This window comes from Uloborus diversus, chromosome 8 (genome assembly GCF_026930045.1).
Source record: "Uloborus diversus isolate 005 chromosome 8, Udiv.v.3.1, whole genome shotgun sequence".
Classification (NCBI taxonomy): domain Eukaryota; kingdom Metazoa; phylum Arthropoda; class Arachnida; order Araneae; family Uloboridae; genus Uloborus; species Uloborus diversus.
Window position 1 is genome coordinate 18,046,524 of NC_072738.1, and position 141,501 is coordinate 18,188,024.

At 32.8% G+C, this 141,501-nt stretch overlaps 2 protein-coding genes and 1 non-coding gene across 3 annotated transcripts; all 3 read left to right on the forward strand.

The window, feature by feature from the left end:
* Window positions 1-1,975: 1,975 nt before the first annotated feature.
* Window positions 1,976-5,364, forward strand: LOC129227664 (zinc finger protein 271-like). The gene has a single exon (XM_054862256.1). It carries the CDS (start codon window positions 2,518-2,520, stop codon window positions 4,939-4,941), a length of 2,424 nt encoding a protein of 807 aa, XP_054718231.1. The 5' UTR covers window positions 1,976-2,517; the 3' UTR covers window positions 4,942-5,364.
* Window positions 5,365-48,167: 42,803 nt separating this feature from the next.
* Window positions 48,168-48,294, forward strand: LOC129228848 (U11 spliceosomal RNA). The gene has a single exon (XR_008581026.1). It is a non-coding gene; the product is annotated as a U11 spliceosomal RNA (small nuclear RNA).
* Window positions 48,295-53,208: 4,914 nt separating this feature from the next.
* On the forward strand, window positions 53,209-119,447 carry LOC129228288 (SEC14-like protein 1). The gene is made up of 15 exons (XM_054862964.1): window positions 53,209-53,252; window positions 69,327-69,582; window positions 73,836-73,985; window positions 77,213-77,344; window positions 81,984-82,112; window positions 85,324-85,534; window positions 89,668-89,786; window positions 91,911-92,100; window positions 94,437-94,525; window positions 96,171-96,241; window positions 100,268-100,574; window positions 111,376-111,519; window positions 112,414-112,698; window positions 115,126-115,274; window positions 116,536-119,447. Exons 2-15 carry the CDS (start codon window positions 69,520-69,522, stop codon window positions 116,627-116,629), a joined length of 2,133 nt encoding a protein of 710 aa, XP_054718939.1. The 5' UTR covers window positions 53,209-53,252; window positions 69,327-69,519; the 3' UTR covers window positions 116,630-119,447.
* Window positions 119,448-141,501: the final 22,054 nt, after the last annotated feature.

Below are 141,501 nucleotides of genomic sequence, written 5' to 3' on the forward strand. Positions count from 1 at the left end.
AAGCGTATTTTCGTCCTCATAAATTTTTTTTTTTAAAAAACGCCATTTTTTGGTCTTAAAACTAAAATTTGAACAGTTCGTTTTTCTTTTTTTTTTCTGGCATTTGAACCCCCTCCTCTCCACATTCCTTCTTGGATACACAAGTACCTCCCTGTTAAATTTGGTGCAGATACGAAGTTTCCTATACATGGACATGCATACACACATATATACATGGATCATTCTCCAGAAAACGTAACTTTTGAACACAAATATTTTTCAATTTTAAAACCTTTTTTTTTTTTTTTTCCTTCTTACATGAAAGCATTACCTTCTAGAAGTAACCATAAACAATGGCCCAGCTAAGTTCCAGTTATTTTACTCATAAATATAAAAATTTAAAAATGCCTTGTTCACGGAAATTTTAAAAAGTGAAAAAAAAAAAACTTTTATGGTTAAAAATTGAGGCCAATTTAATATCAAAGTAGTAATTTTGTTAATTGTGCAAACAATGAACTAGTGTAATTATTAGTGGGAATCTAATATTAAACTCTCTTAATTAAAGTACAACTTAATTTTTAGTTACCCTTTTAGTTCAAACATGTGTCAAAAAATAGTATTTGGTAAATTTGAGAATATACTGGCAATTTATAATTTTTGTAGAATGCCTAATACTGGTGTACTTCCCCTTCATCATTTATTTTCACATCAAAAATAATGACATTGATAAGGTCTGTTACGGATGTGAGGAATTTTCCATTAATATAGACCTAATGGATACATTTTTCAGGGAATTTTTTTTTTCTTCGTTGCTACAATCTGCACATGTTAAATATATGAAAACATGTTCACTTCTTTTTTTACACTAATTTACATCCCTGAAATTCAAGTTCATGGAGTAGAATTCACAATAATCACAATTAGTTTTTTAAACAAAATCTACATATATATCTTCTTGTTTTTGGACAAAAATTTCACAGTTTCTTTATGGCTGAAAATAAGCAAGGACGCTCCCTTGTATCATGGAAAATAAGATGTGATGTCAGCACTGCCACATGTAATGAGAAATGACCTTTTGTGTTTAGGTATCGGAAGTTGTTAGAATTTATTGTGTAACATAATTCCTTATCGTACTAAAACAAACTAAAACACAATAATAAAGAATTAAATATACTTAAACACTATATTATTTGAGTATTTGAGACACTTGGGAAAGGAATAATCAATAAATAAGTATATCCTTTTAATTAAAAAAGTTATTAAGCAACATAAACAGTCACATAAGGTGTGTGACATGCCACAGAGGTGAGAATTCACATGTTCTGAACCAAAAATATATTAAAATAAAATTTATTTAAAAAAATATCCTTGGCATCAAAAATAGAGACATTTTTGATGAAATTTATAAAGTATTGTTAAATGACTTGTTACTTAAAAGTTTTTACAGTAAAAGGTGTGTGACAGAAAAGTTACACTTTTTGAAGAATGATCCATATTTTGTTTTTACTATTTGTTGGTTAAAAAGTAAATTTTCTTTAAATCTTTTACCTTTTTAGGAATTGAAACTTTTTGGGCTTTAATTTTGTTTAAAAGTCTGGATATTAATGAAAGAGTATGAAATTTTCAAATTAAACACTGTTTTGTTTTTTGAAGGAGAAAATGAGATTTTTATTTTCTTTAAATTAAGAATGATAATGGGCAGCTTTATATGTGACTGTTTGTGAACAAAAAAATTTTACAAAGAATTGCTAGTACTGCATCATTGTTTTAATGTACAAGGTTTTGAAAATTTTTTAATTGTTGTAATTCATCCAGTCAAATGAAGGCTATTAGTTGCTGTTTATATATAATTAATTACTTTAAAACGTGCGTATTAACTTTATTTCTTTTGATTTTACATTTAAATTTATACTGCTACCCTTTCACTCTCTTTAATTAACATCCTTGTTATTTTATGAAAATGCATCTTTTTATGTATGTTTATTTATTTTCCAGCTGACATTCTGCTTCAATTGATTTTGAATCTCATTGGAAAGCATATGTTGGACAGGATGTATTTCTTTGAAAATATGTGGTGACTCAATAACTTGTGAAACTATTATACTTATAACTAAGTCAAATGAAGAAAATAAAGTGGTGGACACAACATTTACTTAAGAAAGTTAATTTGTAGTTTTTAAAAAGCAATTACAACTGACTTTTTGTGAATATGTGTTAAAAAACTTTATAATTAATTGGAGACTGCTTTTGTAATTTAGTGAACAAAAAATCATACAGCATTAACTTATTAATGAAGAAAATAATTTGAATGAGTGCAAAGCACATTCAATTTGAAAATTTTGTATTATGTCTTTATTGTTCAAGATCTGTGTTACAAAGAATTTTGATTTAACTTCTCTTTCTATAAAAATATGAGAGAACACTGAAAAAAAAAAAAAAGATGAAATTAAAAGAGAAAGCAAAAAATTGAACTAGTGGACTCACTGAACTTTTGTGAATATAGCAATTAAAATTGTCTTATTGGTCACAATTGCAAAAATGAATATTTTGATTGAGAATTCACAGAGTCTTACAAATGAGGACTCATATTTTGAGGAAATGAAGGAAAAATCACTTAGTGGAGTTGAAGATTCAAAAGAAAATGTGACCTTGAGTCAAGATTTGTCAAACGAGCCAGAAAACCAAACTGATGACGAATGGTATTCCTCTGAGCTGTGCGAGATATCCATTACTGAAGTTAATCAGTTGCAGGAACCCATTACTTTTACGTCAAATGACTCGAAAACATGTAATAACAAAAAGGAGTATTCATGTGGATATTGCGATAAATCCTTTTCAGAGATTAATCTTCTGAAAGAGCACATAGCGATTCACACTGATTTGTCAGTGAATACAGTGGCAGTTAAAAAGCAGTATTCCTGTGGATTATGTGAGCAGGTATTTAATGAAGTGGAACAGTTGCGAATTCATATTAGGGTTCACACTGTATCGCCAATTGAGGACAGGAAAGAATATTCTTGTGGATTGTGCGACAAATCATTTCCCAAAGTTGATTATCTGAAGGATCACATAAGAGTTCATACAACTCAACAACGATACTTTTGTGATTTTTGTGAAAAAGCATTTACCGGCCAAAACCTTTTAAAACAACATATGCGAATGATGCATATTGCAGAACAGAACAAAAAGAAACTTGAGTTATATAAATTTCCTTGTAAATTTTGTGACAAATCATATGCTGAACATGTAGATGACAGTAAAATGGTTCATTTTGATGCCGCTCCAGCATGCTCAGAGAAGAAACAACATCCTTGCAAACTGTGTAAAAAATTATTTACTGAAAATGAGAAGATGGAAGAACACCTACGTAACTGTGCTAGTCAATCCTCGTTAAATTCAGACAGTTACGCTGCTGAGGAGCAATATGCTTCTGTTTCTGTTCTGTATGAAAACTCGCTTCCTAAAGCTGACCCTTCAAACATACTGATTGAGGCAGTATCAGGGATGTCGGAAGCTCAGACTGGAGAAGATTGTTTTGCTCATGAGGAGATTTCAGAACCTCAAGTAAGTGAGATTTCGGAAGCCCAGGGTGTTGAAGACTGTTTTGTGTATGAAGAGACTTCAGAATCTCAAGTAGGTGACTGTTTTGTATATGACGAGATTTCAGGAACTGTAGTAAGTGATATTTCAGAAGCTCCAATTTGTGAAAGTTCAGAAGTTCCAGTTGAGGATATTTCTGAAGTTCAAGTAGAGGAAAATTATTTTGTATGTGAATTGTGTCAGGAATTGTTTACTGAAGTTGAGCACCTAAAAGAACACATGCAGTGTCATATATTGCCAAATACAAATTTTGAAGTTCAGATAGTTGGAAAGCTATACCCGTGTGAGTTTTGCAATGAATCATTTTGTGAAGTTGGTGAACTGAAAGAACATGTAAAGATGCATACTGCCTTACTAAAATTAGAAACCCCGTCTGATAAAAGATGGTATTCATGTGGGTTATGTGACAAATCATTCCTTCAAGTTAGTCACTTAAAAGCACACATAAGAATTCATACCCAACGATCAAGTGCTCATGGCCAGTTTGATGAGAAACGATATTCTTGTGGATTATGTGAGAAATCCTATACTGCGGTGGAACATTTGAAAAGACACATACAAGTTCACGTTTTGCCAAGAGATAAAACTAGGGGATACGTATGTAAAGTATGTAAGTTAGTGTGTTTTAGTGATCCAGATCTTTTAAGTGAACACTTGGAAACTCATGAAACTTTTGTGTCGTCTAATTCAGAAAGTAACACTTCTGAACATTCAGAAATTAGCACCTCTGAACACTTGTTAAATTCCGACATGGGTATTAGTCAAAAGCTGTATCCATGTGAATTGTGTGAAGAATCGTTTTCTGAAATGGCTCATTTGAGTGCACATGTTAGAGGTCATTACTTCCAAAAACCATATGCTTGTTTTCAATGTGATACGTCTTTTTCTACATTAATTGCTTTTAGACAACATTGCAGTAATCATGTGGCAAAACCTCATAATTGCTTACGGTGTAAAAGGTCATTTACTTTGAAAAGCTCCTTGAAGCGACATTTGACTGTTCATAAAAAAAGAAGGTGTCATACATCAAAAATGTACACGTGCAATTATTTTGACGTCCTTTGTAATGTTAAAAATTCAAAAGGTGAGTCGAAAGGTACACAAAGGTCTTCTGCTAATGATGAAGGAGATGCTTCCCAGATATTGTGTTCGGATGGTGTGGAGTCGTCCTTGTCATGTCATCCTAATTACTGTAGAAAGACGTTCAAGACCTACTCTCAGTTAAAAAGCCATTTAAGGACTCATACAGGAGAAAAGCCTTATTCTTGTGATTATTGTAATAAGGCTTTTGCTTGGAAAAATCAGTTCTTGATGCATTTAGAAACTCATTTGGATGCTTTAGACTGTTGGTACTATTATTGAAAATGTATTGTATAATGACCTAAGCACGTGAAAAATGAAATATTGTCCAATTAGTAATGTTCTGATATGAATTTATCATTCTTATGTAATGGGGGGGGGAGGAGAACCTGTAAATTACTGTTGTTATAAAAATGAATTACAAATTATGTACAGAATGGAACCGCTTGTCTGTGAGTAAGATGACTGGAATTTTAGTTTTGATCCACCAATTACTGAATCTTTGCGCTTTCAAATGTTAATTGGACGGTTTTATGCAAAAATGAGTTCACTGACAAAAACTCAAAAAAATATGAGTTATTCATATAGATTGGTAAATAAACGACATACTAAGCCCTCTATTGAACAAAATGCCAACTGATTTCTGTGAAACTGAGCATTAGAGCTCAAATTACTCAAAAGTACTGCTTGGTGGGTTGACCAATTTTTGCATAACACCGTTCAATTATCATAGTAATTTTTAACTTTGTTTTTAAACACTTTTAATGTTAATATTTTTATTGTGATGTTGGAAATTAACCTAAATTTTTTGGCCTATTATCCGTATTACAACTGCTTACCTCAATTTTCCCCCCTCTCTTTTGAGTAAGAGGTTGGGCTCCTGGATGGAGGATTCCGAACTTGATAGCAGCCGGTTGAAGATCCTCTGTGTTCAGTAATGGTGACTGGGGCATGTTAAATATGTTGGTCACAAAATTCACCCGTTCCTATTACAAATCAATGCTTTTGAGGGTGCTGTTGAAAGATGGTGCTTCTATCCATTGTGTGCTGTCTGAGCTACACTTCCACCTCAGTGGTGCTCTGTGAACAAAAGTTATACATTTCTGTCTTAAATCTGGTAGTATGGTCTACTCAGGCGCAAAATTGCGAGCAATTTAAGCAACAATAAAGTATTTTTTCCAGTACGTAAAAAAAATATCTTTTCTCTAAAAAATACATTTGAATTTTTGTTTTTGTCTTATGTACCATTGAGAAAATAATAAGAAATATCAATAAACCAATGCTTAGCTTCTATCTCCAAAGAAAAAAAGTTGCAAGCAGTTTTATTCAAGTTCGAAAAATTTCATTTCCATTCAAATTACTGATGTTTTATTTGGCGTTGCCATAGTTACGTCTTTTCTATTAGTTTGTTTATTCTTTTTTATTCACAAATTTTAAAGGTTTCGATTTTAACAGAAAATCTTAAGCTCAACTCAATTCAAGCATCGAGCTAAAGAGCAAAATATAATACTCGAGACAACGAATATGAAAGCGACTTTTCAAGTGTACACAACTGTAGTTTTGCAATGCTCAGGAGCCTCCTAGCCCTCATTGCTCTGTAAGTTGGTACAAATTATTTTGAAACCCAGGGAAGGGGTGTTTTTTGTTCCAAAGGGAGCTTGTAATGCATTTTTAAACTGTTTCTTTCTAATTGACAATTTAAATGTTTTGGAAATCAAATGAAATTGCAAAGCAATCTTTGGGGGTTGGTGAGCGATAGCAAGCAGGGGCAGAGCCCCCCCAGTCTTAAAAAAAATAGGATTCCAGGTCTCCCAATGGATTAAAAGTGCATTAAACGTGCAGGAGGTATTACCTCTCCTGCACATTTGAATCTGTTAAGAAATCTGGAATCCTATTTCTCAAATATAAACCTTGAAGTGACCACCACTGAAGCACTGGCCATTACTGGTAAGTTTATCTTACAACTTATTGAATACTTAAAAAACAAATAAGAATGTTTTCAAGCAGTTGAACTTGGAAAAGCTTTGAGGGTTGAAAATAAGATAAATGCACTAAGTTTTTTTAAAAATGTCTCTTCCCCCTCCCCCTTATCAGTTTTTGTTTCTAGAACAATTGCTATTTTTAATCAAAAATGTTTGAAATTGAACATCCTCTTGTTCTAAGTTGTCTTTGACTTTGATTGTATCCAACTGAAAGGTATAAATATTGATTGTTAGTATCTAATTCTCTATATATAGTTATTTTAATATATTTAATCTTAAGTAATAAAAATGGAGGCATATACAGTAGAAGACCATTATAATGCACACTTTGGGACCAGAGCTTTTGCGTTATACAGGTTTTTGCGTTATATAGATCATTTCACAAACTTTTAAACTAATATTCAGAGTATATCTATATGTTAGCACTTCAGAATGAGTTTTATCTGCAATGAGTATTAAAGCAAAAATATTAGAATTAGTTATTCACAAATAAATATGTTTCACAATCAAAAGAAAGTGTATTATCCTGCACTTCTGCTAGCTTCATAGTTTGCATAACAGTTGCATTTTCAAGAGCCATCTGGTATTTTCTGTTTACTATAAGTACTAATTTTCATTTAAAAGCTTTGAATTAAGATGGAAAGATGAAAAACTGTTTCAAAATTTAATTTGCCTAACCATTTTTATGTCTGCAAAGCAAAACAGAGGGATTTTTTAAACTTTAAAACCTATTGTTTACTTCTGAAAAGTTGTGCGCTTTATAGAGAATTGCGTTAAATAGGTCGGCATTATAACGGTCTTCTACTGTATTATGTACAAGTAGGATCAAAATGTGCTGTATGGATCTGAAAACAATTTTCCTGAACAGTTCTGACTCAAGCATTTGGGATTAATTGACTCTTTACTATGATCTTCAGCCTGCAACCCTCTTATCTGTATAGACCTCAATGGCCCGCTTAACAATTCAGTTTCGATACTTTCTTTCGACATATGTTTTGCCATTTCGATAACCCCTAGTGTATCAAATGGAACATTACATTTTAATGTAATAGCGATTTACAGGAAAAAATTTTAGACTTTGGACTTTTGGATTTTCACTCATTGTATGCTGAAAAAGATCAATTTCCATCAATCAGATTTCATGTTCTGTTCACAACCAACAGTTTTGGCAGCACTTACATCTGTGAGGAGCTATTCTCCGAAATGAAGAATCTGCAGTCAAAATTGAGGAATTGTTCTTGTAACATTCATCTTGTGAATTTCAAATTGCTTCATCATATTGATTGCAATACCGGTATACCGAATACTGGTATTTTGAGCTATTTTGTAATATCGGTATTGGCTGAGTATTTTGGTATTAACTGAAAATAATAAATATATTTTAATTGAAAAGTTTTTAATTTAATTTTTATTAGATAGCTACTTTTATTTTAAATGTACATTTCTCTTTCAATGAGACAGTACCATAATCAATCTGTTGATGTAAAAATTTGGCTTCAAAAGCACTAATTGATGAATAAAAGCAGCAGAAAGATTGCAAAATGATATTTTTGTCACTATGTGGTGTACTGTATTACATTTTCATGCATGTATCTGCACCATGTTTTTATCTTTTAAATATCTTTGATCACTCACTAGCCCTTTTGTAAAAATTGATTTCATGTGTAATTGCAATATATTTGTGCTATTTATTCCTACTATCAATAGCAGTAACATTTTAAGATTTTTAACCACAATATTTGAGTCAACTGTACTGCGCTTTGAGGAACATTTTTTTTTTATTGTTTTGTATAATTAAATGCAAATTTGTTGTCACCAGTATTGGTGTGCTGTCATCTCTCGCTATTTAGTTGTATACTTGGCGAGATAATACTATATAATTATATAGTACCTTGAAAATCTTCAAAGAGGATAGGCAAAATCAACTGGAACATATTTTCAAATATTTACATAATTATAAATATATATATAATTACCTAATTCAAACCAGGGACAAGATGAACAGATGTACCGTATTATTAGTGACATGTCTAGTAAGGGATCCGTTATCATAATGGGGGATTTCAATTTTCCGGGTATTGATTGGAATAATTTTTATCCTGGTAATGGCAAAGAAGAGGAATTTTTAAAAGTAATTGGTGACTGTTTCTTAGATCAAGTTGTAACTCAGGGAACTCGAGAGGAGGCCATTTTGGATCTAGTTTTTTGTGACATAGGTAGTTTTGTTCAGGGGTTGAGTGTAGGGGAGCATATTGGAGATAGTGATCATAACAGCATTAGGTTCCGGGTTAAATTTGAAGTGTGCAAAGATGATAATTTTAGGTTTGTGCCCAATTTCAGAAATACCAATTTTGTTGCACTTAGGCAGAGCTTGAAAGAGGTTTTTTCGTCAGGGTTGGAAAATAACGACGTAGATCAGCAGTGGACGGAATTTAAGGATAAACTTGCTAAAACCGTTGGGGACTATGTTCCATTTAGGAGAAAAGGTGTTAGTACCAAAATTTGGCCCATGTGGTTCTCCAGGGAGACTAAAGTAGCTCTTAATTATAAGCAAGCCACTTTTCGTAAGTTTAAAGAAACTGGTCAGAGTGCGGAGAGGCTCCAGTATGGTAAGGCAAGGCGAAATTTTAAGTATTTGGTACGGATTCAGAAAAGGGAATTGGAGCAAAGGCTGGCAGATGACATTGATGGGAACCCTAAGAGGTTTTTTGCTTACGCTAATTCTGGGAAAGCTCGAAACAGTCAAATTGGGCCTTTGGTTGATGAGCATGGAAATTTAATCCAAAACGATAGGGATATTGCAAATGTTCTAAATAACTTTTTTTCCAGTGTGTTTAACGATAACTGTATCTCAACAGTTGACACTAACAAGACACAAGCTATTATACAGCTTGAGGATTTTGTATTTTCCAGGGAGGAGGTTTTATTTCATTTGAAAAAGATTAAAGCAACTAAAGCTCCGGGACCAGATAATATTTATCCAAAAATTTTAGTTGAATGTGCAGAGGAATTAGTGGATGTTATTTTGAATATTTTCAATGCTTCTTATAACTCGGGGACGGTGCCAGAGGACTGGAAGCTGGCTAACATAACGCCACTCTTCAAGAAGGGGTCTAAAGGTATTGCTGGGAATTATAGACCTGTAAGTTTGACTTCGGTGATTTGTAAGATTTTCGAAACTTTGATCAAAATTAAGATCATGATGTTCTTAGAGACTAATAGTCTGTTGACTAGTTTGCAGTATGGTTTCAGGAAAGGTAAATCCTGTACTACTAATTTATTGCATTTCTACGACAAGGTTACCTCAGCTTTAGATAACAAAAAATGTGTGGATGTTGTTTATATTGATTTTCAAAAAGCTTTTGACAAGGTACCGCATGTTGCTCTTCTCAGCAAGTTAGCTGACATTGGAATAGGAGGAAAAACTTTACTTTGGGTTAGAAATTGGCTTACTGGTAGGAAGCAAAGAGTAGTTGTGAGAGGAAATCATTCTAATTGGAGTGATGTTTTAAGTGGGGTTCCTCAGGGATCAGTTTTAGGGCCTCTTTTGTTTATTATATTTATGAATGACATCAATGAAAATATTTCTGGAAGCATGAATTGTTTTGCTGACGATGTAAAAGTTATGGGGATTGTCGAAAATGAAGAACAAGTAAAACAGCTGCAAGAGGATTTAGATCATATTACTAAGTGGGCAGATAAATGGGGTATGGCAGTTAATGTAGGGAAATGTCAAGTGCTACACTTAGGTCATGGAAATAAGCGTATGAGATATCGTTTACAGGGTTCAGTCATAAATCAGGCAGAAAATGTTATGGATCTGGGTGTCTTTATAAATCAGGACTTCAAGTTTAGTCAACAGTGCAGTATTGCTAGTAACAAAGCCAACAAAATGCTTGGGTTCATCAATAGATCTATTTCAAACAAATCTAAGAAAGTTCTTCTGCCTTTATATAGGAGTTTAGTAAGACCTCATTTGGAGTATGCTGTTCAGTTTTGGTCGCCTTATCTGAAGAAAGATATTTTTGTATTGGAAAGGGTTCAAAGAAGGGTAACTAAATTAGTAAGGGGACTCTCAGATTTAGATTATGATACCAGACTTAATAGGCTTAACATGTATAGCCTGGAGCAAAGGAGAGTCAGAGGGGACATGATTCAGTTATTTAAATTTATCAAAATGAAAGATGTAAATGGATTAAATTTTTGCGGGGAAAGCAGGACAAGGGGTCATTGTTTTAAGCTATTTAAATCTCAGGCTAACTTGGAAATCAGGAAAAACTACTACTTTAGCAGGGTTGTGGGCACTTGGAATAGCTTACCGGAAGAGGCGGTAATGAGCAAGGGAGTGGATAGCTTTAAGAGGGCCATTGATCTTCATTGGGGACTAATTAATTGACTAGGACCAGCCTAGCTGGGCCCAGTGCCTGTTGCTGGTCGTCACATTTGTATTTGTATTTGTATAAAGAAGTTTTGTAAACAAAGTGAAAACAAAGAAACTAACATGATCAAATTAAGTTAATTGTAAATTTCAAACCAAACTATTTATAAAAAAACACAAACCTTTCCTGATCAAGAGAAAATTGTTGAAGATGATGTTAATGTCTCTTGAAGAGAAATTATAACCAATGGACCAAACTATTTGAAAATGAAGGACTTCGAAGCTGTAAAAGGAGATTAGTTGTGCATTATTAACAGTACAATTGAACCACATAAATTCAGAAAGAGTATTTCCAACTGCCAGAAATTTGTGCACTAAAATGAATTCCAGGCTTCAAAATATGCATTTTTTATTAATTTCTTCTTGTAACATTTGTTCCTTCATTTTTTATTTGTTTACAATTAACTTTCATAAATAATGAACTTTTTGCTCAAAAAAATATGACGTAACAAAGCAATATTTTTTCTTCATTTTTTGAGAAATTCTTAATATTGGTATTAATACTGGTGTTTCAGGCATCACGTTCTAAAAATACTGAATACCGGTATTGCATTTTTGGTTCGGTATTGCAATCACTATTCACCACACATAAAAGTCGATGTTGACTGATTAGTAAAAGAGGAAGGCTAAGATTTTTCGCATTGAACTAATTAAAATCACCTTTGTGATATTTTTAAATTTAGTTGTGAGTTTTGTAACAAGATTCAGTATATATTTTTTTAAAGCATGTATCGCTATCAATTGCATAATGTGTTGAATATCAATTTTCACTGTAATTTTCAAACTGAATGAAAACTAATTTTAAACATTGTCTCTCTCAAATTGTAGTATATCATTTGATCAATGAGGCCCACAAGCTCTCTCCTAGTCAAAATTTGGCCTTTTATTAAAGTGAAATCGAAGACCACTGCTGTAGTACATGCTTCAGTTAAAAAAAATCTCACATATTTGACTTCCTAAAAATTTATTGGTGCAGCAGAGCCTATAAAGGCTCTTCAGCCAGAAGAAAAAAAAAACAATAGAACCAACCAATCTAAAAATTGAATAGGATAGTTTTAACAGAACGTTACTAAATTAAAAGATACTATAACATTTTGTACCAGCTTTAATTTAATGCATAACATTATTGACTATGCATCTGAAATACAATTTATTATATCGCTCATTTGAGAGAAGATTGCCACAATACAAAGAAATGAAATTTTACAGGAGAAGCGTAACTCTTCAGGAAATTTGATGAGCTCTCCAGTGGTTAGTATTAGAACAAAAAATCTCATTTTCCAAAGAAGATAACGTCATTTGAAGCTCTTTAAGCCGAAAAAATAATATATTTAAATTTCATATTGTGGCACTCTTCTTCCTAATGAGCAATTTGTCAAATGCAGTCTGATGTAAATTATGCAAAGTTGATTTGAAAAATTGGTACAGTTGAAAATATTTATTGAAGAAAGTTATCAAGCATGGTTTTTTAAAACAAGAAATTAAAGAGCAGATTATTTTGAAGACGGGGCCACTGTTCTTTATTCTGGAGTTAGAGGCTGTCCACAAGTGATGTCACACATTTTTTCAACATATTCGATGGTGATTAGATAAAGTTGAAGTGTGTCACAAAGTGTCACATCTCACCTTATTTCTTCCTCTTGTCACATGTCATGTTACTTTTTTTTTTTCAAAAATAGTTTGATTTCAACTAATATGTATGCTGTCACTTGTACCCTCCTCCTTTTCTGAAACTCATAATTTAATGAACACCCTTGCCCCTCCCCCTCAAAGAAGCATTTGTGTGCAATCAAGTATAGTAGTATTTAGAAGTTTAATTTCATCAGTCCTAACTGAGTTCATTATTGAAGAATTTGGAGTTGAGCTCTTGACATGGTTCACTGAAGATCAGCTTTCTTCCACCCTAAAAGTTGATGATCACAATTTGTCAGTGATTTCAAAAATGAACAGTTTCTTACTCGCAATTGAAAATCTTAAATGTTTTATCTATTTTCAATGAAATATTGTTTTGCAATGTGTGTGGCATTAAATTCAAATATTTGTTTTTGTTTGCATTTATTTGTGGTAATTTTTTTCTTCAAGCGTTTAATTTATTAGCATTTTAAAATCTTTAATTCAATGCAGCAGAACATGTAAACTAAATTTATTCTTATATATATCTCGCCCAAAATGATACAAATGTGTATCTTATATCTAGTCACCATAGCAGGAAAATATAGACGCTCCTGCTGTGCGGATACATTTGCTGCTGATATGTGTATTGTTCAATTACAGTTAGTTAATTATCAGTATTAAACATTGGTAATCTTTAAAATTTGCCAAAAAACTAGTGAAAAAAGTTCACCTCTTGCTTTTATAGATACATGATTGAAAGTAAAAAGCTTTATCTTATTAACAATTTTATCTGATGCCTACTGTATATTGTTTTTCAAATACAAATGTGACGACAAGCAACAGACTCTGGGCCCATCTAGGTTGGTCCTAGTTATCAGTTTTAGTCCCAGTGAAGATCAATGGCCCCTTAAAGCTATATACACCCTTACTCATTTGCAGCCTTTTGCGGTAAGCTGTTTCAAGTGCTCACAGCCCTGCTAAAGTACTAATTTTTTCTAATTTCCAGATTAGCCTGAGATTTGAATAGCTTAAAACAGTGACCCCTCATCCTGCCTTTCATGCAAAAAAAAAAAAAAAAACATTATCTTTTATATTGATAAATTTGAACAACTGAATCATGTCCCCTCTGACTCTCCTTTGCTCCAGGCTACACATAAATCAAATCTGAAAGTCCCCTTACTAGCTTTGTAGACCTTTTTTGAACCCTTTCCAAAACATCTTTCTTCAGATAAGGAGACCAAAACTGAACAGCTTACTCCAATTGAAGTCTTACCAAACTTCTATATGAAGGCATGCTTGGTAACTACTGTTTTTAACGGGTGACTCCCGTTTTTTGCTTCCATCTCCCGATTTTACTATTCTCCCGTTTTTTCAGTCAATCATCAAAAAGTTTCACTTTCTTCTCAATAGATGGCACCCTTTTCTAGTCGACCAATGTCAGGGAATAAGAATTTTTCCAATTAATGCCTCATTTAGTAAAACTTAATGTTTTGAAAGCTTTCCACATTGCATGTTCAACGAAGCACGTGCTTTGCCGAAAATTGCAGCAGATTTCAATCCTTTTGCATCTTGAAAATACTTCAATTTTTTTAAAGTTTGAGGTTATTTTTACGTGCGCTACCCTATCCCTACTCATTTTATATTTTATTTTCATTATATATTGATTTTTTTTTTTCGGATTTTAGTAATTAAATTTTTGTAGCTACTTTTTTTTTGATAGTGACTGGGGAATGTACTTAACTTCAAGCAAATTCACTCCTTATTATTTATTTTTTCATTAACAGTATGTTTTTCTTGCTGCTACCAATTAGCTTATCAGCAAAAAATCCCCATTTCACTTTAAATTTAGCATTCATGTTATTTAAAAGTATACTTTAATAATTCTGTTGTGAAGATATGTCGCCGGTGAATCACCTATATACTTCTAGTGGAATCTCCTTTTTTTTTCTTCGAAGGTTGGCAAGTATGTGAAGGCAGATTAGGCAGCACCTTATTAGATTTGTTTGAAATGAATCGATCCACAAACCCAAGCATTCTGTTGTCTTTGTTACTTGGAATGCTGCACTGTTGACTAAACTTGAAGTCCTGGTTTATTGAGACACATAGAACAATAAAATTTTCTGCCTGACTAATGACTGAACCCTGCAAAATAACTTGTACGCTTATTTCCATGACCTTAATGTAGCACTTGGCATTTCCACACCTGTACAGATAGTTTCGAGTTGTGTAAATGGATACTTTTAACTTATTTTTTTTTTTTAATATGTTAGTCGCAACAGTATGTTCAACGTGCATGCTCTGCACCAGGGCTGCGGAGTTAGAGGGAAAATGACCGACTATGGCACTTTTAGAGCCTCCAACTCCGACTCAGTTACCCCAAAACCAGTCCGGCTGCAACCCCGCAAGCACTGGCAAAATTTGAGACTTTGAGGGATAATGACTTTCTCCCACTGTTCAAATTTTAAACCTTCGATTCCCAACTCCAACTCTTTCCTCAAACTCACTCCGGCTCCACAGCCGTGCTCAACACACATGTTCAACTCACTATTCACATTTTTAAATTGAAAGACATTGCAGTATTGAACAGGCATGAAAGTTATCTGCGTTTTTTGTCTGGTGTAAAATTTGAAAAATGGTACTTGTACCTTCAAAATGTACAAAGTTTTCAGAAATTATTTTCAATACCACCTGACGAATTTGTTTCATTCCGCAAACGAACCTGATTTCTGCCCCAAACATTGAAAGTCAGTCTTAAAAAAAACCGAGATGATATTACTTTGAATATGCTACCATAAGTATTCCTGCTTAATGGTCTTTTTCGATTTTCTGTTCATGTTCCGGAAGCATTATTTTTGGTTAAAAATGCTCCTTTCTTTCACTTCGATGGTTTTCCTTTCCTTCCTAAGAAAACTTTGTTGGAATGGAAAAATGCTCATTCAAAAGATTACAAAATAAGATCATTTATTGCAGAAAATTGTGAGCCACTCCTTGAAAGTAATATCTAACGTTTCAAAATATAATAGACTTTTTATTAATTCCTACTTAGGGTTGGCACGTTTTTGACAGATATTGGAGAGAAAACATGAGAAAACCGTACTGATAAAAACATATATCTGTGCTTTTTACAGAGACCGCTTAACTTTTAGCAATTTTGTCTCAAATTCAATAATTTAATGTTTTTAAACTTGAAATATTCAATGCATCATTAAAACTATGATTGGTCAAAATGTTACGTTTGTTATGTTTTAGTAAAATGTTTCTTTCATTAATATTTTATATGCAGAACATATCGCACCACGGCAAGAAAAATGACGCATCTCAAAATTTGGGATAAATGTACTAGTTATTTATTTAAAATCTGCATATAGTGTTCTTTTCTTGCAACAAAACTCGCAAAGTTGGCATACATAACTGGTGCATGGAGGTGTAAAAACTATATAATTATCAAGGGTGACATATCATTTAAAACTTCATAATTTATAAGAAAATTTTTCGAACTTTATAAGAATGCATAGACAACAAAAATCTAACCAGTGAACATCACTTCATAATGTTTTTTTTTTTTTTTTTTGCGCGCGCGTATTGTAATTTTTTGCACTGTCCTTATAGTCGCATTTTGCGATCAACAATTTTGATTGGACCTCTAGATTTCCGTCTCTAGGTTAGGATTGCCAGGTTTGGCTAACATCGAGCTTCCGAAAATATCAGTCTTGAAAAAATTTTACTACATTTATCACCCCACCTAGGTGCCAAATTTGACGCCTTAAGTTTTGGATGACTAAAAAACTTTTCTTACTTGGCTCATCGTGATTACGACCCGTGCTTGACCAGAGGGATGAATTTGTCAAAGTAACTGTAAAATACAATTAATTTATTAGTTTTAAAACAATTTTCTTTTGCATATTTTTTGGTTCGTTTTAAATAGGAGGCAGTGTGAGAAGGCTAAGGGATGTAAGTGGACATCTACAAGTTTTGAGTGAAACGCTTTTAAAGATAATGTCCTAGGTAGTGTTTCAGAGAAGAGGTTCTCCTACTACTTTTACTGGTTATCTTAAAAATTTTAACTTTGCATATCCCTTTGCTTTTCACTGCCTCATATGATATCAGCAATGTGCAGCATTGTATATATATATATGTGTGTGTACAGGGTGATTATAATTAAAGTTCCACTTTCAAAACGCTATAAAAATAAAACCACTGGTCAGAATGACGTCAAACTTCAACAGAATATTATCGAAGAAGGGGGGAACTTGATGGTAGAAGAAAAATAAATAGTTGGAATTTTTAGCAATAGATGGCGCTGTAAGCATATTTAATAATGGTCGACTACAAATGACAAAAAAATCAAAAAATTTTACCTAAGGTGTAAACTATACGTTAAAAATCCGTACTACTCAGCGTGCACGAGGGTATTGGTGTGACACTGTTAGTTAATTAAGCCCATCCAACACGGAAAGGTCATATCACATCGGATGGGAAAAATTGGTTTTTAATTGTTCTGAGGCCGAAAACCGCATAAAAAGCATCAGTAAAAATCAAATCGATCTTTAATTTTCGTGAGACTGGCGCAAAAGATGTTCAATATAATATACCTCGTTTTCTGTAACAAGTTTAAATCGAGAGCATGACAGAGCATTTTTTAACATAGGGACTGCGCGACACTAATGTCGCCTAATGAAAAAAATCTGTCGCCTAGAAGATGCGAAATCAAACCACTGGGCGACATTGGAAAATCTAAAATTGGTACACTCATTTTTGTAAACGGATTTCATTTCAAATCTTTGTAAAAATCTTAGGAAGACCCTTGCCTTCTTTAAAAAAAAAAAAAAAAAACCGTCGACTCGTACATGACGAAAGCATTCTTTTTCTTCCCTTGGGTACCGGCCCACCACGCACTCGGCGCCAGATTAAGCAATCGATTAGCACCCCACCTCATTAGCTCTTCCATTGATGATAGCCGATAACCATTTCACGGCTATCTGTGTACAGCGTACAGGACCCTGCAGGGACACTACTTGTTGGGACGGGACGGCAATAAAAGCAGTTTGCGGAACGAAAACAGCTGTTCATTTTTCACTCAGATTCTCATTCACTGGTCGGACGTGTTTTTCCTTCGTCTCGATGCCACGGCTACCAGCGCGGAAGATTGCGAACCGTCGCTCCGGGGATTACAGCGTAGAGGCCCTTGTCAGGGCCGGCGGAGTTAACTCCGTCAACGAAACTGTCCCCCGGGAGGCGGCCGCACATCAACCCATTTCTCCATCTCTTTCAACTATTTCAACGACCTCCACTAGGAGCGACTCATCCGGACGCAGGACCATGTCTACAAAATCCTTTAATGCTGTCTTAGAAAAATATGACTTTGACCCCATGGAAATTTTATCAAAAATTGAATCTTCCTCCGACGAACCATCCCTCAAAGGAATTTCAAATTATCTACAGGCCATCAGGACCGACCTCTTCAGATCAGCCAAGTCCACCGACTGGACAGCAGCCGACCTTCAAGTACAGAAAGACATCATGGCTCTCTCTGACAACGTCGAAAACAAGATCGCAACTCTCTTCAACGACAGCAGCGACGACGATATGGAGATCAACCAAGCGATTGATGACGATCCTGAGACCCCCCATCACAGGCCCGAGGTGCAAGTCAACATTCCCACCAAAAACAAGTTTAACGTCTTAGCTTCCGAAGAACCCCCCCAGAAAAGCCAGGATCCTAGTACGGCAGCAGATGACACTGCCAAACCTAGTGCAGCTAGACGTCGCTCACCACCTCCCATAGTCGTGGCGGATGCTCCCTCCCCATCCAAGCTCCTGGCTGAATTTGCTGACATCTGCGCTGGAAAGGTCCAAGGAAAACTTTCTGGTTCTGACCTTCAAGTCTTCCTCAGCATAGAAGAAGATGTTGAGATCATCGAACGCTACTTGTTGGACCACAACCTCCAATTCCACAGCCGCCTTCTCCCGAAACAACGACCACTCAAGGTAGTCATCCGTGGCCTCCCCCTTGACTACTCGACCGAGGACATCAGTTCCACTCTCAAGGAACAAGGTTACGACCCCATTAAAGTCATCCAAATGCGGACCGGGCCTGAAAAGAAACTCATTCCCCTCTTCATCGTGCTCCTCCAGAAATCGGACAATGCTGATGAAATTTTCAACCTACACGACATTGGCTTCCTGAAAATCCGAATAGAAAAACTTCGCCCCAAAAGTACCACCATACAATGCTACAAGTGCCAGCGTTATGGACATACTGCCGCCAAATGCTATCGTGCTCCCAGATGTCTCAAGTGTGCTCAGGACCATCGCTCGTTTGAGTGTATGAAAACAAAGGATACCCCAGCCTGCTGCGCTCTATGTGGCGGCGAACACACTGCCAATGCACCAGTCTGTCCTGCTCGTCCCAAGCCTCGCCAGCCAAAACCACCCAGAATGTTCCCGAAAGCATCCGGCAACGCCTGGACTCGCCCCCTCATCAAGCCGACAACCACTCCTCTGGACTTCATCCCACGACCCGTTGCTCTTCAACAGTCAACATCCTCTGCAAAGCCAGACACCAGTCAAATTCTGACTATGCTCGCACAGGCGCTCTCGCAAATGCAGGCCCAGCAGCAACAGCTCCAAGCCGTCATCGCCGGACTCGTCGCCCTAACGAGCCCATAGGCTTTCTTCTCCCCCCCCCCCTTCTCTTCCTTTCTAGGTATGCTTTTGCATATTCTGGCTACTCCAATCACCCTACTTGACTCGAGGTAAATAGGCTCTGCCTAGGCCTTGTGAAACATCCAATGAGAATGAGAATGAGAAAAACAGCTGTTTTTCATTCAAAGATGCAAAGAGAGAGGTATTTTTTTTTCGAAAGAAAAGCCGAAGGCTGAAGGGTCGGGGTTGTTTCCTGGAATTCTTTTCAGTAATTTTTGCTTTAGGGTAACTGAGGATTATACCACAACTACCACTTCCTTTTTTATGGCTTTTTTGAATAAAAGGGATTCGCGCGTTGAAACTTGTAGGCACTGGCAATCTATTTATTTTTTCTCCAGTTTCGAGGCAACAGGACTGAAGAATGATGGAGTCAATTGTAACACGTTTTAGCTGTAATTAAAAATCCTTTTTAAGTTATAATGAAACTAGCTTTTGCCCGCGGCTTCGCTCACGTTGATGTAGTTTTTTTTTTTTTTTTTTTTTCAATTGATTCAAGTTAATGGTCATTACAGGCAGATGTCAAATAGTTACCAAAACATTGTTTGTCTCTAGTTTCGCCGAAATTTCAAATTGCCTGCCCCCTTAAATGTATCAAAAGGTATGATTAAAACTGAAAATTAGGGGGAAAGGAAGTAAATGAAATGCTGGCAAAAGTGAGAAGAAACCCAAAAATCACAAAAAATAAATCACGAAAACGTTCAGGAGTTGTAAAGAAGTCAGTTTGGGGTAAATTCCCAAAAAATCCAATTCGAGTGAGGTCAACTATTCTTAAATAAAGTGAAACAGTTCCCTTATAATCCCGATCTCCATTAAATACATAATATCCAGCGCTACACCGGCAATCTAAATTATTGTATAATGTGTAACTTACCGTAGAAATCGTCCCAAAATAGGGCCAACAATGATGCTACCCGAAATGTTTCCAATAAACAGTAAAAATTTAGCAATTAATACAAATACAAAAGTGACGACCAGTAACAGTCTCTGGGCCCAGCTAGACTGGTCCTAGTCAATTTACAATCCCCAGTGAAGATCAATGGCCCTCTTAAAACTGTCTACTCCTTTGCTCATTACCACCTCTTTCGGTAAGCTGTTCCAAGGTTTCCACTACGCTGCTAAAATAATAATTTTTCCTAATATCCATGTTAGCCTGAGATTTTAAATAGCTTAAAACAATGACCCCTTTTCCTGTTTTCAGTGCTAAACTTTAGCCCCGTAACATCTTTCTTTTAATAAATTTAAACAGCCTGAATCATGTCCCCTCGGTCTCTTCTTTGCTCAAGACTGTACATTTTTAGCCTTCTAAGCCTGGAATCATAATCTAAGTGGGAAAGTCCACTTATTAGCCTTGTAGCCCGCCTTTGAACCCTTTCCAATACATTAATGTCTTTCTTAAGATAAGGAGACCAAAACTGAACAGCATACTCCAAATGGGATCTTACCAAACTTCTATATAAGGGACAGAAGAACTTCTTTAGATTTATTTGAAATAGATCTATTGATAAACCCAAGCATCTTATTGGCTTTGTTGCTAGCAATGCTGCACTGTTGGCTAAACTTTAAATCCTGACTTATTAAGACCCCCAGATCAGTAACGTTGTCTGCCTGACTAATGACTGAACCTTACAAATAATAACTTGTACACTTATTTCCATGCCCTAAATGTAGCACTTGACATTTCCCAACATTAACAGCCATACCCCATTTATCAGCCCACACCGTAATATGATCTAGATCCTCTTGCAGCTGATTTGCTTGTTCTTCATTTTCTACAGTCCCCATAACTTTGACATCATCAGCAAAACAATTCATGTTCCCAGAAATATTTTTGTGAATATCGTTCATAAAAACAAAACAGGCCCTAACACTGATCCTTGAGGAACCCCGCTTAAGACCTCACTCCAATTAGAATAATTTCCCCTTACAACTACTCTTTGTTTCCTTCCAATCAGCCAATTTTTTACCCAAATGAAAGTTTTCCCTCCTGTTCCTATATCAGCTAATTTGCTAAGTAGAGCAACATGCGGTACCTTATCGAAATTGTTTGAAATTGTGTGCAAAGAGAAAGTAATGGAAGTTTTTGCGCTGTTTATGAATTTGCGAATTAGTTGGCGAATTATTTTACGTGTTAACAAATTTAAAGAAATGGCGATATTTGGTTACATGGTGAAAACCGAGAAACAGTAATTGCGTAGTCTTTAGCTTCAAAAACAGCGACAGTTGAAAAAAATGCCAAATGCCTTAGCTATTGAAATGATTCCACAAAAAAAGTTTGGCTAGATTCCAGCTGATCGATTAAATACCCAGTCAATACAAATAAATAAAAAAAAAACCATTAATTGCCTCAAAGTTGTATTAAAATGGAAAAAAATCAGCCAAATCCATGTATTATTTGCCAATCTTGTGCAAAAATCTTACTTCAAGATTTGACTTGAGAAAAGCCTTGAACAATCACGAAAAAGTAAAAGATAGTCAACAATACAACAATAGTCATTATCGACAGGGAGTTGAGATGATACACTAAATATTGTATTGAGTTAAGGAAAGCCTTCGAACATGGAACTAAAAAGCTCATAACTCGTTTTTTATTCTACTTAGAAATTTCGAACAGGTGCCATCTTCAGCAGAAAAATCAGAGCTTTCGATGGACATGTAATGTAAATATGTTGCAAGTATTCTTTCATCCCCATATTAGATAATTTATACGAAAATTGTGTTTTATTGTCCCCCTAAAGGGGGTTTTGCCCCCCCCCCATAATGGGACGAAAACTACCCTATGTGTTATTCTGATGCATAAGCTATATTATTGTAAAGTTTCATCAAAATCCATTCAGTAGTTTTTGCGTGAAAGAGTAACAAACATCCATACATCCATCCATACATCCATACAGACAAACTTTCGCATATATAATAGTAGTAAGATTGAAACTCATTTTGATGATTCAAACAAAGGATTTTTAAGGGTAAGTTTGGTTCGTAAGAAAATTTATTTATTTTAAAAACTTTTACTTTAATTATCCATTACCGCTTTTAATTTGTAAAAATGTTTTTGAGACATTTGTTATTTATACTATCATTTCCAGGGCCCGGATTTACATTTTAGTTAAAAGCTATTGCTTATCACGGAAAAGTTGTGTGAGTTGTCGGTTCCTAAAAAAAAAATGAAAATACTTGAAAAAAAAAATGAATTTCATTTTCAAATGCTTTGAAATTTTACAAAAATGTGGGCTACAAGCCTTGAATTTTAAATTTTTTAACAAATTGGAGTTGATAAGGAGGAGTGCCAAAATATGTTAAATTCAGTGTGTGCTTCAATGGAATGCCGGACATCACATAACGTCCAGATCCAAAACGTCCATGGACATAACGTCCAGGTCCAAAACATCCGAGGGACATAACGTCCAACGGACACAATGTCCGACGGACAATAGGGTCCAAAGACAGAAACGTTCACATTTTTGGACCCAGCTAGGACATAACCTCCAGTTTTAGAAAATTATTTCTTGAATTTCTCAATTAATTACATGATTTGCCACTGAACAATAGGTTTTATGGAAATTATACTCTTAGCATCGTTCATTATTCCGTCAAACTCTATTCCCTAGTGTGTGTGTGTGTGTGTGTGTGTGTGTGCGCGAGGGGGGGGGGGTTGCTCCTAACATTGGATTAAAGTATATTCATAAAAAGAAGTATGCTTCAATTTTATTTCTTACTAAGCGTTATAAATTATGAATTGTTCAAATGGGCAGTATGTTACTCTCTTGCTACCTATTTTCTAAGTGTGTACCCTATTTCTTTTAAAGCACTTTGTGGATGGTTTGCAGAGGTGATTAAAAACTAACTGTATCGAAAGTCCATGAGAGCAAGTAACAATGCATTATACTTTCTCCTCCCTCGCTCTATCTCTCTGTCGACTGCCTCATTGATGTGTCGACCCCTAAAAAAATGTTACTGTGTACTATCTCAACTTGCAAGAGTACATAATTTAAAAAAAAGTTTTGTTTGCCTATTTTTCTCCGAATATTTTCGATTCCAATCTTCCTTTATATGGCTTCAAACTGCAGAATTTTACTAGATTTTTTTTTTTTCAAAATTCCCTCTGGGGGAACCCTCGGGACCCCTAAATTGGGAGCCCTGCATCATTCTCTCAATGCTATTCCCCTTCTTAAGGGAAATCCAAAAAGGCAGGCAAATACACATTGAAAAAACACACACAAAAAAAGAAAGAAAGAAAGGAAGGAAGAAAGAAAAGAGAGCATATGTGTCTCAAGGGAAAAGACAAATATAGAGCAAAAAAAAAAAAAAAAAAACATTAATAATTTGCTTTTTTAAAAAAAATAGCAGTCTTTGTATTTGCGTATGTTCTATTGTAGCACCTAAACCAGCGGCGTACGCAGACAAATCAGTTCGGGGGGGGGGGGGGGGGTGCTGAGCTCGAAAGTCTTTGAGCTGGGGAGGGATACTTATGAACTGTAGCTATAAGAAAAGTTCATGTATCGCTTTTTCTGATATCAATACGAATGTAAGATTCCAAAAATACATCATAAAAAAAAACTTGTTCTTTATTATAATTTTTATAATTAATTTTGAAAATTTCGGGGGGGGGGGGGGGCTGTAGCCCTATCAGCCCACCCCCTGGGTACGCCACTGACCTAAACTATTTATCCGACTTTCATGAATAAGTGTCAATTGATTCGTTATTATGGCTCAAGTAACGTACGCTATCAATCGACTTCAACAATAGGAGGAGTTGATTTTACCTTGCAAAACTCGATTTTAAATGATTTTTTTAGCGTGGGTTTTAAATAAATTTTAATAACCCGACTAAGGGAACAAAGGGTAAGAAACAAGTTTGGTGTTGATTACTATTATAGTCTTATTAAGTAAAATCAATCTTTTATTGTTTAAATTTTCTATCAGCTTCATGTAATAGCAATAAATTAAGTTTACCTTTTAAGTTTTAAGTTAATGATATTCTTGTATATCAAACTTACCGTAAATTACTCACGCTATTATTTTTTGTCCATCTTAGATTAAAACGAAAAATATTTAAATAAAATAAAAGAATAAAAAACTGAAAACCGACTACGGGCAAAAAATAAAAAAAAACTAATTTGAATTTTGACATTTTGAATTCAAATTATGTTTTTCGCAATCACGAGTGTATGTATGTGCGTGTGTGTTTGTGTGTGGGGGTATGTGTTTGTGTGTACGGGTTATGTGTATGAGTGTGTAGGCATGTGTGTTTGTGTCTGTGTGCTGGCATAAGTGTGTGGGTAGTTGTGTGTATGAATGTGTGTGTGTGGGAGGGGGGTATGTGTTTGTGTCTGTGTGCAGGCATGAATGTGTGGGTAGTTGTGTGTATGTGTGTGTGTATGTTTTTGTGTATGTATGTGTAGGTGTCTGTATGTATGCGTGTGTGTATGTGTTTGTGTATGTGTGTGTAGGTGTGTGTGCGTGTGTGTGGTAGTTGTGTATGTGTTTGTGTAGGTGTGTGTGTGTAGTTGTGTATGTATGCGCGTGTGTGTAGGACATGGATGCAACCTGGAGACGGCTTTCGCTATAGGAGCAGCATCGTGAGGAGCCCGTCGACGGTGATGGTGCGGAGGGTGGCAGGGGGGAAGAAAAATCAAAGGAACGTCAAAAACAGTCAAGTGAGAACAATAAGCAATCGTGATTGCTCAAAGAAAAAAAAACCCTAAAAGATAAGAAACAAGGTAGGTGCTGTTTAATACCATCGTCCTATTGAGTAAAACAAGTAATTTGATAGGTTAGATATTCCTGTTTATTTAGTTCTATTGAAATCTTCTGCCACTTTCGCATTAATAACATAATTCAATTCAAATACCGTAGTCGTGCGGTATAGTAGAACTGTAGTTGAGAACGCACGACAACGGCATTTGAATTGAATTATAATGTTATTAATGCGAAAGTGGCGGAGTATTTCAATAGAACTAAATAAACAGGAGTATCTAACCTATCAAATTACTGGTTTTACTAAATAGGACGATGATATTAAACAGCACCTACCTTGTTTCTTATCTTTTAGGTTTTTTTTTTTTTTTTTTTTTTGCCGTAGTCGGGTTTCAGTTTTTTCATTTTTTTACTTTTTAGAGCTACAATTTCCGAGGGAGTGCTCCAAACCTCTTCTCCCCTACCATTATCAAAGACAAGTAGAATGCATCTTCAAGAATGCAAATTAGAAAAATTTTCTTGTGGCGGGCCCTTGAATCACTCCTCCACGTCATATCACAAAAAGAGCGTATTGAACTCCGTTTTTAGCACTACAATTGCAAAAAAAAATCCTCCTGACAACCCCGAACCACCCTCTTCTGAACATTATTGGACATAATGTTTGCGTTTTGAACGTTTAAATTTCAAAAAACGGGCGTGGGGAGGGAAGTCGCACCGGAGCGCATAATATTACGAAAGACAGTTAGAATTGCAGATAAAGAAAATTTTCCTTTGATATGGGCCCTCAAATCTCCCCTCACTCTAACATCATCAAAAAGATCGTCTAAAACTGCATTCTTAGAGCTAAAAGTTCGAAAAATAGACAGGTGAGTGACACCGAACCTCTTCAATCCTAACATTACCAAAAATCGTCTAAAATGCGTTTTCAAGACTAAAAATTTCGAAAAATTTACGGGGAGAAACCCCCGGACCCCCTTTACTTCGGAGCTAATACTATTCTTAAGGTTTGGTTCATATCGGCTTCCTTTTAAATCAGAAGATCTATACAGCCGCCACAGAACAAACAGTACTTACAGAAATACCACTTTGAGACGACGATTATGCACACATTTGTTGAGAAAAAGGCTGTAAACCTTCTCAATAATTTTTTACCCTTATGATAAACTTGTGTCGCCTAGTAGAAATTCCTTAAAAAAATGCTCTGGAGCATGAGCATGTTCCGCGTCTGATTGAAGTGGTTTCCGGGGTCACGTTTTAGAATGTGTTACGCAATGCATGTCTTCAGCTCAGCAAAGTTTGCAATCGGAGCAGCTGAACACAACAACTTTCAGTTTAGCCCCATATCCAGAAGTCACACGGGTTAAGATCAGGTGATCGGGACGGCCAGGTCTTTCATTCAGACAGTCATAGTGAACTTCTCAGATGCGAAATGAGAAAAAAAACGTGTATTTGGCATTTTTATAACAACTTCAATGAGTCGGGCGCATGACATGTGTTTTGATTTACATATTTTGACACTTGCAGCGCCATCTATTGCTAAAAATTCCAACTATTTATTTTTCTTTTGCCATACCTTTCCCCCCTTCTTCGATAATATTCCGTTGAAATTTGAGGTCATTCTGACCAGTGGTTTTATTTTCATAGCGTTTTGAAAGTGGAACTTTAATTATAATCACCCTGTATGTTTAATTCATTAAAAATGACACCCAGGTTGTTGATTTTGATGCCTGCAAACTTTTGTAATTAGGCAATTTACAAGTTTGCCTTCGCCAGTTTTTTTGTTTGTTCGCCAGTTGTTGTACCTCCGCTCTCAATATGAACGCTGAATTCGGCGGTCGCTCTGGCCACCTGGGGCTGCTAAAGTTAGTGAAGGAACGTTAACCGACATTTGATTTGATATCTTTGCGTATTTGAGCCGTGCAAAGTGGAGACGTAAATTTCATTCCTTCAGAGGAAAGTTCAAAGTTTTTCGCCCTTTGGTGGTCGACATAGGAGCATCGTTTTGACGGAGGAGACAAGTTTTTCAATGTCCTTTCCTTGAGTCATTTGACTCGTGTTTTGCTTCCGTTCCGGTGGGACATTATTTTGAAGACTCAAGTATTGTACCTTCTTTTTTCTCTCGTGGTGGTTATTCTTTTTTATTTGTTGGTTATAATGCTTATATCCAAATGACAAATAAAAAGCGGAAAAGTAAAGAATCTGATAACGAAGAAAGTCTGGCTTGTGATAAAATTCGTAAGCATGACCATTTAGTATATCAAAATAGCCTATCTGACTCAGAAATATTTAAGCTAGCATTAAAAAATGGATGCCAAAATATAAAATTAGCCATTTCTGGAATTGAAGGTCAAATCCCCTCAAATAAAGGTTTAAAGTTTCACAAGGAACTTAACAAATTCACAAATAAAGGAGACTCGGTTGTCTTTTCCCGTAATGGAAATATCATTCTGACAACAAATAATCAGGAAACATTGGAAAAAACAATAAAACTTAAAACCTTTTTAGATGTTCAGGTTAATAAAAGGGTGATAGAAGATTATATTTGTACAAAATATATTATTAAAAATGTTGACGTAGACATAAAGCTCGACTACATTGCTATAAAACTAAAAGAAGAAAATATAAATGTGTCCCAAATTTGTAGATTTACTAAAAAGGGAACAAAAGAGCCAATTCCTGTCATTCTCATCAAAGAGATAGGAAAAAGTAACAGGGAACATTTGAATATAGGCAGAGTAAGGTACAGAATTAGTAAATTCATAGACAGACCTCGAATATGCCATAAATGCTTAAAAGTGGGACACCCTGAAAAATTCTGTAAAGGGGAAATTAAATGCCCAGACTGTGGAGACAGCCATACAGCATGCGGCAAAAAACCTATTTGTTTCCGCTGTCAAGGTGATCATCAAGCGACAGACACCAAATGTCCCTCCCTGAATAAAAGATCAGGAAATACACAAACAACTAACACTATCATCAATAAAACCTATGCGAATGCCACTTGCTCACAGTCACCGAGCAAAATACCAAACAGTCCCCTAAAGGAAGGAAAAGATACTCAAATAAATTTATTACTAAAAAAATAGAAGAAAAAGATAATGACATAAAAATTCTGAAGCAAGAGATCCTTAATTTAAAATTGGAAATTAATAGAATGAAATTAATTAACAATAAAGAGACAAACTTGACCCAATCAGATGATCTAGAAAAGGAAAATAAAAGTTTGCATGAAGAACTAAAAAAAATAAATGACTTTTTATCCGAGGAGGGATATTATACCCCTCGTAGCGAGTGTGAAGATATCTTAGGGAACCCTATGGACATGACAGTGGTGCCAGGAGATACTCCGCCTGCGGATATCTCCACTTAATTTTGCTGTTTTCGGGGGGTTTTTTCCCCTTTTTTGTGTGTGTGTTTGTGATGCCTTTTTTCTTGTTTTGCTGGAATTGCAGGAGTATCTGTAAAAACATTGACACGTTAAAACTTTTCATTTCTTGGTCCAAGCCGGATGTAATTTGTATCCAGGAGACCTGGTGCGAAGATGATAAAATTCCTTTAATATGCAATTATAATTACTACTCTAAAGAGAGAGTTCCTCCTAGGAAAGGAGGGGGTTTATGTATATATGTTAAAAAATCAATTCCTTCATATGAAATTAAAATTAATACAGGAGAGAATGACATAGAAATTAACAGTGTTAAAGTCAGTATTAATAATAAAATTATACAGATTATAAATTGTTACCGACCACCGGGGCCTATCAAAGATGAAACCATTGTTTTGTTAAATAAAATTAAAGATAAAAACCAAATATATGCTGGCGACTTTAATGCAAGGCATATATCAATTGGCGACTCTGTTAGCCATCTTACAGCCCACAAAATTTACAACTGGTTTTCTGATAACGAGTTTTGCATAATTAACGACAAAACTCCAACCCGTCATAATAGAGGAAAAAGAGAAGGTATTCTGGACATTATTTGTATGAGTAATAATTTAATGTTGAATTACAACATCATGTATGGCAGCGAATCAGGAAGCAGTGATCATTTCCCTATCTTGCTAAAACATATAGAGAACAAAATTAAGAAAGTTGTTAAAAAGAGGTATACTAACTGGGAAAAAACGAAATCGCAAATAGCAACCGAAATTTCTAATGAAAATAATTTCAATGACGACAATATGGGAAACTCCAATATCCTTAATAATTTTAATAGTATTATTTATAAATGTTCTGAAGATAACTTCAAAACCATTATCTACGAAGATAACACACAGAATCAAAAATGGTGGGATTTCAATTGCTCCACGAAAAAAAGGGAAAAAAAACCAAGCTTTTAACAAAGCAACTCACAGTCAATCTATAGAAGACTGGATTCAATACAAATTTAAGTTAGCGGTTTTCAGACGGGCTATTAAAAAGGCTAAAGTGAAATTCTGGGCTAAAATCAATAAAAACTTAAAAAAATACGAAGGACATCTACAAATCAGTCAACAAACTAAAAAATGGCATACAAAGAGAGAGAATTGACAGCAATTTAGTTCTGGAAGATAATGGCATCAAAATATTAGATGGAAAAAAGCAAGCTGATATTTTCGCAGAATACTTTTTCTCTAAAACTAATAACTCTTTCAATTCAATCATCATCAATAAAAAAGATAAAAACAGATGTAATTTATCGCAACCGTTTACAAAGAATGAATTTAATACAGCATATAAGACCCTTAAAAACACATCTCCTGGCTCTGACAATGTGTCTAATAAAATGTTAAAAAATTTGCCTGATGAAGGTAAAATTTTCCTTTTACGAATCTTCAATAAAAGTTTAAAAACATGTGTAGTTCCGGCGCTCTGGAAAATTTCCACAATCATTCCCATCAAAAAGCCAAACAAGAACAGCAACTTTGTAGGCAATTATAGGCCGATCGCATTGACACAAAGTACTTGTAAACTTATGGAAAAGATGATTTTAGAACGACTAATCTGGTGGGAAGAAAAATTCAAAATTTTCCCCAATTTTATTTATGGCTTCAAAAAAGAAAGAGGGACAGAGGATTAACTATTTAAAATGGCTAATACGATCTCCAATGCCCGGGAGGGAAAACATTTCACTTATCTCATCTCGCTTGATATCAAGGGAGCATATGACAATATTCAATACAACATCCTTATTAACAAACTCTACAAAACAAACTTGGATGAGAAAATCATCAATTGGATTAAAGATTTTTTTACACAAAGATCTTTTTGCGTTAAATGGCGAAACCAATTTTCCGAAGAAAAAATGTATAAACAAGGCCTTCCTCAAGGCTCTATTATTTCACCATTTTTATTCAATTGCTTTTTGATCGATCTTGTGGATATTCAAAATAACTTTTGCAACCTGTTTTCCTATGCAGATGATATCTCATGAGTAATTCATCACGAAAATAAGGATTCGGCGATAGATTTAGTCTTAAACACGATTAACAAGATCTCGAAATGGGCAAAGAGTAATGGGCTAGAATTTTCTCCTGATAAATGTGCAGTATTAAATATGTCTCCAGGCAAAATTAAACCAACTTTCTCGATCCAAATTCATGACACCAACATTCCATGGAAAACGCATCATAAAATTCTGCGCCTAATCATAGACAACAACATGAAATGGAAGAAACACACGGAGCTTATTGAAAAAAAAGTTACCAAAAGCATCAATGTCCTCAGAATTTTAAGTAATCAGAATACTGGAATGAATAATAATAATTTAATATCGATTATGAAGCAAATCATAATCCCACAGATCAATTATGGAAGTATAGTCAGAACCAAAGACACAAAAAGCAATAGAAGAAAATTTAATGTCCTGGAAAACAAAACTATTAGAACTATTTTAAAGCTAAATTCCTTTGCTCCTAATGACACCATTAGACGAATGACAGAAATTGACGAATATGAAGTGAGAGTAAAATGGAATTTAATAAAATATATGTTAAAGCAATATTTTAAAAATAATAACAATAATAAGTTTCTCTATAATCGACAATTTATTAACTCTAAAAACGACTTAGTAAATGAAGCTATCAACTATGTAAAAGAATATAATAAAAACCTGATTGATGAGCAATATAAATTTTTTTCCAGTCAAAATATACCGCCCTGGCACGAATCTCAACTGGAGTTTGTTGTAAAAGATGAATTCTTACAATACAACAAAAATGGAGAAGTAATGAAACAAGTTTTCAACGATTATATGCAAGACAATACTAATGCAGATATTTTCGCTACGGATGGATCGAAAATGAACAATAAAGTAGGTTTCGGAATTGTAAAACACAGCAATGAAATCATAAGGAAGATAAAAATTCCAGACATATGTTCTATCTTTACAGCCGAATTAACAGCTATCTACTATCTAGCTAAATTCCTAATAAGCAACATGAAATCAACCATTATATTAACAGACAGCTTAAGCGTAATTAAAGCAATTCAAAACAAAAAGAGAAAAGAAGACAATTCAATTACGGCAACTAGAAACATCCTAAATATTTTAGCAGACAAAAATAATATCAAAGTCGTATGGGTCCCCAGTCATACTGGAATTCAACTAAATGAACAACCCGACCTACTAGCAAAAGAAGCAACTAGAGTCCCTATATGAAAACGTAGTTTTCAGAGTTGCGACAACGCGGCATCATTTTCCTATTGGTCGAAGACCGCCCGAGGCAGTGTTTCTTCTTCTCCCGTAGGATTAACATGGAGCGTATGACAGTGCTGTGGAAAAACCCAGAATCTGAAAAATTAAAGGTGAGTCCAGGATTTTAATGCTCATATTACTGTTCTACAATGTTTAAATTATGCGTGTGTAGCTTTACTTGAGTGAGTCCATTCCTATTTCTTTAACTATCGCGTAATTATATCAAGAACATGTGTTCCGGCGTGCTAAAATTCCATTCTGATGCACTATTTGGGTCTTTTATAGTTATTTTTTCTATTAAATGATTAAATCGATGATTCCAACCACAACGTTATTGAAAAACAACACTTTAAGACAAGGCAAAAGTTTAAATTGTGTAAATTAAATTTTTTTAACGATAGATCTCTGTATTCGACTTGGCGCGATCAATTTCGTGCTTGGCGACGAATGGAAGTAAACAAAACATACACTTGTGATGTGAGCATCTCACTGGATGTGAACATTTGTATTCTACATGCTGTATATTGCAGAAATTTTTATTTCAAATTAATGTGACTTGATATTAAAACCCATTTTAACTTATGTTTTAATGTTAAGGTTTTTGTTTTTCATGATCATTTCTTAGACAAAAATTAACTTATGTGCCGTTTTTAATGTTCCTTCAAGCTATAAAACTCCGAGATAAATCTTCTCTTTATGCAACGTAAGTATTTACAGTGTCAAGTTTTTGTTTTTTGAAAGGAGATGCAGAGGAAATAAAATGTTTATAAATTATAGAACTTTCAGTGCTTGCTGGCAGTATTTTTTAATAACATTTAGATTTAAGGAAACGATTTGTTTTGTTTTTCTGCCAAGTATTTATTAGTTAAAATTTGTAAAAAAAAATGTCAAATCGATTATGAAATTAATGTAACCACATGAATTTGCCAAAGCGTTTGAGTTGGATATGAAGTACAACACTTACTTGACACACGGCACAGTTTTTATCGATTTTTTAGGTTAAGCGAGCCAATTTAAAATGTACTAATATATTAAAAATTTAATGAATTGTTTGTAGTTTTGGTTATTTTGGTAATTTACTCTTTTTTTTATTCAACAAACATGTCAGTCGCTGTGTGTTCCATCATAAACAGAAAACTGAGGTGACACCTCAGTTTTCAACTTAGAACACCGTCGGTGTTCTAAGTTCGTTTCAAGTAGTGTGTTGGTACTTTTTATTATGCTCTAATTAGGGTTTACTAATTTCTAGGTTGCCTAGTTATTTCCTTTACATTCTACTCTTTATCACCTGAAGAATAAAGTGCATGCTATTACCTCGCTTCAGGTTCGTAAAAGTTTCTATCTTTATTGAGAAAATGAGTTTTAAATAATTATGCCATGATTGATACATAATTAAGTTTTAACAAGTGTGTTGAATAACCTTTGAGATAAGGACTGTTATCATTTATTCATTTATTACATGTTCGTGATTTTGCCTTGCCCACTAAAAAGGTAATTCAATTGCATCTGAGTTCATTTCAACCACTCATAAAAACAAATATATAAATAAATAAATATTCAATTTATCAGAGCTTATCTTAATTTGTTGAAGGCTTTAGAAAATCAATACTTTTGTCAGGAAATAGAACATTGAAATAAAGGGGAATTCAAATGCTCTAAAACAGTGGTGCCCAAGATACGGCTTTCAAAACTGATTTATGTGGCCAGCTGAAATATCTGGTATGAATAAATGAATTTACTGAAAAATGTGGCTTTATTTAAAGAATTTAAATTTAAGCATCAGTATATTGCATTCTCTATATTTTTACTTTACTTATATGTTAAAGACAAATAAGAACAGTTTATAATTAGTTTCTATAGTACACACTCACATTTTTTCAATTACAAGCACAAGTAAGCGCTTTGATGAGGTAGTGGTATTCACGTAAAAGTTTAAGACAGGAGTTCAATTTTTTTTTACACAATCTGGACTAAAACCATTAAAAAATTAATTTATTGTTTTCTGAAAATTACTCAGGACTACTGAAATAACACTTTCTGGAAAATAATTCGTTCAATATAACTGCCATGTGATTTCATTATAGGATTTGTAGGACCATAGGAGCTATTTGTTGGCCAGAAAATTAAATAAAAATTATTAATATTAGTAAAATAATTTTGACCGGTAGGGGAGAAGGGGGTACAGTGGGTCAATTTTTAGATTTTTAAATGTAAGTCTAAAAATATTTTAAAACAGAATATCAAACTTATGTATTATGTTTTCCAATCTATTGGCTATCCTAATTAATTTTATTTCAATTTAACAAAATGTTTTTGTACAATAAAAAAGCATTTTACTGAAGTACTACTGGTTGACCCACTGTGCCCCTTAAAGAGGTACAGTGGGTCAGCAAATGGGGTACACTGGGTCATCTAATAAAAAGTACAATAAATAATTTTCTTTCATTCAATATTGAGCATTTTAAACATATTTTACAGCGTGACAATATTTAGTATTAAGTTAGATATTAAAGTAGCGCAAAGTTTATAACTTAAAAGCTAATTTTCTTGCTTTAAAAAATATACAAACACTAAATTTGTTCACAAAATAAAAGAAAAAAGGTGTATTTAGATATTACTTCATTTTAAATCCTATTAAGTTTACAAAATTTTATGATTGTATAGTTATTTTTATGACATTAAATCAAAAACTTATTTTACAATAGCTAATGGACATTAAATGAATGAAAATCTACTGCAAAAGTCAGCTTTGTCATTCTTCTCTCAGTTCCTTGAAATACATTTGGTTTTGGCAACTTTCTCACGATATCTTTACTGTCTGCTGTAAAAATGTCTGCCTCATCAAAGATAACCTGGCTGAATTCTTTTCATGTAGTGAACTTCAAATTTATTTTCTTTTTTGCCCATGACTTCAGCAACATAGTGTTTAAAACTGTCTTTTTTCTTGCCATGGACAGTGACTAATACGAAATCTCCAATGGCAATATTAAAATCTTCTACGTCTTCAAGTTCTAAATCCTCAAAGTCTGATTCATTTGAAGATTCTCTCCATTCTTCCTCCTCTTCAGTTGAGCTGTCTTGAAATTGCTTGCAATTTTTTTTTCTCCCTCGCTTCATATCATTAAGTCTTTTCCTCTTTTTTAATTTTTCAATTGTCTCATTTCTGATTCTGTTTTTCACTGGTGTATCTGTAAGAACTTCTGATTTTTTAGTTTGCCGCTTTGTTAGTTTTTTCTTTTTTGAATCAGCCTTAGGAAAAGGCTTTACCATCTCTGGTGTCATTTCTTGTCTTACATAATTTTCTTCAACTGAAGGTTCTGTGGAAGACTTATTGTTACAGACATCATGAAACACACTTTGTGCATGAATGTTTTCCAATAAATCATCTACATCTGACAAATTATCAAATGCTTGCGAAGGGCCTGGAATTGCAACATTTTTCTGAGAGGTCTCGACATTAGGCTCGACTAATGCAGCTAGAGAAATATCTTCTTGAGAAATATGAGGTTGATCTTCAACCATGACACATGCCATTTGAATATCTGTAACATTAGATGCAGTGAAATCTTCTTCTTTGTAGATATTTTTATCAAAAGGAAAAATTCCTGTCGATGAAAAACCTGACAAAATATTACTTGTAGAAAATGCAAGGGGATATGACTTGCCAACAAGACCTGCGATTTCATGGATAGTGATGCGTTTTCCTGGGTTATTTAACAACCAGGCTCGACAAGCATCATTATAGTATCTTTTAAATGGACCGAAAACTGTTTTATCAAGCGGTTGCAGCTTGTGGGTACAGTGGGGAGGAATGGTGAACAAAATTACACCATTATCTTTGGCAAAGTCTATGACATCAATACTTACATGGGTGTAGTGGTTGTCCATGATTAAGAGTGTTTTGTTTTGTAGAGACGACTTTGAAAATTTAATAAAATGCTTCATTTTTATTAATCAATCATGAGATTCATCATGATTGATTAATAAAAATATATCTGAATTCATCCAGCCAGATGCTGTTGCAGCTCCATCAGATCTTAAAGGTGCACCATGTAACATAGCATTGAGGAACTTCACTCTCGGAAATATGAAGACAGGTGGGATGGAGTTTCCTAATGCATTGATGATTCAACATAAAGTGACCAACTCTCCTCTTTCTGCACTGGTCACTTGCCCTACTTGCTTTGTACCTTTTTTTGCAAGTACTTTGCCTGGAGTTTGAACAGAAGTGACCCCTGTTTCATCCAAATTGTATATGTTTTCTGGTCCGAGCTTATACTTTTCCAATAAGTTATATAATTTGTCATAAAACTGTATAACAACAGGTTTATTGAGGCCCATTGACCTGGCCAATGATGTAGCTTCTGGTTTGCGCAAAGAGATATACTTGGAACGTTTCATAAACCCTTCCAGCCAGTCTCTGCCAGCACATTGACTTCTTTTCCAAGATTCCGGAATGTTTTTCTTTAAGCTGGTAGCATATTGAAAGGCAAGAATTTTTGCTTCTTCAGGTGGAAGACCATGATGTAATTTACTAGCCTGGATGAAATAGCTAGCAAGCATTTGTTCCTCTTTTGTAGAAAATATTTTACGCACTTCATAATTAGGTTTAAATTTTATGTCCTTTGCATTTGAATCTTCGTCCCAGTTAACATCTTTACTTTTCAGCACATACCGTTGTAAAGTTGTATTGGAGACATTGTATTCTCGAGCAGCTTCGCGTATAGGCATCTTGTCTTTAAGAACAGCTTTTACTGCTTCACGCATTGTTTCTTCACTTGACAGGCCAATGTTGGTTTTTCGTTCTCTTTTTCTTACCATCGTGATCTAGAAAAAAAAATCAAAAACAAGATAAATAACAATCCCCTGGCTTAATTCTTACATAAATGTTAATAATTAAAATAATTTATTTGCCTGTATTTAAAATAATTAATGGGTTTTTCAATTTGTACAGAAAAAGGTTTGCAAAATAAATTTCCATAATTTATTTTAATAAATGTATTATCTATTTACTTGTTCCACATGGAAAACCAAATGCCCCCTTGTGAATAACATGTGTAAGCTCTTTTTTTAATAAACTACATAAGTTAAATTTAGGTCATTCTAGCATTAAAATGTAAGATACTAACAAAACTTACAGAAAGACAATGAATATGTAAATGGAGGGTACAGTGGGTCACTGACCCATTGTACCCCATTTTAAGTGACCCAGTGTGCCCCGTACGTACCAATGTAGGATTTTTCATCTCAAAATTCTAAATCATTAAAATATGCATTTAAATGCAATATCATAGGAAATAAGATAAGTTAGACTATGTAAGCATACCACATAACTCATATTTAATAGACAAATTTCAAGTGTAATAACACATAGTTGTACTTACTTCAAATTTCCTGCAGATGATCAGAAAACAAAATGGCTCTCCCTTCCCTCCACAATCAAAGTGAGCTGCTTACCTTTTTCCACAGAGTTGAGTTGCTTGATACCTACTTTAAAAAATTTTTTTTATCTGAAAACTATTCACTGAGGCACAAATATCTTCACTGACCCACTGTACCCCTTGACCCACTGTACCCCCTTCTCCCCTACAATGTGCCATACTGTCCAACGTACCCCACCTCCCCCCCACAATTTTGTTGTGGATATTCCTAAGTGAGGTGCCGGAAAAGCAAGCAAGTTTTCTCACGGTGCCTAAAAAATTTAGAATCACGAACGTTCATTACTTATTTTAGTGATCATAAACTGATGATTTCTCTTCTTAAGAGCAAAGATGATACACAGTATCAAATATGTACATAATTGTATGTACATAAATGAATGAAAAACACAATCTATGCTGGTCAAAAGAGATTGATGAATTAAAATATTCCCCGACATATTATATGTGTTTTACTTTTTCATGTGTTTTTAAAACACACCCTGTTATTTGAAATTCAACTTTACAACACACTTAATGCAAAGTAGTTGAAATACAGCTCTATTTCAATTAAAATGTGTTTATTTATTTTCCATTTATAATTTTATGAACTACTTTAAAAAACATTCCTGCCAATTGTGTTCAGCCGTATTGATGATTTAGCACATTTAAAGAGTTTTACTTCTGCTTTTAAATTTATTTGCCCTTAATGTTTTTTAAGTTTTTTCCAGATATTCCGCAACTTGAAGAAAGCTCAACCACTAATTGGATTGTAGCCTTGATGCAGATGTTCTAGAAAACTCATGATAATATTGTACTGTTTGCTTAAAAAATTATATAATAGAATGATCTCCAATTTTAAGTTTACAAGCATGTCCAGAAATCATTTTCCAAGTTTTCTTAGCTTGACAGCTTTATCAAAACTAATTTTAATGAAGTTGTCTAAAAAAAATAATAAACTTCCATACATAATATGCCATTCATGTTTGTTATGCGTCACATTATGCTGATAACTTTGCAAAATTTGTTGCCGAAATGGTCTTTTGACTTTCAACAAGGACATACAAACCAACGAAAATTTTGTGTTTAAATGCTAAATAGTGTAATTAAATTAAATTTCTGATCTTCTTCACACAAACAATGCTGTATTTCTGGTTTGTCACGCTTATTATCAAATTTATTATCATTCATTTGTATAATAATATTGAAATGTAAAGAGGTTAAACAAACAATAATTCAACAGAAATTGAGAAATAGCTGGAATTCTGTTTTGATTCTCCAAATTTAGAGTTTTGAATTTGTTTTGTAAAACAAATGATTTCTTAAGGTTTATGCTTGTTTGTCATGTAAAAATATTGTTTTCAATTTAGATTTTTAATAAATTTTTTGCTATTTAATTCAATGCTAAAAAATTTAGGTACATATAAAATTATGAAAGATGCATTTAGGTTTGTTTATTGTTATACCTTACTTCAGCATTAAATGTACAGTTCATTGATGCTTATTCTCTTCTTGTAGTTATGCAGAAATCCCCTCCCCCCTCTCAAGAAGAGATTTTTCTGCCCACTTAAACTACAGGACATAATTTGAATAACTTTGAATAACTCCAATTTTGGAAGGGATAGGTAGCAACTGTTCTTGGTCCACTTCCGACATCAATGCACCTGTTCTGTGTTTGACTGAGTTCTGGAAGTATTTTTCAGGATGTTGGAACATAGGTCATGTTCATCCATCCATGATATGGGGTAATGAATGGAATTACAATCTGTATGAAAAAATCTGAACAAAAAATTCAATTTATTTCATTCAAGGGTTTCCCCCCCCCCCCCCAAAAAATTCACTTCAGAAATAGTATAAAAGAAAATAAATTACAAGCATCAGTGTATTTTGCCCTGTCTAATCGAAACTACCTGATTGAGTAGATGGGAGTAAAGTCTGTAGCAAAATTTATTTTCTTTATGCTTATAAGTGATAGAAATTTTTGATTAAACTTATGTTTTGTCCATAGTTTTTAGTTTTAGGAAATGATACTTTGAAGTAAGGAATTTTTAAAAATTTGGTAATAATAACCACATGTTGAATATCTAGATATTTTGAAGTTACGTTGCATTTCAGAAAACACAAAGATTAATCTTTGCTTATTTTGTTACTTAAGCAGTTATTGACAATAATAGTTTGCCCCAAAATTTATAAAAACTACAAATCCTGTTTCAGTGCCCTGAATTTGATTTTGATTGCCTCATTGAAAAAAATTTCTTCGTTTCCTCTTTTTTTTTCGTGTAAAAATGTTGGAAATTCTGTGTTTGAAATAATGTTTACATATGTAACAACACCAAAAAAAAAAAAAAATATTGAATATTAGAGACTTTTGTTGTAATCTTTATGTGGTAATGACCTGAAGACTTATTATGGAATGAATGAGTTTTCTTCATGCTAAGTTGTATTTAAAATCTCTGTCAAAATTAAATGTAAACATTGCTTTTCCACCAACATTGAAAATAAGTACAAGTCCTCTACTGGTGCTATGAATGATATTTTTCTTTGTTTCATTAAGAAAGTGTCTTTCTTTTCTTTATAATATTGTTTTGATGTGAAAATATTGTTCAAAATTTAAGTAATAGATGTATGATGCAGAGAAATAAATAAATAACAATAGATGCATTTGTTTCTTATTCATGAGTTGAAAATAAGTAATATTTAAAATTACACCACCTCAACTCCTCAATTTATTTCTGTATATTTCTATCTATATCAAATTAAAGTAATAATTTTCAACTTTATTCAAATTAATATTTTAACCAGGAGTCCCTACTGAACCACTAAAATATTTAGAGGATCTTGGTATCTTTTCTTTCTTTTTTTGGGGGTGGGGGGGGGGAGGTTACGTCTTTTTAACCATCTACCTATTTCTAGTATTAAGCTTTCAAATTTTCCTTTGCATATTTATCTTTCAAATTTTTAATTTAATGTTTAACTTAATCACATTTAAATCAGAAAATTGTACAGGGTAAACTTAAACATGCAATTTTTTTAATAGCAAACCATTTTAACTAATAATATTGCTTTTTAGATGGTTACAGGAAATATTTTTAGATTTAAAACTCTTTATAATGCTTGTCTTTCCGAAACAAAAACAAGCAATTGCTAATGTGCATTATCTGTCGTTCATTTATTTATTTCAATTTTCTTACCTTTTTTTTATCTTTTCATTTATTTTGAATCAATTAAATTCTAATACATGGAGGTGAGAATTCACATGCTGCAAACCAAGAAAAAAGAAATGAATAAATAAAAATTATTACAAAAAAGAAAAACCTGTCGGCAGATTTAAATGGGTATATTTTTGCTGAAATTAAAAAATATTCTATCAATTATTCCTTAGTTTTGACTGTAAAAGGCATGTGACAGCAAAGTTGCACTTTTTGAAGATCAGCCCATTAGCAAGGGCTCTCATATGCAAAATTTTAAGGAGGGGAGGCTCAAAAGTTTTCCCCATGGTTTAGCAGACTATTTCCCCATGGAAACCGATTTCAGTACACATTAGGGACATTAAAATTTTACACTTTTATAACTTATTTATTAATGGCTGGGAAAGAAATTTTCATACATTTTTGCAAAGAAAAAAGCACTAAAAGCAAAGAAGTTCTCCTTTGCCCTTGCCCATTAGTGACTGAAGTTTTTAATTAAACTAATGTCTTGTTAACAGTTATGGGAAACGACACTTTGAAGTGGGGATTTTTAAACATTTTGTAATAATAAACACATTTTGTACATCAACTATTTTGAAGTTATGTTTCATTTCAGAAAACACTAAGACTGTTCTTTGCCACATAAATATAATAGTCAATAACATTTAATTTTAAATCCTGTCTTGGTACTCTGGTTTTGATTGCTCCATTAAGAAAATGCATTTTTGGGGGGGGGGGGGGTGAAAATGCTGGAAATTTTGTGTTTTAAATCAAGTTTATAGATACAATAACACCAAAAAATAAATTGAACAACAGAGTGTTGTTTACAACAACAACAAGATTACAACAATAAGATCATGCTATTGATCTGAAGACTTAGCATGATGTAAATGAGTTTTCCTCATGCTCAATTGTTTTTAATTTTTTGTTTTTGCTTTCTCATAAAAATTCAAAATAAGTACAAGTGCTTGTTTGGTGCTCTGAATTGTTTTAACTTTGTTTCATTTAAAAAAATGTCTACTACCTAACTACCTTTCATTAGAGTATTGTTTTGGTATAAAAATGTTGTTGAAAATTTTAAGTAATATATAGTGTACTTTCTAGAAATAAATATAAAACAATGGAGACGTCTGTTTCTTATGCATATACAAATGTTGAAAAAATATAATGTGTCAAAATACACGCCCTCCCCCCCCCCCTTAACTTCCCAATTTATTTCTGAATATTTCTATCTGCATCTAGTTTCAAATAAAAATGACCTCTGATTAATGTAATTTCAGTTTTCAACTTCATACAAATTAATCTTTTAACTAGGGCTGCTCACTAAACCATTGAAATATTCAGAGGTTCTTAATCTCTTTTTTGGAGTGGGGGGGGGGAGTGAGAAAGGATCCCCGCAGTGTGGGGTGGCTCACGTCTTATGGGATCCAACGGCCAATGAAATTGAAGAAAAAAAAAATTGAAAAAAAAAAAAAAACCCTAGCACTAAGACTTATTTAACGTTCCAAATATACACTGATGGCCTCTGGTGAGGGCCATACACATTTTGTTGCAGGGAGGCCCAAAATGTAGATCCGAGCCTGGATAGGATACCTTGTTTTAAGCTTCTACATATTTCTAGTATTATTCTTTCAAACTTTCCTTTGCATATACATGTGTGACACACCCCTAACAGCACCCCACAATCCCCCCCCCTTCCCCCCTAGGTGGGCATCCCAGGCATATATTTCCCTTCGGAATTTTTAAGCTAATGCTAAACTTTTTTTCCATTTAAATCAGAAAATTGTATTTTTTCCCCCTTTATAGAAAAAAAAAAGTAATGCTTTTGATATCAATATAGAAAATATTTCTATGTTCAAAAATCTTTATAACGCTTAATTTAATGTAGCAAAAACAAGCAATTTTTTATGTTTGTTATTTGTTGCTTATTTATTAATTTTCATTTTCTTAATCAGTTTTTATTGCTTCAATCATTTTGAATCAATTAAAACTATATAATTTTCGTTGTCTCTAAATCTTTTGATTAAATTAAATTTAATCGTATTAAAGAGAATAAGGTTTAAGAAAAAATCTGCTTTTAATTCTGCTAACACAGGACCATTTTGTCTTTTTTTGATGTTTGAATCAAAATCGAGCGTTTCATTTATTGACAGCATGCATTTTCGAATCCGCGTGCTTACATCCTTCAGAATTCAGAACCCGTTTCAGCCACTCTTCCCGCTCCCGCTTGTGAGTATTTTTTTAAAGGAAACTCGAAAGCGAACAAGGAGCCAATCTTGCAGCTCGGCGGCAACCCTATCTTTCCCCTGTAACCGGTTGCGCTTTCCGAGCGTAGCTGTTGTCGCAACTCTGAAAACTACGTTTTCATATAGGGACTCTAGAAGCAACAAGCCAGAACTATACCCCAAAAATTCAATGCTCCACGTGGAAAGACTGTCAAAACAAAATCAAAACTGACTTAAAAAATGAAAGAGAAAGCAAGTTTAAAGAAAGCAAGTATTTTCTAAAATTCAAGGAAAGACAGCTTCCCCTCAAGAATAAAATCAAATGCCGAAATAGAAGAGAAGAAATTCTGCTAAACAGACTAATCACCGATTGTTACATTACTCAAGAAAAACTTTTTCGTATGAAAATTGAATCATCACCAATGTGTTCTCACTGCAAAGTGACAAATACAGTTAGTCATCGTATTCAACAATGCAGTAATTTTCGCAGGGCAAGAAACAATTTGCTTAACATTATCCCTCCTGAATTATCTCATTTGACAACTGATTTTCTGGATTCGCAACTTTTATCGCTGGACGGCGTTCCGTCTGCGATTTTGTCCTTTTTTGTTTGACTTTCTTTTTTTTTTTTTTGTTTTGTTTTGTCTCCTCCGTCACCTTAAAGCTCCACCTTTTGACGCAAATAAAAACTTTAAAGTACAGAGGCTAGGCGCTTAAGCACGCAGTCCTCTTTAAAAACATGAGCTAGATGGCTCATCGAATAGAAATAGAAAATAGAAATAGGAAAGTTCAAAGAATCACGATCGCAATAAATGTTAGTCTCTTCTTCGTGCTTATTGCTCAGTTTTGTTTTGATGAGGACTACAGCCTTAAGTGTTTCGTCTTCCTTACATATGATATAGTATTTTATTCTGTATAACAGATTACAAATAACACATGGATTAATTTTACAGCACAAAGAAAGGAAAGTTCATCCGGAGCGTGGGGGGGGGGGAGTCGAACCCACCGCCTCAAGTGTGGAAAGCAATTGCTTAGACTGCTTCGAAATGCGTGAGAAACTTTGTTAATTCACTCAGTAATGTATCTAACCAGTGTCGTACAAAGGCAAGACCTGGTTATCCATGAGATATATAAGAAAACTTTTTCAAAGGTTCAGAGCCGTCGTAAAAAGCTTTGGCCAACTTAAACTGAAAATTAAATGAGTTTATTACATTTATCATTACGGGCGGATATAGAAATAACTTTTGGAGGGGGCCCGAAAATTGAAAAATGCACCCCCCCCCCCCAATGCAATGTGTCATACAAAATTTTCATGACTTTATTTTTAAATGTTTCTTTTAGGATCACTCTTTTATTTTACTTTTATATACATAAATATTATGCACTAATGTGCCTTGAATGTGGATGCAAAATATCACTAACATTTAAAGCGAATTAAATACTAAACCCAATATAATATCACCGAGATGTTATAAAATGAACGGTTATAACTAGGAACATTGTCATAATGATTATTACACGAGGTCACAATGATTATAACATTAAATGAACCCATAACTCATTTTAGTTTCGATGAATTAATTAATATTTTAATTATACAATATTAGTAATTAAGAAAATCATAGCTTCATAATACGTAAGTTTTTTTTTTTTTTTTGAAGTATTCAGAAACTCAGGCCCGAATCTACGTCGCACCCACCGGCTCCACAGGACTGATGAGCCCACGGCTCAAAAAAGCAAAAAAATAAATAAAAGAAACCTATACTCAAATTTTAAAAGTTGAAAATATTTTTGTAGTGTTTCAGTAAAAATGTGAGGAAAATTAGAATCTCAACGCAGATTATGCATCGAGAACAACAGCGAATCTTAACTATTAGAAATAACTTACTAGGAGCCACCATTGAAATTACAAGATTGGTTGAATCTCGGGGGAGGGAAACAATGTAAAGTTATGGGAGACTTGTTTTCTTGCTAACGTAATTGAAGGGTAAAATTAGTTTAAAAAATTAGGATTAAAAACTCCACACAACTATCTAGAAGCGTTTAAACAGGCAAGTTAAAACCATAAAATTTTTATAATAATAAATGAGAAAAAATATTTGAGCAAATGAATTGAAAATATAGGTAGAAATGTTGAAGCAGTTAAAAATAAACAACAAGCACCCTTTTTAAAAAAGTTCATTATTGGGGGGGGGGGGGCAATCCAGTAAGCCGTTGGGAGCCCTGCTGATTTTTTTACAGGGAGGTCCAATATTTATAAACCCGGGTCTGCAGAAGTTATTTCTTTACCAATTTCACAGCAGTTACTAATTTGTTTTTAAGCCATGATTCAGTTGAGGTGACATTTTGATGCTACATGCAGTTTCCATTAATATCATGGTTTTGCAAAGAAACTACTATGTGATTTCTTTCATTTTTTATGAGCTGAAAAAGAAATCTATAATTTCACATATAACGTCCTGAACCTTTCTGACTATTTTAAGCACGTCTACACATTAAAAAAAAACTTTTAATTATTGATTCCATCAAAGAACAATCAATGAACGAATCGCGATATCACGTTCCCTTGAATTCGACACGAGTGAGTTAAATGTATTTTTCAACCTGGCCTTGGACTCCAGTATTACTTCTATAGCAAAAATAAATGTTTTTTTTTTTTTCAAAACATTCTGTGTGTGTTTTGTGCTCTTTTTAAATAACTGTAAAAAAAAATGTAATACAAAAGTCAATTTAAAATAATGAAAGAGTTAAAATAGATTATCCTCTTTGGGGAGGGGAAGGCACCTCCCTAAAATCCGCTACAGTTTATCATTGATTAATTTACTTTTTAACTTGTTTAGTTAGAAAATAATAATGTGCGTCATGTCATGATCAAAAAAAGTTAAAAGGTTACGTTAAATAAATAAACTGTTAAGATTTTTTTTTTTTTTTTTCCTCTAAGGATCGCATTTGTTTTGCGTTGAAATCTGTTCTCTCTGATGCCAAAATACGTGTCCGGTTATCTATCCACACGTTCAGCAGAAAAACCGAAACAATTTAATACGTAAATTTTTGTTCCATCCAATTTAACCATAGTTATTTTTGTAATAATTGGCATAATGAATTGCATATCATCTGATAAGAATAACTTACAGATTAGTCTAAGTCGTTCCTTAATATATTTAAAACAATCATCAACTTTTCAATTTTATCTGTAAGCTGTATTTGCGGAAAATTGAGATATAGTAGTTGTCTATGCTGAGAATTTTAGATATAACATAATATGCTGCTCTCTGTAGAAATTGAATGTAAATCATTTGATAGGTGTAAGAAGTAACATTTCTTGATAAACGAAAAATGATTTATATAGAACTAGCCCTTTGCGTCGACCAGCTGGTTCGCTTTCTTACGCCATTCGCCTTTCTGTGCAAGCAGCTACCTACGGCGGCTGTTTGGCTAACTTGTCATTTACCTTTTTACTTCAAGTTTGGCGCCTTCGCCGGATGTTTAAATAAATTTGGCAGCAGTATTAATCAATCCATCTCTTTCTTTTTTTTTTCTGCGATTCTCATTTTTACTCCAAGATTGCCTCCTTCGGGCAATCTTGGACTTCATTCGGCTATCTACCTTTACGATCTGTCTCTAAATTTTCTTATTCATCTCTATTTATTTTAATCTCCCCGCCAATTTCCTAATAAAAACTAAGATCACTCAAAAAACCGCTTTTTTATTTCAGTAGAGCATAAAAAAGTTATCTCCAAAATTCCACGTAATGTGCAAAAAGTAGCGTTTGACAAAGAAAAAAAAATTATCGCAGTTTTTATTGAATTAAATGCGCACAACTATGAAATGCAACGTAATATAGAGATGCAGCAAAACGTCCAGCTTGGGGGGGGGGGGGAGAAATAAATGCAATTGCTAAATAAAACAAAAAAAAGGAAAGAAAAAAAGCAAGCGATGCCGGAAAAACACGTGGTCATCACGTCATAAAATGTAGAAGTAAGCTGTATAGTAAAAAAAAAAAGATTAACATTGTTTACTGACTGTTACTGTTGGATTACTGACTTTTTAACATTGTTTGTGTTTAAGATTCCATCGTAAATATCAAATCGAAATCCAAGTAGTGACGTCAGAGGCAGAAAAGATTGGAGAACGCGTTTTTTCGACCGATGTGTGGAAAGACATGATGTGTTCGGCATTAAAAACATTGTAAAAAAAAAAAAAACTATTGCGTATTTTTTTAAGAACTTTTTTCTTCTGAAGAGGGCGAAATGTTTTTACTATTACCAACTTGAATTTTGGAAATGAGGCTTGATACTTCTCGCAGGATGATATTAGAAAAAAATAAAACCCAGGAAAAAATGCAAATTAAAAGTTTTTTCAAAAATTCATAAAAAATACAAAAATTGCTCTATCTTCAAAAATTTTTCATGCATCATATTTAAAATTAAACTTCCTACACTATAGTACAAAAAATTATTGTGTGGTGCGATTGGTTTGAGGTCTGTGAGGTAAAAAGTGAAAAAAAAAAAATTAAATAACTTTTTTTCTAATTGAAATATCAAAAATCGAAGCCCGAGGTGCACATCTTCGGCAAAAACTGCACCTGCATACCAAATTTCATATTTCTAAGCGTTACCGTTTTCCCGGGATGCGCGCCACATATAAACAAACAAACATGTTATTTCATGTTATTTTATGTATAGAATATAGTAGCTGCGTTGCACGCCTTTGCCCGGTGTGACGTCACTTGACACAATAAAAATTGGGTCAAGTGACGTATATTCAACAATCAGGCTTAAATAAATAAATTTAAAAAAATCATCATGCAAAATTTCCCTCCCAAACAATAACGACAAGTATTAAAATATTTTAAAGAAATTTAATCGAGAAAGATGGATTTGCGAAAGATGGAAAAGCGTAACCATTTAAACACAAAATAAAATAAATTTAAGGAATTAAAATGCGAAAGAAAATGGTTAACAATTTGAATGGAAATGAGATTTTTTGAATTTGATTTGAAAAGGCATGTAACTTTTTTTGCTTTCGAGATAGAAATTTAGTTTTTCGACAATAGGTCGAGATGGATCTAGAGTAAAAAATATCGGTTTTTCCAATGGTGTCATGACTTCGCTTTTAATTGATAGATTTAAGAAATAGGTTAGCAATTTCGTAAATTGTAATTCGCAACTCCAATAAACGGTAGGAGGTGCTGCAGCAACTGTATAATGGCGGATAAAAAAGGTAAAACAAACAAATGCCGTAACTTATAACTTGCTTTGAAGCTTAATGAATGTGGGAAGCTATCTTTTCTTTTCCTCTGAAATTGCATTCACCACAAACTGTCAGAAGCCTGTAATTTATCCCAAAGAAATCACGTTGAACGGAATGTTTTACCTTTTTCGGTAGTATCGTTAATCCCCGCAAGGTAGCGTATTCGAGCTCTGGAGTTACGAATTGAACAAGGAGTTTTGCACGAATGTATAATTTATGTCAAAATCTTTTTATTCTCAGTCACGAAAATAATTAACTACCAGTATTTTTCCGAAGTTGTTTAATATAACTACGTAATCCTCCTCTGCCAGTTTTAAAAAGGGTACTTGCCTGCTAAATGGCACGCAGCTTCTCCGAAGTTGTGCAGAATCGCTAGCAAGAGATTCTGAATACATAATTTTTGGAACTTGGGGCAGCTGATAGTCTTTACTTCGGCGCTCCACCAGTTGATAGAAGTGGAGATCAATGATAATACCGAGGAGTAATATGATTACGATCGAATGTTGCACTGCTCAACCTGTTTCTACGAAGTAAGGTAACGTCAACAGAAGCAGACCTACCCAAAAGAGCCATATTGCCAGTCCTAGTACGGTAGTGAGTGAAACAAAACAAACACTACATTAGTCTTGTATTTTTCGCCACTCCTCATGCCTGTGACATATTTGGTTTTATGTATTTTGCCAAGGACTGCCTGTTCTTATTCCAACTAAAAAGTGTCCCTTTCCCCTCTCACAGACAAAAAAAGTAAAAATTAAAAAGAGAGGAAGGAAAAGAAGAAAAGTAAAATTCCGAATTTGAAAAATTGGAAACACACATTTATTAATGTTAAAACTAGCTGCGTTGCACTAACTTACTCCAAAATAAAAGATGTGTAAGCAACGCATAATCTCACAAATAAGCAAAAAGGGCAAAAAGTGGTAGCCGCATGGCAACGGATTTTTATGAAATTTGGTCCACAGATTCCTTTTATGCCTGTATAAAAGCATTTAAAGTAATTTGGGTTCATATTTTTTATTTTAGTAGTTACATGCGATTGAAAATTTGGTCAGATTGAACAGCGTTCTCATGAATGCTAAATGTTGCATGTTCAAAGACTTTTATTTTATTAATTATTTAATATAAACATAAAAGTTACATATTGTTGCAATGTATGGAGTAGGGCAAATCATCATCTTTCAGTATTTTTTTCAAAGTTATTAAAGTTAACTTTTAAGCCAGTTTTAGAAATTGAAAATATTTCAGTTTTCTCTCATAATTAAGCATTTTATTTTTTAATCTCAAGCTTTAAGGAATGAATCAGCTTTGCTGAAATCAATAACCAATTACGTGCAAAGTATCATAAAAGAAATACTTTACTTTTAAAGTTGTATTTTAACTCCTTTGTCTTCAAAAACAATTTTAAACTCAGTGACATTTTGTAAAATGATGCTTTTTCCCTTTACATAGGCGAAAAATTCAAAAGAGGGAAACTTCAGACAACTTTCAAATTTTGCAAGAATACAGAGCAGTATTTGTACTATTTTTTTGGAAGAAACTCGAAATTGGTTTTTGATTTCAAAGCTGAAAATAAAATTCAGAACAACAGCATTTTCTTTTTTTTTAAATGTGAAATTACACGAATCCATAGAAATAGATAAACGACTAAAAGCCAATATATTTAATATTTATTTCAATTTTTAAAAAATATACTGGCATAATGTGAAAATTATATTTAAAAAAAAAATAGCAGATAATAATAGTAACTAACTAAATATTGAAATCGTTCTTCCAAACCTGAAACATAGCTTCAAACAATAAAAGGATATACAGTGGTCGCCCCTTATATGAATCACTAGCTTATTACCCGGCGTTGCCCGGGTGCTTTTCAATGCAACGTATCTTTTGGATAATCAAATGAATGAATGCTATCTAAATGAGCGTAAAAAATTGCATTCGCACCACTCTCTAGGCTCAAATCTTCAAAAGACTTTCCGTAGTACAGAAAATCAAGCATTTGCCGAAAAAAGTAGCATCAACTTAAAGCGAAAAAGTATGAGGCACGTTGTCTAGGATCTGTAGTGTCCACTGGTACGTTGTCTGAGGTTGAATCAGAAGGGCGGTACATAAATTGTCTTAATGCAAAGACAAATGATTGTCTTTTGTGGGACAACCTTTTACGTGATACTTCGAAAGAAAAGCATTGTGCCGCCTTTGTAGGTTTTGCTTTCCCCAAGACTTAAAAAAATGCAACAGTACTTTTCACGTACATTTTATTCGGAAATAAATCATTGAATGTTTCCTTAAAAAGAGTCGTGAGCTTACAAAAGAAAAAAAAAAAAAAAAAGGCAATACCTATTATCAGGCAAAAATATATACAAAATAGTCTTCTTGGACACAGATACAATATTTTCAGATTAATTTAAAATCATCCACAATGTCCAAAAGCTAAACAGAGAGTCCACCATACGGAAAATAAAGAATTCATTCAGTATTGTTAATAGACGATAACACTTCGTTTTATGGATTTTCCGGCGGTGTTTTTCGAATGAAGGTATCAAGTGATACGTTATTTTGTATGTTTTCAGGCAAGCACATTTCGCAGGAAAAGGTTGCTTACTATTAAAAACTTTACAAAATGTGTCTGCTTGCTCTTAACATGGAGATTTAGTGCCAAACCAAAGAGTAAAGTTGGATAAGTGTAACTTTCCTAAAAAGACGCACGTCAGCTACATTTTATTTTCTTATATTGACGATTGACGTCAAATTTCTATTTTCGTAGGTAAAAATGATAGTTAGAGAGTAAAATTAATGTCTTGTAACGATTTGAAATTTGTCAAGATTTAAGTTCTAGTTCAAAATTTTAAAACCTAATGCTTGCCGTAAATGTTATACATGATACCTCACACTGATGCAGGTAGAGAGAGCACGTATTTAAGTTTGCTGCTTTAGACAAATTATTCCTTAGAGAACACCAAAATTTTAATTTATTGAGACACAGTCGTCGTGAGTGGTGGGAATGGGTCCACTGACTACATTACAGTTGTTATTTTAAGTTATGTAAAACAATAAAAATGGAAGTAGGTGGACGTGAACTTATTGAAAGATCTATTTAAAAACCGTCAATTAAACTGCGTTATAGAGAAAGAAGTAGGCGTGCGCATTTTGGTCACTATCCGCTTTACATTTTTAAAATAAAATGTTTGCAGGCCATGAAATTAAAAATAAACGTCTTATTTCTACCTACAACGGTATAATAGACAAATCATTTGTTTATATTTTACAGAATCTTGTTGCATATTTTGTTCCTCTTATCCACAGCTTAAAAGCAAACGAAATGTATTTCACGTTTTAAAACGTAGTTTAAAAATTTTAAACTTAAATGATTCAAATTTTTCTGATCCATAAATTTAACCCAAAACTTTCTCATAAATATTGTTCTTAGTCCCCCTTCCAGCAGCAAGAAGAATTACATTTTTGAGTGAAACAACTGAGGAAGTAATATAAAGCTATCTATATCGAAAATAGTTACATCTCAAATGCATTTACAGCACTTAATCGACTGCTCTTATGACTTGTTGCTCGTGATAGAAAACGGAAATCTCACTGAAGATTGCAATCTCTTGAAGTTTAAGAAAGGTCCATTGTGGTTACATGTGAGATACAAAGTGTTTCACCTTATCCCTATACTGTTAAAGAGAGTTTAAGCTATTTACAGTGTCCATATATATCTCACAGCACTTCTTCAATGACGGTTGAAATGCTTAGTGGTAGCTATAAACTTCCAATAATTTTCGATTGTTTACAATAGCAGTTATCGCACTGAGCTTTATAATTGGAAATGTAGTTTTGTTCAACTTATTTCACGATGAAGAAAAAACTTCATATTGTGGCGCAATATTTCATCATGCCGTTTTGAATAATAATTTCTGTGTCAAAAGTTGCATCATACCCTCTAAAAAAATTGTTTATATAAAAAACGTAGCAATTTTTTGCAGTTTAAAACAGTTTTTAATTTAAAATAATATTTATTTGCATTTTTTCCGAACTTTAAACTCCAACCCTCCCAAACTGTATGAATTCCGCCAAATTATATTTCCGTGCAGTTTTGCGGATAAAAAAGGTGCACAACCTTTAATTTTAGCACACAATGGGAATCCTAGCATGGTAGTTTATGTGCATTAAAAAACATCATGACCCCCCCCCCCTTTGAAAGACAAATTCCAGCTGCGTTACTATGCACAAAAATGAATATCTTGCAATTTATTTGCTATATTAATATTTTTTACCCCTGTTCTTTGATGATGATAGCCTGGAGGTGTTTAACTTAGTTGAACCGAATTCGGTAAAGATCCGACGTAAATCATGGAACAGTATAAAGAACATATGCATGTTGGTTTTAAGGACCATACAACATTAAATTGTTAAAGCTTGTACACGGATAATCGTTCGGTTTTATTGCCAAACATGCTGGACGGCTGTAGCAAATCGGCATTTACGTCCAACGTTGAGAATACGTTTAGTGTTGATTGTATTTAAAATATCCCCTGGTGGCTATAAGTTGCTAATCATTTTCATTTGCTTCGAACCATGGTTCACAAATTTAACGATTGCAGTTTATCTTTGAAGAGGCATTTTTTACAGGTTTTTCATTCAGACCAAACTCATAACAATATGAAAATTCGTTATGTCGAAAACAGTCCTTTTATGATTAAAAATATAAACTTTAACCGCTTTGGATCTTTTTTAAATTCCAAAAACCAGCCTATATGAATTCTTGAGCAATAATTTACCTCTGTGCCAAATTTGGAAGAAATCCGACTAAAACTGTGGATTTGTATAAGGAACATACAAACATACCCACACACCCACAAACATCCATCCATTTTTATATGCATATAGATAGATATAGATATATGTTCTAAACAGTTTTGATTCCCTAAAGCGGCTGATTCAATAAAGTGGCTAGTTCAATAAAGCTGGATTTTGTTCTGTTTTTGGGATTTTGATTCATTAAAACGGCTGATTTAATTAACCACTGATTCATTTAATCGGCGTCCACTGTATTCCAAAATTTTTATAACGAACTTTTTTAGATACTTTAGCATAAGTACTGTCATAGGGAGGGGGGAGTCGGTGTGGCAATGGCATTTTTGAAATTTTTGTTTTTATCATTGAAAAAATTTAAATTATTTTCAGTTGCCATTTGTTTAGTGACATTCTTCAAATATTTGTTTCCCAACAATTTTGGAAAACTAACTCATGGATCATGTGATCTCCTAGTCTCGAACCGGAAGGGGGAATTTACGCCACAAATGATAGAGAGAGGCCTTGTTGTAACAAATTATGTATAATCTTTGTCATCTGGCAACTGTCTAGCGTTATACAGCTAGTGGCAGTTTCTTTTTAATCGTAGCAGGAAAGGTTAGTAAAGTTTTAATTTTTGTTTTATAAATGTGTGCTTTTTCCTTGAACGGAGGGGAGCAAAATCGATTGAAAAGTAGTTGAGAAAAATCACAACTCCTATTGTTAAAAGATAATGCTTGTAGATTTTCCTACAAATGAAATTTAGTCGGCGCTTTCCGTATGTTAGATTTCGCTCAATGTAAACTCCTCATTTTACTTAGCTATTTTTTTCTTCTGTTTTCACTCCGCGTAACCACTGATATCAGTTATTTTATGTGCCTATAACTTCAATGTTCCAAATGATTTTTTAAAAAAAAATAGGTATAGCTCAAACTGTTTTAAGAAGCTTTGATTTTTATTTGTGATTTCGTATTTCTCAAAATTTTCAGTGAATTTTGATCCCAATTCTACTAAACAATGAATACTTTTCCACGTATCCTCGCTGGTTATTTTCGTTTTATACCATGATATAGTTACAGTTATGGTAACTTTTCGAAATTGCGATTCTAAGTGCGTTGAAATCATATTTTTCCTTAAGTACGTTTCTTATAACGAGATACAAAAGTCTAGGGTTAAAAATCCCTGCTTAAATATTTGCGACGCTCTTTTGATCAGCATCTTTCATAAATTATGATTCCTCTTGTTGAAGTAACCACAAGCAGACCCCAAAGAGTTCCTATTTTCCCTACTTTTTCCTACTTTTTAGAGCTCTCTCCTTATTTTCCTACTTTTTCCTTTTTTTTCCTACTTTTTCTTTCTTGAGTATAGCACTCTTAAATGTGCATTGATTCTTATTTTTACAATGCCTTAGGTGAATTCCAGCTAACATGAAACCAAGAGGTCAGAAAATCAAGTTAAACAAATCCCTAAGAGTTATATATCATTGGAAAGCTTATAACCCCTAGAACAAGAATCTAGTGTTGCTTTTTTCTCATATTAGGCTAACTTAGTGGAGGAAGAAGTGATAAAATGTCTATTTTTTGTGTTTTTTTAGCAAGTAAAATGATCATTTTTGTACCTAATTAGTAATGCAAATTATGATTCTAAATTTAAATGGAGTAAATTTAATATTGATATAAAAACTATAAAAGTAAAATAAAACCATGTTTGGGCTTGTTTGGAACATAAATAGTCTAATTAGGGGCATAATTACAACATTATGTATTATATGTAATGTCCGTTGCAAAAAGGTAAATAAATTCTCCTCACATTGTGAAACATTTTTTAAAAAGTTTTGTTCTTAATTATTTTCTTTATTTTTAGGTTAAAGAAACTATAATTCCCAAAACTTATGTGATTATAATAAAAACCATGCAGAAACAGGCATGTAACGGACGTTACATAAGTTTGTAACGGACGTTACAACTTGAATGTAACATCCGTTACATATTTTTAAATGCAATTATAAAAATGTATTCTGCACATCAAACAATTCATGAAGTCCATGGTTGCCAGCATGTAGCCAAGGTTGGACTGGGTCCTGAAAAAGGCACATGCCAATGGGGGGGGGGGGGTATAGACAATCATTTTCAGGGAGCGAATGGCTAATGACTAATTAACATAAAACGAAATATATATATATATATATATATGTATAGAATTGAGGTACGCCTAATTTTTTAAATCGTGATTAAAGGGGTTGTAATTAGAAGCGTTTCAAGTAAAAAGAATGGGGAAAAAGAATTTTTACCAGCATTTTGGTTCTACTCAAATTGTTCAGCGATTGATTCAACTGTGGACTCAAGAACTATTTCTAACAATCATTTAGATCCTCAATGATACTTTTTTTTCCTTGTAAGAAAATATGCAATATCAAGATGGCATCTCTTCTTACCAGTTTTCGTATCAAATGTGATGAAATAAGCGAAGAGAAAGATCGTTACAAAGATTAAAATTGTAAATACAGTTTGAAGATAAATAGTGACGTACTCAATATTTGATAAGGAGGTTTAATTTTCTGTCATAAATAGGGTGCTAGGGGCTGTAAGCCTTAGCTAAATTTTGCAAAATTTTATTTCTGAAAACAGCTTGCTATGATCTTTGATGATATTAGGCGGGGGAAGAGAATTTCGGAAGCTCTTATCCAGAATTTTTTTTAAACTGAAGTCTTTTAAATCATGATGGTTGGCCATCTTTGGTAGTGTCAAGGAGACGGATTGGTGATTTCTTCCTCAAGCACTTCTTGATATTGAAACAACAAAAACAAAATTTTAGACAATTTTAAATATGTTGCCATGAAAAGGGAGGTGTGAGAACTCTCCCCAATCACATTTTTAGAATTGAAGCTCTAAAAACAATTGTCGGGACCATCTTTGAGGTAGGAAAAGGACAACGTTCAAAATTCTCTCCCCCTGGAAATGTTTTTACATTGAAATTCTGACCCAATATTAAACTATTTTTTTGTAATGTTGGTTGTCAATGCTTAAAAAGTCTGGTGACAGGACTTGAAGAGTAGTGAAACTTAGTACCATCCATGAATCTAGTCACATTGACTCAAGTTTGAAGGTTAGGAGATTGTTCAGACCCTTTGAAGATGGAGAAACTCAAAATTACTGACCAGCAGGGACAGATTAAGAGGGAGTCCATGTTCTCCTCCCTCCAAACCTTATGAGCTTTGGAATTTTTTTCGGAGAGGAAAAAATATATTTAAAAAAATGAAGAAAACTAAAACAAAATAGTGAATCTTATCAGATGTGTTTTATTTTAAATAAATTTAACAGATTAATGGTGTAGATTGTGCCATTGATTTTTTGGGGGGAAGGTATTAATTATCTATTTTGGTTTGGGCTCTCTTGTGGGCCTCTCTTGGGAGGATGGACACCTGTAAGAATTGAGCTAATTTGAAAATGCTCCTCCCCCAAATGATCTGGCTAAATCCGCCACTGTCTGCTAAACATCGGAAACATTTATATTTATAAGAATTATATTAATAAGTTGTTTTTAATGGTGAGATATATCCTGGCCTAGTCCAAGAAATAATTAAGGGTACAGATCGGGAACTTTTCTACACTGGTCTGAAAAGAACTTCAAATGCAGAATGGTACAAGGTAAATCAAGTTTCCCGAAAAAACTGCTCCAGTGAGGCTAGTTTCAGCTCAAGGGTTATTTTCATTTAATGTGAATAAAAGGCAAATATGTTTTTAAATTCATGAAATGTAAACATTCTTTTTAGTGAAGTAAATGTCACAAAATTATCATTGTGATCAAAAGTGTTTGTCGAAGGTTATTTTTTTAAATATTATAATTAAGTTATAGGTTTAACTTTTTACAATTATTGTATGAAATGATTGACTATGACTTTGATTTTATTATATGATCTATAAGAAGTTAAGATATCACCTTTCAACTATTAATTTATCATTCAGTACATACATACAACATGTCCGTGTCATACAGTGTAACATCCGTTACAGCCCGTAACGTCCGTTACAGAGATTTAAAAAAATTTTATCACAAAAGAGAATAACTGAATTTTAATACCAAGTTTCAAATAAATTAGAGGCATGTTTTGGGATGTTAAATAAAAAAATTTGAACAAATTTACATAATAGATTCACAGACTTTTTAATCTGATCATGCCATAGCACAAATCATGTTCCACTTTATGTAACGTCCGTTACAGTTAAATATTATTTATTTTTTGTTGCTTAAATACAAAAATAAATTTTGAAGTCTGGTCAAAGTAATCTTCAGTCTTGATTTTATCAAGAAAAAATAACTTGCTCCTATTTGGAAGCATTTATATGCATCTCATAATCTTTTTATAACTGATTTTGCGTGTGAATGTAACGTCCGTTACGATGGAATTCACCCTTACCGATAATTTTCTGCACGTTTCAATTTTGAAAATCAAAAGAAACAAGCGGATTCTGAGCTTTTCATTGACTGGCTACAGTAATGTCTGGAAGGAATGTCACCGTGGCGTCTGCGCGTTTAAAGGTTAAATTTTCGTGATTTTTTTGCCGTTGCGACGTTTATGATCGACTTTTTTTTTTTATCGCTTTGACTTCAGTCCTACTGTTTTAACGAAACAATAAAAAAATAGATACTGGCACATTCTGATGCAATTATACATTTTTACCCGTCAATTAGAAGCTTTAATTAAAGTAAACGGCCAACTGTTCAAAAAGTGCGGGAAAAGCCAAATTACCTATTCACCAATTTTTTGTATAGTTGATTACAAGTGAAATGGAACTCTATCAAAACAAAAAGGCAATGTAAAACCTTAAAAGGAACGTAAGGATGCAAAAACAAAAAACCTGTACTCTGTGCATATTTTATTGATGTTAGTACAAAATAAAGCGACAGATAACAGAAATTCGCGGACACGGACCGCTTTGAAAATAATCGAGGAAACTAACATTTTTCATACATAAATATGATTATTATTCATTCTAAATCGTAAACATGATTATAAAATTCATAAAATTTCATTTTCTTTCCTTGTCAAGACTGTATTTGCAAAAAAAAAAAAGCACACACACATGAAACTTAGATGGGCAAAACGTTCCCGATTTTTGGAGAAAAATTGGAAATCAATTTAAATGCAAGATTCCGTTTTTATTTCATCATTCTTAAACGTTAGGGGATAGAACCACAAGCAGATATGTTCTGCATTTTTTTTTTTAATAGATATTTTCTACTCTGATATATCATCAATATCAAGGAGTTGCTCATCATTTTTGTGTGCTGCGTTTTTTGGCAATGCGGTATTTCTGAGCATTTCAAGTTTTTTTGGCAGACTCGTACTCTTTTCAGGGTGCGGCATTAATACCGATATAACGTATCTACTATAAGTTATTGTACTCAGGGTGCCTGATCAAAGGGAGGGGGAGGGAGAAAGAGATATATGCAGGCATTAAATGCCAGGTGCTCCCCCCTCAAAAAAAAGAACATTAAATACAAATAGTACAGCTGTCACTGGGGTGCTGAAAATATGTTTAAATTCACTATTTGACTGAAAACCATTTGGACAAGTATATAAATGGAAATATAGGCTAAACGAGTTATGCATTCAGCTGCAACACTTATAATAATTGACGATTATTTTTACAAATTAGAACCTAAAACAAACAGAACCCCCCTCCCCCATTTACGCTAACAGAAAATATACTCGTTATAATTTGTTTTTTTTCTTTTCAAAATGTTTATTTTCAATTTGCGTGATTTCAAAAACTAGATATTTTGTGTTGTTACAGAAGAAAGATTTCGAAGAACCTTCTGGATTCACTCGTTCAGATTGGTAAAATTGTAAAAATCTTTTAACTGTAAAAACTGACAAATTTTCGTAAAAATTACAAAAATCTGCAGGTAAGAGTGAATTACATACAGGGCCGGATTTGCCTATAAAATAAACAAGCTATGGCTTAGGGCCACTACTTTGAAATGAGCCCTTACCTCGCAAAAAATTGCATGATTCACTCCTTAGAAAATGGAAAGTGCTTGAAAAAACTAATTTCATTTAGCTCTAAAGCCTTGAATATTTGGGAACGTATGATTACAAACCTTAAATCTTAAAATTTCTAACAAATGGTAAGGGGAGGAATGCCAAAATATGTCGAATTCAGCTCCTTGCTACATCCTGCATCAAAAGAGTAAAAATCATGGTTCTTTCGTTTGTAACACATTACTTGAAATTAGGGATGCACCGGATAGTGATTTTGCCGGATACCGGATATCCGATGCCCCCTTACCTGCCGGATTCGGATATCCGACGGATATCCGGCATTTCGATTGCATTGCATGTTCGCATATTTTTCTACAACGCCGTTTCAAAACAATAAATCAAACTTGTTCCACATATCATTTCTTTAAAAACATGTTAAGTACATTCAAATGTACTTTTTTAGAGCCTCTATATTTTAATTTAGGAATTGTGCTATGTATAAAATGAAACATTAAAATATTGTTTTATTTCGACAGATTTTTTCGAAAGAGACAAACTTTCGGCAAAAATTAATTCTGTATGTAATGTACACATGGTTTAAACTTTTAATTATCCATAGTTGAAATCTTAAAGGTCGTATAATGAGTCGTATTTGTTATTAGATTTGCATGACGTATAGAAATTTTTTTAAATTTCATCATAAAGTAATACATTTTCTTGTTTCCAATTTAGAAATAACAAAAAATAAAACTTTGCTTTGAAATCATTTTTATTACAGATAATACACATTAAAAATTTTTCTAACATACAAGTTAAAAAAAAAAAATTAAAACAGGGCCAGTTTGACTCAAAAAATAAATAAATAAACTTAAATAATCAACTTAAAATTTTATTTTAATTCCAGAAATAAAGGTACATTTTCTCTAAAGATGCAAATTAGCATCTTAAATTTAGCATCCCCCCTAAGAGCAAGGGCTCAACCCCTAAAAACCATAAATATCCCCCAAATAGAAAGCCCCCCCTAAAAAAAGAGAAAATACCTCTAAAACACTCCCCCCCTAGGTGGGCAACCCAGCTAACAAATTAATAAACTTATGCTAAAATAATCAACTGAAAATTTTACTTCAATTTCAGAAAACAAAGATTCACTCTCTCTAAAGATGCATTTTGTACATCGTAACAGAGTTTTATGTTGAATAATACAGCTTTTTTTATGCAAGAAACGGTAATATATAGTTAAGAAATGGTTCCAAATAGTTTGAGAGGTGTTTACAAATGCCTTAAATTTTTTAGTGTGTTTCTAAAAATCCGAATTCATACATTTTTCTACTACGCTAAATTTCAACTTTCGCGAGAGGAGTAGTGGAATGCATTCCTCCCGCACGTCGGAACTTGACTGTATTTTAATTTTCAACATGGCCGCTCCTCCAACTTCAAGCGCTTTGATATGAACCATTTCAAGGTCGACTTTTCACTTCAGCGTGTTAAAGCAGAGAGAGGGAGGGAGAAATTATTGGGCAACATACCGTCAGCAGATTCGCGAAGGAGAGGGGGGACGACGACGACGTGGGGGAATGCCAGAAGCTAGGTTTGAAGAGGAATGGTCGTTTTTGAAGCAGCAATTAAAAGAGAAAGCATCATCGAAAAGTTTATGAAACAGTGAAAGCTTCAACTGAAATTTTTGCAAAAGTAAATTCAAAATTAAACCCTCATTTGGTACCGGATAACCCCACATCAACCCCGGATATCTCTCACATTTTTACCGGATAACTGCCCGGATATCCTGCAAAAAACTGTCGGATATCCGGATCCGGAGAAGCTTGCCGGATCGGATACCTCATAGTTCTGGATAGTTAAAAAATCAGCCGAATAAGGCCGGATACCGGATAGTTACCGGATATCCGGTGCATCCCTACTTGAAATAAATTTTTCTGACTCACATGTTTCATATCTTGCTATTTATTAATCCCGAATGCAGTATTTTGGAAATTCTTTTGTATTGATTGCTTTTATCTTGTTTCTACTGCATATTGTTAATCTGTTTAGCTCAGAAAAAAAATAAAATTAATACACTACCTCCATTCCTTTTCGTTTTCTGCACTGCTTATAATTTAAAAAAAGGTTATTGTAATGAGAATTCTAACGTTTATTTTTTCTTTTAAACTTAAAATAGCTGTTTTTTTTACAAAGTTTGAACAATACTGTACAACTGTGTAATCTAGTACTCAATTTCAGAGACTGGAAAATGCAAATAAGGTGCCTTAAATTATTAAATGTTCTAAAATCCTTGAAAAGAATTGGCGCAGTATAACCTACTAGGGCTCTTGTGCCAAAACACCCAATCTAACCAACCAAGACTTGAAAATAATTAGACAAGTTTTTGAAACTCCTAAGCAAAGTGTGCTTCAATTTTATTTCTTATGAAATGTATAAATTATGAATTGTTCAAATAAGTAGTATGTTACTCTCATGTTACTTATTTTCTAGATCTGTACACCATTTCTTTTAAAGCATTAACTTGCATCACAAAGCACATTTAAATCATAAAAATTAAAAAGAAAATTATTTGTCTATTTTTCCCCGAGATTTTTGTCTATCTAATTAACCCTTATAAGACTTCAAAATGCAGAATTTTATATCCATTTTACAAAATTTCCTCCAGGGGAGAAACCCCCGACCCCCTTAAATTGGAGATATTCTATATCCCACTTAAAAGGGAGCCCTGGGTCATCTCTTCATACCAGTCACCCCTCTTAAGGTCAATTTAAAAAGGACAGCATGAAAACGACACACAAAAAAAAGTAAGACCAAAACATGGGGGGGGGGGGGGGGCAATAAAAATGTTGCTCAAAAAGGATCCTGCCCCCCCCCCCCCCCAGGAACTCGGTTCTAAATCCGCCTATGTATAGCAGTGTTTTCCTTCAGTAATGCACGCATTCATTTAATTGCAAATTTTACTGATGTTTATAACAATGAAATTTTCAAAATTGTTGCTACAAGAAACAAAAAAGTTTTGAATTTTAAGAACTTAAATTATTAATTTTTAGTGCATTTTTGGTCACTATTCTTGCAAGCCAAAAGATAGTCAAAGAACGAAATTAAGATATTTCTTCTATGGCAAAGAGGGAGAGAGTAACCAAAATTCTCTCTTCAGTTGTCATATATCTTAGAAGTAATGTAATGTAATGTATTAGAAAAATATGGATAAAATATTTTATGTTGTAAACTGTCAATAAATAGTAAAATACTTTTATTTTCATGTAGTCAAAAATATATACTATCAATAGTGCAATATCATTATTTTCGTCTGAAATGTTCTATTAACTTGTAGCAAGTTGATGAAAACTATGAAAAATAAAAATGAAGTACTGAAAACTTTCTTACAACATTCGCTTTTTCGACAAAGGCCTATTTTACCAATGAAAAAAGATAGGAAAACAAAAATCATTTTAAAATTATTCATTGGAGTGAAAAACTCAAACAGCTTTGTAAAGGAATACATTTCAAAACCGTTTTAAGATTCATGTTTAGGCTAAGAGAAAACATAAGAAAAGAAAAAATACCAGATTCCAATTTAAACTCTAGTGTCGATGGCGCTAAAAGAATCGAGGGGCCACCTAAAGGGAACCGATATTTGAAAGGTATTTTTCTAATGAGGGGTGTCGTCAAATATTTTTTGAGAGAATCTCTAATAGTGGTACATTGTAATGCCTTTTTCTACGAAAAAAGAAAAAAGGGGGCAGTACTTACCATAAAAGAATTAAAATGTACCTTGAAGTTTTGGAGAAATTGAAAATGATGGTTAATTTGAATTACAGATTTTTTTTTTGTCCGAAGATTGCTGCTCAAACTACTGTGTTTGGATAGAAAATAATTTACTTTTTGCAGGGGACAGATTCGACCTTGATCTCAATTCTAAGACCATGGGATCAAGGGAAGGAAACACAAAACGAACCCCAATAAAGATTTATCACCCCATCCGAGTGGTCAGAAAGATGGTGGGAGGATTTGAATAGTGGTCGTTGTTTTAATGAGTTTTGTTAGTTGGTGGTGGGGAGTAACATGCAGGAAATAAGAAAAAGAAGTAGAAGGTAAGAAAGTAAACGAACAGCGAACAGTGTAGGAATCAACTGAATTTTAGATGGTTCCCCAAATGTTATAGATAAAACAGTTTTTGCTGGACAAGGGGTGTCATTTTCTGTTCGTTTTCTTGGTAGATCAGCAGCTCTGTTTTGGTCCAAAATCTTTTCTTCTTTTTTTGTCATGAATGAGTAAGACCGGAATGTTTTGTATGCGCAATTATTATTCTCAAATATTGAGGGGGACTCTTGTCGAGTGAAAATATTGCGGGGACGTGTCTCCCCTGTCCCCCGTGCCAACGACTCCGGCGGTCCAAGAAACTGACACATTCATAATATTCTTAACATAAAAGGGAACATTAGCCCGCTAGTTTTTGAAATTAAACTGAAACAGCACAGGTTATTTTATGGGTATTTTAAACTTTTTGAAACTACTTCATTATGCATCCTAAACATTTCTGCATTCATTAAATAAACTGCATTTATTTTAATTATTTATATTTAACTATTTTTTACTATAACATTATGATGGGAACTATGCATATTTCTTCTCAGAGGGTCAAAATGACCCCGCCTTATATATAGGTATACGAAGACCGCCGTAATTCTAATGTTAATTTCCCTCTTGGTCAAAGTATTATTTGCAACGTATCTCATCAACACTGTAAATGTGTATGCACAGAAAAGAAATAGTATAATGTCATTCAGTTAGTGGATATATTTAAAGTAAAAATTTTAATATATTTTCATATAATCCATGTATATATATATACACACACACACATATATATAAATACATGTAACAAATTCAAAAAAAAAAAAAAAAAAAAACTTTCAATAAAAAATCTCAAATTTAGCAGAAAAGAAAGTTTAAAAATTTGATTTAACTATTTACAAAAACCATATTTTACTCAAAATTAATGTTTGCCAGATGATTTGACTAATTTAGATAATTTTTGTGTTCTGAACAAAAAAAAAAAAAGCTACTGCCTTCTTTTGAAATTGTAAATTTATGTTTAAAAATAAAAAGGAACGTGGATGGCATATATATGGGTCATTCCATGTCGACTAAAAAGCGAGTGCTCATAGATTATAACAATATTTTGCAGGTTCATACCCATTTGGTATAAAAAAAACCAAATTTTGACCCTCTAGCTATTGTAGTTTTTTTGCCACTGCGCCGCTCATAAAATTAAACATGTTAAACGATTTGCAGAATCTATGACAAAAAAGGCTACATATGCGTGGATTTAACAAATCAATCTCATTTCTAAAGCGAAGTGTGAAATTTCACTCAATTATCAAAAAAATGTCGCAGCAGAGTGAGGAGTAAGGCGTCTTTACGCTCGAGGGTCACTCATGGAGCTGATTTTCAATGGCACTGGGAGGGAGGGGGGGAGCGAAGTGAATTTTTGACCATAGTTATTCAGAAAAAAAGCTGTTTTGATTTTTTTCTTTTTCTTCTCTTTTTCTTTTTTCTTTCTTTTTTTTCTTGTATCTTTTCTTTCTCTTCTCTTTTCTTTCTTTCTCTCTCTCCCTCTCCCTTTTTTGAGACAAACATTTGGGGGGGGGTTGTCCCCCCCTTAGCTACGCCCCTGTATAAGGGGTTGAAATTTTAATGTTTTACTCCACCGGCTCATACTTACTTGCCTGACTATAACTCTGGAACAAATAACGTTAGAGACTTGAACTTTATATATTTTGAAAGTTTACCTTAAGAGCTTTAAAGTGATATATTACATGATACAAAAATACAGTTTTTCATTTTGAAGATCATTTGAATTGACCTTTGACATTGAGTATTTCCAAAAGTTGTAATTTTGAAAATCTGAAAAAAATATATTTTGTATACACTATTATTTTCATTATTTGTGCCAAGTTTCATGTTGGGACAACACTGGGATCATGCATAATTTATCAATTTTTCATTTTAAAGTCATTTAAACTGACCTTGGACCTTGAGTATTTCCAAAAGTTATAATTTTAAAAATCTGAAAAAATATATTTTGTATACACTATTGTTTTGTTCACTTGTGCCAAGTTTCATGTTGGGACAACACTGGGATCATGCATAATTTATCAATTTTTCATTTTAAAGTCATTTAAACTGACCTTGGACCTTGAGTATTTCCAAAAGTTATAATTTTAAAAATCTGAAAAAATATATTTTGTATACACTATTGTTTTGTTCACTTGTGCCAAGTTTCATGTTGGGACAACACTGGGATCATGCATAATTTAAACTTGAGTGTTACTGCAAGTGGCCAAAAATCAATTGCCATCAATTGAAAGTTCAATATGTGTGCCCAAATGTGTCATAACCATGCTGATAGTACAACATAAGAAAAATGAAAAATTCATTCAATGTGATGTACAATGAGTAAATTATATAAAATAATTATACAAGTTATCCATGCAGTCAAACTTAAAGTTGGCATTGTCTTCACACGAGGCAACTTCGTAGATTCAATTTTTCTTCTAAAAATACTCCACAATGCTGTTAAAACTGAACCGAGTTGACTCAACAAATTTACTCGTGTGTAGAGTGAATGCTTGACAATGTCCCGAAGAGTTGAATCAACTAAAAAGTTGATTCAACTCATCGGGATGAGAACCTTGTTGTTGTCTTGTGCCAGCAAGGCTGGCAATTTGGGGTGCGCTGCTTCACTTTTCCAACTGTACTGTACCGTATTTTCGGGATTAAGCGCCGCACCCAGTATAAGCGCCGCATCGAAAATTATCGTCGCCGGAAAAAAAAAATTAATGTACGCGCCGCACCCATTATAAGCGCCGCGCCCGCTATAAGCGCCGCATCCAACTTAACGCAACTTAAAAGCGCAATTTAGACGTTCAGAAACTTGCAATAAAATGAAAATAAAATTTAAAAGAATATAATTAACATAACTATATTATTATTACTATAATTAAAATTTTCGTACTTTGGGAGGAGACATTGGTTGGTTATCCAGAGCGCGGGACGCGGACCCTTCTCCTCATGGCGCTCCACGTTTTTTTAAGTGGTCGGCGCCACTATAAGCACGCTTTTTTCAGTGGGTCGCATCCACTATGGATCGGCGATTCAAAATCCTTCGAAATCGCTGTCCTCGCTGTCGGACGCAAATAGTCCTAGAAAGTCTGCATCGAGCTCCGGGCTGTTTTCCTCGTCATCGGAGCCATCGTCCTCCGCAGCAACATCCGGGACTCGGGGAATGATCTCCGCCTCGGTGAAGCCGGAAATTATGGTGCTCGGCTTTACCGCATTCCAAGCTGCAGCTACCCACTTCGCCACTTCCGCGAACGACGCTTTCTTCAGGTTGCCGCCTTTCGTGTATTCGTGCAGTCCGTTCACCATCCAGGACTCCCATTGTTGACGCATGTGGCTCTTAAAACTGTGATTGGGGGCCAAATCCAAGGGCTGCAACTTTTTTGTAAGCCCACCTGGTATGATGGCCAGGGACGCCAAACATTGCCGCGCCGCTTCCTTCACAGGGTCGGTCTTGTGCGCCGCCATGGAGTCCATAATCAACATTCCACTTGGTTGGAAAAAAGCGCCTTTCCTTTTTCTCCAAACTTCGTTAAACCAGTCTGACATCAGGGCCTCATTCATCCACCCCTTCTCGTTGCAGCGGATGACAACGGTGGACGGGAAAGACTCCTTCGGGACCGTTTTCCGCTTAAAAATCAGCATAGGCTTCAGCTTCTCTCCGCTAGCCGTGCAAGCCAAAACACACGTGAATGATGTTTTTTCATGCCCCGTGGTTGTAATGGCGACGCTCTTCTCACCGGTAGATGTGACAGTCCTGTTGGGAGGGCAGTCGAAAGTCAAAGGGACTTCGTCCATGTTGATAAGCTGATGAGGCTGAAAGTTGTTTTCTTTCTTCAGCTTCTCGACGTAGTCTAAAAACTTTTTTTTCTGCTCCATCCAATCAGCTGGAAGACTCTGCCCCACAGTTGTTCGCTGCCTGACGGACAAATGATTCCGCTTCATGAATCTGAAGCACCAATTCGCGTTGCCTTTGAAGTTGGAAATATTCAAATTAGCAGCGATGCACCTGGCTTCTATTCGAATCCGGACAGTCGAAACGGAAATTCCTTTAGCTCTCTGCTCCACTACCCACTTCTTCAGGTCCCGTTCTAAATCCGGCCAGTGAGCTGATCTTCCTCGTCGGGCACGTTTTGTCTTCGGCATCGCTTCGATCGTTGATTTTTCGGACCTCCAACGCCGAACACATCTTTCATCAATTCCGAATTCCCGGGCAGCAGGACGATTTCCGATCGCTTCAGCCTTAGCGATAACTTCCAACTTGAAAGCTGCAGTGTAACTCTTAAGTCGTTTAGTAGGAGCCATTTCAGATGAAACTCGATGTAAAAACTTTAAGAAAGAAAAGAACGCACGAACGACAGCAAAAGCGACGATGTGAGTGAATAAAATTGGGGATGGGAGACGGAGAAACAAGTTTTCAATTAGTAGGTCACTTGACCACCCCGAGCAACCCACTTTGTTGAAAGGGGTGATTCCCCTTTAGAAAACTGGAAGTTCCACCCCCCTCCCCTGCTAGTCTTGCTAACAAGCTCCTTTCCTTGACCCTCCGTCCCCCTTCGCTTCGATGAGGCTTCCTCGCCGCTCACGTCATTCAGCGCTCACGTGGTTTAGCGTTTCTCTCTATGGTGCAACACCAGCAATCGCTGACTCACCTCCCCTCATGGCTACCCCTCTTTGCTTTGCTTGTCGCTCATTTCGCAAAACGAAAGGGAAAAGTGTGGCGCCATCTATTGGTAAAATGTTCAACTTTTTTGCAAACTCGGATTTTTTTTAAAACTTGATCGGGGAAAAAAAAAAAAAACACTATACCCGCCGCTCCCATTATATGCGCCGCATCCACATTTTTGAAACTTTTTTTCTTGTATGCGCCGCGGCGCTTAATCCCGAAAATACGGTAATTTGGTGTGAATCTGTAAGTCAATCTGCAGAGGATATTTAAAAACGAGCAAATATAATTTAAAAATTGTTATACATTTCTAATTTATCGTCTGCCAAACATTGCTATATCATTATTTTTCAATTTATTGTCAAACATCCGTTGCATGAAACATTAAATTATAGCCGGTCCCCTAATTGTCCCAATATGAAACTTCGCACAAATAAAGAACACAATAGCGTGTATAATATATATATTTTTCAGATTTTTAAAATAATAACTTTTGGAAATATTCAAGATCAAAGGTAATTTTGAATGACTTTCAAAATTTAAGATTGCATTTTTGTATCATGTAATATATCATCTCAAAGTGTGTTTTAAGAGCTTTAAAATGGTACCAAGTTTTTGTCTGTAGCGCAATTAGAACAAAAGTTATGTGTGTTCAAAAGCCACTCCGTTTACCAAAATTCAATTTTTTTAATGACCCCCAATCAAAGAATATTTGTATTAAAAATTTAAAAATTTGGATTTTTACTTTTATTACCAAACACTATCTATGTATAAAATTTGAGAAAAATTGGAAGGGGTCAGCTTGAAAATCTTATTTTTTTGATTGATTTGATATGGAATGACCCATATCTTTTATGGCTTCATCATTTTTTATGTTTCCTAAGAAAATATAGCTATTATAAATACATTTTAATTTGCAAAAAATCCATTTTTTTCTTTAAGCAAGTATTTCTCCCCACTCAAAATTTCCAGACATTTTATATCTCTATCTGCTTTCCGCCAAATACTCAAACTAAAGTTCTGTGTTTGTGTGTGTGTATGTATTTGTGGCCAACTTTAAAGTTGAAAAACTGACTTATGGGAAAATTTTAGTCTTAAATTTGCATTTTTTGATTCTTCTATTTTTTTTTCTTTTGTGTGTGGATTTTGTTAATGGTACAAATTTATCCAAAATAATAGTAAACCTAAGTAAAATCATTACTTTCTACCTTGTCCACAATAGAAAAATTATATGTATGGGCTTTATTCCCTATGCAAACAATAAAACCTTTTCTTCTCAATGCAAGTTACGAGCCTTCTACAACCACACAAAATGATGAATAATTTCTGAAAGGGAAAATTACAGTATTCAATCACGAAATGTTTTTGTGAACGGATCAGAGATTTTTGTTAGTCCTTTCCTTATAAGAGATTTTCATTTTAATGCACATATAATTCATGAAACTTTTAAGATATGAGGTAGTGAGAAGCAAAGGGAAGGGATGCAGAATTAAAAATTTGGAGATAACCAGTACAAATGGTAGGTGAATCCCTCCTCTGTCTTGGGGCAAGAGATAGTACTAGGAGCCCTGGTAGGTGCTGCTGTACAGCATGATTTAGAAAAAAAAAATCAGTGAAAGCCTATCTAAGACATAATCTCTATATGCGTTTTACTCAAAACTTGAAGGTGTCCACTTACATCCCCTTGCTTCTCACTGCCTCATATAACAAACCAAATTTATCTAACAAAATATTTATTTTAACCATGATTTCATCTTAACCATGGTTGTATTGAGCAAGTTTAACTGTATTTGAATTATTTTGTTGACGATTTGTGCTTTACTTAAAATTGTATTGTTTATTCGAATAATTGATCCAAGAATTTTTAATCATTCTTCATGTTTGTAATTTACTATTTAACATTTTTTTTTATTTCCAGGTTTGCTTGTTTGAAGCTTAAATGCCATAAATAATGCCAGCCTTCAATGTTCATGTTTTAGTTGCCTGGTTTTATGCTGAGCACTCAATATTTCCAAATTTTTTTGATTTTTACTATGTTAAGCAATAGTTATTTTGGACGCAATTAAAGATTTTATATTAGTTTTGCTACTTGGCATACTTGATCATTCAAAATGGTGCAGAAATATCAGTCACCAATTAGGATATACAAATACCCATTTGAGCTTGTGATGGCGGTAAGTACATTTAGGAAACTAATTTGCTATCATTGTTTGTGGTTGAAATTTCTGACCAATTGTATTAAGTGTCCTTCCTCTCTATTTCTTTATTTTTCATAGCATATATTTTTCTCTATCACAATCAGAATTACCTTCTATAGGGGGGCGGGGAGGGGATGTCATAAAAGTTCTTACATGTGTAAAAACTACTCACTATCATATTGAAATTGTGCATGTGCATCTTGATTTTCATACAGTGAAAAAAATTCAGAGCAAGATCGCAATTTATGAGCTAAAGATTCCCAGATCTTTCTTGAAAATATATTATGGCACCAAAATTTTTATTAACTCGACACGTTACTGTTACCTTGCCCCAGTTTATATATGTTGCTAAAAGTCTTCATAACTAAAAGTCCTCTTATCTGTATTTTCAAAATGGTATTCTATGATTTCACTCCAGTTAGTGCATTAGCATTTCCATAGTTGAGATTATGGCTTGGTCAACTTATTTCAGCAAATAATTGTTTTTGGTTACATTAGCAATGCTGAAAAACATTATTTTTACCGCTTTTCATTTCATATTTCCAGAAAATTGAATTATACAATGTAGAAATATTGGCCACTATGCAGCAATTGTGCTCTCAAACATTGTCCATGGGCAAGTCATGCAACTTCTTCATTGCATTTGGCAATGAATAAGTCTTATTTTTATGCTAAGTTAGAGTTTCTGTTAGACACCTATTGCTGTCATCCGTGTTTCTTTCAGACCTTCAGGTTTCAGCCACATAGTGAGCTCTTTTCCAACCATTTATAATATTGCGTTACATCTCCGTGGGAAAGATATCAAAACATTGCAAAATGTAGGCTACTAATCATTTCAAATCAATTGTTTTTAAATTAAAAATTTTCTGCGCTGGTTTCTTTATGCTTAACTGTTGCCATTCGACATTAAAAGCTCAAATCCTGTGTGTGCCACCTATATTTGAGAAATTTATATAGAGGATTTTAGAGTTATATTTTATTAATGCCTTTGTCTTAATTAAATTTTTAGTTTTAACATTGATTTTCGTCTTTGTCAGTGTGGTTAACAACACTCTTTGAATTTAATAGGCTGAAATATTAGGTAAATATGACTAGAATTCACTTGGGGTTATTTCGGGGTAGCATTTAACTCCTTGGTTCTGTGGATCCAGGATTAGAACTTAACATCTTCTGGGTGCTAAATAAAAAGTGTTTTATCCAACTTTTGTCATTTTATCAATCTCCAACAGCCACAAGTTGGAGATTTATCTCACTTTATTACGTTCGAATTTTAACGTTCTTTTGAAATAGTAATTAAAAAAATCTGTTAGAACTTCACATTTGTTTAATTTATTTAGACCCAAGTTTTATTTCTGAAATTTGATACAAAACAATATTAATTTATTTCTTTATATGATTACAGTCAGACCTCGATATTAGGTCACTCGCTTATAAGGTCACCCCGCATATAAGGTCACTTTTCTAAAGTCCCAGCTCATTGAATAGGAATTCTATGTTATGTCTTATTGGATATATGGTGAAGTCTTAATACATTAATCGCTTATAAGGTCACTTCTGTCTGATGTCTTTAAATGATTTCAGTGCTTCACTTCCAAGAATTGTCCACGATATACGATCCTTAAAAAGTGAAAAGCCGTATTCCTATTAACGTAGCATGTGTTGCACTGAATGCAGTAGAAAATGAGTAATACGACAGTGACACTAAAGTATAAAGTAATAACGAGGGCACTCAGAGTGTACTTTTCTACCAATTATGAGAAGCTGAAGCTGCAAATTTTCAGAGAACATTTTAAAAACCATTGTGCTTTAATTAGTGATGTAAAATACCTGGGTATTTATTTTTAGGAGTAAATACCCAAAGTGGGTATTTTCCCAGGTATTTATTTCAAAAATTTATATTCAACTAAAATACTTTTATGTCTATTCGACTATGTATATATATAACCAACCATATCGAAACAATAAATTTTTGCCCAAAAATTGTATTTTGATCACATATTTAAAGAATTATTGTGTGAAACAACTTAGCAATGTAATATGATATTCACATTAAATGTGTTGGATATGCCTGATCAATGTCCCCATCTTTCTTTTTTGTTTTTCACTTTTCAAAGCAAAATTTAAAGTTTTGCCAGTACAAATACAAAGTGAGTGACAAACTAAAGCCTCCTAAATACCTATCGCGTTCTCCCTTTTAACATAGAGCAAAATGATCCCAGTAAGCATATTTTCGGTCTTTTGGCTACTGCAAACTATCGAAGGTCGAAAGCATTAGAAATTAAAAGCGGAGAAAACAATTGGTTAACTTCTAAATTTAAATTTTAAAATTAACCACCAATTAACGATTTGATTTGAATTGTTTGGATCCATCGTCATAGCAACACCATCCATGTATTGCCGTCAGGTAGTAGCGTTGTTTGTGTACCGTACCGGCGGAGGATCACTTTTAAACAAATGTGTTAGGCATTAGTATTTAGGAGGCTTTGGACAAACTGATTACAACTCAAAGCCAAAACTAACTAGTAGCATGATATTATGAATATGTGTATATATTATGATGTGCTAGAGCCATCTATGTGACAAAATTAAACTTGCTGCACCCCAACCCTGCTAACCCTTTGCTGTACCCCATAAAAAATTAAATTATCCTGCCATCCTATTTAAGTTTTAGAATAGTTCATTCTAAATTCTGACAGTTTTTTTTAATAAGATTTCATTACGCCTTTAATTAAAGAAATTATAATATATAAATTTTTATATTTTCATTTTACAGTTAATGTTTCAAAAAGAAAATCATCACCTTTTGATACCACCTAAAGTTTTTTTTGGCAAAATTCATAATTACTAAGGGATTTACCCTGCCTTCGGATAAATACCCAGAAAAATATTTACCTTCCCACCCGACATCACTAATTGCGTGTATTAAAAATGGTTCAAATACATTTTCATCATGAAGTACCGGGGAGCAAATGCAAATGAGCAAGGCAACAGAAAACAATATATTTTTTTTTTTTTGCTTATTAATGTGAAAACTGTTTCTGTATTTGCCACGTTATCACTTAAACAGCAATAAAATAAATAAATAACATCATAGTCTTAATAACTTCTCAGTAAATTCCTCCAAGCATCCCCCATTTTTTTTCATTTTGGATATGACCAGGGCCCGACTAACTAAAAGTGAGGCCCAAGGCCTACAATAATTTGGAGGCCCCCTGAAGGCTATTATTTTTAAAATGTGTGTATTTTTTGTATAGTTGTAATGCTATGCAAAATTCTTTAAGTAATTTGGGGCCCCTTAGGAAGAGGGGGCCCCAGGCCCAGGCCTAGTAGGCCTGTGCGGTAATCAGGCCCTGGATATGACTAACCTGAAGTTCATCATTGAATTGCTTATACTTGTCCAATTATGACATTGAAAAGAAAGATTCTTTGGTTCACGATATGTTTCTTTCATAATTTCATCAAGTCTTCCAATAAAAAATATTATAAACTGTGTAATACATATGTATGTATCAGTTTTACTAATTATTTCAAATTTAGATTAAAAAAAAAATTTCAGACTCGCTTTTTTGCATTTTTTTGTAAAATACCCAGTTTTTGGGTATTTACCCAGGCCTTGGGTAAATACCCAAAACATATTTACCTACCCACTGGGTATTTACCCGATCCACACCACTAGCTTTAATTAAAGAAAAAATCTATCAGTTCAATATTAATGATAATTTTTAAGTTAGATAAGTTGCACATCAGTTCTCTGCTTAGGCATATTTGTTAGCAGTTTTACTCTACATGAAAGTTCTAAAAAATCATTTTAAGATTTCTTACCAATTCCAAAAGTTTTTATTGGTTCAAATCTATTAAACTATTATAGCCTAATTACTGATAATTTTGAACGTTTTAAATTTTAAAAAGAATTAATGTATATTCCTTAAACACATGGTATAAAATCTATATTGTTTGGTTATAAGGTCACCCCGCTTATAAGGCCAGTTTCGTGAAGTCCCGAAGGGTGACCTTATATCGAGGTTCGACTGTATTTGCTTCAAAAAATATTTCTAGTCACCCAAAAATAAATGAAAGAAAGTCATATTGATAAAAATACAGATGAGTTCATAAACAACTAAAGAATGAGTTGACAAGTTGAAACTTGGTATTTTTGATGACAAATTTGTTAATTTTTATTTCTTCCAGCATGTGTTTTCACGTTCATTCTCCAACAATCTCATTTTTAGGCTTACGAAAAACGTTTTCCAACATGCAAAATGATTCCAGTCTTCCTTGGCAGTGATACAACTTATGAGTACAATAGTGAAGATGGTGCTGTGTACATCATTGAAAGACGTTGCAGATTAAATGTTGAAGCGCCTTATTTGTTAAAGAAGGTAATGACTTTACTGGATTGTTTGACCAAAAATAAAGAATATTGTAAAAAAATATATTCTTTTTTACTTTCTTCTATATCTAATATATAAAAGAAAGTATTGGATTCGAGCAAATTTTCGAATTTCGAATTTTGAGGGATTCGAACCTTTTGAGGTGTGCTGAGCCCATTTTGACCATTTTTGAAAAATGTCTGTCTGTGTGTGTGTGTCACGTCTGTATGTGACCAGTTTTTTGTGGCCGCTCTACAGCAAAAACTACCACATGAAATCGAACGAAATTTGGTACACATATGTGCTGCTATGTGAACTTTTGCCCATTGGTTTTTGGCATGAATTCCTCCAAGGGGGGTGGAGCAATGGGACGTTTTTTGAGTTATAAGTGCCTGCTATTCCCCAGAAAGTAACTGACGGAATCAAACAAAACTTGGTCCATATGTTTCCCTTAACAGGTACTGGTGCTGATTCAATTTTGGTGTCAATAGCTTAAACAGGGGTTGAGCTATAGAACATTTTTTGTTGTCAATTGTGACTGCTGTATCTCAAGAAATAATGAACGGAATCAAACAAAAATTTATCGACAAGTAGCACTTAGAGGGTACAAGAGCTGATTCTATTTTAGTGTCAATAGCTGAAAAGGGGGTGGCGCAATCGAACGTTCTTTTTTTTCATTGTGAGTGCCATCTCTCAAGAAGTAATGCTACGTTCTGGATGAAATTTGGAATAAATGTGAATCTATTTGTAAATAGGCGTTGGTTCAATTTTGGCGCTAATCGCTCCATGGGGGGCTGATTTTTTTTTGTGTGAATAAAAATAGCTTTATAATTGCAACAATAAGAAAGATAAATCGTAACAGACTGTCGTCTGCGTTCTCGTGATTTTAATTGCATGGAAATGATCGGAAATATTATCTCAATGATTTAAAATTTTTAACTTTTGCCATCTTGTGTTTGTTAACAAATAAATATTTGTAATTTTAATCAAGGCTTTAAAATAATTTTCAATTTTCATTCTTTGTTTTGCTTTTAATATAAATGGGGGAATTGGGATGGTCGTCAAGTTTTGGCGTGTTTAATTTTGTTTTTGTTGAGAATATTGCTTCCTTGTCAAGCATGGGGAGGGATTAGAATTATAAGAAAGATATAGAAGAAAGTTTTGTGATGGCCACAACATACTAGTTTGAATTGTAACTGCAGTTGAATGCACTGCTATGAAATTTTATTAAATTTTTCTTTATATTCAGTAAATAATAAGGGTTAATTTTTGTCAACTTGAAAAAAAAAAACATTGTAGCATTTTGTACTGTCAGGGGCGGGAACAGCCATTTAAAGAGTGGAGGCAAGGGGGGATTATACCCACCCCCATTAATTAACCTACCGTTTTGGGTATGAAAAAGTTCTGAAACTGCTTGAGTGTTAATAAAATGCACTAAATCAGCCAGGAATAAGGCACCAGTGAGGGGCATAATCGAGTTCTCATAATTGACTCACTTGATTATTCAAGATCATTCTAGAATTTGAATATCACGAGTTCTCGATTAACAACTCAAATTCTTGATTATTGTATCTCAAGATCTCGACTGTCGCAGCTCGTGTTCTGGATTATCACATCCCAAGATCTCTATTCAAAATAATGGTGAAGACAATCGCTCGAGATCTCAATTCGAAAGATCTTGATCGTCAATCGCTCAAGTTCTCAATTCGAAAGATCTTGATCGTCAATCGCTCAAGTTCTCAATTTGGAAAGATCTTGATGCAATCACTCGAATTCTCAATTTCAAAAGATCTCGATTATGAACCGCTCGGTTTCAAAAGATCTCGATTGTCAATCACTCGATTATTAGAAGTACTCGATTATTGAGATCTTGATTATCAGTCACTCGATTATAAGATGTACTCTATTCTTGAGATCTTGATTGTCAATCACTCAATTTGAAGAAGTACTCGATTCTCGAGATCTCGATAATCAAAACATCTCGATTATGCCCATCACTATAAGGCGCCTACTAGGGCAATTCTCAACCTTTCTTCACCCAAGAGCACATTCTAAAAAGCTAGCCGGACAGTGAGCGCCACTTTTTTTTTAAAGGTCAGTTGGACAATGTAATTTAACCTATGAAAGTTTATGATGGTACCTGTCCCTAGGCATTGAAACCAGCACCTTTGAATTTATGCATGCAACCTGGTGATTCTTGTGACTGTTCGATTGGTAAAAGAAATGAATCAAGAATTTTCGTGGCCAGTCTTCAATGAGTTGAGGTTAAAGACTGTCTTTCACATCTTGTTTTAGTTATGTTCATTACATAGATTTGAGGCAACACGCGAGAACGCAGTCGGCACAAGGCAAGTGTGAATTGGGCAAAAGTTTTTAAAGCCTTTGGCTGGCTTTGATGTTGCAGTATCTAGAATAGTGTTTTGAGTGTTCAAGTTACGTAATGAGGTTCAGAGAAGGGAAAATTTATTTTATGTTGGTTGCTTTTAAATGTAATGTGTGATTTAAAAATGTGCAATAAATGTTTACCTTCTGCATCTTGTGTACCTTCTCCACAGATTTAAGTATTTTTGAATTGTATTAGTCAGATAAAAAGAGAGAAGGATTCATTACTTTTATATGTTTTTTAAATTGCGTACGTTTTAGTTACAAATGTGATTGACATATTGCATACCTTGCTTAGTATAGAATAGCTTAAACTTTGTATTGTCTACATTGCTCTTCTTGATATTCTGTGAGAGCATTTACAAGAAGCATAAAAATTACTCTTGTGCAGTATTCTATTGATTTATTGACTTTAATTTATTGAACTATTTTCCTTTTACTTTATGATGAAATCAGTTTCCATTATTTCTATTTTCAAGGCCCTATGGTACCTTTAATGGCAGCCTTAAAATTCTTTTTTAAGCATAACATAAAAAAAAAAAAAACTACTGAATATTTTGAGCTTACATTTCGGGTATCCACTTTACAGCTCTTTGAAATTAATTTTCCATTAAAAATAAATACTGTTTTAGCTTATTTTTTCAAAAATGAATTTAATAATTCATAAAATAGAGAATTGAATTTTTAAGACCCTAAATGATGTTCCTATAATTGAGTTGATTCATCTTCATACTTTGATATAAAAAGCAATTTTCACCGTATCCAGTGTTTCAATTACATTTAGTTTTCCCCCAACATATTTAATTTTTGTTATGAGAATTAAATATTAAAGTTGTTCTTTCTCTCTTTTTTAGATCATAGGTGTTGATGTTGTTTACTTCATTCAAAAGAACACTTTGGATCGTCGTGCAAGAACGTTAAAAATTGAAGCTTATAATGAGAGTTTTGCTAATAGAGTTGTTATTAATGAAAACTGCCTATATTCCGTAAGTTTCTGTGTCATTTAATTATTATCTCCACAAAATCATCAAATTTGTATGAAATTTTACTTTTATTAAATACTGGCTTTGCACGGTCTACCTTGCAAAAAAAAAAAGATTATCTCAAGTGACGATTGTTCAACAATCAGACTTGAACAAAAAAAGATCTAACATTCCCTGAACGATTGCAAAAAAATTACCCATAGGAAAATTTAAATCCCACGACAACAGGAAAAGCCTCAAAACAAAAGCCATAATTTTATCTGTCCATAATCGAGAAAAAAATGGGAACAGATCCTTTTTCTCAATGATTTTCTTTGTGCTACAAATTTTAATAAAAGCATTGTTCGATATTGACCATGATCAACAATGAATTTCTAATTAAAGGCTTACTTACATTTTAGCACGGAATTAGTTAAAACAGTTATAATGGGGTTGTTTCCTTCAGTCAAAAGTACTACTTTTATTCACAGAAATTCATAGAATAAGAAAAAAAAAAAAATACATGGCCCCAGAAAATACTTTTATTTTCCCAACAGTTATTTTTTAATTAATTTTTTTAAATGTCCAATTTTTCAAACAAGGCGTGGTCTTTATGACTTCACAAATGATGTCCTTTGGTGCATTTTTCACTGCGTTTCCACGTTATGATAATCAAGCAGCAAATTAAAAATTGCCTCTACGCTTGCTATCAACCATATCGTTGCCAGTACACGCAAGTAAAGATGCAAATTAAATGTTGTGCTCTTCTGAATGGCAACAGTGAATGGCATTTCATCATTTGTGATGTCATCAGCAGAAGCGTTAAACTAGGAAAGCACAAAATAATTTTTTTTTTTAATATTAAACTTACTCAAATTATTTAAAAAATGGTCAGATCCTATGTTTTTAATCATGCCCTTTCAAAAAAAAAAAAAAAAAAAGAATACTTTTAAAATTTTGGAAACGACCCCATTCATATTCTAGTTACTTTCTTATTTTCTTTCACTCTCTGACTTTATGTTCCTCAGTCTATTAACAACTGTCCAAAGCGATGAATTAATACAGCAAAAACTGGAATAACTGAGTAATAGGAGAAACGCCAAATTTTGAAAAGGTGAGTACTTAAACAAAAAAAGGCTTCTCCAAATGGTGTGACTGTAGAATTTTTTAAGTTTACACATTCAAACACACATGGTTGATTGGAAAGGGAATTCATGGCAAAGAAGTAAAGGCTCAAAACTTGCATTGTACTATATTAAGGGATCAGTTGTAAGGATTTATATGACACTTAAAAAGCTCCAAATAAATTGATAGAAGCATTTGCTCAAAGAAAAAGTGTACTCTTAATTTAGGAGCTGATTAACTTCAATAAAATTTTCATCCAGAAGTTTATCCTTGTTTATTAGATGAAATGTAATATGCTGAATATTTTTATCTATTGAAAGTGAATATGCTATCAAGTACCAGAAAGTTTTCTGTCTTATTTTGAGTAGGAATCATGTAGTAAAATTCACCTATGCAAAAAGAGATTAATAATACTTTCTCTAAACTTTGTAATATTTTGTGGGGAAAAAAAATTCTCTATCTCAATTTTAAAAAATTCGCTTTTATTTCTACAGTGAGTGAGATTTTCTCATCCATTTTTTCCTCTAATGAGAACCCTGATGATGCTGGAAATTCTGAGAAAAAATAATCAACTAGGGTTTAAAAAAAAATTTCTATTCAACAGATTTGTGAACCGGAAAGATCACTCCCCATTTGATTAGTTATTTATTTCTGTTTGTTGTGTAAGAAATAAGAATTTCAATGTATGCATCATGATGATGCTTTGACTGATTTTTCTTGTCATCAAAATAAAACATATAGGTATTATTTTTAGTTGTTTTAATTTGTATGATGTTACAAAATGTCCATAGCACAGAATTAATACTTGTGCAGATTATTTCAGAATAACTTTTAAAACATCAAAATTAAGAACTTTTTTTTTTCTATTCCATCCTTTGCCTCAAATATGAGTTCCTATCATGATGAATCAAGAAAAATGTTCTCCAGTGATTCTAAAATTGAAATGTCGAAATTTGGTGCTTGGGTTTAGAAATCCTTACATCAGAATGAAAAGTGTGGTTGCAAAATATGCCCAGTGACTGCTTATTTCTAATACTGGTCAGCACCCAGTCTGGCCCTTTAGCACTAATCTTAGATTTTTACTTTGTACAATGTACATATACTGTAGAAAGTGTATTGTACAAAGTACACTGTACACTGCTGTATATATAATGTATACAGCAACTGTAAGCAATAGTAGTGCTTACAAGATATTTCCTTATTGCAAGACATGTGAAGTTGGAGTGCCATAATAAAAGATTGTTAGTTATATATTTCAACATTTATGCTTACTTGCAATTACTTTGTAAAATGTTGAATTTAATATTGTACAAAAATCTTAGTAAACAAAATTTGATAGCCCACAAAACTCAAAATAGCCACATTATAATTTTTACTTCCATCTTAGTGTGGTACTTATGTGGAGATTAATTTAAAAAACTACTTGGCATGATTTCAAATGTGCTCATGTAAGAAGCAGTATGTACAGTTGATTGCAAACCTAACCCAAGAGCATTGTGAAAGCTATGCTGATCCTAATAACACCAATATAATGCTGCCAGGTGGGGTTTGCCCTAGCTATAGTAACTTCTTATGATAATTAGTTCAATTACATATTCTTATAAAACCTTGAAAACTATTCTGTTTAAAGTGAAATAATATAGGAGCTACAATGAGTATTTACGACAATTAACTTTTTGTATGCTTATCAAACTCTCTTTTTGTATGTGCTATTTATTCATTTGTTGTTGTAATATCTTTAATGATTCTTTAGTTCCATGATAAATTAACTTTTCATGACTCTCAGATGCAGTGAATTTTTAATAACTGAAAGTTGCAGAGAAAGCAAAAAAATTTCAAGTTATTGAAAATTTGGGTTATAGAAAACGAAAAGAAAACTTGTAGCATAAAATAAAATACTACCACTGAAAGTCATTGCATTTATAATAATAGCAAAAATTGATTGAATAATGTATCAAGGAGATTATGTATAGCAATGTAAATTACTATATAAATTCATGAGTGTGGAAGGGAGTGTGGAGGTTGGAAAACAAATTAAATTTTCTTACTGAAATATAACAATTTCTCTTCACTGAAAAAAAAGGGATACTTTATTTAAAAAAATCTGAAATCAAACATTGCTTCTGAGTAGGCTTTCCAGATTTCTGAAATGTTTAACCAGAACACTGGAATGCCCCCCCCCCCATGTCCGGGGTGTTCAAACAAAGGCACACACATCCTTGACTGGTTTTTTAGAAGGAAGTTCATTTTCAAAGCCATGAATAAATGGTTAATAATTATGAACCTAAATCAGGGATACTAATAAATGACATAAGCAGATAAATCTAAACGTTTTATTCCTTGCATTTAATATAATTATAAGAAGAAACAGTTTCAATGTGGAGCAAAAATTTGAACAATATTTACATGTACTCTTCATTGACTAGGATTTTTTTTTAGAAAAGTCTTTTTTTGTTGTAAAAATCTTCCTGAACTAATCCAATATTAATTTCACATTTCCATGTTACAAATGACAAAGGTATTATCCTTAAGTAATCCTTCACAATTAATTATTTTAAGACTTGTTCATCTATAATCAAATTTATTTTATCGGGAAGTAAAGTAAATTGGCCGGGATGCTGGTATATAATCTGAAAACACAAACTGTCCTGGTCAAACCGGGCAATCTTACTTCTGAGTAGAAATTAAAAAAAAAAAAAAATAAATAAATAAATAGTGCTTGGATAATTTTGAAATGTCAAACAAGGAGTTGGGAACATTTGGGTGGATTCCATGAAAGCAGTAGTACATCTGCTGCTCTTCTTATATACCTTGAGTGTATTGTAATTTTAACACTGGCGCAAGGTCTTTTGTCTCTTTATCACCAAAAACATTTTCGCTAATATTCCTTATGTGTGATAAAATATCTTCATTAATAGGGTACTTTGTGACTTAAATTCCGTCATCAACTGCAGCAAAATCCATTAAATTCATTTGATGGAATGTTTGTTTTCTTTGTAAAAAGCTCCACTCATTTTGTAAATTTATGACAGATATTTATTAGATTCAATTCGTTCAGACACCTTTTGCTGCAGTGGTGCCAATTTCTCTCTTTTTGTTTATACTACTTGGGGGGAGGAGGGGGGACAATTTTAATGAATGGAGTTACGTTAGCAAGGAAAATATGATGAGGGTCATGAAATAAAATTCGGCTAATCAAAAATAAATAACATTAATTCTTTAGTTAGGTGCGAATAAAGATTCATTTCAGTTTGTCGAAGTTTTCAGCTCACCGAAGTTCGATTTATGGAAGTTTCACTGTTTGTTACTTCTTTAAAAATTCCTCTCCGCAAGAAAACGTATTAAATTTCTGAGTTGCTCAGAAATTTCAGAAATGACTGTTTAATAATACTAGTTTAAATAGATCTCTCACAAATGAGTACAATTGTGCTTGTTTTATTATCCAATTTTCTTACTAAGCTTCTCTTATTTGTGCCTATATAAAGAGTTAAAGATTTTTTATTTAAAAAATAATAATTTTTTTATTTTGGTCATTTAGGTTCATCCAGAAAATCCTGAATGGACTTGCTTTGAACAATCAGCAAGCTTAGATGTAAAATCATTTTTCGGTTTTGAAAATGCTGTTGAAAAGTTGGCCATGAAACAGTATTCTCTTAATATAAAGAAGGTATTTTCCAAACCATGTTTGAGTTCTTTATTTAGCATGTAATTTAGTGGATAATTAATACAATATGTTTTGTAGAATAAGATTTGTAAAATTCTATTGATTTGGCTTTATGTTATCTGTACCAGTGTTCTTATTGTGCATGAGTCATGGGGAATGAATGCATGCAATTGTGCAGCAACAATCCATATGTAAAAGTAAAATTGAATTTTTGTTTCTGCAATAGAGTTTTTTTAGTATGCCGTGCACTTCCCCTTTGTTACTGCATTGGTAATTATGCAATTGTGTGGCGAGGTAGCTTTTCTTCCAATTACCGTATTACATCCCATCAGTCCGCAAGCTGCAAAATTCGAAGTTCTGTTTCGATGTCCCTTGTGTGGTTCTTTTCGGCGTGTCAGAAAAATTGAGGTTAGAAAACTGCATTTAATTTAATATGATAAACATATGTTGAATTTTTAAAAAAAATGTGATTTCTATGTATTATCTTAGTATTAAAAAATGGCTAAATTTCATTAATATTAATTAACAATTATTTTTATTGATCTAATAAGAAAAATTTAATTGATTATGAATTGTTTTATAAAGCACTAAAATAAAACAAAGCAGGCATTTGTAGTGCTAAAACTAAAATATTTAACATTCTTGTAAAAAATTTAGAAAAGCTGTTTAATGAAAAAAAAAATGAATTTAGTGCTTCAAAAGAAATTTGAAATAGTTAAAAAAAATAAATAAAATAAATAAAAAATAATTATTATAAATTAATCACAATGATTGCTTCTATGTCAGTCATTTTATTAGCATAATGAATGACCTACATTGATGACAAACACATTTTAACTTTATCTCACTTGTTTAAATATTTATATTCTTGAATAAACTAACAAATTTTTCAGCCTTCTATTTTTTCTTTTTTGTTGCAAAATGAACCCCGAATCATCCAACATGTCGGATAATTTAAATTTCCCTGCATACTGATCAATCTCGCTTATTTCCGGCATGGTAGCTGGTGTGGGATAATACGATATGAACAGTATGACTGTTTCCTGTGAATATATACTGGATATGCCTGCAAAACACATTCTTTATAATTATGCAAAAATGAAATCAACTGAAGTACAGGTGTCCCTCGTATAACATGATTAATTCGTTAGGTGTTGTATCGAAACCATGTTATATACGAGACCTTTTTAAAAATAACATTTTTACTTATTTTTAATACTAATTCTGTATGTGCATGAGAAAAATCAGGTTAAGATGTATCATGTTATATCGAAACCGTGCTATACGAGACTAAGAAATAATGTAAATCAGGGGATGTGTACCGTGTTGTATCGAAATCAAGTTTCATAAAAAGAAAGTAAAGTATTATAGTTATTAGCAAAAATTAACAGAATGTATTAAACAAAAATGAAATTTCATCTTTTATAAATATAACATTCATGTTGTATCAAAACCATGAAGCATTAAATTCAAGTTTCGTACCATATAATATTGAAACCGTGTTATAATAATCGTAAATTTTGGTACCGTGTAGTATCAAAACTTTGTTGTAGAAGTACCGTGTTATACGAGGGATGCCTGTATGTTTTTTCTCTCCATATAATAAATGACAGTAAACACTACCCCCTCCACCGGTCCTTGTTCCTGGAACTCCTGACGTTATAATACACTAAGTGAATGTAACGGTGATGGCTTATCAAAATAAATAATATCAATAATTAATAAATAAATTCCACAGATTGATGAATGTCTTGTCATGCATTTAGTTTTAATTGAGTTATTGCAGAAGGTACATCAAGTATGCTAACTTATTCTGGAAATTGTACCAATAGAATCTGGGGAAGATCTCACTGCCCTTTTTGACTGGCTTGGTTTTCAGTAATATTTAGTCTGCTGATAACCATTCTACTTTACTATTTATAGCCATAATGTGGAAGTAAACTGCAAGTGTTTTTGTCCAAAATAGTAATTTAGTAAAAATATTTGATAATTTTTGACCTTCTTAATTTTGCTTTTCCAAATTCCTAGGTTTTTTTTTTTTTTTTTGGTTTCACGTTTATTGTATTACGATAAAGATTGTTTTCAAAGAATTGTTCAGTGAATATGTTGGGGAAAAAAAAAGGTTCACGTACATTGTGTTTAGTGTTTGAATGTTTCCATGTAAAAAATAGTTCAAAATTACTGTATTACCCAGCATTATCCGGCATGCCGGGGGAAAGCGAGGTTGACCAGCATGCCGGGAAATTCGAATTTTTCCGGCATGCCGGATAATTTGAGACTTATTTTGCAACAAAACAAAAGTAAATTTCCCTCTTCAGTTCCAATCAAAAGGCAGACCAGAAAGGAAAAAAATAAAAAAATCCTGAAAGTAACCTTCTTTCAAAAAACTGTATTGCATACAATATGTGCTTGTTATTTATGATAGGTCATTATTAATGGATTTAGTTATATGCCAATAAAGTAATCAATTCAGAAGCGTTCATCGTTACTGCGATTTGTTCATAATTTTTTTAAATAAATTATTTTAGGTTTCTTTTAGAGGAAAGTTTAATTTTTATTTATTGAATGGCTATAGTAAATTCTTTAGCACTGGTTTAGGGACGGTAACTTACTGCTTAATTGTTTGCTTAGTTTTAATTTATTTTTTATAAAATTATTTGTTATTAAACAATATTTTTCTTGTTAAAATAACAAATGACATTGTTAATAAATACTTTTACAAAATCAAACTGTTTATTAAATGAGATATGTATAGAACTTATATTCATTTTTAAGCTGAACATATGTTTTTTAAAGTATTAATTATTTTTTCTAACCTCGGTTTTTCCGGCATGCCGGAAAGGACCAGACAAGTGTTATTGAAAATCTGGTAACCCCCAAATTTTGCAGCAATGATATAAAGTGCTAAACTAATTTTGGAAATTTGATTGATACTTTTTTTTAGTGAAATAAATTCCAAGACATCAAAATAATTTATTTTCAGGAGGCATGGAATATACATGGTATGTGAAAATGAGCTATATAAACTGTAGCAATCTTGAATTACTGTATTTGAAAAATAAAATATGCCTTACAATTCTGATATTTCAGAACATAACAAATGGATTTTTGCATTTGTTTTTTTCATTGACATGTATATTGAGTCAAACGTTTGCTATTTTGTTCACTGAATTGTAACCTAATAGGTTTTTGAATTGTCCTTTTTGCTTTTTAGGGTAAGGAAATTATTGAATATTATATTGATGAGCTTCACTCAGAAGGAGTTACATACATTCCGCCATTTAAAGATAAGGAAGGAGTACCAGCTGTTGAAGTTACCGAAGCTGAAGGTGCCTGCAGTGTTAGTTCTTCCAGAAACAACAGCCTAACACAAGCTCATGGCATGGTCACAACAGGTTCATCCCAAGAATCACATCAAACTGCAGGTGCGATACAGTTTAGAACATATGAGGCAGTGAGAAGCAAAGGGATGTAAGTGGCAAAATTAAAAATTTGGAGATAACCGGTACACGTGGTAGGTGAACCTCTCCTCCGTCTTGGGGCAAGAGATGGTACTAGTAGCCCTGGTAATTGCTGTATTAGAAAAAAAAAGTCAATGAAAGCCTACCAAGGATGTTATCTTTCAACGTGTTTTACTCAAAACTAGTAAATGTCCACTTACATCCCTTTGCTTCTCACTGCCTCATATATCCTTTGAGTTTAGCATCCAAATCAGTGATTTTTGCTTCCCTTCACTGGTGCTTTGGGCTCTCCATGAGTGATGTCGTTCTTTTTTTTTTCAGCATTTTTGCCCCCCTCCTCCTTTGCCACAAAGTGTCACAGTTCACCTTACCCCCTCCACTTGTTACATGTCACACTGTTTTTCATAAGCAAATGATGTTCCAAAAAAAAAAAAAAGTGATGTCACATTTTGATATTTCCTCCTTATCCCTGGTCACAAACTCACAATTTAACTAACCCCCTCCCCCTTCAAAGCTGGACATCATTTGTGAACAACCCCTTGTGTATTAAAAGCAGAGTTCGAAAATATCATAATACTTTCGAAAATGTCCAATAATTTGATATATATCGGATATTTTGATATATATCCAATATTTTCAATCAACACAAACTGAAGTCTTCAAAACAGTAAATGCATCTTCAAATCGTTCTTTATTTTCTTACATTGTTATTCAATATGTAGACTTTAAATTAAGGTTTCTCTCATTATTTATATCTAATATTTCATTTTACATTTTTGTAAATTTTAATGAGGTTAATAATTTAGTATTATCTGTTTTACTGTTTCTTTCTGATTTGCACAGAAATAAAAAAATATGCATTAGTTGGTGCACTGTCATAAAGCATTTTCTTTTTTTCTGACTAACGTTTAATATATAATTAGGCACTTTTAATATGATTTAAAATTGTTGCATCACTAATAATAAAAATGAATATAAAACAAAAAAGGGAATATTATATTACTTAGCTGCATTAATGCTGTATCAGTACATCATAAAAATGTAGTGCATAACTTTTTGGTTATTTTTAATAATAAATGAACAATATTACTAAGATTAATATAATTTTTATATTGAAAATACCGTGGTTGAAAAAATAAATATAAAAAATATCAAAATATCATGATATTTTCAAAATAAATATCGGATATATATCATGATATATATTGACTGATATTTTTAGACGAACCCTGATTAAAAGGGAAAAAATTAAAAGGATAAGTACATTCAAATTAAAGTGGTTCCAGTATGAAAATGTGTAATGAAAAATTGATCCAGTATTTCATATCATATTTTACTTAGCTTTACCGAAGGATACACTATTGTGTGTCGTGATATATGTCACAGAATTCCATATTTTTTCAAGTAGCATAGGTTCCAAGGTTTTATTGCAAATATAAAGCTAAGCACAGCAAAGTAGAAGAGTTTTGAAAAAATAAAAATTATTTCACTGTCCGTTTTAATACTTCACATTACATTATGCATATGTGCTAACTTTTGTTCATTAGGCATAAATTTTCTGCATTTTCACTGTTATTGCGCATTTAAGTGTTACTCCCAATCTTTTATGCATCTTGAAATCTGATTGCATCTGCTAACGTAACACTCAATCAGTTTTAACAACTATGCAATTCTTCCACTTAGACATTAATAGCTTTGTATTGACAACTTATCAGTTATTCCTATACTGTATCTCTATTTAGGACTTGCACTTTTCCCACACAAATTCGTACAAGCCAACACCATTCACAGAACTAAATAGTAGTTGAATTTTACCAAGCTTAATAAAAAAAATGGTTTGTGAATATTTTAAGAGAACAATTTTATCCAATGAATATTTAAGACGTTTAGGATGGTGATAGATGGTTGTCAAGGAATTCTTCAGGCGAACCAAAGAAGAGATTGCATCATTCAAAGTTTATTAATGTTATTCATATTTGGCTTGTCATACTACCTATTAAGCTTAGTCTCTTTGTTTTAATATTATTTTGTTTGTCATTTCTCGATTGCCCAACAAATTAGTTAACTTTGAAAAGTCATATTTTGTACCTACCCCCACAATATTGGAGAAAATGCAACCTCTAAATATTAGCTAATCTTATTGTAATTTGGTATTTATATATTTTTCATCACTGTGATTCAGCAAATTTGTATGAAATTTGTTGACATGTTTTAAGTTTTGTATGTAGCTGTTATTTTGCTGCAGTCTACTAGCATCTGGTTTTGAGTTGCCATAAATATGTTATTTCTTGAACAATTTACATGTCAAGATATATAAAACAAATGCAGAGCTTATTTTTTCAAAAAAAAAAAGAGCGAGAAAGGGAAATTTTTTTTGAATAGTCAGGGTCAATCCAGACCTGAATTGTGTCAGATTTACAGCCTCTTCCCAAATTTCTGCAGCACATAAGCTTTCCTTCACAAAACTCTGCATCATAAAAGCGCCCCCTTCACAAAAATTCGCATTGTAAAAGAGAACAATTCACTAAAATTCGTATCATAAAAGCCGCCTTTCAACCTTGAAGACTCGTTTACACAAAGACAGAATTTACCGCTAACTTTTCGGTTGGTTTATTTTGCTTAAATGACTAAATGCCTCTAAATTAAATATATATTTTACAGTTGTTCTAGCACCTGGAAAGTCATTGGAAATCCTGAATTTCAACTATAATCAAATTTGGTAATGGAAAATCGGGATCTTCAGCAACAAATGCTCACAAATCATGGGAATTTACAATTGATAATGGGTTTTGAGTTCTAAAACATACATGCCTTAAAAATATTTTATGCATTAGGTTTTAAATTAACGTATTTTAGCTATTTTTTATGCATTTACGCTTTAGCCGTAAATTTTAACGCAAATCAAAATCTGATTACATTCTCTTCTATAAAACTTGCTGGTTTTTGTGTTACTATGTGATTCTGTCACTTGGACATTAATAATTCCGTTCTTATAATTCATTTGTGTATTTGAAAGGACACGAGTCATTTTGCCACACAAACTCAAAAATTTTAATCTGTTTATGTCCAAGGTAAAACAAGCCAATGTCACTTATAATAATTATTAAGTTTCACTAGTGTTTATCTTATGATAATTTTTGAAAAAAAAATTGATCTAATGACTTATTAAGGACGTTTAAAATCATGGTAAAATATGGAAATTATGAAAATTTCTTTTTTTTTCTTTAGGTCTATAGAAATGTTGTGAGTTACGCAAATTTGAGATTTTTTTTCATCACTCTAATGTAGTCTTTCTTAAAGTTTTGGCAATCATATCATTATTACTTTCAGATATTACTTTTTCAACTGAGTGTTTGAGATTTCAATCTTTCTATATCCTACTAATATTTCAATCATTTGAAAGGATGTAAGTTATTTTGATAAATGCAGGTTTAGGGTGACTAATTTTGCTATTTATTCTGATAATTTACTTATTACAAAACTGTCTTAATGCTTCCCTCTTGGCCCGTAAATTTATTATAAAATTATTAAGACCAATTTGAAATTTCTTTGTAAAATTCCCTAATTGTATTCAAATTCCATTTGAAATTCTCTGGGAATCCATTCTTGAATAAACTCTTTATTTCAATATTTTTAGTGATTAAAAGAATATTATTATGTATCATGTTAGACATTTTTCAAGAAAATTACAACATTGAAATTTTTAATTACATAAATTAAAATTTTTACCTCATGTAACTTTTTTCCAGAAAAAAAGGGTAAATTCACAATTTTTTTTTTTCTTACAAAAATAAAGAAAATTAATAAAAATTTTTGCTTTTTCAAAGTGGGGACCCAAAAAATAAAACCTGCATAGGCCTCTGATTGTATTTCATTTTCATTAAGGCTTTCAAAGTATTTTACTTTGTGTTATCATTCATCAAAAACAAAATACGTTATTAAGCCTTTTTAGAGTGCTGTTGTTACTTCAAGGGTTCCAGAATTTTTAATATTCTTTGAATATAATTATTTCACTAACTTAATTATAGGTTAATTTGTTTTTCTAATTATTATGAGCAGTAAAACTTATTTGCTTTTTTTTAAAAATTAAATTTCAGATGCAAATTTCAAAATTGAGTCTGAATACATCAAAAGATATCTTGGTGAACTGACTCCTTTCCAGGAATCGTGCCTTGTACAGTTAAAAAAATGGATGGCTGATGCACACCAGGGAAAAGTAAGTGTTTATCTATCACATTCGAATTTGTTTTAGCATTAATTCTGGTAAATTATTTTCTTTTAGTATTTGAGATTTTTATGAGTGGGAAAAAATAACCCCCAACCTTTTATAGACTGTTGAAATGGACAGAGTGGTGTAGTGATTAGATGTTGGTCTATAAGGCCTAAAGGAGCTGGTTTGAACCTGGTCCTGTCCGTGGATTTTCAAGATGCAGAAAATCGACAGTGTCCATGTCGTATGATTATGCCGCATGTAAAAGATCCCTCTAGTACTCGTTTGGCTAAGAGTGATGGTGGCATAATTAAATTCTTATTGCAGTTTTACTTCGAATAGAGCCCAGGTGCCTCCATCTAGTGGGAAAACTGGGCATCGTAATTCCCGTGGTAAAAACATCCGCCGATAGTGGTGCCACAATCGTGAAAGAATGGAGGTTGTGCCTCTATTGTAGCACCATTAGAAAGAAAAAAAAATCCCACATATTGTAGCCTTAGAGCAACAGTAAGATATCTTAGTGTTATTCCTGGGATTAAATGTTTTAGTATTGCTCCAAGGGGACGATATGGTCATTTCCATCATAGTAGACTAACAATCACGAGGAAGAAAAGTCCCTTGCTGCTTTATGCTTTAAATATTTATTTAAACTGTTGTTATACATTGTGCACATACTGTCTGACCATCGATTACATGGAAAGGCTAATATCCGGTTTATAGGCGGAAATGGACCTATCTATTAGTTTATAGGGGTGCTAGTTGGTTTTTCAGATGTGCACTTTTGCCTCTCTATTATTTAGCCTTAGTTTTGTAAAAATGAAAATTTGCTCACAGCAACATTTTTTAAATCTAAAGTATATTTGATCTATATTCTCATGGCAAAAATTAATTGATTTATTTGTTTTCCTTTTGTTGTTTCCATGGTAACTATTTTTGTTTCCCTTTATTTTATTTTTGAGAATGCAATAAATGAATAAGGCACTAGTGACATTATAAAGCGCGTGAATCAAAATCCCATCGTTATTTTCCCTTCTCCCCTGCTAGATTCATTCAGATGGAATCGTCTTTACTTGGCAGATTGCCGAATTACATACAATCTGTGGTTAAACAGTAGTAACAATAGTTTTGGATCACCCTGTATATGCATGTATTATTATTGTAATACCAATACTCAATTTAAAATTTTTAAAAGGAGGTAAGAGTCCCTTACAAGCATTATGTTTGTAGGGGATCTTAGTCTTTTTTTTGAGGGGGGGGGGAGCAAAAGTGCTGATATTATTTTTACTTTTTTAATCTATTGTGTATTTTCATAATTGTAAAAGTTTGCATTTAATTTTTTACACAGCTTTCGAATTCTTATAAGTTTTTCTTAAGTAGAATAGTATAAAGGAAAAATATCAGTATCTGTAATATTTGTAGCAATTTCATCTGATTCCATGCACACAATAAACTATTTCAGAATTTAAGTAAAATATTTCCAGGAAATATTCGTTCACAGTTTTGAGATTTAATGTTTGAAATAGAAGATTCTATTTTCTTCAAAAAAAAAAAAAAGGTAACGACTGTGTAATTTACATCTAAAACAAGGTACTGTGTACAAAATGGAAAACTTGAAGTGTAAAAATCCTTTTTACAAGAGTAGAATTTGTGGTATAGAGATACATACAGTAAAACCCCTCTAATGCGTACACCTACGGGACAAGTTTTTTTGTCCGCAAAAGAGGGGTGTCTGCAGAACAGGGTGTTAATAATGCTATTTGCCTTGGAATCGTAGAATTAAAAATTGTCCGCATTTGAGGGGTGTCCGTTAGAAGGGGTTTTACTGTATAATTAATTCTCGATAACAATACTTACATGCACTTCAGACACGAAAAATGTTGCTTTCTTCTTTAAATACTGAACTGATATCAAAAAAAAAAAAAAAAATCCACATTTTTAGAAAAATATTCTTAATCTTCCACGGGTGAAAGTCTCCCACTCAGACTACTTTCAAGGGAAGCAGCTGAGAAATTTCAGCGGCAATATTGTTTTCAATCTTCTACAATTTCAATGAAGCAATGCATAATTTGTTAGATAATTTAAATAATTATGGTATATGCATATATAATATATTTTCTCTGTTTTCTCTAGGTTCCAAGCGACCAAACATTGATGCGGTTTCTACAAGCTCAAGATTATAATTTAGAGAAAGCTCGTGAGATGCTTTGCCATTCTCTTGTATGGAGAAAGAAATATCAAGTTGATCGTATATTCTCTACCTATGATCCACCTCCTGTTATAAAACAATATTTTCCCGGCGGATGGCACCATTTTGATCGTGGTAAAGTTTATATTTGAATTTATGCAAGTTGAAGTTACATACCATCATGTATCTGAGAAAGGCCCATTTTGAAATAGTAACATTTTTTGGTTAATTACATTACTTGGTTAGATGGTACAGTAGTTTCTGCTGAATTTGATCATGATTAATGTCATCAGTTGCTTGTTATCCAAATCACTTGGTCCCGATTTTCTTTATTCATTTGTATGTTAAAATTACTGCATTATGGGATCATTGCATCATTTAATGTTATCATTTTTCAAAACAGGATTTGAATTTCTTTGGAAATGTTAGAAACTGCTTCGGCATTTTAAAATTGGAGGGGGGAGGGAGGGGTAGAAAGTCCTTCACATTCAACATCTTAACAGTTTGGATTATGGATAAAAATTGTCCGAAGCGTCGTTGTAGCTTCCACATTAACAGAAGTTTGCTGTATTTGTATAGGAAAGCAGATGGAGGATGGAGTTGATTAGTCAGATAAAGAATGCCTGAATGTTGAATCATCTACTACAAATATAATTAAGTGTTGAAACAACATAGAAGTACAAGACTGCTCCAATGACTTAATAAAAGATTGATTTGGAGCATTTTTTAAATGAGCTTCTTAAAAGTTTTAGACAATAAATAATTTGATATTTTTAAAAATTTTTGTATAATTTTCATAGAAACATACAGTACAAAAATACAGTGGTGGCAATTGGGGCTTATAAGTAGAGGGAAGGGGGGGGGGGGCAAAAAAATCAAGCCATGGGACTTATAGGACTTTTAGTGGCAGCGAAAAATGAAAAAAAAAAAAAAAAAGAAGAAAAGTACAACATTTTGTTACAGCTGGGTTTGAGAGTATTGAAACAGATTAGTGGAAATTGATGTAAGTCTAACACCTTAACTCTCGTTTTTCTTAAGATTTTGATGAATTTTGTACGCAATAACTTTCCCCGAAGAAACATTTGGACATGAATTAGACTTACATTAGCTACCCCAAAGCATTTTGAGTTGTCACAAACACTTGGTAATAATTTCGTTAAACAAGTGGCTTTTGTTTACGTAAAACAATTGATTTACTAATATCTGAGCAATTAATCCATAAGCTGAAAGTTATTGCTTGTACTAAATAATGTTTTGTAAACAGATATACAAAGTAAAACAAATAATTGTGTTCTGAAAATTTTGACATCTCTGCTTTTACAATTTCTAGTTTTGTCCCCTAAATTGCAAAATGAAATAAGTAAATTTACCATAAAAAGTGGGGAGGGCGGGCAGTTGCCCCCTTTTAACCCAATTGTTTTCCTGTTTTTATCAGTCGGTTACTGTCATTAAAATCAGTGTGTCCAAAGTGATAACATTAAGTGGAGTATGGTATCAACTATTTGTCTACAGGTAATAAAAATCACGAATAAGTGAAATTCGGTCACAAAATTCACAAAAAGCAAGCAAAAATGGAGAATTTCCAAATGTTGCATTCTTTAAGAATTAGATATGGTTATTAAAAATTCAGTTGGTCATGCAATTATCATCCTAGTGCAAATTCCAGATGCCGCTGAAGGAATCTGATTTCCTTGTGATGTGTGAAGAAAATGAAATAAAAGAAAAATGTGATTTGTAATGGGGTTGTTTCCAAAATTTTAAAAGTATTTTTTTCTGAAAGAGCATGCCTAAAAACATAGGGTCTGACCATTTTTTAAATCAGTTGTTTAAGTTTAATATTTAAAAGAAATTACTTTAATTGGTGCGCTTTCATTGTTTACGCTTCTGCCGATGACATCACAAATGATGAAATGCCATTAACTGTTGCCATTCACAGAGCAAAATATTTAATTTGCATCTTTACTCCCGTGTATTGGCAATGATATGGTTGATAACAAGCGCAGAGCGCAATATTTAATTCGCTTATTGATTATCATAACGTGGAAACGCAGGAAAAAGATGCGCCAAAGTGCATCATTTGTGACGTCATCAAAACCACGCCTTGTTTGAAAAATCGGACATTTAAAAAATTTAGTTAAAAAATAACTGTTGGGAAAATGAAAGTATTTTCTGGGTCCGTGTCATTTTTTGCTTATTCTATCAATTTCAGTGACTAAAAGTAATACTTTTGACTGAAGGAAACAACCCCATTGGTTGCTTAAAATTGTCTGGATTTGAGCTTTTTCAATGTGCTTCCCTGATTATAGTTATAGGTTTAGGTCCATTCAGCGTAATCTTGATCAGTTTGTTTGCGATTTTTTGTTATGGCAAAGATTTTGTTAAAAGGAAAAAGTTGTTAATTATTTATCTTGATATTATTTGAAAATAAATATTTTTAATTTACGTGTTCCTGGTGAATTTTTGTTTTTAAGATGGAAGGCCTATGTACATATTACGTCTTGGGCAAATGGATGTGAAAGGCTTCATAAAATCAATCGGGGAAGAAGGTTTAATGAAAGTGGTAAGCTGTCAAATTCTTTCATGCAAGCATTTAATTTTAAAATCTTCTAATTAAAACTTGTACTGTACTTACTCTCTAGATGTCAGTTTGATTGGAGGGTAAGAGTTTTTTAATTCTTGCGAAAATCAAAAATAAAATTGTTTCTTTGCTCTAGTGATCTATCCAGTTCTCTTTTATTTCTTCTTTTTTAATTTTCAATCTTTTGCTCAACTGAACAAAGCAGTAAGTTACCGCCCTTAAGCCATGGTTGAGGCATGAAGTACAATGTGTTCTGTCGTAGTGTTTCAGATATCAGATTCAGACAAAATTCAACGGTAATATGGATGATTAATTTTGTCTCCACATTTGATTTTGTTGTCATTTTTCTACTTTTAGTGCATTTCTTGAAATTCTAAAGAAAAGCTTTAACTCTACAAAATTTTGTCATAAATATTTTATCTCCTATGAGTTGTCTCATATTTCACTTAACATAATGAAGAAAAATGAAAGGAATTATCTTTAATTTCTTTTAATCACTGTTCTTTTTAATTCTTTCTAAAGAAATACCTTTTTTACCCTTTCATATTTTTAAGAAAAGATTTTCAATTGCTATTAAACATTATATTTTCACATTTAATATTTTATCTTTATTTTAAAGAGTAATGCTGTTACACACTAGTACTGCCAGAATGTAAGCAGTATCCTGTTCTATGGGATTGAGTTTTGATCAAATTGTTATTGCATGTACATATACTACTGTATTAAAAAATGAATATAAGATGAATAAATACCTTTGTGCAACAATCCTTTTCTCAAATGGCTTTGCATCCCAAAGCTCACACATTATTGCATTGAAAAAGTGGTGCCTTGGAATCCCAAAACACTTGTCTGCAATTCAATTGCTTTTTGTGCTCTATCAATGCTGTTAACTACTTTTACTGCATTAGGGTTGGAAATCTATTTTCAACCAAGGGTTCGGAGGAGTTAGTTTCTGAAAACCTTACCTTTGCAGCCCGTTGCTGTTAAATAATTTTAGATAAATATTGTCGCCTCAGTGTAACAGTTGGACATCTAAGCCCAGAAATAACAGTAAGATAACCAAACTGCAATAATTTGACATGTCATCACCACAGAACAACAACCAGTTCAAAACTAGAGTAGAAATGCCTAGTGGCACACATATTTTCATTACTTAAAATGAACAAAAGAGTTTAGGAGTTTTTAGACGTTTGCGGAAATTTTTTTTAATATAACGTCCGAAGCTTTCATGGTGTCAGTAAAATAACTTACTTTCTGGGCTTATAGTTCGTAGTCTGTCCATGGTTTGTGGCTCACTATTATGGATCATGAGAAAAGCCCACCACTTCTTCCGTGCTATATGGCAATTGAAAGGCTTCACCCTTTAATGGTAGGTTATTCTAATTGGAAAAGGTTGTTTGTGATGATGTTTTTTTCTGACATGCCTCAGGTTTCTCCAAATCATGACTTAAAATCAGAAAAGTTTGGGCACATAGTTGAATCACTATCTAGATATGAACAAGCCACAGAAAATATGAGGCATTTTCATTTCTTTATATTCTGTCATAATGTGCATTAAATTTTATGTTTTAGTAGGTTTTTGCTTGTATTATTCAGAAAACATATTTAACTCTTTTCCTTTTTGTAGACATTGCATGTGTGCGAAGAGGGATTAAAAAGAGTAGAGGAAGCGACTCGAACAATGGGTAAACCAGTAAGGTATAGAGCTTTTTTTTTTTTTTTTGTAAAAAATTTAAATGGGCAGTTCTAGCCTTTTTTATTTCAGGTATTTTTGAGTGAAGTTAATACATTTAATTTAAAAATCATCAGAGGTTTTATGTCTTTAAATCTCTCCTTTTTTTATTTTAGAATGCTAAATTCATGTTTGAAAAATGGTTATACAAAAGAAAACAAATATAAATAAATAAGTGCATTAAATGTAATAAAAATCTATGGGGTAGTGGCACCAGTAACAGACATTCTTAAGACATTGCTTTCAGGTTAATTCAGTTTTCTGAGCCTTTTAATGTATTTAGACTTTTAAAACTATTTTTCTCTCATGCAATTACAGATCATCTAACGTTTGGCTGCGAATTAGTTAATTCTATTTTTATTTGCTCAATTTCGAAAAAAGGTCCGACCCCCAGTAACAGACACCAACAGTTCTAATGATACCGAGTAACAGATAGGATGAGGAAAGGATGAGTAATGGACAGAATTTCTCTTTTCTCTTCAAAATGTGCAAAAGTCCCTTAATTTTAGATCTAAAACCTTATTAAATTTAAATGAGCATGAAAGATCGCCAGACCTCGTGGTGGCTGTTCATAACCTTCCACCTCTGCCTTGTAAATTCTAACTGGCTCATAAAATTCACTCTGATAACATTGGATGGTTACACCGTATTCGTTGTTCGCAGCAACATCAATTTTACCCTCCTGGACTATTGGCTGTTACTGGTGCCGTTACCCTAAATCTTTATAAAACAAAAGTGTTCATATTTTTTTGTTTTTAATTGTGACTTAATGTAATACTGCCCTCCTAAGCCTAATGGGCATATCTCAAGAGGGAGTAATTTTCGGCAAATCGACCATTTAATAAAATTAAATTTCGCACACACATTTAACGTAAAACTTTAACTAAGGACATTACACTAAGGAAATTGAGATACTGCTTTTTAGTTTAGGAAATAACAATGTTTTTTAGATACGTCAAATTGTGTTCATAATTTTTGACAGTTTATAATTGAGATACGGCCTTTAGGCTTCGGAAAAAGATGGGTTACCTCTCAAACATACCTTAGCAACGAAGAAATGCAATTGCAAAAAAAGTTGAGGTACTCCCATTAGGCTTAGGAGGGCAGAATAGATGTATTTTCATTTTAATGATATTTAGTGTTATTGTTTCTACTGTTTGGTGGAATTTTTTTTTATGAATAATAATTTTATGTTTAGCAATATTGACCCCTTATTTCTTAACATATTCTTCAATAAGTTGCCAATTGGCAAGTTATTGAAATGTGTTCTACAAAAGAGTTTTTCAATCTTAGTTGAAAAATATTTTTACTATGGCTTCATTATACATCATGTGGGCAGTTTTCTTTTAAACAATTGATAAAAATTTCATCCAACTCTTAATTTGCTTGAGGCATTTCAATAGTTTTTCTTTTTTAGTTCTAATAATTCTTACCTGTTAACGTTCTAAGTGAGAATGTTTTAATATAGCTGTAAGATGAAACAATATTTATGAAGCATAATTTTAGTTTTAGAACAGTATTGTTTGATGCTATTGTTTGAACAAGTCTAAAATCAAAATCAATTCAACTAAACATGTCCCAACTGGTTAAAAATGATCAAGAACAGTTTTTATAACAGTAAGGCCGAGGTGTGCTTCATTCTTCACATACACTACCATTGCGCCCTTTTGCTGTATAATAATTTATGCAAGGGATTTAATAAGTATTATTGCTGAGATTTTTAACACCTTACAAGCTGCATGTCGTTTAAAATTGTTTAATCAAAGGCATTTTCAATCGCGTTTTAGATGATGGGATGCTTACGTTCCAAATAATGCTAAACAGTATCTCATTAAATGCACTAGATACTAAATTGCAAGCTATAAAAGGGAACTTAAACCTAAAAATAAGAGCAGGGTTTCGTTTTTATTATCAAAACTATAAGGCTGCAATGATTACACTCCATAAGATGTCCGGCTATGAATATTACTGCAAAAATATATCTTACATTAACCCAAAGGTTCCCAAACTTCAGACCTCCGGGGACCCTCTCCAGAAAAATTATGCAGACCTCCCCCCCCGCGCGCGAGCAAAAAAAAAATGATTTGACACACTTAAATCTATTTTCTCTAATATATTTTTACTCTTTTTTTTTTTCATTTAAATTCATTTATTCATTCTTCTGTATATTTTTCACAGGTCTTGTCTGGTTTTCATTTCTTACATGAGTTTACATGATGCTTTTCATTTCTTACATTATTTTGAGTCATCATGGAAGTAAAATTTTTTTTTTTAAATTCAATTAGGTGTAAAAACGTTTTATTTGAAATATAAAATCCCAGCTGTAAAAATGTGCCCCAATGTTTGCATTTTACTTTTTGTTTTGTAACAGTATGAATTTTGTCATGTACACAAAATTAATGTGTAGTGTGTTTACTCCCGAGAGTTTCGAGGGGCAGGGGGGGGGGGGGTGTTGGGTCCTGCATGTACTTAAGTGAGAACTTTTTTATTCCTCATAAATGTGCTTTCCTTTTGAATTAAAATATTGTTATTCGTCCTTCAATCTCAATTATATTTGACGTTTTAGCTGGGTAGCACTGCAGACTCCCTGGCATGGACTCGTGGACCCCCAGAGGTCCACGGACCACAGTTTGGAAAACTGCATTAACCAATAAATGCATTGTGTTTCCATTTGACAACATACCCAATTTAGTTATCTAAAATACTATAAGAACAAATTGAAACTCTATAATTGCCAATAATCAAGAAAATACTCACTGAAGATGCTGTTAAATCAATTTTAAACTTGAAAATGCACCAATCTGATATAAAACAAATATATATTTCTATTTTCGGAATTCACAAACGTAAGCCCCCCCCCCCCCCCCACAGTTTGGTGTGCTTGAAAATGCCTACTTCTTTTAATTCTATGACGAATGATTTTTACTTCTACTCATAGGGGGGTAAGTGTCGGCACAAGCCCCTCCCCCTTTAGAAATTGGACCTTCCTTGCTCTTAGTACTTTTTTTAAAGCAAATGTGTAAAAACATTTCTTCTCCAGCCATTGCTGAATAAGTGATTAAAAATGTCAAATTTTAATAACTCTTAAACTGTTCCCATGGAACATGTTATTTTTTAGACTGAATTCAATGGCATAATTAAATTCTCAAAACACATTTTGGACGATTTAAAAAAAAAAATTGTTAAAAGCATGGTAACTGACTGACATACTTTTTAAAATGTCTGTTAGTTGTTTTTTTAATAAATATTCAAAAATCATCCAAAATGTATTTTGGGAGTTCAATTATACCATTAAATTTAGCTTAAAAATACGATATTACAGGACAAAAGATCGTTTGCACAACATGTATTTTGCTTTGAATGTTACAAAATACATAATGTTTTGCTTAAAAAATCTGTACCTCAGAGCCAGAGTGACGTAAGTTAAAAAATTGTGATTTTCGGTTTATTAGTGCATTGTATGTAGAAGTCTATTCCGCATCAAGCCATGTGAACATAATTCTTAAAAAAAAATCCTTTGAAATTTTTTACCTGAGTCAAAAGACAGCTCATCCTATCCTTTGCATTTGTCAGAAAAAAGTTTTTCCTCTCTGCTATAAAATTATCATACTGTGACTTGCGTCCTTTTGGCTCTGAGGTACAGAAATGTCTGTCAATTACTCGTGGAATTGCCTATATATATATATATATATATATATATATATATATATATATATATATATATATATATATATATATATATATATATATATATATGCTTTTCTATTTATTGACTATTAAGGGCGGACAAAAAATCGCCCATAAGTAGAATTAGTAGTATAACAGAATTTTTCCAAATGTACTGTGAAAGATCCAGGACCATGGAAAGTCGTCTTTAAGTTGAAAAAGTTGTTAAATAGAGCATCGTTAAACAGAAAACCAACTCTATAAAATATACCATTATGTATGTGCATATTTCTTTCATGTTCTTGACATAGGCTTTAAAATTTTAGTTCTTGGACATGTCTGCTGGATTTGGAGGGCCTTAACATGCGTCATTTGTGGCGACCTGGCGTCAAGGCACTTTTGCACATAATTGAAATTGTAGAGGCAAACTATCCAGAAACAATGGGCCGAGTTCTGATTGTTCGTGCACCTCGTGTCTTCCCCATCCTCTGGACACTTGTTAGCACCTTCATCAATGATAACACTCGCTCAAAATTTATATTTTATGGTGGAAATAATTATCAAGGTGCTGGTGGATTATTTGATTTTGTAGAAAAAGCTTATCTGCCGGATTTTCTTGGAGGCGATAGTGAAGTAAGTTTATGAAAGCAAGCTTTTCAAGTTTCTACTTATATTTTTGAGCATTTATTTATAGTTTTAGTTTCTACTTATATTTTTGAGGTCTTTTTTTCTATACATTGAAAGACTTCTAGTTACTCAAAATTGAAATTGTTTTATTTGTTGTGAATGGTAAACTTAAAAAAGGAGGAATATTTAAAATTCTTTATTAAGATCTTTTTTTTTGTAACCAACTTCACAAAGAGGTGGGTCATAGTGTATTTTAGTGAACTGATTTTGAAAATTCTTTTTATAATGGATAGGGGATGGTCTAACTTAGGTCCAATCTCTTTGTTTAACCATAACTTATCCTTTAGAAAAAAGTTATGCATAAAAAAATAGTAAATTTTCGTGTAATTTACCTATTAAATGATTAAATATAAATCTCATTGTTATGAAAATTCATTGTCATTCGACAGTTATATTAATAGGAACCATAATGAGAGCTTTGAATAAAGCTTTTAAGAGTGAAGCTGATACTCTGGTTTTACATTGTAAAAAATTTTGAACAAAATCCAAAAAAAAAATTTAACTTTTAATGATGTTTAAATATTTTAAGGGAAATACCTTATGAGTCCCCAACTTGCTACAAATGTTCATGATTTTGAACTTAGCTCTTCTCTATCCCCTCAGAAGAGTTTTATGTCAAACACTTTTGTCGTGCCCCTACACCACAACCTTAAAAAATGCAAATGTCAAATAGAGATAGGAAAGTTGGATCTTTTCCTGTGACTACCTACTCCCCATAAAGAGTTAGAGGATCAACTAGGAGAAAAAGACAATCGAAAAATTCGAAAGCTCCAAAGCAGCAAAAGAAAAAGAAGGTTCAAAGTTTTTCAGTACTAGTTTAAAAGACATTTCCCCATACTCTACTATTCCATAGTAGTTTAGTAATCTTGGTTTGTAACTTAAAAAAATAGAAGTTTTTTTTTTTTAAGTGGCAGTTTATTGCACTTAGTTCATGTACGTACTCATGGTGATTTGGGGGTTTTTTTTTAAATCAAAAAATCATTTAAATCATTGATACAAAACGTAAATGATATTCCATAATATCCTCCTCTCATCTGTTATTGTCTCAATGTTACATTTTTATTTCACAATATTGCTGATAATTACAGCTTGTAATTGATTGTATATACAAAAATGTTTTTTTTTTTTTTTTTTGGGGGGGGGGGGTTACATTGAGATAATTTGACAGTCATTCAAGTTCTGTAACATTGTAAGAAATATTATGTGTTTGTTTTTTCCCTTCCCAGAAATTGTACTTCAATGAGAGGCGGGTATGGACTACCCCCCACCACCTGAACTACAAATTGGGCACAAAAAATTTCCTAAATGCTTGGGTGTCAATAAAAAGCACAAAATCGGTCAGGAATAAGGTTCCTAATAAAGCAGAAGCATTGCAAATTAATTTCATAAGCAATGAAAGAAGAAATTTCAAAAATAATTAATGAATTGAAAAGACAACTGAAATTGTTTACATTTTATTCACACAGTGTTAAAGCACAATGTGGACAGATACTATTGTCGATAGTTTGGGGGGGGGGGAGGAGGTCATGCCCCCATGACCTCCCCTGGTATTTGCCACTGCGGATCAGATCGGGGAGTAAATGTTATTAAAAAGTAGATATATGTCTGTTTTTAGAATGGTATCCTTGTAGTATAAATTACAAAAACCTCCTGCAGATGTGAATTAAATTAGTTACTTGAAACATAATGAGACAAAGTTCAAAAGAAACTAAGAAAATCTCTTTCATGGTTAAAAAGTGCATATGAAAGAGAATTCAAAATACTAGTTTTTTTCCCCCCCGTGTATTGAATGAGAAAATATTTCTCTAACTTTTGTTTTCAATTTTTAATTTGATTTACATATTTACTTTTCTTAGAAAATATTAAAACATTTTAAAGCCACTGCTTTCCAATCTGTTCAAGTCAAGTTGTTTCATAGTTAAAACCGGTTTGCAAAACAAAGCTGTGTTTAGCAAGCCACTATTCCTTTGCCAATGGTTTATTAGCATCCAAAAATAAAATTTTAGAGAATTATGTTTTGGAAAAATGTAGAATTCCGTTCATGTATACCACCAGTTTTGACTTTTCCCGTTAATGTTGATTTGCTGTACTTTAATCTGTTTGCAAATTGAAAGTCATATCCTTTGAGAAAAGTTAATAATGCCTGGATAATTATTATTATTACTATTTTTTTTTTTTTAATTCAGAGCTGTGTACTTACATTTATATTCCTTTGTTTATAAAACTATTTTTCTGCTACGGTCTAGCCTCCAGGTACCAAATGATTCAATTTTCACTGTCAGTGCTATTTGTTCAAATATAAGAAAAGAAAATTTTAATTATAATAGACCCTCTTTTTACGCAGGTTCATTTTACACGGTTTCAATTATACATGGTGTAAGATTTTACACCTTTATTTTATTTCACGTGGATGAGTTTCGGTTTTATGTGAATGCGGCAATGCAAACATATAAAATTTTCCCCTCTTTCGAAATCCAAACTTCTAAAGATTTCAGATTACAACTGCAATGTAATAAACTGCATTTTGGCATGCTAATAATTGAGCTTGAGCCACTGGAGACATTTTGTGCAATTGGCTCCAGAGCTCTTTCCGGAAGTGAAATAATTAGACTCACACAGTTCAGAACTCACTGGAAGAAGAGCTTTTAGAAGTGACAAAGGAGGACAAAAGCAACGAGGATACCAACATCGATAATACAGAACCAAAAATGATAACATTGAAAATTTTGAGCCATGCATTGACAATAGAAATGATTTTTCTGATTTGTTAGTGAAGGAAGATTTTATCATGTAAATGACGCAGTGGTCATGGATGTGTTTATGCTCTACAAATAACTACAGAGAAAAATTGAGAGTCAAGAGACTATCATAGCCAGCTCCATTTCATAAACAATAAATCAATTTGTGTTTTCTTTATGCATGTTGTTCATATAAATCTATATAAGTACACTTTAACCTTATTATACAATTTGTCATCAATAGAATGAAGTTTTTTTTTTAAATCTATGGAACCTAACCCCTGTTTTAACAGTAGTATTAAGTCTTAATTTACGCGGTTTTGATTTACGCGGCATTTCCAAGGAACATAACACCCTCGTAAAACGAGGGTCTACTGTAGGGTCTGGTGGGGTAAAGTGGTCATAAAATCGTAGGTTTTCAACTTTGGTGGATAATAAATACAACAAATTATTTAAACACTTCAACTTTTTTTGTCGTTATTTTACATTGCATTATTAAAGAACACAGTACATTGAAGTTTAGAAAAAAAATATTGATTTAATTAGTTTTATAACACTTTCTTTTCCCTTTGTATTTATGACCACTTTACCCCCATGGGATGGGGAAAAGACCCGTATATATTTATGTACAGTTATGTATACACACACATGTGGGTGTATACATAACTGTACATAAATATATACGGGTATACACGAGTAAATTCGTGGATGCATTTAGTGCGTGTTTGAACGTGTCTACTCTCGTATATACATTAGGGTGGAACGAAAAAAACAAAGTTTTTAATTTCGAATTGTAATAGTGCAGAAAAGTTGCGATTGGTGAAGAATTACAAAACAAAACAAAAATTTTTAAAATCGGATAATATCTTCCAATCCCGCAACGAGCCTAAAAATTTGAAAAAAATGGAAAATCTCATGTTTTTAGCGATTTTTTAAAAACTTTGCTACAACGTTTCTTTTTAATACTCTAAGACGGGAAAGTTACGATTGCTGAAGCCTTCAGAAATTTAAAAAAACATATTGAAATCAAATAATACCTTCTGATCCAGGAACAAGCATGAAAAGTAAAAAAAAAGGGGAGAATTTCATCTTTTTTTATAGTGATTAAAAATTAAATTGTTCTTCTTGTTTCCCCCGGTGTTACAGGGAAAAGCCTTTTAAAAAACACTATGTTACACATAAACATTAATTTATTTCTTGACTTTTAAGGTATCTTCTAAACATGCAAAACTACCATTCTTTACAACAATGAAACATTTTCAAATAATATAAAGATATGAAATATTTACCAAATTTACAATCCAGTGTACAAGTCTTATTGTTTTAAGTGTTACTTGTTAAAGCTATTTTATAATCAGATTTTTTGGAAAATTCGGGCATAATTGAACTAGATTTCAATGTTGCTCTTATGTAGCTATCTCTTGATTTAAATTCACACACTTTGAGTGAAGCCTCCGTCACTAGCTTCACACATCTTTCGACAGCTTGCGTATATGGCAAGGGAATAGTTTTATATCCCAGTCGGGTATAGTGCCTGTTGCAATAAGATTTTCAACGTCTTTGTTAGGAACTTTTCGAAGAAAAGGTGGAGAAGATAGCTTTGTCGTGTTCCAATTAATAATCTCTGTGTAATCTTCTGCTTCGAAATTTAGAGATGGAATGACAAAGTCTCTAATGCTTTTGCCTTTAGAAGCAGACTCCCTGGCTTTTAAGACGTTTTTAAACGCTAGTTCTCTTATGTGCCTCCTTTCATCAAACACTATTGCCATTAATAAGTTTTCGGGATGCGCAAAGAAAGAGTTTCTTTCAATGACAGGGTAAACAACTTGTTTTAGATTGTCAGGTAAGTATCGACAGGTTTGAATTGTTCTGTAAACATGAATGGCACCGTCTTTGAAATTTTTGCGGTTCTTTATTTCAAACCAAACCGGCACGTAACATCTCAAAATAAAAGTCACTATGTCTTTTAAGTCACCTGATGCAATCGATACACTTACGTACAGTCTAAGGACTCTATTTGCACAAGTGAGCCATCTGGAATGTGAGAGTGGGCCAGGGTCACGATTTGACAAATCATTTGGGCAATTGCCAATCTTTATTGCATGAGATATATCTAAAAGATATCTTTGATCCTTGCTCAAGCACTTTCTGTTTACATCTGGAATTGTACAGTCAATTGCTTGAAAATCTATTACTGGCAGTTTTTCGCAACCTCTGAGTTGTTCTCCTATTGGTCCGGAAAACGAATTTGGGCCAGTTGTTCCACCATCCAAATACCGAAAAAGATGGCGAAAAGGCAACTCAGTGAAATGTAATAAACAAATAGCCCATTGCAATGTTCGTCCAACATAATGTCTCGGTTGTAAGATCTCATGAAATTGAGATATTTTTATAGAAGATATCAATGAGCTGAGCAATTCTTTTCACGGAAACTGTAATAATCGAGGCCTTATCAAAGATACATTTAATTTTTTTTGCGCCACTATGTCCTTAACAATGGAAGAACTCGCTTTCGTGTTATTGACTTTTCTAGCTAACTCAAATCTCTCTTGAAAGCAACTTTGAAGTACATTTTCATAAGTAGGGAGCTTATTTGTTGGCAAATCTCTCGGGTGGCCAAATATAGGGCACTCAAAGGACTTTCTCGTTATTCTTTTCTGCAAAGATGGATTCATGTTTGAAACACGTTTAGCAGAGCAAATCGACTTCACACACACATTAGAAACATTGAGAAATACTGATGCCAGCATGACTGCTTTATTCATTTAAGTAAGATACCTATAGACACAAGCCAACTAAAAAGCTCAGAAATTCAAGATCGTGAGGCGCTAATGGGGTGTATTAGATGCATACACTGTACTGAGCGGCATAAACAAATATAAGTCTAGCGGGATTAAAGGGCCACGTGGACAATTTCACAGGCAGGCTAATACTAAAATATCACATTTGTTTTATAAACAAACCTTCTTCCATTAGTATTTCATACCGAACTTATGAGGATCGGTAAACTTAAATTAAAAAAAAGCTGAAAAAGGGCTTAAAGTTTTCATTTTTTCAAACATGTAGGTTCGTTGCGCGATCGGAAAATATTGTTTTATTTCAAAAAGATATTTTTTTTTTGTTTTGAAGTCTTCACTAAACGTAACTTCTCCGTTCTGTAGCCTGAAAAAGTACATTGAACCAAAAATGTTAAAAATTCGGTAAAAAACCTGAAATTCTCAACTTTTTCGAATTTTAGGCTTGTTTCTGGATCAGAAGGTATTATTCGATTTCAATTTTTTTTTTCTGAAAGCTTTACCAATCACTTTTCCGTCTTAGAGCCTTAAAAAGAAACATTAAAACAAAAGTTTTGAAAAATCACTAAGAAAACACGAAATTTTCCATTTTTTTCAAATATTCAGGCTCGTTGCGGGATCGGAAGATATTATCCGATTTTTAAAATTTTTGTTTTGTTTTGTAAGTCTTCACCAATCGCAACTTTTCCACACTATTACGATTCGAAAATAAAAACTTTGTTTTTTTCGTTCCACCCTAATATACATGTATATATGGAAGCACGAGTATATACGTATGTATACGTATAAATACAATTATATACCTGAAAACACAATTAAATACATATATGTACTGGTGTATACACTTACATTTACGTGTATACACCAGTACATATATGTATTCACGAGTATATACGCTTAACATACATGTATGCTTACAAAGCGAATCCAAGCTCTTGGGCAAAAATCTAAGGGGTGTGAGAGGTGAGGATAAAAAGCAAAGAATAATAAGGAGCTTATGGTCGTTGACGCGCTACATGCACACAAAGCCAGAAACTCATGGATGCAAAACAGGTCACAAATTTTTTAAACAAAGATGATTTTACTCAAAATTTTAAGTTTTTAAGAAATATTTAGAGCACTTGTTAAAAGTTACGGCCCGTAGTAGTTCTAATAAACGCATCGCAACAAAGGCGCAGTGACGGATGAAAGATTTTCAAAAGTCTCGTTATTACAACAGAGAGTGCTTTGTGATTGCGATGCATGTATTACAGCTGCAGGCCGCAAATTTCTTCAATCACTTTAAAACTTTCTTACGACCTAAAGTGTTGTGCAAAATTGTCTTAGTGTAACAAATTTGTGACCTGTTTTGCATCCATCAGTCTTTGGCTTTGCGTGCATGTAGCGCGTCAGCATTGTGTTTGTCCCCAAAGCAGAATACTACTAAATTTGCGACGTACGTCGCAGAACAGATGCCTTAGCTGCAGAACAATTCTTTTCAAATGTGAGAGGAAGACTGATAAATTTTCTGCAGAAATTCTGCAAATTTCAGTAAAACTTCTGCCGAAAATCTGCAAAAACCGCGGTGCCGAAAATCTGCAGAAACTGTGGTGCAGAAAATCTGTAGAAACTGTAAACTTTCTACAAATGAGGCAGTGAGAAGCAAAGTGATGCAAGTGAACTATTTTAAGTTTCGAGTAAAACGCGTTTAAAGATCAGATCCTAGGTAGGCTTTCATAACGAATTGATTATTGCGGAAAAGGTATAAGTCACATTTTTTTTTCAAAATTGAGTTAGCTTTGGTTTTCCCATGTTTGTATGTAGAGGCATCGACTGGTGTAGCAGAAAAGTCAATCCTTGTACAACAAAGCACTTTATTTTGGGGTCACATTTTTCGTTTCGTGCAGAACGGACATAAGTTCCAGACTTATGCCTTTTTTGCACTAAACACGAGGGAAGAAATAGTAAGACGCTATGGCAAAGATCATAGAATAACTAGATTTTTCGGCAAATGAAGTAAAAACAAATAACTCTTTTGATCTAGCGTAATCTGGGTAATGGTATGTTCGTCAGCTGAGGGGGGGGGGATTCAAAATCACGGAATCGGAATGAAAGTCACTAATTTCTCAGAGGTTCTATTAACATCAGTCTATTAACTGCGAAAAAACTGGATGCTTTCAGTGAGATATACGCTGGCCAAAATAATAACAATGCAGGAGACTTTTTGTAGAAATAACACTGAAGAAATTTAACAAGATTGCTGATAATTTTCCTCTGGGAGGACAATTGTTTGTCCTATGCGACCGGGATTTTAGGATAGTAGAAAGAACGTTAAACAGATATCACATATTATAACCATGTGTCTTAGAAGCCGATGTCTTAGAAGTGAAATCCCGAAATAACATAAATATTTTTTCACCTTCAAATCTGTTGAAAACAATGAAATTTATAACTGCTAAGACAGATGCCCTTCATTTTTTAAGAGGAATACTTACCTCTCAAATTGAGATTTTGGAAAAAGATTCTACTGGGCGACAAATGTTTTAATTATCAACATTCATGATGTTTAAATATTCGATAGAACAGAGGTTCCCGAACTTCAGACCTCCGGGGACCCCCTCCGGAAAAATCACGAACTTCGCCCCCCCCCCTCCCCTGGCGCGGGCTAAAAAAATGATTTGACACAGTTAAGTCCATTTTTTTTCTAACATATTTTTACGCTTTTCTTCCTTTAAATTTTTTATTCATAGTTCCGTATATTTTTCAGAAGTTTTGTCTGGTTTTCATTTTTTGCATTATATTTTGAGTAATGGAAGTAAAATTCTATTTGAAATTCAATTAGGAATAAAAATGTGATCACCAAATTTCTACAACAATTTTACAAATAAATATGAACTTATGAAGTTAGTGAGCAAAACACTGTTAGCCTAGTTTAAGTGTGTTAATTTTTCATATGAGTTGTATTTTTCTGGCATAGTATTAGGCTTTTAATTATTTACTATGACTCTGGCAAACCACCCTGGCAGCATCATAATGCTATCATTAGGACCTGCGTAGTCTTCACAATGTTGCCTGCTTAAATAACAAATCTGTTTCACTTGATTTACACTTTCATCACTCTAAACTAGTTTTTCAGGATATTTATTGCAGAAAGGGCATAAGTCCAAATTAAAAAAAAATAATAATAATTTCAGTGATAAAATGAAACGTAATTTAAGGTGAGGGAATGATCCTACTTGTGGCTAGATTAGTCAAAAATCTTCGTAGAATTTAGTTCATTTCTGAATGAAATAATCCCTTTTTATTGATTCCTGAAAAGTTGCATTAGTTGGATTTCTGCCCTGTCTGAAATAATCGATTTAAATATCTTCCAACTCAAGATCGAATTTTGCAAAAATTCTGCAGATTTCTTAAAATTAGAAGAAAATTTAAAATTCTCGTAAATTACGATTAATTTGTGGAAAGCTATTCGATTAGTCCTTTCGATAAGTGTAATTCGATAAGTCCTTTGTAGGACTTTCCTAGTCGATCTTCATCCACTGCAATTTCGGCCATACACGAATGTTTTGGAAACATGCTATTATTGAAACACGTCCATCGCCGGAAATTACGTGTCTTGTTTGAGATTTCAATCCCTTTGCATCCAGAAAATATTTTAATTACTTAGAAAGTTTTGAAGTGTTTTATATGCAACCCAAACTCGACTCAATTTATTTTTTATATTAGTAGTTTATTTACGTTGTTACATTATTTTAATTGCTCCTTCATGCCATGTAAAATTAACCAAAAAAAAAATGTCGTTTGCCACCTAGGTCCGGGTTTTGAAAAAAAATTTGGTATCTTTGCTCTTTCTATGCATTTTAGAAAGCAAACAAACTATTTTTGGAGAATCTCAATTCGGTTTAGGTTTTACACCTTGTTGAAGTTTTTTTGGTTTTATACTTTTCATGGTCAACTGATTTTCCAAATTTAGTGCTCTTTAATTAGTCATTTGGTTGATAGCTGTCATGTTTCCGGAAATATATCATTTCCACAGAAATAAGTAGCAACAGTCCAGTTTGAAAAAGAAAAAAACTCCTATGTGAAACTATTTTGATTTTTGGCACCCAATTTGTGGAAAACGTCACGTTTTTTCGCGTACAATGCTTGAAGTACTTGCAGAACAATTTTAGTCAAATGATTTTGCGTTGCAGAACATCCTAAAGTATTCTGCTTTGGGGGTGTTTGTGACCATATGTTCCTTGTGATTCTTGCTTCTTATCCTCCCCTCTAACATCTGTTAAAATTTTTCCCAAGAGTTTAAACTAACCCTGTATACTTGTATGTCATATGCTTGTATGTAAGTGTCTACTCGAGTACGTACGTGTATACACATATCTACCTGAGTATATAAGTGTTCGTATACATACGAGTAAAAGCAAGTATATACTTGTATAGTCGAATGTATATCTGCATAGATAAAAAATACCCATATCGCAGATACCCATATACGTATTTATTGGTGCATTTATGTGAATACGTTTATATACGCGCCTGCATGAGTATATGCGTATGCATACGTATGTACTCGTATATTTAACCCCATTTACGGTAAAAACAATACATATTAAGTGAAATTAATATTTAATACCTTATACATAACTATTAAGTGACATTAGAAGAACAATATTCGTTAAGCCTAATATTATGACCACTTTACCCCATCTTACTGAAATTGTTATAAAAACTGATCTAAAATATATTCAACTAACTGCTAATGAGTAAGCGATCTTAAGACATGTAGGAAACTTCCTGTGCCGTCAATCTGTTCATAATTCTAACAAACAAAATTTCCCAAAGAAGTTAAAAAAGGTGTTTAGATTTTTAAAATTTTCATATTTACACAAATTATTTTCTTCACCAAATAAAATTTTGCCAGTTTTGGAAATTTTGTATTCAAAATGTAGTTTCTAACTCCCCGAACCTAAAATAAAATTTTCACATTCATTCGAACATTTATTTCCAAGCTATAGTCATTTATTTGACGTATGACCACTTTACCCCATTGATCACTTTCCCCCACCAGACCCTATTTTATGAAATTTGTGTTTTGTGTCTACTCTAAATTTTCCTGTTTGACTTCAATGTTTCTTGAAATGAAACTCACCATACTAAATTTAAAGGTGACCATGCTTGAAGATTGTGTTATTTGAACTTTTTCTCTGTGGGTATTTTATTTCCTCCCATCTTTTTTAGGCTAAAATGAGCGAAGGTGGTCTAGTGCCCAAGTCTTTTTACATGTCTGTTGAAGAATACGAGAAAGAGAAGGCAGAAGGAAATCATTTATTTGATGATTCTATGTATCATGTAATTTCCCTTCTTAAAGGCCAGTTTCATGAGGTAACCATTTGTTAACTTATAAGTTATAATAATGCATTTTTTGAAAAAAAAAAAAAAAAATAGGGTCTTTTATTTAAGTTCTACTTGATTAATGCAGTAAGATTTCTTATACTTACTTCTATTACTTTTACTCTTTTGCTGCTACACAATGCTGAAGTTTTTGCCATTTGTGGAAAATTTGTTGATATGCTTTTTCTTCCCTATTATTGGAATCAAAAAACCAACGTCTTGAATTCAGAAATGAATAAATAAATGAAGTAACAAAAAGTATTACAAAAATGTTTCAATAATTTTATCCTTTATTTTGTTTTCATCAAGGAGGTGTCAACGAAACAAAAACATAATAGAGATCTACGGAATTTATTAAAGCTGCAAAACCCAAAGCAAGGAAATTGTTAGACACCTTTTTATTTTTTATGTAGTTTTCAGTTTTACTTTTGACACTAGAAAAAGCTTTAAAGGTAAGAAGGTTTGATATTAGCTGTAGGGAAGCAAAGTTCTAATATTGTCTAGGAAATATTACATGTTTAATATGCAACATATTACTTCATTTTAATGAGAAACCCAATGTTTTAATTCTTTGTTTTATGATTTCAATTCTACAAAGCTTCTTCCTGTCATGGATCCTTTGATTATTCTTTGTCCCTACCAGAGTGTACTTTCATCTTTAAATGGTTCATTCAAGTTTTTGTGCTGATTTTTTATTATTGTTCAACCCCCTGATCTCCTAAATAATGGGCCTGCTTACGTTTTTTCAAGTTGTGCTCATAGTAATTTATTGATGTATAGTAATTGTTGAAAATAATAATGGTGATGAAGAAGAATTCTGCAAAAATCTTTTCAATGCTATTTAGTTCATCCAAATTTTAGAAAATGTTTTTTTATCCCTTTCAGGTTGTGCTCGATATCACTGACAAAGGAAGCGTAATTTGCTGGGATTTTGATGTTATGAAGGATGATGTTTCATTCAGTGTCTTTCGAACCCAGCAGCCTGTTCCTCAGCCCGAAAAAGAATTAAACGAAGAAGAATTGCAGGGCTGTGGTCATCCATCCTTGCCATTAAACATGCTCAGCTTGGATGTCCCAGTTCATAGTGTGATACCCAAGCAATGGGTCCTTGGGAAGGATTATCATACTGTAGAGCCTACACTGGTTTGTAAAGATGGAGAAAGTGTTCAGGTTAGTTTAGTATGACTGGAAAAAGTCTTTATTACTCTGAAAAATGTGTTTGACCTCTGTTTTTGTCTCAGATTGCATATACAGTTGACTCAGTTAACACAAAATGTCAAGAACCCACCAATTTTTGGTATTAGTGGTTATTTGTAACAACTGTGGATGAATGATATTGTGAAAGAACGAGGAAATGCTTACCTATATTTTAAAAATATTTCTACTTATTCACACATTGTAATATAACTATTAGTACATTCAGACAAATATCACCTATTTCTTATAAATGAATGTTTTTGGAAAATATTGAAAAAGGAAGATGATAATCAACTATCACAGAATAGGTTGTGATCCACAATTGAAGCTGAACAGTTTTGTCTCCAAGTAAACTGAAATGTCCACTGGTAAATAAATGTACGGACTTTATTTTGTATGCGAAATGTTTAATATTTTCTTCTTGATACACAATAGGACTTCAACTACCTAAGAAAATTATAAATTAGTTCTAAAAAAAAGGATACAGTATTCAACACAATTCAAATTTTTGTTCCTCTTCGACTTCGTTCCTCTACCGACATTAAACTGAGACTTTCAATTTAATTTTCGTATTATACATGAAATTTTTAATGTAATTAGATGGCATACCAAACATAACAAACAAAATGTTCATTTTAGCTGAGATTTTGTATTAAACATAATCACATTAAAAAAGAGAGTTATTTTTAAAACTGAAAGCAAGGCTAAACACAAACGTTTAAATATCTTTCATATCATATGACTTGTGCTGTTTTCCTTCAGGCATTGACACTAATGCACTTTTGAATGAATAAAATTTTCTGAGACACCTTTAGAATTGTTATATGCCACAAATTGAATGTTCAATACTGATTTAATTAGTAAAAAAGAAATAACAATGTTTAATTGCACAAAATTGCAAATTACTGCAAACATGTGTTTCGGAGTTACAAGAAACTCCTTTTTCAATGTAAAACAAGTGAGCTTTGGATGAAAAGGCATCCAACCTGTCTTTTCATCCATAGGCTCACTTATTTTGCACTGAAAACGGGGTTCATTGTAACTCCAAAACACATGTCTACAGTAATCTGCAATTTTGTGCAATTAAACGCTGTTATCTGTTTTTACTTTTCAAGCACAAAAATATTTTTTCAACTTATCTGGTTTTTAATTGTTTTGTACCTTAACACTTAAGTGAATAATTCTTACTTTGGTTACATGCCTCAGACCTTCATCTGGATTCTCAAGTACAGTTGAACTCCATTAATATGAAATGTCAAAAATCAGCGAATTTGTTCGTAGTGGACATTATTCGTAACAACCATGAATGAGTGATACTGTCAAAAAATGAAGAAATGCTTACCTGTATTTAAAAAATATTACTACTACATTGAGAAAAAAACCACTTATTTCTTATAAATTTTTGGAAAATATTGAAAAAGGAAAATGAGATAATCGACAATTGCGGAATAGGTTGTAATCCACAATGGAAGAAGAGCAGTTTTGTCTCCTAGTAAATTGAACTGTCCAATATTAAACAAATGTACGGGCTTTATTTTCTACGTAAAATATTTAAACTTTTCTTCTCTTTACACTATGGGGCTTTCTGCTACTTAACACTATGATGAATAATTTCTAAAAAAGAAAATTTTAGTATTCAGCCACAAACATTTTAAGTAAAGCAGCCAGAAATCTTTGTTTGCCTTAGTCAAGACTTTCAATTTAATATACATATTATACATGAAATTTTAATGTAATTAGATAGCAAACCAAACGTAATGAACAAAATGTTTGTTTTATCCGTGATTTAGTATTAAACGTGACCATATAAAGAGAGTTCAACTGTACTACAAAGGATTTTGTAACTGCTAATAATAGTGCTAAGGTTCTTTGTTATGTTTTTGTCTTTTTTTGTCTTTTTCTTTTTTGAAAGACGAATTAAAGGAACACAAATATATTGTAACAGACTATTCAAATTATTTAGTTCTTATTTTGTATAAAATGTCAGTTAAATGTTTTGAACAGTGTGAATGTGTTCCTTTAATTCTTTTCTTCTTTGAAAAAAAAAAAAAAAAAAAGACAAAAACATAGCAAATAACCTTATCATTATTGTTAGCATTTACAAAATTCTCCATAGGCATCTTTTTTTTTTTAAACTCTTCTAAGTATTTTGCTGATATTTTGATTAAAAAATTAGAAATTCCAGTTTGAATGATTGGTTTGAAGTTAGATTATTTAGTTGAATGTGTTCAGGGGATTAATTCATTCATTAGAGTTCCTAGAATGTTTTTTCCGTTTTATGTCGCCAAACAGAGGATGAAATCTTCATGCAGGTCGGTGTACATCTGATTAACTTGGTTGATTGTCTTTGTATGTGCTAAATCCATTAGTGTTGAATTCTTTTTTCTTTCATCATTACAGGGCTCTCATGTAACCAGAATAGAAGGCACTTATATTTTACAATGGAAGCATGTGGATACAGTGCATCATCATTCCTTTGATTTTCCTCTGACCTCTCATAAATCCAAGGTTATGTATTACTATGAGGTGCTAAAATCTCAGGACTACAAGTATGTTTATTTCATTTTATTTACTAGCTGAAATTTTAAGATTTTATGCGTTTTATTGCTACTTATATTTAATTTTAATAAAGGCATTAAGCTTAATTTTATAATTCTTGTAAGTTTGATACATTATACTTCTCCAATTATTCAAAAAATAAGAAAAAAATAAAGCCTGATTCTATTGATCTTCCTTTTAAAATACCTTTTGCGATATAGAAGATATATAGATCCCAAGGGTGGGAAAATCTGCTCCAGCCTGTGCCAGAAAAAAAAAAAAAAAAAAAAAGAAAATCAAAAGTTTCTTTTTTAAAAACTCAAGAAGATAGTGCATTAAGTGCCAACATATAACTTAAAAAGAAAAAATAAATAAATGAATAAATAAATAAAAAGTAAAAAAAAAAAAAAAATAATAATAAAGAAAAAAGAAAAGAAAAAAAAAGGTTTTAGATCCAGTCTCTTCTTCTAACTGCTAACTTAGTTTGTCTTTTGAAAGAGTAGTATGAACTCTGGAAGTTTTGATTTTAAATTAAATTATACTTATTATAGTGAGAGGGGGGGGGACATTTTAAAGTAATTGATATGTTATCACTTTTGTTTCTTTGCAAGCAGACCCACATAATATAGACAAACAGCCAAATGCTGTTCACAGAAAATTTTCAAGAATTGCAGACAATTTTACAATGAATAATTATCATATAAGCTTTAAATACACACAATATGATTAAAGTGAAAAACCAATGTAAATAAAGATCAAATTCTGAAGAAAAAAAACTTTTCTTCAGAATTTGCTTTATTTCAGTTGGTTTTTCACTTTAATCAAATTTTGCAATGTTTTAACACATTTCTGAATTACTACACTTTTTTTGGTGAGCGACAAATGTTGGTCCCAAATTTTGAAGTTCCGACAATTAACGATATTGAAAAAATATCAAATAGCATGCTGGTATCATTGTGGTTCTCTAGTCTCTTTCACCTTGACATTTTTGCTATTGGCCACAGTATAAGACTCGGGAAAAGTACAACAGTTTTTCGAAGAAAATTGTAAAGAAACTATTGGAGTTCACAGACAGTTTTAAATTTTATCTGGGTCTGTCGCTAGAAAATTGTAAAATAATATTAATAATAAACAACTAAACGCCTTTTTTTCTTGTCATATACGTTTTTCAGTCTCCCAATAAAATAAACTCATAAAAAATACTCTGCTTTATAACAGTAGCTTCATAGTTGTTAAAAATAGTTTTTTTTTTTTTTTTTTTTTTTTTTGCAGGGGATCCATGTCAAGCCTTCAATCATCCCATAGTGGTACAACATGCACATCTACTGGGGAACAGTCTGGAATCAGTTCTTGCCCTTCAAGATGATAATAGTTTTTCCAGAGTCATCTTACAAAAAAGAATTAGAAAAGTTATAGGATTGAATGTGGTAGACTTTGGCTATTTTATAGTGACATAAAACGTGATTATAAATTATTTTTTCATGATGATTTAAATTATATGTTTCATGTATGAGCTTCTTAGGAAATAGAAAAAAAAATGTTATATAAATTTACTTTAAATAAAAATTATGAAGTGTAATATTTGCTATTTCATAATTAAAGTTTTAAATTAGTTCAGATTTGCTTTTATAAAATTCATGGTAAAAGTTAATGAAATGTTCTTAGAGATGTGTCAGCTAAGCAGAATCGTGACTTTTACTATGTATTTTTTTACATCTTATTTTTTATTAGGTTAGACAAACTTTATAAAGTTAAATCAAAGTTTTCTGATACAATGAATGAAGTTAACTATGAACTTTTTGGTTTTATATGCATACTTATTTCTCCTGGTGATTTTTCTTTCTTTTTTTAAAAATTATACTATTCTATTCTGGTGAATTTTCTTTGTTATCATTAAGTTTCTGAATATTTATGAATTAAGAAAGTAATAAAGCCTTTGCTGTTACTTCATTTTGTGTCAGATAATTACATGGTATTAACATCCGTTTGGACTTTTATTACTTGCCTACTTCATTTGAATGTTAATATTTTTCTTTGCTAATCTTGCTTTACATTTAGCATTTAATCTCCAAATGTCTACCACCTGTTTGTTTTTGTACTAGAAAAAGTAGGTGTAAGAAATTACTGAATAGTGCATATTTTTATGAATGTTACAGATGTGTTTTATGAATACGCCTGTAAAATTTTGCTTACCTAGAAATAAGTGACTTGTTCTTCTGAATAAAAATATCAAAGAAAAAAAATTATGTACTTATAGCAGAAAAAGAAAAAGTAATCTAAAAAAAGAAGAACTATTGCATATCAATTTTTATTTGGCATCAAAGTGTTCCTATTAGTTTTATAATATTGTTATCACGAGAGTCGAATTTTGAAAAACAATTAACTAATTTTGGACTATCTCAGGGGAAACACATTTTGTTCTGCACATGAGAGTTGACCTATTTACCTATTTCATCAAAACTATAGGTCAAAAAAAAAAAAAAAAAAAAATTTGTTTAAGGAATCATAAACATATTTGCAATTACTTATGCAAAAAATTTTGTTCATAACCTTTTAAAATTACTATTTTTGAATGAAATATATTAGCAATTACATGCAGAACAAAATGGCGATTTTTCTGTGTAATGTTCCCTTTTGAGTTTAAATACAAAAATATGAACAAGTTTACTTTGTCTTTGGATAGTAAGTGCTTTGCTAAGTTATTTGTAATTATAAATTTGCTTTTAGAAATATAATGGATCAGCTAGATAGCAATTTAAAAGAAACAGGGTTTCCAACAAAACATGAAAATCTTGGAGTGATTGTGTTGCTTAAAAATATTAACTAAGTGAGAATGCAAAAATACTTCAAAACAAAAACAGAAGTTTAAAATTTTTTTTGCAGTTTTCATCAGGTCAATAGGATATAAGTTAAGTGAATTGTTCAACTTAATACACTCCAAGATCTTTTTTTTTCTTTCGTAATATGTCTTGAAATTCAGGAAAACTAAGAAATATTTTTTGATGGAAGCCTAGAAAGATGTCAAGAAAATCGTGAAATTTGCTCATTTGACAACCATCTTATTGTCCATTTTTATTACATGAGGTAAAATGTTATTTATACCATTGTGCATGGTAAAGACTTGGGCATTAGATCATACAAAGTACTACAGTCAAGCAATATGCATTTCTTCTATTTTTTCGATATTCTTTATGTCATCCTATTTGGGTGAAACACTTAACTTTGCTTTGGCACTCTCCATTTTTACATAAAGGACTATCTAAATAGTACTTAGTGCTTGGAATTTTTTTATTTGCTTTTATACATCGCTTTTTAATATTCAGTAGAAATGTTGCTTAGCTTGTGATGGAAACCATATTGCATGTAACACTTTGAATTCAAATGTATATATATTTCATGCATACATCAATATTTTTAATTATTTGCAAGATGCTATTGGCTTTAAGTCCTTTTTTTTAATGTTTTTCATATGTTGTGACTTGTGTTCAAATATTTGAATAAACATATATTGACTTTACAGAAATTGCAATTCTGTGTATACACAAAGTTGTACAATTTCTTTTAACTTGCTTTTGTAATGCTTTTGTTTTGGTACCCTTCAGTTAACATGTTTTTCTTAATTTCTAGCTAGTATATTAATGTGTTGTAAAAATGCAGATTCATGGGTATGATATAAATAATGAATAAGCTCATTAATATGTAAAATTGGCATGAATGTATAACATTTCCTTTTCACAATTTTAATTATTTGACCAGTTTTTCAATAGCCAAGAATATTTGCAAATCTGTATTTATAATGCAGCGCTGAATCTTTCTTAAAATTCAAATAACATTATTGTTACAAAAAACTGCAATGTTCATGTTATCTTACTATGAATAAACTAGTTACAGCAGAGAAAAACTTTTGTTTTCTAAACTCTTCCAAACAAACAGATTGTAAAGTAAGAATAATAAGAAGCTATCTGCATTTTAGCATCATAATAGAAACTTTTTATTACTTGATATCTTTTGTTTTTGTCTCACTTTACAAATAGTTTTAGTAACAAGTTTAGTAGTGCAAGAGACTATGATTACTATCAAGCATAATATAACATATATGCAAATAATTAGTATATGCTACAGTATAATTTTGTTAATTGTAATAGTTAAAGTAATTTGATCCATTTCACATTTAATTGAAGTAAGTGTGTAACTTTCATACTTTTTAGTAGTTTAGAATATGCCTTTTCTGTTAATTTTGATGTTCCTTACTGACAAGCATTTTAATGTTTCTAAGTTCACATTATGCTAATTTTCTTGCTACTTTGTGTACACACAGCACATTGTGATTTCTGGAATGAAAACCAAACAAGTTCAATATGAACAAGATATTTTTAGTGTATGTCACTATTTTCATTGTATGGTTTTATGCTGTATCCAGTGAAGCTCCTCAGGTAATACTGTAGAGCAGTTTTTAAAACGATTATCATGTGATATGTAAACAAACATTGATTTTCATGTTGTTTTTTCATTTTTGTTAAGATTTTCCTATAAAGCATAAAAACGTTTCTGAATGTTAGTGAGAGTACAAAATTCATTATTCCTTTTTCACAATAATTTAGAGATGTGGATCATGTCTTTTTGCCAAATTCAAATTTTTATTCTGTTACCTTTTTTTATTATTTATTTTTTTTTTGAAAAATTATTTATTTATTTATTTTTTTTTTTATGAATGCAGTGATTATCAAGCAGTTTTATGTCTGGCAAGTTTTTTGGTGTTCTGCTGAACTGCGTATAGTGATACACAACAGTATATCATTTTCAGTGCTAATGTGAAACAACATTGAGTAAACTGAAGGCTTGAATGTATTTAAACTCAACTAATTTCTGATGATTTAAATCTTGCAGCTAATAACAATTAACTCATGCTATATTTTAATTAATCTTACAAGATAGCAACTATAAAGAATTTCTCCCATTGTAATTGATTTTCTAGCATTTTCCCCCCTTAAATTAGAAGTTTCAGAAGTGTTTTTAAATTTTTTAAAGATGATAAATGTGCATTTTTTTTAGTTTACTGGTTTTGTTAGGAAAATATAACTTGAAATGTTCAGAATTGGAGCTGTACAAGTTTTATGAGAGGAGGGATTCCCTGCAACAAAATTGACAATGTGCCGCCTTAAATCTTGTCTTCCCTGACAGTCATACAGTGTTAAGAGAAATTAACTGCTCAAAGCTTCTCCTAGTAGTATAGGGTACCTAGGTGCATGTCAAGATAGAAAAAGTTACGAAAACTGCTGGTTGCTGCATTCATATTGAGTTCTCTCTCTTGCTTTCTTCCTTTTTTTTTTTGTTTATTGAGGCTTTATTTTAAACTCATTTAAATATATACAATCAGGAGTTGATCTGGACCAAAATTGGGTCCTCTTTGCTGCCCCTTATTAAAATTCCATATCGTAAAAGTGGCCCCATTCACAAACTTCTGCATCGCAAAAGTGGCCCTATTCACAAAATTCCCCATCGTAGAAACGGCCCCATTCACTATATGCAGCAGATACCTTGCAATTAAAATTTGTTTGAGTGCATCCTTTTTCAAAATCGTTGATTAAATCTAAGAATTTTAAGCATCCTTTTTTTCATATGTTACCTCATTTACTCTTATTGTACTCGTTAGGGCTTTCTCAATAAAGTATGACGACTAAAAATGCTTTGTTATTACGTTTTTCCAGAAAAAAAAGACAAATTCATGAAAATTTCTTTTTTTACAAAAATAAAGAAAATTCACAAAAATATTTTACTTTTTCACAAAATGCGGACCCAAAAAATAAAACCTTTATCAACCCTTGACTTTTATGATTGATGCTATTTAAGATTAAAAGCTAAAAGCTGAAAGTTGATAGTATACTTTTTCCAACATCCTTGGCAATATTCTTTTAATAAGTATTAGTAGAGTTAGATAAATTATGCATCTTTTTTTTTTTTTTTTTTTTTTTTTTAACTTTGTGTTTGTACTTTGCTTATTACATTTGTAATTTTCAGGAAGGAACTGAAATTTTTTGAGATGTTGTTAACCTTAGAATGTAGTTTTTTCATATTTTTACTCTGTTGCTATTCTTTCTTCACCTTTTTATAATTCTTATATTTATAATCTTCAGTGTATTTTGAGTTATTTTATAGGAGTTATCTTTTGTGCGTATTATTTTGTCTAGATTCTAGTTTTAAAACTTTTAATCTGTATTTTGCTGTCTCATTGAAACTTTTTTATCAATTAGATTTTCGTCCTTTCACTTTCGTTTTTAAGAGAAGAAATTTAAATCCAATGTCTATTTGATTATAAAGTAAAAGTTGGTCTATCTTGTAGGAATGTGTTAATTTGAACTAGGCACTGCTTTATATTGTTTACTTTAAAGTGAATTCATATTGCAAAAATGCTTAAAGGTTATAAATTGCTTTTTATGTGTTCCAATGCATTATCTACAAAATTTCTATTTTGCTTGTTGAGTCATCTTGATACATCTTGCACACTTGTAGGTATAAAAATACAATCAACAAATTGAAAATTTTCAAATTGTCATATATTTTTGACACTTTTAAATTGTTCTATAAGATGCACTTATTTTTGAAGCACTATAAAAATTAACCTATCTGAACAAACAATTATTTGTATATATAAATGATATCAACTTAAATAGCAAGAGTTGCTGGCTAGTTGCTGATTTTAAACATAGTTGGCATAGGATTAGGTGGAATGAATGCTTTAGCAAAGTAAACATGGATCAGATCTTGCTTTTACTTCATAGCTTATACATATTTATACTGAATTATGTAGATGAATTTACTATAGTTAAGGCAATAATTAAAGATGTTGTAAAACATTCAATTTGAATAAGGTCCTGTGATGAATGTGTGAAGCTATTGCAAAGTGATGAAAATTTGTTTCAGCTGTTTTAGTAGAGTAAAATAAAAGTATTTTACCAATTTATTACCAAGGCTTTTATGGTCAGCAGGAGAAATATTTTCTGGGATTAGAGGCTGTAATACAGTGCATGTGTTTTTCTAGTAGGATGCGTGCTCATAACATATCTGGGTCACCAATGTAGGTGTGGAATACCAGGTCCAGAAGCAGTGGTGTAGTAAGAAATTTTTCTTGGGCCGGAGAGGGGGGGGGGGGGGGGGGGGTTAAAAATTAAAAACCGAAAATTGCAATTTTAGTCCCTTGAATGCGTGCTCTCACATATACTTTTAATCCTTCATGGTGGAAAACGGGCATATGAGCCCCTTGGTGTCCCGTGGCATAGCTCCCTGGCCACTGTCCGGAAGTTATACCTTTACTGTAAATTGCATAAACAACATAATGCATTTAAAAGCAAAAATTTAAAATAAAATCAATTTGTTCCTTCTTGGAACTCAATAACACAGTTAACATGCACCCAGTCAGTAATTTCAGGAAGTTTGTGCCGAAATAATCCAGTAGCTTTTAAACGCTTTTGTCAGATTTGCATCTCTAAAAGTTCAATGCGCGGGCAGCATTCTCACATGTTGCGACATTCTCTTTCAAAAGAGATTTGTCTACAGAACCTCAAAACATTTTCGGAGAAAATCCCTTCAACTTGAGCCTTCTGGGATCCTGTTCACAGAGTAGCTATTAATATTAAGCTAAGTTCAATAAAATATGAAGAATTTAAACTTTATTAAATTCCTGTTAATCAATGCAAGGCATTTCACGAGGAAGATAAGCAATTGCTAGCATCAAAATAAAATCTGCGACAAATATCCTGTTCAATAAAAATCGAGGATAGGATCTCAGGGGCTAAAATTTAAAGTAGAGATGACAAAATTCTTGCCAAAAAGTTTCAGACCTTAGACATTAGTCTGAACTGGAGGCTTCCATCTATTGAAAAAAAAAATAAATCATTTCCTGACAAACATGAAAATCTACCTTTTTTGAATTACATGTTGAGTTACCATGATTTAAAAATAGAATGTTTTGGCTCTGATTTGCTGAAAGTATTGTTGTTGCTGATTAATTATATGCATTGCTACAATAAATAAATGTATTTTCGTAAAAAGAATTTTTGATGCATTTTTTTTCTTATTTCTTTTCTGCACTTGTGCATTAAAATGTGCAATCTTTTTGCAGCCTGAGAAGGAATTAAAATGTTCTATTTCAAAGTATTTAACATTAATATCTGAAGTGTGGCTGAATATTTTTTGATATTGTTTAAACTCGATTTTTTAAATATTGTATTACGCGTAGAAACGAATTACTTAAAAGGGTACAGAGCTTCTTTTACACTATTCTACTAAAAATAGAGCTTGTACTGAATTAGGATTCAAAATATTTGATAAATTTTTAAATTATGGTAAATTTACTCTAATATAAGTTAGCAATTTTTAAGAATCTGGATAAAGTTCTGGACATTGAATGCAAAATTTGAAAATGTGAGAAGATACAAAAAGGTTAAAATGGTCAAATAATATTGTTTCTTTTTTTCCCTCTCAAAATAATACAGCCTGTTTCACAGGCAAATCTTGCTGCAGAGTCGTCCATGCAGTCACAAATTTCAATTTTATTTCCTGAATCCATAGAATGTTTATGAACCAGTCTTCTCTTCTCCTTTGTGCTTGGGGGGGGGGGGGGGATACGAGATTTCTCTGGGTAAATATTAGCCAACAAAATCATGGATGGATCAGAGCCTGTGATACCAGAAAATATTGCTCTTGTTTAGTTACCCTTACCAAATGCGGAAGAAGAGTACAAACCAAATGTCAAGGACTAGCGATGTCCTTCCAATGTTGATTTGTGTTGCGACACTGTCTACAAAGAAATGTTTTAATATGAAATCTTTATAACATAGGATTGTGTGCTACTAAAGGAAGCTCGTGTCAGGGTTCATGCACTGCTTGAATAGTTTAAAATGTCTTTTCTTTGTTTGAAAGCAAAAATAAATAAAAGAAAAAACAAGTATTTAGTTTAATATTTTGAGTATGTTGTCCAGGGGTCCCCTCCCCCCCCCCCCCCAAGAGCAAGGGACCACCTCCCTAAATATCGCAATGCCTCCATCCCCCAAAACGAGCCCACTCCAAAAAGTGAAAAACGCCCCTCAAAACACCCCACCCCCCTAAAAATTGCAAAGGTGCAGTCTGTGCCATGACCCCTCTAGGTGGGCACCCCTATGTTGTCCTCTGAAACACTTTTAGAAGTGTTTTGTGTTCAGAAAATTACTCAAAATGTTCACTATGTTAGCAAAAATATGAAATTTTAGTTCTTGAAGACAATTCCCAAAGGTTTAAGAAAAATCTAGTAATTTAATTCATTGTTATTACAAACATTGAATTACAAACAGACTACAGTAAATTTTGGGCCTTCAGAATGAGACAATTTTCAGAAATTCAAATCATAAGCATTTTAGAGAAATTCCTGGCTGTAAGGCCCTTTAATAATGATCCTTTAATTCTTATAGTCATACTTAAGGATTTTATATAGCAGTAGGAAATAATTTCCACCCAAATTGTGCAAAAGATTAATGTATTTAATAGTTTATAATGTCTATTATAAACTGTTTGACCTTCTCTGATTGATTAATTAATACCTTTTTAAGGCTGAGTGAAGAATAATACTTCAAGGTTTGAATGTGGGAACAATACTTCCCTACACCAGTAAAAATGGATAGGGCTAAAATTCAAATATTTTCAACAAGCTTAAAGGCCTAACCCTCTTAGTGACCCCAGTGACAAGAAAGAACATTAAATTGAATTAAAACCAATAATCATTGAATGTTTTTAAATTTTTGAAACATGTCACTGTTGCTGCCAGTGAGGGATGTGTTGCTAAATTATTTTAAAAGTTGAGAGAGTAGTAAATTTATTAAAAATTCCTAGTAGTTTGTTTTATTTATTTATTTATTTATTTTTTCAAGTTGTGCATGATCTCAATTTCCAGTGTCATGTTTGATTGGGTAAAATGAACTTTTATTCACAATAATCTTGGTCCATTGCAGATTCTGTATCAGTCGCTTCCATTGTCAAACTGTTTATAAAGAATTAAGTGATATTTTGTGTATTTATGTTCAGTATTGAATCCAACTAAATGTTTAATATAGCATATATATTCTTAAATGTTACATGTATATGTAATATAAAAAAAATGAATTTTCTTTTATTCTTTTTCAGTTTTGTAAGTTTTTTTAAGTGATTCCTAAGCTATTCTGTTTTGTTGTTGAGATGACATATTGAAAGTACAACCCATTAATCCAGCAGAGATTAAGAATAATTAGAAATGTTAAACACAGAGCTATTAAACCTGTTAAAAGCTGAAATGTTTTTGCTGAAACAGGTGAATATTTTATTTTCTGATCAATGAAACTTCTTTCACTGCTTTTAAATCCCGCTTTGATTTCAGCTTTTTGATTTCACCAAGTATTATACTTTGTTTTCTGAATAGCATACAGATGTTTCAGGATAACAAGCAGGAGTAAAAATTATCCGTTGTTATCTGGAATTCCATGTTCTTTTAACTAATTAATTTTGGATTTCCAATCTTTTAAAATTTTTAATTTACAAAATGTGTAGGAACAGCTATATTGAGGTACATTTGTAAAAATATCACTAAATGGAAATAGCAAATTTCTTGTGTGAAGTGGAAATTACTATAAGTTGCTTCCATATAAGTTAAAAGACCCTTAAAAAAAGAAAATCAGTTAATTTCTAGGACTTTGGTTTGAAAGAAATAACTTGTTAATCATAATCTAAGAAGAAATGGAAGAAGAGGATGTTCTTAAACATTTGAAAATACATGTACTTGTCATAAATAATGTTTTGAGTCGGTATTTAATCCAGGTTAAGGTTTTATTCTCAAAAAATAAATAGCTGTTGTGTTTTGTTCCAACTAAATTTTTTTACTGCAGAAAGCTGGTGTTTCAGACACATGACTATTGTTAGCAATGATAGTATGTGTGAGTTGGATTACAAATTTGAATAGGTTTGGAATCACTACTATTTCGTGTACTATTTCCAGGGTCACATCAAATCTGCAAGATTTATTCCGTCCCTCGATGTTCAAAATGCACAAACATTTTCTTAATGTTTTTTTCCCTTTTAAGTTTAAAATTATTTTCTCTGGGATGTTTAATTGTGTTATGTATCATTAAATAATTGAAAATACTGCTTTTTTTTATGTTTAATCTAGTAGTTCTGTGGTAGTAGTCTTGTATAGATGTTAATTGTGTTAACATCATCAAACTGCTACTGGTAAAAATATTTGCAGTATGGCTTTATGGCCTATATTTGACAATAATCAATGTTTTGATATTCAGCAAGCCTGCGAAATATTTTTAACTGGTAATAGCATGTTTATAGTATTTCGCTCTCAAAATAATACCACAATCATGAGAAATTACTGTTTTCTTTCTTGTGATTATTTTCTTAGTTAAAGTTTCAGACCAAAAATAGTTATTAAGAAACTATTTCATTTAATAGATCTACAAAAGCTACCTGTCTTCTTGCAATTGCATCATTACATTGATTTTTTCCCTTTGTTTGTGTGAAACTGAAAAAATAATACCTGCTACTGTTACAAGATTATTTGCATAACTTTGATTGGGTAAAGGCTGTCAGTGTTTTCAGTTTGCTGGTACATTAGTTTTCAAAGTTACTCAATTATGTACCCAAAATCTTTGAAGGTTTTATGGTTTTTGCCAAAACACGTAAAAACTGTCAGTGCTTACAATCAGTGTAAGAATTAGCAAGAATTAGAATAAATAAATTAGATGGCTTTGAAGAGGTTGGAAAGTTTTTTGCCTTGAGCTGCTTAACATCCAATTCATTTAACATGAAAAAATATTTTGGTACCCTCAGTTTTTTGTTAAACATGTTTCTCTTTGCTACATGTTGTGTATATTGTCCTTCCATTTCAATTATTACATTTAGTTGTTTTAAATATCATGCAAGTCTTGATACAGAAATTGAAAGAAAAATACAGGTTTTGTGAAACATATTTTTTTTAAATCTTAGTATTTGGTTTGTGTCTCAGTGCAATATTTCTGAAATTGGGGAGAATGTGCTTAAAAAAATCTCATTGCTTCTACATTTGAATGAAGCAATTGCCTGTTTGGTGATATTTTGATATTTGAAATTTTAACTCTAACTCTAGTGGATTGTTCTAAAATTAGTCTTACCAGTAAAACCAGCCTTGTCAAAATAAAACATTTCCCTTCATGTCAAACATTACCAAAAAATATTATAAAATTATGGCGTGAGTTTCATTGTTGATGACGTCAGAGCCTTACCGGATCAGTGAATTCGCTTATTAGTTTTACATATCGTACAAGTCCTAATACAGTAAGGGAAAAAAGGTTTTATAAAATATATTTTTAAAAACTTTAGTATTGGGTTTGTTTCTCAGTGCAATATTTCTAACTATGGCATATATGCTTGCAAAAATCTCATATTCCTCAAAGGTGGAAAAAGGCGGCCTTTTAAGCATGAAATTAAATTTCTCTTTCGTGTACAAAATCACGGGGTAAAACTGACTTGTTTCTAATGATGAATTTTTTAATTTTTTTTTATGTTGAACTGTTCCTTTGAATGCTCAATTAATGCTGTCAATGGATTGCAATGAGATGTGACCCTGATTTTGCAATGAATTCACACTTTGGAAAATAGTATTTAATTTATGCTTTTTGTGTAAATAAATTCATTGTGTTGATTCATATTTGTTAGTGCATCAAGTGAAAACTGGCCATAGCAAAAAACATTGCTGTGTTATATACTTAATAGATAATTTGAATAGAAATGCAATGTATGAACTAACCATTAGTATATTCCCGTTTGTGATCGAATTTGTGATTCAGATTTTGATGAAATGATTTTTTTTTTTTTTTTTTATAAAAGATGTATCATATGTATCAAGACTAGAACAATTCTTGCTATTTACTTTCCAAAACTTCAAATTTTACTGTAACATATATTTACAGATGAAAAATATGTATTATTTTTTTGTTTTATTTTCTTGTGATTTATAAGTTTTTTGTATACTAAAAACTGCACTAGTTATTGCTAGTATACTTTTACATGATCTGCTGATGCAGGTAATTCTCAATTAACAAGACAATCAAATTATACCATTTTGTTTCAATTTTAATTAAATTTAAGCCTTTCATATTTCTTAAAATATGTTTGTTAATTTGTAGCCCTTTTAACACTAAAATATAATATGCTTAGAAGTTCAAAAAATTAAATTGTAGTTTTCTTTTTTATTTTCAAAGAAATGTCAGGAACGTCAAAGCAATAAAACTTACTTTCCAATAGAGCTTTGTTGTAAAAGATGCAGATTAATACAAAAGTCCTAAAGCAGGCTGATATATTGATGAAAAATCTACACATGAGAGCTAAGACATTCATGTGTGGAGACAATTCGTGCTTAAGTTCAGAAATCATGCAACCAATTATAAAATATTTAATTAAAAAAATATTATTAGCTTTAAATACAAATTGCTGGTTATAAAAGTGCCCCCCCCCCCGACTCCAAAGAGCAATGGCACATCTTCCCCTCTAGAAAAGAGAAAAAGTACTCCTAAAAAATAATGTTCAAATTACTTTTTGCTGTTTCAGACTTCAAAATCGTCTGCTGAGTACTAAAAGTAGGTAACTACGAATTTGAAACAAATAGAATGTTTTACTTATGTTTGAAACGAGATATAATTCTTCTAATTAAATAAAGTTTTGAAATGATAGATTAACAAGATTAGAACAAGTTTTCACATCCATACCTGTGTAAGGTGTTCTCTCACGATTTTCTTGGGGGGGGGGGGATCAAAAACTGAGAAAAACCTTAACTTGTTGAGTTTTATTCGAATCAGTGTGAAAGTGTAGTTACCAATTTATAGGGTTCACACCATCACACTACAATATGACCTATGACTATTCATATGACTGTAATGAAATTTTGCTATAACCAGTTTTTTACCTGCTCTTCATCATGTTGTATGCTTTGTTACTTCAAGTTATTTATTGTAAATAGCTTATTGCTGCAAACCTGTGTATTAAAATTATTTATGTTTGAAAAACACTATTTTCAAGCAGAACATCTTAAAAACTTGCAGTAATGGATTCTCCCTATGCTTGCCATATATTTTGCTTTGTCGGAAATGATGGTAACTGCATGGAATATGTGTGCTTCCACACTTCCATCACTGGTGCTATCTTGAGTGTTATTCAAATATGCTAATATTGAACTGTTACATTTGATAGGGAACAATAAAGTTTTAATTTTTCTTGATGCCTTGTGAATTATTTTTTTGTCCATGACGTGTATAATACTAGTACATGCCGCCAAGATTATTATTAAAATTTGTGCATGCGCAAATGTTAAAATAAAACATGCTTTTCAATTCGTAATTTCTTCAGAGAACTTCCCGAAAAAAGCAAGTTATAACAAACCACTTAAAGTTGTTGGATTTATAAGTGCCTATTAATAAGTGAATCTTTTATGCTGCATGCATGTTAAAGTCGATGTCAGCCAGTGGAAGATCTTCCATGTACCTTAATGGAGAGGGTGCTAGAGTTGCTGGGGAGTGTTTTTGCTGCTCCTGAGATAAGTGATTTTTTACTGTAATTGTTTATTTTACTGCTTTAGTTTCAGTATTTTTATTGTATTTTATCATATAATTAAGTATTCTTGTGCTTTTAAGTCTTATTTTTGATTTACTTGCTTTCTTAAAGTGTTTTTCTATTCTTTGTAGCTAAGCCTAAACTGTGCTGATTTCTTGTTGTTAAGCCTGAGTGCTCTGTTTAGGGTGTAACTTGTTTATTTTAATTTACTGCTTGTCTTAGGATTTATTAATATTTGTACCTTTTACTTCCAATGCTTTATAATTCTAATAATTAGCATTATTTCTCCAATTTTGTACTTTTGTATTGACTTTTTAAGTGCACCATTTTGAGCTAGAATGGGAGTTATATGCATAATGAAGGAGGTTAAAAGTGGTAAAGGGGACAAGTGGATTTCTTGTGACCTATGTCAGATGTTCTGCTTGTTTAAGGGGAAGGATGAGTCTGAGAAGGATTTCATTTGCACTAACTGTGTTGAACTCTCAGAAATCAGAGTTAGGATGCTTACTTTGGAGCGTGAATTAGCATTAGGTTGTAGGCGTATAGATGGGGTAAACACTCTAGAGGGGAAGGGGGGAGTTAGCAAAAAGGAGGTTGGCATTAGCTGTGTGTTAGATAGTGGGAATATTCCAGAGGTAAAGGAGGAAGTTAGTAAAAAGGAGGTGGGCATTAGCTGTGTGTTAGATAGTGGGAAAATTCCAGAGGTAAAGGGGAAAGTTATTGCTGAGGCGACTGACTGGGAAACAAAGGGTATAATTTTGGGAGATTCAATGGTGCGTGAGGTGGGAAACTCAATAGGCAGAGTTAGACGTAAGGTGGCTAGATGTTGTTTGTCAGGGGCTCAGGTGAGAGATGTAAATAGGGTTGCTGAAAAGATGGGGGTATTTAATAAATAGGATGTAGTTACTTTGTGGGTGGGAACTAACGATGTAGGCCATAGTAACAACGATGAGTTTACAAAGGAATGGGATTCCCTGTTGGACAAAGCAACCAACTGTTCGGCAAATGTCCAAGTGGTTAGTTTGCTTCCCAGGTATGGAGTGCATAGGAGTTGGTTAAACCAACGGGCTAGGTGTATGAACCTGGTACTCAAGGAAATTTGCATTAAGCGTAGTATCAGGTTTACTGATGTGTGGAGTAAATGTAAACGCGATTGGATTGCTAGGGATGGCCTGCATCTGAGCTCTACGGGGGTCAAAATGGTTAGTGGTTTGGTTTTAGAGGCTTCAGAATCAAAAAACTAAGTTGGAATGGGGGGCATGGTTTAAGGAGCAGAATTCGAAAGGGTACTAAGTATTGGGATTTTAGTAGAAACGGAAATAGGGTGGCTAATAAGAGAAAAAATTTTAACAGTTGGGATTCCATTAATCGTGCAGCATTAAATAAAAGTAAAATGGGCTTACTTAAGGTTATTTATACAAATGCTGGTAGTATTAGGAACAAGATGGAAGAATTGAAAAGCGTATTTATAGATGAGAGGTTGGATATCATTGGAGTTACCGAGACATGGGCTACCGAAAGTGATAATGATTTATTATCTATTGCTGGATATAATTTGTTTAGACAAGATAGAGTAGGTAAAAGAGGTGGTGGGGTTTTATTTTATGTCAGAGACACTTTAATTTGCAATGAATTGATAATTAATGATAAACCTAATGAGATTGATATGATTTGGCTGGAGTTGATTAGTAATAAGGACAAAAAACTACGTTTAGGGAACATTTATAGGCCACCCAACTTAAGCCAGGGTCAAGATGAACAGATGTTTAGTATTATTAGTGACATTTCAAGCAAGGGGTCAGTCATCATAATGGGAGATTTTATTTTTCCAGGAATTGATTGGAATAATTTTTACCATAGTAATAGCAGAGAAGAGGAATTTTTGAAAGTAATTGGTAACTGTTTCTTAGATCAAATTGTAACTCAGGGTACTCGACAGGACGCGATTTTGGATCTAGTTTTCTGCGACATGGAAGGCTCTGTTCAGGGGTTATGTGTAGGGGAACACATTGGAGATAGTGACCAAAACAAGTATTAGGTTTTGGATTAAATTTGATATGCACAAAGATAGAGAATTTTAGGTTTGTGCCCAATTTCAGAAATAATGATTTTTGTGGCACTTAGGCAGAGTTTGAAAGCAGTTTTTTCTTCTAAATTGGATAATAGCGATGTGAATCTTCAGTGGGCAGAGTTTAAGGAAAATCTAGCGAATATGGTTGGGGATCATGTTCCTTTTAGGAGAAAGGGTGTCAACACTAAAATTTGGCCAATGTGGTTCTCCAGGGAAACTAAAGACGCTCTAAATTACAAGCAAGCTGCTTTTCATAGGTTTAGAGAAACAGGTCACAGTGCATATAGGCTCCAATATTGTAAGGCAAGGCGTAAATTTAAGTATTTGGTACGGATTCATAAAAGAGAGTTGGAGCAAAGACTGGCAGATAACGTAAACAGGAATCCCAAGAGGTTTTTTGCATACACTAATTCGGGGAAAGTTCGAAATAGTCATATTGGGCCACTGGTTGATGAGCACGGAATTTTAATTCAGGACGATAGTGATATTGCTAATGTTCTTAATAACTTTTTTTCGAGTGTTTTTAACCATAACTGTATCTCAACAGCTGACACCAACAAGACACAAGTTATAGTACAGCTTGGGGACTTTGTATTTTCCAGGGATGACGTTTTACTTCATTTGAAAAAAATTAAAGAGACAAAGGCTCCGGGACCAGATAATATTTATCCAAAAATTTTAGTTGAATGTGCAGAGGAATTAGCACATGTAAATCGCAAACATTTTCAATGCTTCTTATAATTCGGGGACAGTGCCAGAGGACTGGAAGCTGGCTAACATTACACCGCTCTTCAAGAAAGGGTCTAAAGGGAGTGCGGGAAATTATAGACCTGTGAGTCTAACTTCGGTGGTTTGCAAAATTCTTGAAACATTGATGAAAATTAAGATAGTAAATTTTCTAGAGACTAATAATCTATTGACTAGTTTTCAGTACGGTTTCAGGAAAGGTAAATCTTGTTCAACTAATTTATTACATTTCTATAACAAAGTTACCATGGCTTTGGATATAAGAAGCCTGTAGATGTTGTTTACATTGATTTTCAAAAAGCTTTTGATAAGGTACCGCATGTTGCTCTACTTAGCAAATTAGCTGATATAGGAATAGGAGGGAAAACTTTCATTTGGGTAAAAAACTGGCTGACCGGAAGGAAACAAAGAGTAGTTGTTATGGGAAATTATTCTAATTGGAGTGAGGTCTTAAGCGGGGTTTCTCAAGGATCAGTGTTAGGGCCTGTTTTGTTCATTATCTTTATGAACGATATTCACAAAAATATTTCTGGGAACATGAATTGTTTTGCTGATGATGTCAAAGTTATGGGGACTGTAGAAAATGAAGAACAAGCAAATCAGCTGCAAGAGGATCTAGATCATATTACGGAGTGGGCTGATAAATAGGGTATGGCTGTTAATGTTGGGAAATGTCAAGTGCTACATTTAGGGCATGGAAATAAGTATACAAGTTATTATTTGCAAGGTTCAGTCATTAGTCAGGCAGACAAAGTTACTGATCTGTGGGTCTTAATAAGTCAGGATTTAAAGTTTAGCCAACAGTGCAACATTGCTAGCAAAAATGCCAATAAGATGCTTGGGTTTATCAATAGATCTATTTCAAACAAATCTAAAGAAGTTCTTCTGCCCTTATATAGAAGTTTGGTAAGACCCCATTTGGAGTTTGCTGTTCAGTTTTGGTCTCCTTATCTTAAGAAAGACATTAATGTATTGGAAAGGGTTCAAAGGCGGGCTACAAGGCTAATAAGTGGACTTTCCCACTTAGATCATGATTCCAGGCTTAGAAGGCTTAAAATGTACTGTCTTGAGCAAAGAAGAGACCGAGGGGACATGATTCAGCTGTTTAAATTTATTAAACGAAAGATGTTACGGGGCTCAAGTTTAGCACTGAAAACAGGACAAGGGATCATTGTTTTAAGCTATTTAAATCTCAGGCTAACATGGATATTAGGAAAAATTATTATTTGAGCAGGGTAGTGGAACCTTGGAACAGCTTACCAGAAGAGGTGGTAATGAGCAAGGGAGCAGACAGTTTTAAGAGGGCCTAATTGGATCTTCACTGGGGATTGTAAATTGACTAGGACCAGTCTAGGTGGGCCCAGAACCTGTTGCTGGTCATCACTTTTGTATTTGTATTTAATGGTAATTGGTGCACATAAAATCTATTTTATTCACAATATCTTTCATGTTTCCATAATAAATCAATACCTTTCAAGGTACTGGAGCAGGGGTTATTTTGCCTGTGCTCTGAATCAAACAATTGACACTTGGTGGTGCCGTCAGCAATACAACCAAAAATTACCTTCTGGGTATGGTTTCCAGGCACATGCAGTGGTCCAAGTGAAAGCCCCAAGCAGCTGTATAATGTCCAATTGTCTTCATATTATTACTTTGTGATATTTGTTTGAAGTATATGTTTTCTGAGTAAAACATGTTCATTCTTGTAACTGTCAAGTTGAATAGAACATTTCCTATGGAGCAAAAACAAATATGTAATACATAATATCTGATGTATTACAAAAATGCAGTAGAAATGCATATTATCAACGCATTAAGAAACGAATAATTACTAAAACTGGATTAAAAAATATGCAATGCTATAAAATACTACTAAAATTTCTTCAAGTTTAAAATTTTTAGATGTAAATACTGCATTTAATTTAAGTTAATTTATAAATGAATTCAATTCTTCGTTCGTTAGCAGTAAAATATTCAATTACAGAATCGAAAAAATGTTTTGGGCATGCCCAGATCTATGTACCTGCAGACCCCGAGGGAGGGGGGGGGGGGTAAGTGGGGGCTCAAGTCCCCCTTCCTTTAGAATTTGAACTTCCTGGCTTTTAGTATTTTCTTCTTTGCAAAAATGTGAAAACATTTCTTCTCCAGCAATTCATGAATAAGTTATTAAAAATGTCAAATTTTAATAACTCTAATCTGTACTGAAATCGGTTTCTATGGGGAAAATATCCTGCTAAACCATGGAAAAAATAGCTGAGCCCCCCTTAAAATTTTGCATATGAGCGTCGTTGCGGGGGGGGGGGGGCATTGCCCAATCCAGTGGGCTATAAGGGGCCCTGCCCCAGTGATTTTTTGCAAAGGGGCCCAAAATTTGTACATCCGGGTCTGGTGTTGAGTAAGTTGTTTCTAAAAGAGTATATTCTAGGGACGTATTTCTAATAATAATAGTGGAAGTGTGAGTGAATGGAGGGGGGGGGGGGGGTTGAGACCCTATTTGGTGTTGCCTTCGACATTGAAATCTTTAGCCGTGCGGTGCTTTAAAGGCCTTTATTCTCATTCGGAAGGTTCCCCACCACTTTTGGGGAGTGGGGCAACCCTGTCTTAAGTGCAAGACGGAATGTTTTTGTCTTTAATATGCATACCAAAATGAAATCTGCATAATAAAGACAAAAACATTTATCACACAAAGCTAAAGCACGGTTTGAAAAAAAAAAAAAATTTTTTTTTAAAAGGTGAAGAACTTATTCATCTTATATCAAAAAATTGTTTAAAATTATTTGAAACCAAAAAAAAAAAAGGCTGATTAAAAAAAAAAACCATATTTCTCGACTTTGGCTTTAAAAAAGCCAATCTGGCAACCCTGCTTACTTCCTGTAATCCAATCTCCCCATGCCTGGAACTGCTTGCTTGATTTTCAACTCTGAAGAACCGCTCTCTTATTATTGGATAGAAGCCATGGCAACACTTGTTATGGCTACACCCCTTTATTTCTCCTCGAGCATGGGCTGCAGTCTGGTTTTCTCTTTCCTTTGCCTGGGGATGCATTTTCTGAGGATATCACCGTTGAGCCACTTATAAATTTTTTTAAAACTTTTTTTCTAAGAGAGTAAAGATAAGAAAAAACTTATAGTACTTCCTGTTAGTTATGAGCAAGCAAATGAGAAATGAAAATTAATTTTGGGATTGAACAAGCTCTGCTTGGTTTGCTTGGATGGACCAAGACCTTCTAGATAGGAGGCCATCCAACTAGCAAATGACGTCATCGTTCGTCGATCCACAATGATATTGGGAAGTGAGCACTTCGATTAGTATTTTGGTTTAATTAAACTATTTGGTTTATTTATTATTGTCTTCTATTATTTTAGTAGCATTAAAAGTTCTACTTTTTCATTTGAAAACATAAAAAGGAACTGATAAACATACATTAAAAAATACACTGAGCTTAATTCATAGTATTTTACATAAAAACATTTATAAGTCTTACAAAGTATTCAAATAACTAAACACGATTTTATTTTTACAATCATGTTAAAACGAAGTGATAAATAAACAGTTTTATTTTTCAAACTAATCGCATTTAACTACTTGTATATTGTATTGAAACATTAACTCTTAAGAAGTATTCAAATAAATAAATGAACTTTCATTTTACAATTACATCAAAACAAAAAATAATATTACCATTGTATTTGAAGAAGAATTAAATGAAATTTAAAAAAATAAATAAACATTTTACTTTACTTAAGTAAATGGGAAACGTGACTGCAATATGTTTCAAAGACATAACATCAAATTAAAGTACATAATACCAGATTATTAATGTTAACTTAGCTGAGCAAATTTATGCTTTTAAAATGCCAAAGTAAACGCTGCTTTCAATTATGAAAACTTCAAGAAAAATACCCCAAAAAACATCTCCCCCATCTCCCTTAAAATTTCAAGGACACAGTCATTTATCTATAGCCGTTGAAAAGCTATCATTACTATGAGAATATGATTCAGCCCCCCCCCCCCTTCGGTGGGCACTCTCGAAAAATTACACAGGAATTCAACTTGAAAAACGTTAATTAAAAAATGAATATTACAACATCATGAATACTGTATGTTGTACATCAAAAAAATGTATTCAATATCTAAGCAGCCTTTTTTTTTTGGAATTTGGCTACTTTTCCATTTTCAGCTTTTTCTGCTGCTAATGATTCTTGTGTGGGGGGGGGGGGCTTCAATAGTTCATCATTTTAGGCTTTTGAAAAATTATTTTAAAAAAGCATTAATTGATGACAAAGTAACCTTTTTCAAAAAACTTTTCATAGAATGACCATTTTAGCAACTTTCTTCAATACTTAAAACCTCAAATATGTTAAATTTAGATCAACATTTTGCTGAGTATGTTCTTTTAGGAATTCAGTGTGACAGTTTTGTGACAGGGGGAAGGGAGGGTATAACAAGAAGTGTGACATCACGCGTTGTTTATAACAATATGCTCATGTTGAACAGCGTTACATGTAACTAGGAGGCGGGGGGGGGGGGGCATTTGTTCGAAATTTTGCAACATACTTTATGGACAGCCCCCTCAATTCAATTTATGTTACAGTTTCAGAGTTCCTGAAAGCTTATTAACAGAAAATCCAAGGAGTTCAAAAATATGTAGTTCAAGACATTTTTCCCTTTTTAAGCATAAACAAACAAGTATGGATCATATTCAGTAAATTACCGCCCATTAGCCAGGGCTAAAGCAAAAATACGTGAAATACATTGCCAGCTCAGTCATTTCCAGCCGAGGACTGCAGTTTCGTGCTTATTAGCACTCATCAGCCCGGCATAGGAAAGTGACTGAGCTGGAGATGGAAAACCAGTTTTGGAGCATTTGGCAAAAACACGTTGCATATCCACTGCTCAAAAGTAATCTTCCGTAAGCCCAGAAATTATGAATACCTTTAACTCAACCACAATTTGTGCATAAATATCATAAAACTTAAAGACAATAGTAGAAAAAAAACATATATATATATTTTTTAATTTACGCACAGAACCAGCTTGTTTGAATAACATTGCAGGGGCGTAGTTGGGGGGAAATGTTTGAGTATCGAACCCACGATCTCCGGCTTTCAAAGCTAATCTTCTACCTCAGAACTACGGAAGCCCATCAAGGAATGTTTTTTGATCAAACTAACACATGCTAGCGTATGAAACAATTTAATCGAAACCGAAAATATAAGATTAGTTCAGTTAAAAGCCTGTTTCAATAAACTTGTTTACATACATATTAACTGAATATCAACACCAAGTTACGTTGCTTCTGATAGCAACAAGTATATTTGCAGAAAATTCGAATTAATTCGAATAAATGCGTGTACAAGGTTGAAAAAATAAAGAAATAAAAAGTTGCAAGTTAACCATTTCAAATATTAAAGCAGTACGCTGAAATTACAAATTACAGACAAAGATATCAGAAAGGAAACTGACAATTGTTTGTGTAATGGAGGAAAAATTAAGTAACCTTAACTGCATGAACTCGAAGCATAAAATGTAAATTTGTTTATCTGAGAAAAGTACTTACCTCCGAACTTCAAAATTTATTCCATGAGGAGCCCAACTTTTTTTTTTTCGCATGCAGGTTGTTCGGAAGCAGAAATCGCTGACTCACTTTCACTCAAACATTTACAAAACTTATATTATACTAGCATTCCCGTACCCGGCATTGCTCGGGTAATGGAATTAGCAGAGGTTAACAGTGCTTGGTGCACCTAGTTTCGAAAATCCCCTATAATAATTACTTATTTACATATAACTTTTTATAATTATGGGGAGGATCCCGGAGACCCTGGACTCCTTATATATATATGCCCTTGTCCTTAAACCGATCTTTAACTGTTATTAAACGATCCTTTTAAAGTATTGATTATCTTTGCAAACAGAGGTCATTCACATTTTATTGTTATACCTATGTTTAAGCTAGAACTTCTTTGTATACAACATTTTTAGTTTTTTTTTCTGGTGCTAAAATTATTAAACTGCTTGATGAACTGGTTTTGGAGCAAGTTACATAACATTGGTCGTGTGAAAAAAAGTCTTCTCTTAAATCGATCCCTGCTACTTTTAATGTCTCCTTGTGACTTATTAATGGTTATTGCAAAGCAAACTTTAACAGGAAACTGCACTCTTCTAAATTCAAAAGGATAGTCCGCCTGTGATGATGTTCTTAAAAACTTCGTTTCTAGTTTGAAAAAATAAAAGCAAAAGACAGAAACATTATGATTTGACTTGAGAAAAGCCTCGAAGAATCACGTGAGAAACAAAAACAATATCAAATTTATAGTTCGCTATCGACCAAAAGTTGAGATGAAGTACTGAATAATGATTTGAATGGAGGAAAGCCTTCGAAAATAAGGGATTTGAATTTCAATGACAGGTTTTTAATTTCGCAGAAATTAAGGGGTTTTAATTAATTTCTCCCGAACTAACTGAGATTTCGAAAAATCCTTTCTTAGTGGTTACTTTTGTAACCATGCGGACATTCCTGCCAAATTTCAAGTCTGAAGCTTCAGCGGTTTCGGCTGTGCGTCGATATATATATATATAATATATATATATGTTATCTCAGGACATTGATTTTTTATATATTAAGATATATATATATATATTTCAATAGCCTCTACATTCCAGTACGTGGAAAGGATGAGATAAATCCAACAGTATTGTATTCAAAAATATGCATCCGTAGTTACATATTTCCTTTTTCATCTATTTTAGCCAGAGCAATTAGCACTACTGTTTACTGGTAAAACGCACTGCTTTCAAAGTTTCGCGCCAAGTTCATAGATCGACGACTGGTGGCGTAACGAAGCGGGGGGGGGGGGGGAGGAGTTGTCTGGGCTGTTATCACGTGGGTCTCGGATGGACCGCATGTCACTGGGTTTTCGTTATAACCTCTCTTAAGTGTATATCAACTAACTTATTAGGATCAGGATTATTTGTTTAAATAAAGGGTTTTGGGTGGGGATTTGACCAGCGTTACAGGGTTGGAAGCAAAATGACCGACCCCGACTCTGAAAATTTTACAGCCCTCGAATCTGACTCTACAACCGTGGCATATTGCGAGCTCAGAACCTTTTTTCTTTGCTTAAGAAAATTATGAATGTGTTGTTTATACCCCTACCATGATAGTTTAAATTCTGAATCAAATTGATGCGCTGCAGCTAGAGTTCAAAATGTGTTCGTAGGTATAATACATTCATTTAGCATAGTTACTTGTTCTAGTCTAGGAGTGGGCTACCTTTTTCTGAAGAGTGACACCTTTTGGGAGAAAAAGAGTTCCGCATGCTGTTATCAACTTTTTCTACACACTGAAAACATAAAAAATTGAATAAATAAATAAATAAAATAAATAAATTACTGGCTGATTATGTTACTTTTACTCAAATAGCAATTTTTCTGTGTGAGTCTGAGCAGTAGAGCAGCTTTGGGTCTGTTACAAGGGTTCTCAAACTATGTAACTCTGTGCTCCCCCTCCCCCAACACTACTTTAAGGTCAGCTCTCCCCCCTCCCCCCCCAACTCTACCAAATGAGGTTAATACTGGTAGAATGATTGGGGACTGGGAAACTGTAGCTGGTTGGAATAACTGTGTGTGTAGCTGCTTATTAGTTTGAAAATATAGATATTTTGGTATCCAACTATATATTGCTGTGCATAACCTTATTTTAAAATACAATGTTATTCGAACATATTAAATCAAAGAACGGAATTCAAATTACGGTATTTTTACAACAGGTGTGTGTTCAAATGAAGCGCACAAAAAAGTTTGGCTTGTGGAACAACTTGAAATGTGACCACAAAATTAAGTAAATACTATTTTGTTTTAAATTTGTGTTATAGTTTTTTACTAGCTGCATTGCCCGGTCCACCATGAAATTAAAAATTGTGTCAATGACGTATATTCAACAATCTGGCTTAAATAAAAGAAAAAAAAAATCATGCAAAATTTCCCTTCCAAACAATGACGACAGATATTAAAATACTTTTAAGGAATCAAAATGAGAAAGATGGATTTAAAAAGCGTAACCATGGAAACACAAGATAAAATAATTTTTAAAATGAGAAAGATGGAAAGAAACATTGGATTCAGAAGTAGAAAAGTAAAATAAAATGGTTAAAAACTTGAATAGAGAACAGATATTTGAACTTCATTTAATTCGCTTGTAACTTTTTTTCTAATGGAAATAGAGGGTCAAACTTTCGATCATAGGTCGAGTTAGATCTGGAGTAAAAAAAGCAGCTTTTTTGAATGGTGTCAAAAAGAATACTGTGGGACCATTCCATCACTTTTTATTGAGAGATTTATTGAAGAAAGTAGTGACTAAATTTCAGCTAAGCCTAATAAAATTCGAGCTAAAAACGCCTATAACTCCCACTGTAACAAAGTTACAGTATTGGAACAAGTTGCGTAGAACGCGGAAAATTCTACCCTTTCTATCGATATGCAATAATAATATGTGCAAGCAATTTTTCACCCCCATATTCGAGATTTTACGTGAAAATTGGGCCTAAATTGGAATAAAAAAAGAACTATTCATCGATTTTTTTTTCGAACAGGTCTGCAAACCTTCTCAGGACTTAAAGGAGTAAAGTGTGAAAATTTCAGCGAAATAGGCCGTGTATTTCTCGAGTTTTGCGAGTTCAAACACACAGACGCTTTTTGGAGACTTCATTTTATATTATGTAGAGATACACTCAGCCTTTCTTAAGATTCTCTCCTGCCCCTAGCTAGACTCGCTCCACAGGTTGAGAACCGCTGGTCCATTATGCAGGGGTTGAAGTTCTAAATGGACA

Bases quoted from the DNA above. Each gene is read 5' to 3' on its own strand.
- LOC129227664 (XM_054862256.1), top strand. From the start codon at position 2,518: ATGAATATTTTGATTGAGAATTCACAGAGTCTTACAAATGAGGACTCA.
- LOC129228288 (XM_054862964.1), top strand. From the start codon at position 69,520: ATGGTGCAGAAATATCAGTCACCAATTAGGATATACAAATACCCATTT. The intron at 77,345-81,983 runs GTAAGTTTCTGT...TTGGTCATTTAG, and splicing joins ATGAAAACTGCCTATATTCC to GTTCATCCAGAAAATCCTGA. The intron at 100,575-111,375 runs GTAAGTTTATGA...CATCTTTTTTAG, and splicing joins TTCTTGGAGGCGATAGTGAA to GCTAAAATGAGCGAAGGTGG.